Source organism: Aulostomus chinensis, chromosome 6 (assembly GCF_037954235.1).
Source record: "Aulostomus chinensis isolate RoL2024-O1b breed Wild chromosome 6, RoL_Achi_v1.0, whole genome shotgun sequence".
In the NCBI taxonomy this organism is placed as follows: Eukaryota; Metazoa; Chordata; class Actinopteri; order Syngnathiformes; family Aulostomidae; genus Aulostomus; species Aulostomus chinensis.
In genome coordinates, this window is record NC_141325.1 from 11,082,100 (window position 1) to 11,226,278 (window position 144,179).

General features: G+C 41.5%; 1 protein-coding gene across 2 annotated transcripts; it reads right to left on the bottom strand.

The window, feature by feature from the left end:
• Window positions 1-5,809: 5,809 nt before the first annotated feature.
• efna5b (ephrin-A5b) lies at window positions 5,810-102,865 on the bottom strand. 2 transcript variants are annotated; one of them, XM_086206416.1, is made up of 6 exons: window positions 102,333-102,865; window positions 101,732-101,978; window positions 25,579-25,871; window positions 10,225-10,290; window positions 9,793-9,873; window positions 5,810-7,872 (listed from the first exon to the last, which is right to left on the bottom strand). In XM_086206416.1, exons 2-6 carry the CDS (start codon window positions 101,854-101,856, stop codon window positions 7,745-7,747), a joined length of 693 nt encoding a protein of 230 aa, XP_086062542.1. In that variant the 5' UTR covers window positions 101,857-101,978; window positions 102,333-102,865; the 3' UTR covers window positions 5,810-7,744. The 2 variants fall into 2 exon arrangements, with proteins under 2 accessions (XP_086062542.1, XP_086062543.1); XM_086206417.1 differs by lacking the exon at window positions 9,793-9,873 and having other exon boundaries at window positions 101,732-102,865.
• Between the last annotated feature and the right edge of the window lie 41,314 nt (window positions 102,866-144,179).

Below are 144,179 nucleotides of genomic sequence, written 5' to 3' on the forward strand. Positions count from 1 at the left end.
GATTCTGCAGGGTGGGGGGGGGGGGTATTTTGTGGTCAAAAAGACTTTATTGTTGCTGTGTCTTCTCTAAAAGATTGCAACAAAATTTGCAGGACTTTTTTTTGCAGTCAAATTGAAGGAACTGACAAAATCTGTGGTTTGAAGAAAACGCAACCCCTCCCATTCTAATTACTCACCTTCCTGAGGAATCCTATCTAATTACCTCCTAATTTACAAAAAGAACAATTAAAATTGACTGCATTGATGAAGAATGCACAGAACGGCAACTTTGTGGAGGGACTTTCTCCTACTCCTACTTTACTCTACTGTTTCTTCTGATAAGGAAAAAAGATGGTTCCTATAAATACAAACAAATAAGATTAACATTTTGTCTGGAACAGCTGAGTGAATCTGCAACTACTTTGACGCAGACCAAATTTCTGCTTTTCTCCTGAATATATAATCTGTTTAGCTAACAGGCATTGTACTCTAAATTTATCTGTGTAATGTTTTTTCAGCTTCTTCTGAGATTGTACTTGAGATGTGTCAAAGCTGTCATAAATCATAAATTGTGACCTTGAATTAAATTTCGACTTCCTAACCCAGTAACAAACATTCCAGAGGGTGACTTGGACTCCAAAATGTATTCAGCTTATCAGTTATTTCTGGCACAAGCAGCCACCCACCCCCAAACTCCCTCTCAATAAATATGGGGTTGACTAAGTTGAAATGCCTTGGAGGCGTTTTAAATATTGCCCCCCAAAATATCTATTCATAAAGCAGGGCAGCATAATTGCGTGATTTATGACCTTTTCACACCACTGGAGCGATTAACTGAAGACATCATTCAGAGCTGTCAATCAAACTGATTGTTCACATGGAAACGAAACACCATGCAACCCAAAAGAGAGCCGGCTGAAGTGTGGAAAAAAAAGGCCTTCAAAAAATCTTTTTGTGTTCTTTTCAGTTGTGCAGTTGTTAGTTTAATAATAATAATAATAAAAGAACCTTAGCGACACTTTCAAACTATCACACAGGGTAGCAGGGGCAAGGACACACAGGTAAATCAAGTGTGACGTGGCTTCAGTTAAACGCCATTTCAAACTTGCGTCATCCTTTTTTCCATGCTGCAGGTCACACACACCTTGATTGTGCTCATGGTTTAATGGTACAGCTGGGAGACATCTTCACATGAAGCTATCATTACCTCCAATTTAATGATTGGGTGCAGTGATTTGTCTCCATTGGTCCTCTTAGGAGCGCGCACACCCACCCACACACACACACACACACACACACACACCTGCATCTCCAGTGCCTTCCTTTGGTAGTACCACCAGGAAGAACAACTTGACACTAATTGGCTCATCATGTCAAGTGTTTTCATGCATAGAGCATGTCATCTGATGCTTAAAAAAGTAGCAGATTTGGTGGCGGTGTGGGGGGTGGGGGTGGGGAGGGGTTGGAGAGGATTGCATCCTGAATAAGACTTCATGTCTTTTGGCGTCAACACGTTTTATTACAGCCTGCAGAGAGAAGTGTGCTCGAGTTTCACTGGAAGCCACTGTAGCGCTGGAAACATCTTAAAAACTCTGAAGATCTTTCATTAGAAGACGGGAAATCAGTGCGTGCGGCAGCCTGCACCCCACCGTTTAATATCTGAATATGAAGACGTAGTTGCAGCACTTTCCCAGGCTTGTGCACAAAATACACTGAGGACTGAGGTGAAGGGAGCCACTTTGCGTTCAACTGTGCAATGAAGTAAAATATCATGAGGTGAAGAAAAGCTGTGGAAGACATTATCTCTAAATATGTTCCGATAGATCCTGGGCTTTTCCATTTTAGGGCTCGAATATTGCCAAAAGTGAAGAAATAATGACAGACATGTGTCACTCGCATGCCAAAATATCAATAGAAATATTTTTGGAAAGTGTTTCACAGCAGGTTGATGAAACGATAGTTACTTTTCCTCTGGAAAGAATGATGTTCATACACGCAAGATATTTTTGATAATATCTCAGGGACTATTTATCGCGTTTGTGGACTTGAACTGTATGGATCTATCAGATGATGGAGAGGAGGAAAGAGTGGTCCCTGATGGAACACTCGGAACATGTTTAACCTGAGCTCAGGCTTGGGAAGAATCTATCTCTTGTCTGCGAGTGAGGCTTTTCCTCGATTATCTCAACGCTTCACCCGATCGCTCTGGCGTGAACGTTGATGGCGTCCCAGGGAAGTTTAGAGCTGAGTTTGGATGAATGGTTCTCATTTTTCATTAGAAGCTGTTTGTTTTTTCAATAAGCTTCTCATCTGCTGATCTTATTGTTAAAAAAACGAATATGCACCCTAGTGGAAGACTTCCTAAGTATTTTTGTTGCCTTAAATTGTCTTTCAACAGTTTATTTGTAAATGACAAATTGTGTTCAGTCAAATTCAACTTTCCATCAAGACATTTCTGGGTCCCAATTGGCTTATTGGGGGGCGGGGTTCCCCCCACTTTGGTCCTCAAGGCTTGCTGGCTCTCAGTCTAATTACCAGAGATAATGGAGGGTGACACTAAATGGCGCTGATGGGGTCCAGCAGAAGGTTATTAGGTGTCCTCATTAGTGCCCGACCAAAGTGAAAGGAGGTTTAAGGTCTTACTCTGATCCTGATAGATGGTGTTCCTCTCGGCCTGTCTTTAGAGGCTATGATTCCACTGTGTAGACAACTTGGCAGAGTCCTGGATTGTGAAGTACATTGAGGTGTGTGTGTGTGTGTGTGTGTGTGTGTGTGTGTGTGTGTGTGTGGTAATAGCATCCAATTTGGCACATGATGAGACATAATTCTAGTCGAGTGTCGGAGGAGTATGTTCATTTTCTGTATTCGTTGTGTTAAAAACATTGGCTGATTAGCTTTTGATTTAATACAGAGAGAAATTTGACGGTGATTCTGATTACCAGACCACGATTGCGGGATCTTAGTTTCATGCTTGCATTTATATAAATGGCTAAAACAGTGAAGAAGGAGAAGAAGAAGGAAAACAACACCCCAGTCATCAAAGCAATGTATTTCTGTTTTATTGTATTACTCGTAGATGCTCAGACACATGTATATACAAATACAGATCATTTTTTGTCAACTTTTTTTTTGTCTATATACTGTAAAAGAGCAGGTTGGAAATATTCCCCACTGATGACAAAGATGAGGGGGGGGGGGGGGGCAACAGGTGGTGTGGTGGAGGTTTACACAAGCACATGAAGAATGGGACAGGACAGGTGCACAAATTGAACAAGTGGCTCATCAGAAACGGGGAAGCCGATGAAGAGAAGCTTTAGCTTTGCCCTGTAAGCACAGAACCTGGATCGATGGTAGGCTTTACCCCACTAACAATCCGGTTTAGGATTTGGCGAAGTAGAGGGTGGTGGTGGTGGTGGTGGTGGTGGTGGTGGTTGTAGAGGTGGTGGCGGCAGGGAGTGTCTTAATTCTTGAACTGTGCCCAGGACTACCGTCTACAGTGGGGACAAGTGATTCAGCGCTGTTTAAAAAGAGAGAGAAAAGTGAAGGGCCCTGTTGTAGTCTCGACGCCAGCAGCCGCTCGGTGTAAAAGCACAATGGCAGAAAGCGTCTTGTACACAGACAGGGCTGCCAGGGCGGAGGCTGAAGGGCTAAGGCATGGGAAACACTCTTCGTTGCCAAAGAGGGTTGCCGCTTCCCATTCACTGTGGCAACAGCAAATGAGACGAGCACACACACACACACACACAAACTCAAAGGTCTCACACTTCTTTTTTTTCACACATTGATGTGTACACTCCCAAACACCTGCCCACAGAGAGCAGAAGGAACATGACAGTCAGAAAGCAACAACATGGGATTAATTCAGTAGATGTGTACAGAAAGAGTCACTCTTAGGAAAGAAAACTAAAAAAGTCGTTTGTGAACTACAAAAATGTCCGACCCCCCCATCCACTCTAACTTCACAATGGTTTCGTGTTATGTACATTTGTTATCTGTCACTACATAGTTTCATGACATCACTCAAATGGGGATGCAAAAAACACACAACATGAAGGTGATCTGAAAATCTAACACATCTTAAAGGAAAAAAAAAAGAGCAAAAAAAAAAAACTTTTTAAAACTTTTTTTTTTTTAAACATGTCAATAAGTTCATGCGCATGCCACATAATGAAACTGGTAAGATCCTTCCATTAAAAAGCCAACAGTTCACATGGCAGATATTTGAGTTGACCAACATGCTTTCAAACATTGAAGGCAAAAAAGTACAAATAAGCCGTCCATTTAAAGTCCCAAGTTTCCTTTTTTGAGGCAGGATCCTTCCGTGAAGAGATGGTGAAACGTTGGTTGGTGACCGGTTTGAGACATGTAACAGGTGAGCCACTCATTGGCTAATGTCCAGCCTTCTGTCCACTGGGATGTGTACAGCTCCCACTGTTCTCCCCTTTGTAATAGCTCAGAAGTCTCACTAGGCATTGAGGATCAAAGCACACAATGCATTGTTGGAGAAGAGTACACACTCAGCAAAACCCAGAGATAATACCGTCATTTTTTTTTTTTTTTTTTAGAAAAGACATAAGAACCAAATATTACTTTAATATCAAACACTATTTACATCAAGAAGTTTTCCTAATAATAATAATAATAATAATAATAGTCATAATCATCATCATCATCATAACAGTAATAATAATTATACAGTTTTAACAATGATGTATCTCATTTTTTTTCTTTTGTCCTCCAGAAAGGTACAAAACAGATACTAACCTACCACTACATGTTTTATGGTTGACTACCTCAGGATACACAGTATCCAGTTTATAAGTTGATCCTCATTTCCCAGGTTAAATTGTGTACAGAATAAACCATGGTGATAATAGCGATAATGACAAGTAGTAATATTGGAAATTATAAAAATTGAAGCTGGTTTCTAGTGTTAATCTGCTGACAAGCGTCCGTTCTGAATCTAATATCGTTGCTCGCTCCCTGTGCTGTTACTCCTGAAAATTAGTACCTCATTAAATGGCCTAATCTCCTATAACCCCGCTGTAGCTGAGCTGCTATTCCACCATTGTTACTGTAGCGCTAAAAAAAAAAACACAAAAAAACCCAACAACACATGGCAAAAAGGCAAAGGCAGTCTTCGTGGGAAAAACAGGAAAAAGGCAGCCACAAACATATATATATATATATATATATATATATATATATATATATATATATATATATATATATATATATATAAAAAAGCAAAAACAGAACAGTGCATGCCTTTTGAGACTATGTGGTTGTGAACATCCATCCATCCTCTATACTGCTTATCCGTGAAGGGTCGCTTGGGGGGCTGGAGCCTATCCCAGCTGACATTGGGTGAGAGGCGGGGTTCACCCTGGACGGGTCGCCAGTCCGTCGCAGGGCCATCAGGAGCAATTAGGGGTTCAGTGTCTTTCTCAAGGGTACTTCGACATGGTCACCGGGGGAAGTGAGGACCGAACCAGCGACCCTTCGGTTGCTAGACGGCCACTCTACCTACGAGCCATGCCCCCCGGTTGTGAACAAAATTTGTCATCTGATCTGGTGGGTTTTTTTTGTTGTTGTTTTGTTTTGTTTTTCTATCCAGTAGTGTTGGATGGCTTGTTGTTGTTTTTGTTTTAGGCACTCTGATCACAGCTACCTCCCCATGTCTCTCCATCTCTTCCTGTGTTTGTGTCTCTCCTTTTAATTCTTCCTCTATCCTTCACTCGCCACTTCTCTCAAAATGCAAGGTCATTGGTGCTTTAAACCCCCCCACCACAAAGTGGAAATCTACACCCCCAACCCTCCTCCTCCTCCCGAGACCCCCCAAGCCTTTCACCATCTATTTTTAATACCAGAAATAACTCCCCTTGCCACAACATGGGGTCCACATGCCTGTCATTTTGAACCTCATTAAAGAGTCACTTAAACCAGTAACACAAGGAGCCCAAGGTGGACGCTCCTTTTCTTGCTCTCTTTCTGTCGGTGGTGTGTTCCTCTTACACAACCCAATTCTGACAGGAAGTCAGCTTTCAGCAGACTTAATTTCTCTCTCTGTCCTTTAGTTTTTTGAAAGCAATGAAAAAAGATCTCTAAAAAAAAAAAAAGGCATAAAAGCTTTTATTATGTTCTCACCCTGCGCATCTGTTGGAGCTGAATATCATTATTACACAGTGAATTCCTTTTGAACGTAAGTGCTAACATAAACCTGGCTGGACAGGTTGAGCGTTTCCTTGAATTAAACTGATAGATTCTCTGTTCACACAATGTGCTTTCCTATAATTGAAGCAGTACATCAATCCTGTAAATGTTGCATTAACTGTCTGCTGAGATATACTGAGTGTAATATTTTGACGAGGCTATCTTTAATAACAAAAAAAAGTATGTTTGTGATTCTTCCCACCGTTTGCACGCGATTGGCAAAGTAAACAAAAAAAAAAGAATGGTTTAGATAAAGTGTCCAATGTAGCTGTAAGTGAAGAATCACTTTATAAATCAATATTGAGGGGTGGGGGGGGGGTAAAGGAAAAAAAAAGAAGCTGTTGATGCACATATATAAATGAGTAATAATATTGACTGCTACTTGCATGGAGAACAAATGCTGCCCAGCTCAGTAAATATTGCACAAAACGATTGTGACCGTTGCCGTGAAATTGTGTGATCGACTTTCAAAGGATATCGACACTCAATCTTAACTTATACAGCGGCTCACAAAAGCCTCTGCTGGGGGTTTTAATTGAGCTGTTTTGTTATTCAGAGTGAAGCCAGTGCTTTTGGAGAGTTGTTTTATTGAGCAGACCTGCATGCTCGACAAGTTAGTTTTCCAGTAGCTCACTCAAACCTCTAAGTAGCTTATCCTCCTAACGACATATTCAAGAGAAAATTGGGCTGCTAACATTTAAACCAAGACCTGGAACTCAGCCGGCTAAGGTGCATTCCACGTTTCTAATGTTTTTTTGGTGGGTTTTTTTTCTTCTTCTTCTTCTCAGTGCTGTGCTTTCCAGTCTGCTAAAACTATTACAGATCTTTTCCTTCATCTTCATTTTTCAATCTGTAACTACAGCCTGTAAATAGAGGTTCTGAATCTAAACACCCGGCAGAACATGATCGAGATACTATTAAAGGCATCTTGAGAGGTCTCGGGACAACTGTTTATTTGTATATGTACAGTCTTTTTTCTAAGAGCTAGAATCTTCACTTTCCTACCGTGTAACGTTGCTACTGAATACAACTTTCTAAAAGAAGCACAAAAAAACCCTACTGCTATTGCTAGGCTGGAGGCATGTTTTTTTTTTTTGTATTGACTCTAAGAAGCATGTGTGTGTGTGTGTGTGTGTGTGTGTGTGTGTGAGTGTGTGCGCTGCAGATGTATGTGTGTGTGTTTGTGTGGGTAAACGTCAGTGCTGCGATGACTTAAATTAGATGTAAAGCAGTGTTAAAAAACTCACGGGAAAATAAGAATCACTAAGTGTCAAAAAACGGGATTTGGCATCTTAGTTGAAGGTTAAAGAGGGGGAGTTGTCTCTCCCGCTTTCCAACATCAACTTTTTTCACTCACAGATGGAGAAAGACCACTTAAATATTTGTTTTTTGTTTTTTTTTTCTGAAAAAAATAGAGGGTTCCTTGGGAAGCCTGCTCCGATGCCCAATCAAGCAAACAAAAATCCACCCAAATCCCACCCCCTTTTCCTGCAACCCTGGGCAGATTCAGGCCACGCTAGGTGTAATAGCCCTCTTAAGACAGAGGGAGGCGCTATAAAGTGAAGAGTGCTGCTAGGCAGACCAGCAACAAAACCAGAAGTTGACTTGATTTCTGCAGGTGCGTTGCAGCGTTTGTTTCGTCGCTTCGGGAAGGCTCAGCTGGTTCATGGCTGGTGTCATCTGAAGAATAAAATATGAAAAAAATATATGTTGCTTTTTATGATACAAAATGCAAACAGCACGTCACAGAAATATGCAAATAACTCACGACAATACTTCTAACAACATCGGCGTATTACTGTCATGTTTTGTTCATACAGTTTTGATCAACTTTACAAAGGCATTTCACTCTGTAATAGTGGATTCTGAGTTGCCATATGAACTTCAGCTGCTGTAACAATAATTCTACTCTCAGTGTCAGAACAATTCCTGAATTCATTCTCCGAGGTGATTACTGTGAGCAGCACTGTCCCTGCTGCACCATGGGAAAGTAGCTCAACTGTGCAAAGGACAGACAGACAGACAGACAGACTGAGAGAACAGAGGACTGGACAGTTGCATAAGAGAACCAGCATGCCTATTTATGTGTGGTGGGGTTGAAGAGGACAGTAGATATGTAGCTAACGTTCATCCCTTAAAGAGAGTAAAACAGAAAATGAGCCAAAAGAAACATGCCAGGTAGAAAGCAGCTGATTCAGGCAGGATAGGAAACCAGATACAAGGGGACGAGGGTGGGCATCCAAAAGAGTTAAGTCGGTGCTTTTACTCGAGTTCTGTATCTACTTACAGTGTTGAGAAATCTGTGCTCTGTATTCTAGGGGACTTTTCAAAGTACTTTTGATTCAGTTACATTTCTGAATTATCTGAATCCAAAATTACTTTATAGAGAAGGATTTTCCATAGAATGATTAAATACTTTCAAATGTGAAACCTGCCAACTTCATGAGCATGTAATCAGAGCAACAGAAGTCGAAGACATTCTTTCAATTTAGCATGACCTTTAGAGGTCAGGGGTTCGAGGACTGACTGCTCCCAAGCACTGGAATACACAAGCATCAGTATACACTGTATACTTCTACATCTGATGCTTCGATAAACCCACTGTCAAAACCTTCTCTCCTTTATTTAAAGTGATTTTTTCCATGGATTACTGAGCACACAGCTGAATAGAGAAGACCTGGATTATACCACACCCTGCACATGCGAGTTTCTAAATGGACATTTTTCAACAGTTTGTAGTTGGTGGCTATGAGGCGCCATTGGTCTTAAACTACATATACATGGCTGGCTCTTTCTGCATTCTGGAGTCACTAAGAAGTGTTGCGGTGGTGGAAATGCGTACTTGTGAGCTCACCTTTTAAACCGAAGTATTGTTTTAAGGATTATTTTAATTGGAGATTATGAGTGTACTATTTTATCTGGCGAGTTCTACTTTAACTCCAGTAAAGGATGTGGAAGTGTTTTCTTACCGTTAATGGAATGCACATCCAAAAACAGAATGCCATATTTTTAAAATGAATGATATAACCACAGTGTCCCATATTTAACCTTTAGTTACATATATTCCCAGTGAGGCTGTCTTGTGTTGTTTAAGACCACAGGGGTGAGCTGGTGCTGGGAATGAGACTGCAGCATGTGCTGAATGTTCCAGCTCAGTGACTGAGTTTGACTCACGTATGAAGACATAAAAATGCAGTGTGTTGTGAGCACTGAAAATAATCGATGCTGCACTACAGAGCCAAACAGGAAATCAGTGAGGAGTGAAACAGAAAATAAAAATGTGGAAAATGTATTGTTTCTCCATCGACGTATACTGACACGCTATGTGGGTCATAATAATTAGATGTGGTCAAATTGGGTGAAACATGCAGTTGAAAGTGAAAATTCTGGTGAATCAGTGCAAATATGAAACTCTGTACACATGCACATCTTTAAGAAAGCATCCCACATACATGCTGTATGAACAAGCACATATATGTGTGTATATATAATACATATATACATACATACATATATGGCATCAGAAAGGTACAGAACACACGTCTACAGATGTATGAAGATCATACTGAAGAGAATAAAAAAGCAGGAAGCCATACTAACCTCGTGGTTCTAATGTATTGTCTACTTTGTCGTTTACATCAAAAACACGGTCATGTACGCCTATAGTTCTCACACAGCTGGCTATAGGGGAAAAATAGGGAGAATGAAATATCATTAGAGGTATATGCCAAATAGGTTAGTGACATTTGAAGCCCCCCTCTCAGCACTGATATTAAAACATCTCAAGCAACAAAGCTCATGGCAACATTCAGATGAGGTTATGGACGGGCCTGGCTTTCATTTCATGTGATCATCTGTCATCACTTTTTTTAATGTTTTGGATTAAAAAAAAAACATTTTCATAGCAAGTAAAGCATTTTTGTGATGAATGAAAAGTGGAAAGTGAGCAATAGTTAACACAGAGGTAACCAGAGCCATTAATTAAACGTGAACTTCAACAAGCTCCATTGCAATGCTTTGCGTTGCACTTACTTGATGTTCGGACAAAAACTTTGAGCTTCAGGCATGTTTTCTTCCCGTTCTCAGCAATGGTGGAGGCTGAAAAAGACGAAGGACACAATAAATTGAGGATTACAGAGATGTTATATCACAGAGATGACACAAAAAATGATTTCCCTCTTCTATATTGAATTCTCTTTTCTTAAACAAGGTGAACCATTACTGTCTAATATCAGCATCCCATATCTGTGGAGCCCTGATTTCAAGTGTGCAAATTCAACTGCATGATGGAACTTTGTCGCTTTTAACTTGGTTCAGACTTAAAAAAAAAAAGAAAAGAATCATTTGTATCAATATAATTGTATTTTTTCTCTATCAGATCCTCAACACTAAAGAAAACACAAGATCCTGGATGTGTATGCTGCACGTGCATAGGGTTGAAGGAAATAGATCTCTTCCTGTGAAGCCTGTGAGGTGTGAATCTTTGAGCTTTAACTACCGTAGCGGCTGTATGAAACACTCTAAAAATACCTAGTGTGTGTGTGTGTGTGTGTGTGTGTTTGTGTGTGGTTGACCACTAATGGTGTTGTGGCGAGGCACCAGGTGCTGTCTCCTGTGGACAAGGATGGGGGTCAAACACATGTCAGTAGGAGCCCGGTGAAAGCATATTGTGTGCATCCATCATGGATAGCCAAAGTATAAAATGATACATTATTGCCCTGTGTCAGGACCTTGTATTAAATGGAAATGGTCTATGGTATATGTTGACATATAAGTGCTATTTACTATAAACTAGTTTCAATTCGGTTTTCAGCTCTCAGCTCCAGAGAGGCCAGACTGTCCGTTAAGCTGTCTTTCGGGCATCATTTTATGTCCTCGGTGGATCATTCCACAGCTGATGCAATGAGGCAGAGCATTTCCAAAGGCGACCATTTGGGATCTGTCAACTCCTCTCTAGTGAACCTTTACCTAACCCCTCCCTTGCCTTCCCTCGCTCCCAGCTGTGTCACCCTCTCATCTCGTCTGTCACCATGGCCATATTCACCCATCAAAGCTCAACTGACGTGCTTCATCATGTGTGCAGCAGCAGAATGCGTGCACCAACACACACACGCACAAACGTATATACAAATTTTCATATCTCTTGTAGTTTTGTCCTCTTTAATCAGAGTTTTTGCAGTTCTTTGATCTTTCCTGTCCTCAGACTGTTTTACATTCAGTGTCTCAGTACACATCGTCCTCATCAGCGTCCAATCATCTCTTGCATGTTGAGGCAGTGACAACAGCAGCGAGCCGTCTCTGTACCCGATTCATCCATTATGATAATTACTGACTGAGAACTATGGGAGAGAATGAGTAGAAATCTAACCCTTTCTTGGTGGTTTCCCAGTCCTGATTTAACATGAGATCCACAAGCTAGTTCCTTATCAAATACATACACGTTCATCTTTATCTCGCAATGTCTTCACTGCGGCTCATCAAGCTCCCTTTCGTTCTCTCGCTATTCCTCTCAGCATTTAAATGTTGTCGCTACATCAACTGTTATCTGTGTCTTAGTCATGTGTCAGTGTGCCAGTGAGGTGACTGGAGATCAGATGCTCCTTTTTACAGCTCAGTTTGCATTCTTGGACAGGGGGGAAGGGAAGAAAGAGAGGGGACCTTATTATTTTGGTGTTGAGGCAAGCGATGACACACTAATGAACATCGGCCACTGTTGCTCACCCACTCACACACATACAGTATATATATATATATATATATATATATATATATATATATATATATATATATATATATATATATATATATGCGCTAATACCCACACAATTTATGTCACTCCTTCTTGTTCCACTTCTGTTTTCCACCATTACTCTATACTGCCAGTGTGTACATGGCTAAGCATGGACTCACAGATACACACACGCACACACACACACACGACCCCCAGATGTCTTATCTTCATCATCGTTGTGGGCAGAGTTGAGTCACAGCCATCGACACAAGCCACTTAGCAAAGGCAGCTGATCATGAGAGAAGTATGGGCCTGATGAAAATGGTAAAGAGCATGTGGGAGTCCAGGGCTGATGACAGTTAAATGAAGCCGTTGTAATGTTTAGACATTCAACCTGTAACATGCTGTCCACCTCCTACACATGAAAAAAAAAGAAGTCCTAAGAGATAGAAAACAATTTATGCCTGCGTGCTGATGAAGGAGGTTCTCACCTCAGCTGCACCCCACGCTGCAAATACAGAGCAGTAATGTGAGGAAAGTCAACTAATCAGGCTTAATTATTGTAGATATGGACGCTGTGGTGACTGAAGACTTGAGGTGTGTCCCTGCACTGAAATGACTACAAATAAAAGATTAAGCTCCTTTTATTTCTATTTTTTTTGGGGGGGGGGGCGGGGGGGACGCAGCACCTCGTACTGGCTGTTTGATGAGGATCCCTCCACCCAGGACCAAACAGTCCATGCCAGTGCCTATTTATTTTGGATTAACATGCTACAGGGAGCCAGCTTATTGTTCTTCTTGTCTGTAACATCAACACCTGCTATTCTGGTTCCCATCAGCCCCCAAAATCAATCCATCCTTCATTAGCAAGTAGCTGCTTTGAGGGACAGAGGCCCCAACAATGGGTCCAAGAGAATGAGTACAGGAGTGGTAGTGTGGGTGGGGGTGGGGGGGTTTGGGGGGTCAGGTTACTCCTCCAAACCACTGTCCCCCTAGCTGGTAATGGCTGGTCCCTTCAGTACACTGCATTATGCATCAGCATTAAGGCAAATGGAATGAAGCAGAATCCAATTACGGAAGAACAAACAGGTGGGCTCAGCGCGGCTTCGGTGCAGTATTGTTTCAATCACAACCCAAGCCAAGTCTTACTGCCACTGTAATGTTATCTGGAAAACACATTTCCTTTGCCTTACAATTGAAGATTCAACAGCGCATTCCAGACATGAAGACATAAAAACCATGTGTCTGGGGTGATAGGAAGCTCAAGTTCACATCAGCTCCATAATTTAGGAGACATAAAGTTTGTCTTTTTCCCAACTTCAGCGTCATAAAGTGTTTTCTCAGTGTCACTTAACCATTTGTCAAGATAGTATCGGTATTTTGTTGAAAAAAAAAAAATCTGGAAACAAACCACTGAAACTGTGACATTGTCAGACACAGTTAGAGATACACTAATTGTCCTGTAGTGTAGCCGTGTCTATGTAACTACTTTTAAAGTTCATATTCTTAATTCAACGTATAATTATGATAATTATTATGGAAATAAATGCAGATTCAATGAATAAAAAAATAGTAATTTTATGTCAAGCCTATAAGTATGATAAAGAAGGTTATGAGGACACTTTCACTTCTGGCAGGCTTCATAATTAGGTTTTTAATTACAGTTTTTATTGAAATTTTCACATTTTGCAACCAAGTATCACATTATGTGCAAAACGTATCCATTGTATGAGGAGGGTCATAACACATCCTCTAAATATAAAAACTAAAAATAATAATTTTCTTTACTTGTTTTTTAAAAGATGCTCTAACCATTCATGACTCTTTACAATAACATATTTTAGAAATGAGCCTTATGTTTGCTTAAAAATATGGATACCTTTTTATAATATATAACAACCTGCAAAAAGTGATCTGCTATTTCAAAAGCAGCACACGAGCTTGACATTTTCTTGAGCAAATTGGTGACATCTGTATTTTCAGGGATTTGCTAGCATGGCTAACTGAGCATTCCTAGTGAGCAAATTCTGCCAGCTCACTTAAGAAACCCCCTGCTGGGCTCATCTTTGATTCACTCTTGGCTAACATTTTTCAAAACCAAGTCCTTTTTTGGAAGCGGATTTTAAATAAACCAGTGTCCACAAGAGAGGACACACAAAACAGACATGCACACAGAATGTTGCTTCCCAGACCCTTTAACACACATTTAGCCTAATTAGTCATGTGGTAGCCAGAAGACAATTCTTCTATTCTGCGTTCAGAAATCACTGCTGGGATTCACTAACACATGTTCTTCAGTTTCAGGTTTTAGAAGAGGATGAAACTCCAGTAAGAGAGAACATTTTCCTAACCCCTCCAATAGGTAATATCAACTTCTCCACTGTCCAAGATCATCTCTTTGACTCCAACAACAACTGCACACACGGACGCAGAATGAACCCAGATGCGGTAAAATTCTTTGCCCTGTTCCGATTGCATACTGAACAAGACAACCTGAAAAGTAAAAGGAATAAAAAGACTAAAAAACAAGCACATAGAAGCTTTGCGTGAGAAGACGGAAGAGACTTTCTACTGAAGAGGCCCATTAACCAGATGCCACTACAGTGAATACACAATAGGAGGCAATGAGGGAGTAGGGAGGAGCGGTGAAATGGAAGGACTTGGATCCAGGCATGAGTGGGAACATAAACTACACACACTCACACATGCATACACACACACTCTTTTATCATGAACCAAAGTCATCGTTTATGCCACTTTTGCTGGAAGCGATGAGGAAAAAAGAGAGAGGAACAAGGGAAGGGGGGCAATGAGTTGAGTGGAGAAAGTGAGTTAAAAATCAATAATGCCTAATTATACAGTGCACTAGTTTCCTCACATTATTGTATATCAATTATACAACGTGGGGATACAATTATTTCCTTCGATGTACTTTGAGCATTAAAACTTAGCAAAAGACCACATAGTGATGTGCTGGCAAATTAGTCTAGCTTCTCATAAATGAAAAGCGAGGGATTGAAAGTTTGAAAATTGCATCAGCTGATCATATCCTCATAGTCAAATTACAATTTATGAATGTTTTTTTCTTTTTTTTTTTAAATCAGCTATGGATTCTAAATTAATGTACATCATAAAGTTTCATTACTGCATTTGAGGTATCACATAGACTTATAATATTACTGTTATGGTCATGGTATCCGCTCAATAATAAACGGGTGTGCGTGTGTGTGTGTGTGTGTGTGTGTGTGTGGGGTGCACGTGCTTGTGCATAAATAAAAGGGAGAATGAATATAAAACGACAAACTGGAAAAAAACAAAGATATGATGACTAATGTGTGTTCATGCTTAATGACCAATGTTAACACATCCTTGTCTTCGTGACACTGAATCATAATCAGCTCCTGTTACAGTGGATGCATGACTAATCCCCAGGCTGAGAGAAAAGCTCATGTCCTCACCTGCCCCACTTTTTCCTCTGATCTCTTGGCTTTTCACAGCCTCTCTGTTTTTTTCTTTTTTCCTTTATTTTTTTCCGGCACATAAAGTGATGACTACTTTATTGGCGGTCAAACTCAAAGGAGTTAATGCTTTTCTCCATGGCCTTACTCTCTTCCGGCTGTCAACACATGTGCCATTATTTAGCTCATAGTCTATTATTAGCCAAGTTGGGCTAATGGGTTAGCTCACAGATTGTCTGTTCCCAATTTGTTTTTTAAAGGGATCCTTTTGAAACTTTAATGGATTTGCTATGGTCTGGCTTTTATCGGTGTAGTGTGTGGACCTGCTCCATTGCCAGTAGACTGATTAATAGATCATTTTCAAACGTGTGTATTCCCGTGTGTTTCACGTGCAAATGGTTATAGACAGTCATAGGGTAATTTCACACAGAGCGTATAGACCATAGTCTAAGACAATATTTCCAGTGAGTCAGTTAGAATATTGCATTTATATTCCCATTTCATATTTCCACTACAGATCATACATTTCAAATTACAGAGGACACAAACCCACAGTACATCAGTTACCTTCAGATAGTGCAAACACTGTACTTACAGCAGGGCTTTTCAGACTTGCTGGAAGATGGAGCTGCATTGTAAAGTAGTTTGTATCCTAGAACGCTACAAAAAATGCAGTGGGACTGCTGTCTATAACGCACATCCATCCACCTTCAACTGTTGATGTGAAGTCAGGTTGTGGAGGCTGCCCTGGCCACATTGACCAGCTCTGACTGGGGGGTCCTGAGGTTTTCCAAGGCCGGAGTGGAGATATTCAAGTCCCTCAACCTGGTCCTTGTTCTGCTGATGCTTTTCAGTAATGCAACTAAGATTGCAGTCCTCCACAACTTAATTTGATCATTGCTCACATTTTAATCCTGTTAACGTCGAAATATTTCCACGTCAACGTAGTGCTATACTGTCTCTGTATTATGTTGCTGTAGGATGTGATCTACGGGAGTGATGGTACACCGTTTTGGGTTAAAATCTTACTTCTCAATAGCACCTCATCTAAGCACGTTTGTTTGTTTTTCCACACTCATTTATTCACTTGAATTACTTACATTCATGAAACTGTGCAACACATGTAGTCCGAAAGACCCAAACTCAAACTGGATAGGTATCTGATGCAAAGAGACACAGGGGGGTGCGCTGTTGGAAATCCACATAGTGATGAGATTAAATGAGAAGACAGAAAATGATGGAGAAAGCCAGGGGCAAGAGAGGCAGTGGAATGTCCATCCATCTATTTGGACTGTAATAATACATTCCAGACAGAGTACATCTGTGTAGCGTTTTTGCATGTCTGTTCATTCCTGTGTATTGTATATGAGGTCATATGTATTCATGTGAGTGTGTGAAGCTTTGTGTCATTACTCTACGTTGTCAGATAATTTCTGAATGCCGATGACGGGGTTGGATTTTCATCTGAATGGATGAAAAGAACTGAGTTATGACGGTGTCCGTATGCAGGTTCCCTTCTTGTACCACAAATGGGACAGCACTACCTGTTTATCATTGTTAGCAAGCCTCCCAGAGCTACACGAATACAGACTCCACACACTGCCCTTCACCTCCATTTACCTGCCGCTGCTTCTACTCTTCTGTATCTGCTCATTTCAAGAGTTCCTTGAAGAGGAAACATGGTGCATCGTAGGATTATTTGATCAATCACAAGAAAAGAAAGTCACTCAGAATCTGCCTGAGCATTGTGTGTGCATGTTAGAGCCCAGACTTCAATCAGATATTGTGGAAAACATTAAAAGGTTTTCTTCTGTGTTAGCTTGATATTTATGATCAATCTCAGTCTAGTGTTGCATTTTGTATAGTGGCCTACGGGCATCTGCAGATTCATTGAAGCCTTACCGAATGTTTTCATTTTGTTCATTTCATTTCCTACCCTCTTGGTTTTTGAGGGATATTTATTAATAACTGGTGCACACTAGGAACTTATTTTTAAAAGCATGTGAGACCACAGATATAGTAAAATATTTTAACTGTTTTTTTTTTTAACATGAATTAATAACAGCATACACACAAGATGATTCAATCAAGGGGAAACCATAACCTACATGTTTTTAGATGGCGGTTCCCAGGAAGCTCATAGAAACTAGCGCGAACAAATGAGACTCTAAGGGGAAAAAATAAACATGGAAGTAGACAGTTGTCATCAAAAAAACATAGGTTAAGTCATGGCTGAGAAGACTGCATGAGCATAATTTGTACTGTGAGTTGGAAGTAAAGTTTGATCATTAATCTCAAATGGGGCTCGTGCTAGCTGTAGTTACAAGCTAACGTTATGCAACATCCAGTTAACTTGCTCTCCTGCTATTGTGGGTTTCTATTCTATATTCCATTGCTGTTCCTTTCACACTACAGGATTCCCAGGTTGGGATGTCCCCAATCAAGTCAGAAAGGTTAAGACTGTGTTCGAAAACCCTTCACACTACTGGATTATTTTGGGCAAATCAGTTCTGATGAGACTCAAATCCAAAACGCCCCCTCAATTGTCAGTAGGGGCAAATCAGACCAGAACTCGTCCCCAATATCCTGGACTGTGCACCCAATTTTAATGCTCATTTGATATCCCACAGATTCTGCTAAAGACTCTATTACTATAATCTTGTCATTTCAAAAGTAGAAGATAACTCCATGAACAGGTGAGATGCAAAGGTGGAATTGATGCGTTCTCCGTGAGTGGCAGATTACACACCACGCAGGTGAACAAGTCAGACAAGAAAACTTCTCCACTGTCACCAGTCTGTTGCTACGTGATCACACCGACTGGTTTCCTATTTGCCACACATCATCCACGCTTAAAAATACCATAACTCTGCTCACTCATCTCTTATAGCGAGCCGCCACCGATATTGGATTTCTGCCCTTTTCAGATTAAAATAACTCAAATACAAGATTGTGGATCGTGTCCATATTAGAGAAACATGCTTGCATCAGCACTCTGCAAGATGGGCTTTACTTAAACCACAAATGCACTGTGATCTCTGACCCCAGAAGTGCTCTCGCTGTCCTCGCTTATCTCTTCTGTCTGTCAAAGAGGCAGACAAGCCGCAATACTATGTTTTTTTTTTTGCTGAGTTGCTTGCATATGTGGTCAGCAGCATTAGATTACACTCTGCATCTCTTTGAATCTGTTTTAAACATCTTAATGCATTCCTGGGATAGTTCTGTCTTTCTCTGCCCTCTCATCCGCCTAAAATGTGTTGACCTGTAGAGAAAACACAGCTGGGCGTTGCCTGCAAAGACCAACTTGACTGACTCCAGCTATCGTCTTCGCTGCAATTACCTACCTCAGACAGGGCTTGATGCTACTGAAGAATTATGTCCTCCATTTGAGTAAATCCCCTCTGTTCCTGCTCGTGTTGATTAAGCGGTTTCTGTTGTTGAAGCAGATGACAGCAGAACCCTGTCTCCTCTCTCTAATTTTATCAGAGATGCAACAAATCATCTCTCGACCCGCATCGAACTCGTAGGGCGAAAACATCATTAACGGGCATTTTCTCCACAGAAATTTGATTTGACATCTTAATTTCCATCTACAAACAAGAAAGCTAATCAATCACATAGCCGAGGACAGATTTTTCATCCGGCCTTCCCTCAGGTCATTTGGCTTCAGAAAGTTATTAGTGGTGAGGAGAAGATTAATATTGTAATACTTTATATGAGCTCTGTTTATATGTAAGGTCTCTGCTGTCCCATATGTAGTTAAATACGATGTGATATCTTTGAAATATCGATGTGAATAGATCTTCATTAAACCTTCAGCGGACAGTGGACTTGTGCAGGGGCACTGCTATTAAACTTGAGAAACAATGTATTTTATGATTTCTCTAGATGATGCACTGTTACGTATCAAAGACATTCACAGGAACTAACCCCCTTGTTCGTGGAAAGTGACCTCTAGCCTCAGGGCATTGACATTTGTGTCTAGTTCAGGTAATGTAGTACAGCCAGCTTCAGCGGCTAATGATGCATACAATTTTCTCTCTTTGCCACGTTACACTCCTCACTCATACTGTATTGGCAAATGGGATACAAGGGCAAGGTCTAACCGATGACTTTGTGCTGAACTCCAGAGGTCACCGTACCTTATACCCAATAAGTGGCTTTGCTGGTCAGAGCTAGTGGCAGACACTGTTTTTCGTCTAAGGTTCTTTCTCAGGTGGAGCAATTTGAAATGGGACCATTACAGACACGAGGGTTTGAAATTCATTCTAACGTTTTTCAATAACGGTACACTAATAATGGTTAGTTAATGCTTAGTTGACTATTATTTAACACTTAACTAATCATTTATTAATATTAACATTACAAGCTACAACAAAGATGGATGGAAAACAACCGGGAAGTTTAGGTGGGGTTTGCGTAAGGATGACATATTATTTAAAAGATACATGTACTTTTTAATAAGGGTCACAGATAACATGAATAAATGGTTAATTATGTTTAACTCATGCTTATTTAAAATTCTCATATATGACTAAGAATTAACTTACAATTGTTAATGTGCCCTTATTCTAAAGTGTTTATTTAGACTACGTTATTCAAGTAATTACTATAACTACACCTGGGACCCTCCCAGAGAGAGTCATACCTGACTAAAGCTCTTTAAACTCTTTCTCATCTTAAATCATCAAAAAGTTGTGGACAAATTATTGGCATTCATAAATTACACTCCACTAAAGCTGTCCTGCGGATTTTCAATAATATCTTCAAATTTTTGGATGTTTATGGGCCTTATTTATTGAGTAAGATTTAAAAGTGATGATTTACCATATCCCCAAGTTCATCCCCAAATACCTGGGGCCTCATTTATAAAAATGGATCCAAACTAAAATCTTACGTGGCCTGGATGTGGCCCCGGCTTCTTCAGGCGCAGATTCACGTCCAGCCCAACCACAATCAACCCTTCCCTGAACGTTAATTGTAAAGAAACCGATTGATTACCAATAAGCCAATATGTGAATTAGCCAATTCTATTTTTTTCCAACCCCAGTGTGAGCAAATGTAGCTCTGACTGGTGGAAAACCAGCCAATCTGGAATCACTGTCACATGGATTTGGAAAAGCACTATTAGAAGTTATTATCATAAAGTACTGCTGCAATTCTTGAACGCTGTTTCATATTATCTTGGATTTCGACAAACGATGATGATAATTTCATCAGATAGAGCGAGTCCTTCTCCTCTACGCGCCGGTGGCGGGGATATGATGGTTTGAAAGCGCTGATGAAATATTGAACGGAATTTGATTTGTGGTTTCAGTTGACTTATATCTTCCTATCTCGCTTCCAGTCTGTTTATTCATACACTGTTTATTCATACACACAGTACTTATATACAGATAATGACATCTCCACACACCACCACTGGATAAAGTCGTATTTTATACATCTGGTACTGTAAATTTGCATCACAACAACCATAATTCACCGTCATTAAAAAAAACAAGAAAAAGATCAGATTTGCCTGGCAACATGATGATCTCAGTTAAATATAAACAACAAAATTATGTCAAAGCTGATGCTGAATATTGTTCCATGAAATATGCAGCATGAGCTCGGAGTATAATCAGTGTTTACTCACAGCTGCGCACCACATTGATAACTTCAAATTTGACTTGGGAGTCTTTATTCTCATTAGTGACTATAATGAGGCTGGTACATCACAAGATAACTGGCAAACAGTAAGAGTTCGATATCAAAATAAATGTCTCATCCACATCTCAGAAATTAACCTGAAGAAGAAATCACGTTTTTCGTTCATTAAGGTGCAACATGCTGTCACTATATCACTGCGAATGTTCCAGAAGGAGGATTTAGACTCTCTTATATTGGAGCTGAAAAAGGAGCAACAGTAAAGCTTGTTAAAAACTGAACAAAAACTCACCTGCTGAAAACGGTCTTTCCTAAAGAAATAATGGCTGCAGTCCTGTCAGACTTATTGTTCCAGGATACAGACGCTGTATTTTTTTATCTGAGGCATGCATGGCTGTACACCGGAAGCACTGACTGCCCAGTAGTTGTCACTCTGGTTGGTTATTTGTCTGAATTTGATCACTGATATAAAGCTGTCTGGTTGCCCATCTTTCCACACAATAGCTAAGAGAATGTGAAAGTGCCATGTGACAACGGCCCCTGTCGGGTTGGCGGAGCTGCGCCACCTGCATACGCTGCTTTAATATTTCCTTCTCTTCCTTTAGCAACCGACAAGAGCCACGTTAGAATCTATACATGCTCGTGCTTCTATGTTTTTTGTTTTTTTTAAGATTCAGGCATAGATCATGTTCCAGATGATCAAAACTGCACATTTCTCTAGTAAAACAACCACGTTACTCACCTTTTCCAGTAGGTCTGTATTAATAATTATCGGCAGTCGGGAAAGTCTGAAGGTACAATGTGAGCATGGCATGGCAGAATGGCAGAATGTTGAGAAGCAGAAGGATTTGGAATTAAGAAATATTTCTAAAATTGTATGGTTAGTTGAAGAAGTCTGTGGGTTTTAAAAGCACCAGCTGACTGCAATCAAGCTGCTCTTCACCCCTCCCCTCCTGACAGCACCGCCAGCTTTAGCTGTGTGTTTGCAGGCCTGTGATTTAGCTGAGGGTTTGCATGGTGAAGTCTTGTGTTTTCTGTGAATAGCAACTTGTGAATCATTCTAAGTGTTGTTTTGGTCTACAGCAGTTAGTAGGAGTGAGAATCCCTTTGTGTTCTTCTCCTGTTTTAAGTTAGGAGCCCAGGTTAAACCACATGTCTGTCGTTCAGGATTTATTTCATGCCAGGAAAGTTCAGGGCTTACAGATTTTGGGAACCGCTCATCTCTGAAAATAAAAACTGATATTTTGATCTTATTTTTGCTGGCATTTTTTGGAAGTGAGTGGAGTGGAGAGTCCCTTTCCTTCACGTTGCATGGATGTGTCCCCCTAGACTATGAAGTGACAAACTTTTAGTGAGCTTTCCTGAAAATTACAGGTTTGTGTGTGTGTGTGTGTGTGTGTGTGTGTGTGTGTACAAATAGGAACTAGAACTTGAGCTATCTCTCCAAAAAGTTAACTCAGATGAGCATAAGTTGCCATTGTTGCCACCAGACCTGCCTGTTGCACACAAACAAGTGGCGTGAAGCTTTCCAGCAGCTGCCATATTCAGTTTGGCTCTTTTAAAAGATTAGAGTTAATCAAGTCTGAGCCAATTGTTGATTTTTCACCATATTAAACTCCTGAATATTTATAACAATAGTATTTTAAGCCAAAATCTAATCCCTGAGAGAAACTCAATAATTAGGTCTTCGTCTCCGAAAGATTCCCTGTTGTGATTTAATTTTGCAGGCTGCTTACTTATTCCTCAGTTGAAACTTTGAATTTTTCACCAAATTCGGAAGATTAACACCCCCCCCCCCCCACACACACACACACACACACACACACACACCCCCCAAAATATGATGCAATCCGGTGAAACCTGAAAGTTCTGGCGTGTTTCTGCTTGCATGAGGAAGATTTCCTGATGATGGTGATGATGGTGGTAGAGATCAAACGGAGATGTATGGGTACAGTAGTGGTGTAGTAGTTATCATGTAACTGCCCCACCAGACTCCTGAGGCCCTTCAGTCAGACCACTGAGGAGCAAGTCCAATCCATCAGCAGACATCTCTCTTGCTTTTTATGGGCATTCCGGGTGGACACAATGGCAGTGGGAAATCACATGTCAGACGACTTCATGGTGGATGACTTTAATATCCGCCACGGTAGCCAGAGAGGCTATATGCTAGAATCATTCAATGGCCAATGAAGCCGCAGGCCACTAAGCCAATATGGCGTTCTACAACCGAATGGATGTGTTCCATGGAAGCCCTGTTGGTCGCAGTGTAATTTAATCCAGCCCTTAGGACAAACATCTCTCAGCAGAGAGAGAGAAAAAAAAATGTTAGAGACTTGAAGGAGTGGATGAATTTTATAACCTTTTTCCACCCCCCATCTCAACTTCAGTCCATCTCATTTACTATCATTGTAAATTAACACACAGGAAATGTGGTTACTTTTTAAAAAGACAACTAACAAAAAGCCTCAGTATCTCTTTGTTTTATGGACAAGGTTGAAAAAGTATCTGTTCACCACACAAACAGCGGCAAACATTTTCAAGGATCTGTTTTGTGTGTTTTTCTTCTTTTCTCCCTCCGAGCCATCGCTCTATTCTACCGTGGCGCAGGCAGGAAGAGGCGGGGAACCACATGAAACGTCTAAGGGTGACAGTCAGGTTAAACTGCTTTAAAAGACGTTGGTAATTTCAAAAACAGAGCTCGACGTATAGAACACACGGCTCAGCTGACTTGTTGTCTGCCATCACTCGGGGAGGAAGAAAAGACAGAGAAACAGTGATGTGACGACCATGTTTTACTAAAAACAGACGCATCTCTATTTATTTCTTTTAGCTGGAGAGTGTTCTCAGATTTTAATTGACGCCTATGGTTGACAGGAAACCAATAGATTCCGGTTCAAGATTTTTACTTTTTTAAAGAGATTTAAAGCTAAAACCAGACTAAATCACGTTAAATATCTCGAACAGGTCACACACATGTACACACACACACACAGACACACACACACACATCTGTGAACGCGTTTCAAACTCAGAAATTTTTCCTCTTCACTTTAAGTCCTGCTCAACTTCAGATGAACTCAATTAGACTCCGTTTCGATGCTAAGACACAGTTAACTTAACATTTAATACAGGATGAATGGGAGCGTAACATAATGCGTAACAGAGGGCACTCGTTTTGGCAGAGTACAATATTCCTCGGCGGGAAGAGATGGGAAGCTCTAAACTGTATGAATCTAACTCCCTCATGAATTCCATTGCCATTTTAGGGAAGATTTTTGCGCGAGTGATTAGAGCAGTGTGAAAAGGTTGGAGCATGAAAGCGTCTACTCGGATCATAGTAAAGCTCTAGTAAAGTAGTAAAGTTGTGAAAACATAGGTGGGAAACAGTGTTTGTGTGTGTGTGTGGACCAGGTATTCCTCACGTCGGGGTATAGAAATGTGTTTACACAGTCATATTTAGGCCTTTTCCATACACATGAGTTGACTCGGTTTGACTCGGCATGTCAGCCCAGCATGGCAGGGATTTGCATTTCCATTACAGCGGGACTACCCGCTTGAAGGTGTGTCTTTAACTGGTAATGCCCTTGTCTAAAAGCAGCGGGTTGATCCACGGCTGTGACTGTAAGGAGCAGCTGTAAAACGGTAGATAAACACTTTTCACTTCCTATAAATTCCTCCATTATTTTGGTATTTAAAAGCTTTTATTATGAAGCAGCCAAATCATGAAATATTAGGTTTGCATCAGCCATAACTCGACAGGACTCTTTTTACAGCTGTAAGCCAGCATGAAACTGTAAAATAAAGCAGATATCTGAAAGTATAAACAGAAACTAAACTTTAAACCAGACTCTTTCAGCCAGAAACTACAAAAGTATACTGAGAGCTGAAACATTTTTTTTTTTAATGTTTTTCTCTCTGCTCTCCTGCGCAGTTTAGTCACAGCTGTTTGAGGTGTGTGTGTGTGTGTGGGGGGGTCATCACCAGCTTGGTGAGTCAGGTGTGCTTTGGCCCATCTCACCAGATGGTCCATCGCAGGTAGAACTTGCACGAGCTCAACATGTTTAAAGTGGTAACCAGGTGCCAATGTGCTGATTTAAAAGTTCCAGTCGTGAGGACTCTGTTCCCTTTTCGAGACTGTTTTTACAGCGGTAGTAAGCCAGTGTAATGTTCTATGAAGTGATGAAACCATGACTGTTTGTGTGTGTGTGTGTGTGTGTGTGTGTGTGTGTGTGTGTGTGTTAAACGTATATAAATCAAACCATATATTTCACAGCTGCTTTTGTGCAGCTTTTACAGGCTAACAGGATCACATGGCATCATAATGTCATCTTGGCAACAGCACAGCTTTCTGATGTCTCTCTATCTCTATTCACTCTTTTGCAACATATATTTACCAAATGATAGGAAAAGCAATTTTTTTTTTTCATTTTCTATTATTGCTTTCACACTGAAGGATCTCAATCAGGTAAAAGTGAGACTTTTGACTTCCAAAGAAAATTGCCTCTAATTATCCACCCATGTTTCTGTGTAATAATTCAGAGGACTCACATATGTAGTAGTACTCTCGGCCCGGCCTGAACTCGAAGCCCAGAGAGAATGGAGTGAAGAGCTGGAACTTCTCAGAGAACTTGAGCGGCCCGTTCGGAGAGTGCGGCCTATTGCACTCCCAGCGTTTGAAGCCCTTGGCGGTGTGGTCACAAGTGCTGTAGCCATCGTAGTTGACCATGTAGAGGACGTAGCGCTCTGTCCGCTCCTCGGGCACTGTGTCTTCATAGTGAGGACAGTAGACATCCAGGTAGTCGTTTATGCACACGTCGATGTGGTAGTCTCCACGATGGAATCTGGTTAGAAAAGAAAAGGGTTGGGTTTTTTTTAGGATGAGGTATTGGTACACATTAAAAATCAACTTTTCCTCTCTCATACTGACACCAGTTATCATTCTATGGCATTTAATGTGTCCTTTTCTCTTTAAAACACACACATCATCTGAATTTGAATGAGTTTCTACAAATATATAAAGTGCATCCGACAAGACGCATGAACGTCCCCTCAATTATTGAAGATAAAATTTGAATTCAGCAGCACATATGCAGGGAGAACAGATTCGCTCTTTCAGCTCCCTGTCATTGTTGTGTGGAAATTTACTAGCACCCGCTCTCTCATCCTTGAGCTTCAATAAATTTAGGCAGGTTAGTTTATCTATAAATCTATCCAGGCAGCACATATTTACTCTCACACACGCATACACCTGCCTTCTGAATGATAGCAAAGTCTGAGAAGATATCCTTAGAACTAAATGTTTGCTTTTTTTTTAAGGTCTCTTGGGGAAAAAAAAAAACCTACTATTACTAGGAAAAAAAGAAACAAAAATCTCCTCTTCAGACTGAAAAACCCAGGCTGAGAGGAAAGTAAAAATGATGACGGGGATACAGGAAGGTACAGACAGTAAATGTCATGAGAGGAAAAATACAGAGGCCGGCTGTCTCTGATGGCTGTGCACTGAGGCATCTTTACAACTGCAATGATCTAGAACAGGCCACGCAGGGTCAAAGGGCTTCAATACATACAGGCAGATACATCGAAAGGCCACACACTGTCACAGGCTTACATACCTGCACACACACACGTGCACACACACACACACATACACTGAAAAACCAGTTTATTTAAGCTAGTTAAGAGATATTTGACACAGACTTACACGAATAATACTTCCCCTGAAAATAGACCTACAGAGTTTTCTGTTTCTTAAATTAGAGAGCAGTTCTGTGGGTGTGTGGGTGCGTGGGTGCGTGCGCATTTGTGGTCAGGTCTTCGACTGAGGTCACAGAAGGAGGTCACAGAGAAAACACTGAACACCTGTAAACTTACCTTTAACTTATCACACACTCTTCTTGAAGGCCATCCACAAAAATGCACATGTACACACACACACACACACACACACACACACACACACACACACACACACACACACACACAGCTGGTGCCACTGACTCATTTCACCTAGCAGCCAGGTGGTGTGAGTCTAATTGAGTCTTTAGTGCTGTAAGAGCACAACCTGACAAGAGTTTAGACCAAAACTTTTAATTGAAAACCACGGCTGCCTTCTATCAGAAGAGATCCCCACGCTCCAGCATGAACAAGGAGCAAAGTCGATGAAATATTTTTATTCTTAGGACTCTGGAGCCTCAGGATTAACATACTTAGTACAAAGTAGTACACTCACATCATGTTGACCTCTTTCTGTTGCCCTCATTTACACAATGTCCGTTAATTTTTTTTTATTCAAACTTAGAAAAAAATTTTAAGGCGTTATACCAAAAATACTTGCAGAGAAAAAAAAAACAGTAATTGGCCCTCAGATATGGATTCATAAAATGTATGCACCCCCCGTTCCCTTCTCTTTTCACACTCCTCTGGTGACTTAATTACTCACTCTAGAGGATGGATAGTCTAAGATCAAATCACTGTGTATGTGTGAATACACATGCATATATATATATATATATATATATGTACACACACACACACACACATACATATACACACTGCATTTCAATTCAGCAATCTACTTTTGGCATGTTCTCTTGTCATTTAATCCATGTTGGTATAATTGAATGATTAATGTAACAATCAAGTGGCAAATTTAACCGCAGCCATTTCTCATTACTGTGTTCATCTGTGTCAGCTGGCTATGCTCAGTATATTTATTTATGGGTGCATGTGCGTGCGTGTGTGTGTGTGTGTGTGTGTGTGTGTGTGAGAGAGAGAGAGAGAGAGAGAGCATGCGCTACCATGAAATGTTTTTTTCTCTTCCTGTGTTTACCCATGTAGGGTAAATACCAATGTGAAGTGTTTACAAGCAAGGCATGGAGGAGCTCATCTGTAACATCTCATTTTAAACATGTCTGTGGAGGTCCAGAAAGAGCCATGCATCTCTCTCACTGCTTTAAAATGTCACTGACTTAATGGTCTCATCCTTTCATCCTCTTGCCCAAGCTTCTGTGTGTGTGTGTGTGTGTATGTGTGTGTGTGTGTGTGTGTGTGTGATAGAGAGAGAGAGAGGAGTGTGTATGAATGTGTGTGCGCATGCTTGTGTGTTTGTGTGTGTCATAGAGAGAGAGAGAGGAGTATGTATGAATGTGAATGTGTGTGCGAGTATGTGCGTCTGTGTGCGCGTGCTTGTGTGTGTGTGTGTGTGTGTGTGTGTGTGATGTTTCAGCTGCCCTTCTCTCCCTGCCTCAGCAGTCAGAATAGTGGCTCGTGGCCCTGACTGCAAATGAAGCAGAGGATGTTTGGGTGAGTGAGCACATAAAAAGGGACAGGAAGGGCATTTGTAACATGTTACACACACACAAACACACACACACACACACACACACACACAAATATGCAACAAACACAGTACACACTTCCATGCATGTGCGTGCACACACACCCATGCACATACATTAGGTTTGTGTTATCAGTTCAGTGTGCTCCCTGGCACATTGGCAAAGGAGCAGCAGTGAGACAGCCAGAAGCTGCTAATGGCACCAAGTGAGAAAGACAGTGAGGGTGAGAAACAGACAGGGAGGGAGAGAGGACCTGCTTCCAAAAGAGGGTGAGGGAGAGACTGAATCCTGCTGATAGTACTGCCAGGCTCACACTGTTTGCTTGAGTTACTCAGCCGTGCATTTATCATTAAAGCAGGTTCTGCAGAAACAATATGTGCATGACATAATGATGCAAATATTCTCCAAGTACATTCAGAGCTGGATTGTGTCTGGTCTAGTATTTGGTATTAATCTGTTTTTACTGTCCTTAAACAAACCCAGCTATTAGGGAGCTAATGTGAGAGTTTTTAAAATGCGGCTGGTGTCTTGTTTGTAGCGAAGCTAACGTCGATCAGCTGCTGCTGTGCTATAAGCAGCTGCTATTTTTCAGCAGGAGGAGGAAGCTGTTCTTCACAACAACATGGGCATGTGTTGTTCAAATATACATCTGTGTTGGACAATGGTAGAATTCCAATCAGGACTGCTTGATGAGGGGAGATGCAACAGTAACACTGGGGTGCTTTGGGAGCAAAAACAACAAAAAAAAGAAAATGAATCGGCTGTTTTGTGCAGGCATGCGTAAGAGGAATAGTTCCAGAGTTTCTCTGTGTTTAATTATGATAAATATGTATGTTTCTAAAAAGATGCAGATTAATTAAATTAACATATAAACAATGCATAAAAGACTGGCCAATCTGAGCTCTCACTGCTCTGTGAGTTTCAATTCTGCACGTGGGCACTTGAATGGAAATTTAACCAATAAAACGAGAGACAAAATAATTGTGAACAAATTTACTGAATTCTGACTTAATAATTCCTTACACAAAATAAGCAGTTTATGAAGTGTTTATGTTTAAACAAGTCTGGTGGCACAACATCGACCCTTTTCATTATACATCTATCCACACTCTTAAGATGAAAGCTGGTACAAATCACTAAAGAGATTGTCCAGATGGAGTGAATAACATACCCCCCCAACACACACACACACACACACACACACACACACACACACACACACACACACACACACACACACACACACACACACACACAACCACTAAAATCATTTCCCTCTGTTTTACACTCTTCAGTTCATCTGGCAGCATCCCAAGCAAGAATCTTCACCATTCTTGTGAAGGAAGAAGTGGAGAGTGGCAGCAGAGGCTTTCTAGCAGTAAAATAGGTAATTAAGGAGCAAAGTTGAATGGCAGGCTAATTGTCAAATGGTGATAATTACATGTCTTTGTTATGCCACAGCTGTCTCAGCAAGCTGTGGGTCACAGCACAAAGCCAGCAAAATCAGCTGGGCACAGACAGAGTGGGTGTCTAAGTGTATGAGTATGTGTGTGTATGTGTGTGTGTGTTCATCAGTGAGTAAATGAGTGAGAGAAAGAGTGATAATCTTTATTACCAGCTGATTATACTTTCACACTGCCTCCTCGAGGCCCCCTGGGGCTCCAACTGAAGGGCCAAGAATTGTCATCGCAAACACACACTTAAAAAACAACAACAACAAAAAAACGTAGAAACACTCGTGTACACAAATACAGAGTCACAAACCAAGAGTTTGGAAGAGCTGCAACAGTGAAGTGAATGCAGGGTAAGGTGGCACACCACTGCAGTCGCTGATTGGCTCATTTCCATTTCAATTACACAGCCCAGTGACATTGCTGTGCATACACTTCAACACACACTCACAGAGAGACAAACTCACACGTACACACATGCATGCACAGGCCATGGTCGCACGTGCACACTTCTGCACAGAATGAACTCCCATCAGCCACTTCTCTGAGCTGTGCGCCAGTGGCTGCAGACAGAAAGTAAGAAGGACAGGGATAGATAGCGAACCTGAGTAAAAGAGAAAAGTCAGAGAAAAGGAGGAAAGCCAGAGTAGCGCAGCAGCAGGTAGAAGCGGAGAGCAATCCCAGTCATCTCACGACTTGAATAAGTACGATTCAGTAGGAAGAGGAACTTTTCAATGCGCTGCCGCAGCTTCTCTAAATACACCCACTCAAAGGTGCCACCCAGAAGGAGAGGCAGACGTGGATTACTAACACATGATATCAGAGGATTAAAGTGATCCTGTATGAAATCTCTTGCTTGTTTAGAGCGGGGAAAGATTGGTGGACTGGGAAAATTTCACTCTTGAATGTTTGTCTGGCTCAAGCAAATAAACACGAAATCACTTCTGAAACCCAGACCTTAAAGCAATGCTTCATCCAAAAACTGCTTTTTTTTTTTTTTTTTGCTTTCCAAGAACTCACAATAGATGTCTTAAAGTAGGAAAATTGATTTCCTCTCCTGCATCACTTCTTTTTGACTCAAAAAAAGCAGAAAGAGCCAGCCATGTTTATTTAGCTTGGAAGCTAATTGTGACTTAGAGCTAACGGCAGCTTAAGTATTAAAACTGCCCCAAAGTCTCTGCTTCCAAAGCTCTCACATGCATCGTCAGCTACAATCTTCCGTTTCCATATATGTGCATGAAATGCACTTTTGCCCATTTAGAGCTGATTTGCTTTCAGCCATCTGTGGATAAAACAGCTTCCAAAGCTGTAATGACAACATTTTTAACATGAATGGACATTTGTCCATGAATGGACACATTGAATTCACACTGACGAAACCCAGATAAGATTAACTTTTTTGTTTGACTAGAAAATCCTGAGACAAATGTACTTTATGTTCTTCAGAAACTGACAAGAGCTGTCAAGACGGTATCGTTTGCACACAGCTGACAGCTGTGAGCGAGTCAAAGCCTCCTACCTGAGCATAAAAGATCATCTTTGTATCTGTTTCTCACTGGATGTTGTTACTCTCTTCCCCCTTTTTTCCTCCTTTGTCTGAGATTCTTGCTCACGCTGTCCCGCTTGTGACCCTAAATCAGATCTACTTACGTTATTTCAGTTCTCCCTGTTGAAATTCATACATCTGATATAATTTCAATGCAATATCCTCAGGCAATGTTCCGTTTGCTTGATAAATCAAATCACAGCAACATAGAAACTAAATGCACTGGGACTTAAAAAGGACATTTTTTTCCCATAACTTTTTTGTATATCCCTATTGAGCATATTATACGGCGGTGTGTGTATGTATGTGTGTGTGTGTGTATGTATGTACGTAAGTTGCTGAAGCGACAGATCATTTGTTGATTTTGGTCTGAAGGGAAAATACGCTCAGCCAAGAGGAGATGAACTCTGCCTGAACTGTGTGTGGCGTACATACGCGCCACGGCCTATTTAGGACTTTTCAACACGTTCGCTACATCGCAAACACTTGTCAATAATTCCAGCAGTGGTCTTCTTACACACGAATGGTTTGTTCTCAGAGGATGAAAGGGAGGACAGAAACAGAGGGGCAGAGAGAGAGAACGGATATTAAGTTGGAAGTGATCATGTTTGTTCTTAGAAGTCCGCAAAGAACTTCTTCTACCCAAAGAGATATTCACCTTGTTATTACTGATGGCCTCAGACTATAACGGAGAGCAAGGAAAGAACAGATAACTGTGTCCAATATTTTTCACTCCACAATCATTTCGACTGTAAAATTAAATTCCTCAACAGCTAAACATTTCAGCAATACTCTTCTTAGAAACCTCCAGGTGGAAAACATTTTTTTTCTTCTCTCTTTGTCTGGAGGACTGGCATAAGATGATGATACCACCCCGGAGGGTACTCATATTACAGCTGATAATACACAACAGACAGTTTTTCAGTCACGCTAACTGTGCCGCAACCTTGACGGTAACAGGGCTCAATCATCACTCCAAAAGATTAAATGAAAAATGAAAAAAAAAATAGAGGAAAGAGAAATGGACAGTTCCGCTGCAGTGGAAGAGGATGATTTCTGCAACCGTACAAGGACAAGAAACACAAGTACACAAACAGGTGGTAAACAAGCTGATAGTTTATATGGATTATTTAAATCGTTTGAAATATTGGTAACAATCTGGTGGTCAAAGTTGAGCCGATTTTTGAGGGACGTTTATACCCCAAATTGTACCATTTGTATTGTTTATTTCTGCAAGAGAAGTCATTATTTTCTTGCACGCACCGTGATTTTCTTAATGACTGATATTTATATTCCGTTCTTAACATGAAATCGCCATGTTTCCTGAATTACGCCAATGTGACGATCCGGGCAACAAGTGCGGGATGTTTTGCTCTCACTCTTTCCGGTTGGGCATTGAGGCAAAAAGAGAAATACGGCATTAATTTTACGTCCTTGCTGCTGGTCGAGGCAGGCCTCCGATAGAGCCGTCTCTACAAGAAGTTTTAACCCTTTAAAGATGGAAGAAACAACAGGTCTCTCGCAAGGTCCTGGAAACAAAAGTGTAAACATAGAACGAGTGCACACAAGGGAGCTGAACAAATAATGGACATAATAAAAAATATCAAATAGTCTTAGAGTCAAACAACTGGGATTTATTTTGTCACAGGAGAAGTCGCCTAACCCTTTAGGCAGTTAAGGGCAATTGTAGCTGTTTAACTGATTCTGCTACGTTCACACTGCTAACATGACTATAATTTGAAAAGTGATAAAAATCAAGCCTTCACTGCTGATTGTAGTGATGAATTTATAATAAACCAGTACTGGTAACAGTGATCAAACCGTGTACAAGTATTGTATCACAAGAAAAAAACGTACAGTACGTTTTAAGTGCCTTAACGTTTCAAAGCTCCAAAACTCCAAAATACTTACTGTTAAGAGTCATGCAGGGAGAGGAAGGAGCAGTGAAGTCAGAGGACAAGTGTGTGAGTTATTACATGACTTGACAGACACATTCCTGCCTGGCTAACTGGCCGATAGGCTTACAGTGCCGGGGGGGTTCAGGAGGAAGACACGGAGACATCAGACTTATAAAGTATCACATATTACTGGTATGGCCCCAGGGACACTGGGGAAGGATGGAGTGTGTGTTTTAATGGAGGCTTATTTTAATAGTTATCAGACATGTACGTAGCCGTCTTCATGGACAAACACACACATGTGAGCCCATCGCTGCTGCTGCTGCTGCTGCTGCTGCTGCTGCTGGTCATTTTACTGTGTCCATCTGCTGCTGCTTTATGGTGGGTGTTCACATTCAGAGCAGGTGGTCAGGCCTGTATAATATACTGACTGTCAGCAGTGAGGACACAAGGAGCTACCCATGCATTCCTTCATCTCTCTTTCTCACATCCAGTTTCATTGACCCTTCCATTTTTTTTCTGTCCATCTCTCCATCCTTCCCCACCACCACCACAACCGCCACTGCCACCCTTGACTGTGATCTTACGATATTCATTTCTGCCATTTATGTCTGTCAGTGTTCATTTTGCCCCAGGGAGATGATGAATTAAGAGCAGCGACAGACAAGTTCTTGTTCTGTTTTGTTGGTGCGGAGTGAAACAGTGAGATGTAGGGCTCCAGTCAGTGTTTGATGTAGTCTACATCAGCATGCTGCAGCTCAAGTCCAAGAAAACCAGAGAAAAGAAAAGACAGACAGATACTTCCTCTGAGCTCTACTTCTCTCTACTCTGCCAAACAACCATTTTTATGGGTATGAAACACTGATGTGTGTCAGCTATATACTGTATGTGAGTGAATGACTGACTACAGTATGTGTGTGTAAAAGGATTTCTTTATGTCTCCGCCCGTCACCATGGGAGTCGGGAAAAATGACACATCCCCCAACATCCTGTCAGAACATGAGGCCATTCTCCTGAATTATAGCTGCCCCCAAACTCACTTCAATCCCTTTGTAAATACTGTACGTGCCGACATGTTTACCAGGACAAGAGTGGGTAGGTGTGTGTGTGAGACGCTAGATGCAAGTGAGTTTATGCACAGTCACATTTTGGCAGTTAGTGTCAATTACTGGTCATATATCAATTAAGGTGGTGTGTGTGTGTGTGTGTGTGTGTGTGTGTGTGTGTGTGTGTGTGTGTGTGTGTGTGTGTGTGTGGTGGGGGGCGTGTTTGCCATTGATCATAAGTCATTGTTTTATAGTGACGGCGTTGTTTGTCAGCTGGGAGAAAACTGCACCAATGAAAACGGCTCGTAACAAAGTAAGAGAAGGACATGTGATACAGACGGAGCTGAAACCTTGATCTCTTCTTTGTTCCATTACCTGCACTGAGCTCCAAATCCCCAGCTGTAGCTGTAAATAGCTGCCAGGCGGGTTGGATAAACACACCACACACCACATCATTGGTAAAAGTGGCATGTGTCTGCAGCAATTAATGCTCACATAACCAAACAATGTGATAGGTAGGGTAACATGGATGTGCAAACACAGATACAAGTTAACATTCCCAGGTGCATGTTTGGATTTGTCAACAGTAAACATTGCATAATGTGGCTAGTTCAAATGAGACTTAATGATCTCATCAACACGGATGAAGCAGTTACATATTTCCCAAACTCTACAGAAGATCATTTCATTTACAAGACCTTGCTTAGGTGCACTGTCCGTAGACTTGTGCAGGCCTGGCTTACATGGGTCTCTTCAAATGGATGAAGCAGTCAAAAAAACAACAACAACATAATAGCTGAGAATGTGACCGGGTCAACATGTGATCAAACCTAGCTTTACTGCTGAGTGGAACTACTTAACCCGAGACATCAGATGGTTTGTTTAACGAAACCATCTAAAAAGCCCATTAAAAAACTGTTTGGAAAAGGGAATTATGGTTATACGGCTGTGAACCCTGCGCCTGCCAAAGTAACATTGAATGTTGCAGTTCATCCTTGGGTCTGACTGAATGTTTTGTGCCAAATTTTGATGAAATTCCTTTAAAGCGTACCTGACACCCTCTGTTCATGCGAGGCGACGGAGACCTTTGACCACCAAAATCTTTTAAATTTATCCTTGAGTCCCAGTGGACGTTTGTCACAAATCTGCAGAAATGATCCCCTCCAATATTTCCTGAGATAGCATATCAACAAGAACAAGGTGGACATAATGCCTTTGGCTCTGCCTTTTCTTTCTGCATAATAAAGGGCGTGGCCTCTTTGAGTGTCAGATGTCGGTGCATGACAGTTCTCCCTGGCCGCTAGTCCCTCCGTCAGATCCACCACTCGCTTCTCTCCAGCTCCACCATCTCGTCCAAATGTGATTAACTCCAGTCGCAAAACGCCAAGATGTCTACGGCGAAGCTACATGTTCTGTCTCTGGCTATTACACTCCCTCCCCCCCCCCCCTTCACTTCAGTTGCCCTCTGTCACGTGTTCACAGTATATGGCACATTATTGAAGAATGTCTATAATGGTCAACCCACTTTTTCTTCTTTTGTTGCCATGAAAGCCCCTCCCCACTCTCCATTTCACTCTGCCTCTCAGGACAAACGATCAACAGATGGATGGAGGAGTGAAATGAGTAGGAAACCTGGCATAAAACGATGGACAAAAAAAAAGGAAAAATACCATGTGGGAGGCAGAGAGATTCAGAGTGGGAGGGAGAAAAGAGAAGAAAGGTGTGTGTGACGGTTTAAAAGCTGGAGATGAACAGAAAGGGTAAACATGTGGGTAGAAGACAACAGAAGCACAGGGTGAACCGCTGTGATGAAAGAGGACGCAAACATGGATTTGTGCGGTCACTGTGGACACAGTTTTCACCCAGTTGCACTGATTACTAAGACTTGCGCACACACATGCACTCACACTGGACCCACAATGGCTTTCCCATATTCATATACTAAGAGCATATGGGCCAACACACACTGACCTTCAAGGTAGGTTGCCATGGAGCTGTGTCAGGATGTTATAATGTCACCACTTTCATAAAACCCTTGAGCTTTTCACAGTTCACAAACCACTGACAGTGTGTGTGTGTGTGTGTGTGTGTGTGAGAGAGAGAGAGAGAGTGTGTGCGCGCATGTGTTCAGAGCATGCACGTTAGGCTGAGTTAGATACATAACACCCAACGGGAAGCCAAATGGTTCTTATCTGTCGTACGACTGCTTTACTGACAGATCAGTTGCAGTTGTGCCTCTGTCATGAGAAAATACCTCACAGTTTCCTTCCTCTGTGCGTGCGAGAATACCTTCCAAAAATGATACTCTCATGACACGTTTAACTTTTTACCATTTATCTTGCAGCAACTTACAAGTCTTCATTGATGGTTCAGAGAGTACAAATTACATTTCCATTACAAACATATTGTATTTTAACAAATTATGAAGATTACTTTGTGAAGCTACTGGGATTACTAGCGCTAATGTTCGCTTGAGGCCTGTTTTCTCACTGTTTTCATGATAACATATTTTGTTCCCTGTCTCCGTCTCTCCCACGCCTCGTGAAAGTTGCAAGTATTTCATTTAATGGATTGAGCTTGTTCCCATTATGAGATGATAGTGTGTGTCAACCATTCATTTATACTCTAATTACTGTCTTCGGGCAATACAAGTGGGCTGTGCAGTGAAATGCAGTACAAAATTGGCATTTTACATCATAGAGGAATTAAGAATAGGCTAATTCACTCGCTCTGTGTTGAAGATTTTTGTTTATTTTTTTTCCAGAGGTGCTCCTATTACAAGTTTATGAAGTCAATATACTTTTTCATATCATGACATGTTTTGCCCATTAACTGCAACAGTTTTAATACACCTGCCGTAGTCATAACAGTGATCGCAGTGCAGCGTTATTTTTGGCACACGCATCAAATCAGATAAAAGCATCAGTTTCCCCTGCAAAGAGTTAATTAATGCTTTCATCAGTGTAATTACTATTAGATTACAGGGGCTGCTCTGCCACTCACTTAATAACCTTAGAGTTCAGTCATGACTTTTAAGAACAATCCCGGTTCACCAGCATCTGCAGTGTTATGACTCTGCTACTGAACCGGAGATCTGGCAGACAAGAGGTGCGGTTGATGTGGCGTGGAGGGGGGGAAAAAAAAAAAAAAAAGAGGACATAATATCCTGTGCATCTGCTGATTGTAAAAGGGCAGAGCGTTTTAAGAGCGGATGGTTATGGAGAGATGATGGAGGTCTTTCATAACCTGCCTCCACAGCAAACACTGTACGAGCATACTTTCCCCAAACAAGCGTCTGCTGTCCCATGACAATATAAAATATTTCTGTAATTCCGCACATCTGCAAAACGAGCGCGTTTGCGTGCCCACATAGTCCTGCATATGGTTCATGTGTAGGCATATGCAGACATGAGGAGCTGCAAACAGGCTGCTTGTTTTATTCACTGATTTACGACGCTCATAAATACAATGTAAAGCATGTGGAGGGCGACGTGGACAAAATGTTTTATCACAATGTTTAACTCTTTAGTCTGGATATCGCAGCACTGTAGACTATTGTTTTTTTTTCACAAAATACTAAGGCAGTGACATTTTCTTGATAAATAATCATCAGTAATATGTATATAATGGCTAAAAAAAATTAGAACAACCTTTAAAACAAAAAGACAACACTTATTCTAAATCATGTCATAGATGCATTCAAATATAAGACAATAACATGTCCAATATGTTATTCATATGAAATCAATTTAATGCCTTGTCCTACTACCTTACAAAACTTGTTTACATGCTTAAGAGCCATGAACTATGTCGGAGAGAGATACGCAGAAGCAGACGGGCAGAAGGACAGAGCCGGTGTTGTAACTCCAGATGGATCAACAGTGTTATTGTCAGTGGAGGGCGGACACATGGGCCTCTCTGCTAATACACAGGATGCATAGGTCTTTAAGTCTGCGTTAATGCAGCCAGTGCGTGTGTGGTGTGTGTGTGTGTGTGTGTGTGTGTGTGTGTGTGTGTGTGTGTGTGTGTGGTGTGTGTTGGGTATGAACAAAGCATTTTCCAAGACCTTCAGGGTCAGCCTCCCATGGAGAAGCTGTCAAGGTCCCAGGCAGGGGGTTAAGTGGTGTGTCTGGGTACTAGGGTTGTGTGTCTTATTGTGGGCAATGCCTGCAGCAGCAGCAAAGGTCACTTGATAATATAGAGACGGGCATGCAAACGCTCAGGTACACACTAACACACATTTAATGCATACAGATACTAGTGTACGTCACATGCATGTGCACATACATCCCTCAAAAGCTAAAGTGTACAGTTCAGGGTCAGTTTGCAGTTGTCCTTGTGTAGCTCTCGTTATAAATGGCTTACATTACTGAAACCTTGGTCTCTTCACTTTTGTGGATATTGCAGACGGTCCTTGTTCAATATTAACATACAGACAGACTCCAGTTTTGTTGCATCTTGTAAGTAAGTTGCTAGACCGAATTAATAAAAGCAAACATGATTTGAGAAGTAAACACAAAACTAATGCTTGTTAGTGTGAATGTCCACCAGAAAACATGACTGCTTTATACTTTGTACCAACAGTGAAACTTCACCTTCCCTTTACTCTTTCCATCACAAGACCCAGCGTTGTTCTCTGTGGAAAGACCAGTCGAACCTTCCGGAGTGGGAACAGTTAGTCTCGTCCTTGACTTTGATCCAGAATCAGCTCTGTTGAAAAGACCTGCTTTGACAGAGCAGGAACTCTTGTCAGTTTAAAACAGCTTTGCAAGGCGTCAGACAAGCGAAAAGATGCTCTGGGTGCCTTTGTTCTGCCGTCCTGGAGAGCGGGCTGCAGGCGGTAAGTGTTACAAGCAAGCCATGTGCGTGGGAGGTGACCTTACTGTATGTGCATATGTGTGTCTGCCAAAATCTTTGGGTCTGTTATTGCTTCTCTTTCACCATTCGCATAGGGAAAAGTTATCCCTTTCCAAATCATCCATTAGGAAGTGCACACGCACACACACACACACACACAAAACTCAATATGCACACTTTCACGCACGGAAATCTCTTCCCAAATCATTTCTCTGGTAATAGAAATTCTTGCTTAGTTCTGCCATCAAAATAATTGGCCTAGTTGAATTTCCCCTATGGAGGAAGACCGAAGGCTTTGGCACTGAAACAAGGTCTGCAGGTCATGTCCATGTGGGCACAAGTTACATTCTGTTCACACTCCCAACTGTGAGTTCACGAACCCTTGAACTCACAGAGCAAAGCAGGAAATTGAAACAATAAGCTTCTGGAAAGAAAATGAAATATCAACACTGTGACAGGATTTGCTATAGTGGCAAATGATTCAGCCCGTTTGCGCTGTTTATTTATGCACTCTAGTCAGATTGGGCAAACACAGAAATGCTCCCCAATATACTCGCACACAAACACTCACAAAAGGAGGGGGGGCTGTGACAGCGAGTGGTGACATGCTGTGCACAGGTTTTGCAAGTTTTACCGACATGTGTGGTCTAAAGTTAGAGCAGTTGCCTTCTTCATACTCCAGTCCATCCATCCATCCTTGAACATTCACTCCCCCTCCAGCTGTCTCCTTCCCATCCTCGGACCCGAGCTGCTTGTCAGGCCCTCGTGCTTCAACACAACATGCTCCACATACACCACATGTCACGGTAAGACCTCGTAAAGTAAAATGACTATCAATTGGTATCATAAAATACGGATATTATCATTTAACGGCTAAAACTAAGACCATATGGCGTGCTGCATATGCTACATATGGTGTATTATTACAATGATCTCAAATAGGCTGAACTGATATATTATAAGTTGGTTAACCTTTTAAGTTCGTTAGCTTTGTAGCAACATGTCTATATTTACATTTACAATGCAAGGATCAGTCTGTCCAATTATCCTCTCTGTCCGTCCTCCATTTTGTGCTCGTCTTTCACTCCACCTGCAGCTCCCTCTCTCTTTCTCTCTCTCTACACTCTCAAGCTAGCGTGTCGAAAGCCTAAACCGCCTGGTATTGATGTCCCCATCAGGGCACAGCAGGGGCCCCTTCATCACACACTCATGCAGACACACAGATGCCTGGGTGAGATGTCCTAGTTGAAACATAAGTCAGGTCTGTGTGGATGTTTATGCGTGCAAGGAGAAGCCGTATCAAGTCAAAAGCGTATGCTTAGTAGGGTGGGCTGAAACCTCCCGTGTGTCAGGGAAACATTCAAACACAATCCATTTGACACACTAATCCCTGCTCACATCCTCACCTGTGTGTGTATGTGTGTGTGTTTTACACTTTTTGACAATCCACGGCTGTTAACAGCTTCAGCTGTATCTCGACCTTGTTGTTTTTCAACTGGAAACTAACCCTTCAAGCAATGAGATAAAAAAAAAAGAAACAACGTGAATTCCCATAAATTCTGCTGACCTTTTGTTTCTATTACAGGAAAAGAAACATCAGGCAGATTTTTTTTGGGGGGGAAGGAGAGTGAGAAAAAGACAGATCAAGATAAGGTAAAGAAGAAAATCCAAGATAAACATTTGTATTTCTCTCATGAAAAAACATCATATTTCAAAGAATATCATGAGGCTTTTGAGCCAAACAAATATGACTATGAAAGAGTGAGAATGTCAGAAGGTAACTGACAGGAGAAGAAAAGTACGGGAATGAAAATCACATGTTGCTATCTGATGTGACCATCTCTGCAGTTCATACATCAGCATGCGGTGTGGGGGTGGACACAGGGGTCGCTTTAATATCAGTATCAGACACTGGCTTCATGCTGTTTGACTCAAATGGACAACACACTAACTTATAGAGAGGGAGAGCACAATAGCGAGGACTCTGTTCAACTGGAGCACTCTCTCACCTAACACAAGCAAACGTAGGAGACAGCCATGGATCCAAGCGGTTCATTTACTTTGATGCACATTTTTGAGGTACTGTGGTAGAAAACTTCCTCAAATTCCTTAAGAAAAAGTTTTTCACACTCGCTTGAGCGGATTTTCCCCTTTTTCTATTTAGCTCTGATGATTTAATCTTTAACTCATGTGACTGACCGGCTGCTTTCGGTGCCGGCATCGTCCCCAGTATTCCCAAATTCTTTGTCTTTGGATAGCACGCAACCCAAGCCCTCACTCCAGTTTAAGCTGGTTTTCATCTGTTCTTCTTATAACTGCTCATACCGTTGCCACTCCAGCCGTCGTCTAATAAAAATATGCATCACGTATTTTACTAACTCCGATACAGCTGATGAAAACAGGCCTAATTTTTATTCCTTTTATTGTCCACAAATCCAAAGTTAGCTTCAAACTCGCTTGGCAATAAAATGGAAACATCTCACACACACACGCAAATGTTTCTAATTCATTAGCCTCGACTCCACATATTTCCGTGTGAATGGTGAAATATTTGAAATGGATGCATCATGAATAAACATTGGATAAAATGATTGACTGGAAAAGCACATTTACTGGAAAATGTACTGTAGCATGGTTGGGGAAGTGATAGGAGGGGAAGGGGGCAGTGAAAGGGGTAGTGGGTAATATTTCCACATGCTTCCTGGTCACAGTTGGTTGGCCTTAAATTAAACCTTATCCCAGTGGACCCACCAACATATTTGTACATTCATGTGCTCAAACACACATGCATAAGTTGTACAAACTAATGCAAAACATGGGACCGAGCCAATCAATAAGAGTTCGTGAACCTTCATCCAGTAGAGCTCCTCAGATTTTAATCATCACTACACATTAGAAACTGCGTGATGGCCAACCACCGACAAACATCCGAGATCAACACCAGCAGCGAGGAAAACAGAGTGAAATGCATCCGCTTGGGGAATGTTGTAATATAACGCACATACACTTCTGAAGCTGAGCGTGCTCTTGCATAAAACATCAGGCATTGAGCATTTTAAGTGCTTCTATTGTAATCAGGCAGGGGCCATAACAGCCCCCATAAAGGTCTGGTAAGAGTGGCTGAAGATCCATTTGGAGTCCAGGACACAGACCATCACCTGATCAATAGACAAGCTCGTTAGGGGCTCTATGCTGTGGCCGGCATATTTTGAGTCACCAGGGGTGGGGCGGGGCGGGGCAGGGTTGGACTGATGGGGGGGGGTACAAGTGAGGAGGTGGATGCAAGACAGTCTGTAAAATTAATATACAGTCATGATCCAACATGTTTGAAATACTCTCTAACAATTACTAACCAAGTACTTAGAGTTCTGATGAGGGTTTTTGTGTGTATGCTTGTGATCGAAAACCACTAAAAGCTCTTTAGGGGTACCTCTGGGAGCGATCCTTCATGACTGATCAACTAGTCAGACAGGCAAAAGTGTTTGTGTGTGTGTGTGCGCACATACACACACAAACATGCACTTATATACACACAGATAGTATCCTTAATGAACCCCTGTCAGTTTGAAAGGAACAAAGGTTATAGAGAAAGAAGAGAGCGACGAGGAGTCGTAAAAGAAAAGGAGAGGTAAAGGAGGGAGGAGGGTGGGGGGGTTGGGTTGGGGGGGGGGAGGGCTCCTCCCTGGGCTGTTTGGCCTTGAGATCGATCGCTTATCACTGTCACCTAATCTGTCCATCCCCCCCCCCCCTCCACCAGATCCCCCATCTGTTTCTTTCTCCCTCACCCCCCCTCCCTTTCTGGTGCAGAGAGGTGTAGAGAAAATGAAGGGCAGACAGAGATATAGGGAGGCAGAATGATGGAGTGTGTGCCTCTCATGAATAGAATTAGAGAGGAGAAAGAGGGAGAGGAAGTCAGTGCCGAGATGGAGTGTAAAGCAAAGGAAAATAAAGACCAACAGAAAGTGAATTGGAATGACAGTAAGCACCAAGTGACAGAAAAGGAGAGAGAGAGAAAGAGAGAGAGCGAGAAAGAGAGAGAGAGGATGCGGTGCAGTCGAGCAATAAATCTACAGTAAATCTTCCAGAGGCGCAGCAGCATACTGGAGATATATGAATGAAACAGAAGACACAAGTAAAAGCGCAGTCAGGAGTTTGTCTGCAGATATCACACAAATCTGTTCACGTCCAGTTGTACCACCACGGGTAATAATCATCATCATCATCATCATCATCATAAACTGCACTTACTATTAAAACAAATGGAAAGATTTTTCGAATAAAAGTTTTCTAATAAAACTTCATGTGGAGCATCCGGCCCCTAACCAGGTCAAGAGAGGGTCCGGTAATCATCTCCGTTCACTGATGTCAGTGTGTCCTCAGCGGTCACATTTCCAAATCAAGACATGAAACCAAAACCTCCAAAGATGAGTTTTTAATTTCTTCTCCCATCCTGACAACATGAATCTTCATATTCAGTGAACGTCGATATGGAGACAGCCCATTAATACCTGTTGTGCACACACTAGATCAGAAAAGCCCCACAGGTATTAATTATATATGATGTACAAGCCATCCAAAGCTGTTTTTCCATTATATGGTATCAGTACGACTTTTGGTACAAGGACATCTGGTTCCACCTCGGTGCTGCTGGTATTAATAAATGTTAATAATACTTGTAGATGGAGCAATCCTCAAGGAAGCAGGCTCTGATTTCTGTAGTTTCTCTCCATCCACAGGACAGAAAGATTCAAGTACTAGCAGGTACTGGTATTAGCTGGTACCGGTATTAGCAGGTACTGGCAATAGCAGCAAGGCTAGAGCCCAAAGCAGCAGTGGAGCCAGATTTGTCAGAGGCCAGCTGGACCAGAGGGCTGGTGTGTTTGTTCAGGTTGCCATTTAATCAAGTAAATCAAAACAATGATAAAGTGAACTGCGACGGCTACGTGTCACATACTGGCGATTCTGGTGAGGATTCTCTCCGTTTTCTCGCTTTTTTTTTTTGTGTCAGCTCAGCTCGCTTGATGGAGGCAATACCAAAAAAAAGTACCAGGAACTATCCGTCATCTTTCTCCCTTTCTTTCTTTCTTTCTTTCTTTCTTTCCTACCTTCCTTCCTTCCTCCCGTTTGCTTCCTCTTGTCAAGATGACAGGACAGAAATATAACACAAAGACATCCAAGAGATAAAAACAGGCAATGTGTCCCCTCTAACATCCTATGTTAAAATAACATTGTGTTGACTTTTAAATATTTCCCAAACATCAGCCAGCTTCAGATAAGTGCTATATATCATCAAAAATGTGTCAATAACCTTGTGCAAGAGAGAGCGAGGCTGCAAGAGGGAAAAGAGATAGATGTGAAGTGTCCCGCTGTATTTCCCGAAGGGTCGCTTTTAAACAATAGATGGCAGTGAACAGTGTGAAGGGAAAGAATAAAGGACGTTAAGGATGGTGTGAAAATTCCCTCTTTAGCTGCAGTGGGGGCTTCACTTAGGGCTGCAATTAACCTGAACACTTAACCCCCTTCAGGGTGAGAGACCCGCAGAGAGATGGAGGAGAAGAAAAAAAAACACAGAAACTGAGGAGCAGCTTGCAATGGATGGAAACTTCAGACTTTTACATACAGCGGCTAGTCTGCCTTAATATCGTGTTAAATATTTATTCTTCGCCTTGTGTCTTGGGTGATTTGTGCTCACAGTGTCGAGACCACAGGTTGCCCCCACTTCAGAGAGGGCCGTCTGTGATCTCGCCTCTCATTGAAAGGATTTGTCATTTTTGGTGATAGCTTTTTTTTAAATCCTCATATTGGCCAAAGACAAAAATAAGAGAATCAATACTGCTGGAAGGAAGATGCTGGCCTACAAAATGGACTGCGCTTTACAACATATCCACATTTTCAAATAGACATTTATATTGATGGCGGAGGCTGCTTTGCAAGGTCTCAAACTTTTCTACTTCCTGAGCCAAAACCGCCCACAAGCAGCAGAAATATTACCCTTACAGCAAAGAAAGGAAACGGGGTTGAACTCCCTCTCTCCCTCTCTCTCTCTCTTTTTATTGCGCTCCATTTTATGAAGTTTTCATGGCAAATGAAAGGTTTTGCAGAAACATGCAGGAAGGAGGGGGCACAGAGAGAGACTTTTTTTTTTAAATTTCAATAGGGTTCTTTAAAACAAAAAGGCAAAAGAGAAAGAACTACAGTACATGGCGGCACACAGTCAAGCATATATGCATCACAATCCCATTCATACACTCTTGTAAACAATGTGCAGTTGCAGTACATAATGACAGGACCATTACTGACAACAAGACATTGTGATATATCGCTCACCACATGCACCCTTGCAAACACATCACTCTGCATCCTTTAGTCTCTCCTTTCTCCGCATCTCTCTTCTCCAAAAGCTGTCTTTCTTTTCTTGGAGAATTTGACAAAAAAGTAAAAGAAATATGTACATCCGTTCCCTCAAGTCTGCAAAATCGGGTCTGAATACCCACTTCACACTCGCAGTTCCTTGACTCACACACTTCTTTGTGGTTGCAAAGAGATTTGAAAGAAGTGATAAGACATTCATGAAAAACAGCGAGACTTTTAGCCATAAAAGCATTGCAGAGGTGTATCTTATCTCCGTGTAAAACAAATTTCTTCTCTTGTTGAAGAAGCTTGCAGGCATAGAAGAGATGTGGGCTTGTGTAACCACCTTCCCAGGTACCTGACCTAATCTGGGACAGTCCAATCATGATCACGTCTGACTAAACCACAAAATAGATTCCACCTAACACGCAGAGGACACTCCGCAGTCTTTAGAGTTCACTCACGCATACACGCAATTGCAGATATTCAACTAAAGTAAGGATAATAATTTGATTTTATTCATTTTTGAGTAATATTTTTATTTTCTCACAAGGACACGTTATACAACTAACTGCTCCATTTAGGCTCTCTGCAGGCGCCAGAGCAGTCAGTACAGAGTATAATTAACATGTCACAGTGAGGAGAAGCAGATCAGAAAGCAATGTTTAGAATGCACCAGGACATGTGATTTAAATGTGATCAAGACAGTACCCTACAAACCAGAAAACCACAGCATACGCTATAAGTAACATGTTGGTTTGTCTGCAAAACGGCAGCAACACCTGATTTATTTATTTATTTGCATGAGAAAGTGTGAATCGAAGAGATATCTATACAATTAATCTAAATGTACATTTTCCAATCCCAGATGAATCCATCATCTGATGAGTTAAGAGTAATCTGAGCGCGTCGTTGTGATATATTACCAAATACCATCTGGCAGGGAGGACCACAGTTAAATGTTGACAGTAATGACAATTTAGAACACTGGCCTTATTAAATAAAGAACTCATTTATGCAGACATATGGCTAATCAGCTCATAGCCTGGCATGCATCTCTCTCTCTGTCTCTCACACACACACACACACACACACACACACACACACACATATATACACACACACACACACACACACATATATACACACAACGAAAAAGGGAAAGAGCTCACTCGGGCACATGCACACAAACAAACGTGCCAATGAGAAGTTATCATGATTTGCCTCCAGCCACAGTGACATGTTTCGTCTGAATGATGCTGAACATTATGTCCAGTTTTTGTTTTGTTTTCTTTTGTTTTTTATTCCCGGATTGCTTAGGCGCTATCTTTGAAACTAGCGGCTACTTGTGCAAAACTGTACACGCTAAAAACAAAATCATACACCTGACTCTTCAAACTAATATTTTTTAAAAGGAATGTGTTTTTTCTGTCAGTTTAGAGGACACAAACTTTCATTCGAAGAAGCGGGTGAAGCACAAACTGATGGTAGGACTGGAAAACGTGGAGCTTTTTGCATTTTCTGGGAGCAGGGTAGAGCAGTTTGCAATGCATTTTATATACACAACGCTCCTCCAAAAAAATGTGTGTGTGGGGGGGGGGGGGTGGTGACCTTTGAACTAACTGCAGACAACAGCAGCCTATCATGGGGGAAAGTGTTTTCGAATGTGTCAGTGTGGAAAAGCTATCGGCAAAACAGTATGTTGAAGGAAAAAAAAGTTTACAATTTTGCCAGAACTGTGTTAATTTATTGCAAACTGTAAAGCAATGTTGACATTTTTTTGCAGTATAACATTACAAACTGAGTGTAAACAAGAAGAATTACTGTTGGTGTTCAAGCATTCAGAAAGAAAAACCCTGTGATGTCATAACAGTAGCAGCAGTGGGGGATGATTTAAAGACATTAGCAAGCACATACACAAAGACTTCGCTCGTGGGGACACATGTTTGTTTTGTTTTTGGGCATCTACTTCTTTCTTCCCTCCCCAGAATAAATCAAGCCGTTGCCCATTTACTACCAGGCTGAGAGGAGGGATGGGAATCTGTATTCCTGGAGGAATACTGCCATGAGGGCTCGGGCCCTGGAGGGAAAAATATATTTTACAACACAGACACACACATCACTCATGCCAGCATAACTCCACTAAACTTAAAAAAGAGAGAGTTTGGTGATTATTGGTGAGACGGTGCAGACAGACGGACAGCTGAAAGTATCTTTATTGGATATAAACACCCCCAAGTGTTTCTGGGAACAGGTTTCTGTCCTTCCTCCATAAGTCTGTTTAGTGAGAGAGTGTGCAAGTGTGTGTGTGTGTGTGTGTGCGTGTGCGTGTGCAAAATGACCAGCTCCTGTTCGCCACACATACAGCTGGCTCCGACACCAACACAAGAATGAGTACAAGAACACCAGAGCGCTCTCCCAACACCACCATCTGCATCACCAGTCTTTTGTGCTCCTGTTGTTTGTTCCTTCTATCCATCCTCTTCTCCTCTTTAGCTTTCAGCATCCACCAGGAGCTCTACGTGACAATCTGCTCGCTCGCTGTGCTGTGTGACAGGAGGAAGCAGGTTAGCGCACTAAATGGAAAAACATTTCGCCATGAAACGCCAGTCACAGCGCTACGTACTCATTTGGATCAGGCTGAAAACATCAATGATGTTGTCAGAGATTTCCACACTGTAGCATCTGTTTAGCTAACATTACTGCCTTTTTTTTTTCTTTTTTTTTGGGCATTTGACAGAAGTCTTATCACAGCAGCTGAGAAAATCCCAAATCATAGCATTTCTCAAACAAAAGGAAATGTTACACTTAGCTGGTTTAAGAAATTGGCAAGAAATCTCGCCATGTTTACCCAGCTGTCTTTGCTCATCTTGCTCTAAATACTGATTCACATTTTTTTTTTTTTTTTGGTCTTCTGCTCCACAGGAATAAAAATCTAACAGTGGCTGCTACCATTCTTATGTTTGGCAGCAGCCTTGGCGAGCATCTTTGGAAATTTGGGTAAATGACAGCAAGACGAGAGAGCCATGATTTGGCTGTGGAGCAGTAAACTCTCTCTAAAGTTGGTGGCTGCAAACATCTGGATTTCCTGCCAATACACGTCACATCGGCCCGAACTGGTCCTGATCTCTAGCCATCACTTACTTTCATTTTAATTAGAGATAATCAGCTTTTCATGACTTTTTCTTTTGTCCAGCAACATGCCTGATTGTGAGGATGCACCATTATAATGTGTATGCATTGTTTCAGCAAACAAAGTTGGGTTTAATTTTGGCTTGTTTTGTTTTGGGGTTTTTTTTGTACATTAAGAGGAAGAAAAACATACCCAGCAAATGACAGCAGAAAAACAGCGACACTGACACTGAGCTGAAATGAATAAATAACATAAGTCGCTGCTGTGTTCGGTGTCATTTATGGTTGCTAGTGCCGTCTGTGTGCTTTCTAACAGAGCTGACAGGCCACCCAATCGCACTGCACGGAACCTAAATAGGACTTATATGTCCATGTGGACCCAAAACAAAAAAAACCTCTTAAGCGTAATATGTCATAGCTCCTGTTTACACCAGACCGACCACCTTTGTACTCTCATAACGTTCTGTATAACTTTTAGCGGGTAATATTTGAATGTTTCTCAGTGTTTCTCATCCCCAGACATCTGCTATGTGTAATCTTGTATCCGTCATTTGACCCTCATCACATTCTCTCTCTCAAGTCCACACCTCCCTCTACTCTCTCCTTATCCTCCTCTCCTCTCCTCTGCTCTCAGGTGTAGTTTGGATGAGACTTGAGGAGAGGGATTAGTCAGAGCTCTCTGCCATGTTTGCCTTTGGCACAAAGGACAAAGGGACTTTTACACACTGTTTCACCATCTCCATTCACAATGTATAAAAACAGCTACGCAGGAACTCACGCTGACACAGGAACACACACATACACGGACTCACACTCACCTGTATAATGACTGTGTCACTATGCCCCAGTTATGAACTGAATCAGCATAATCCCTTCACACTCCATTAATCAAGAAAAGGCAGGGTGTAGTCTCACAAAAAAAGCACAAACTCTCTCTCTCTCTCTCTCTCTCTCTCACACACACACACACACACACACACACACATGCAGAAAAATACAGTGCTGCAGACAAATATCTTCACCCTGTGTGGTCTGCCAATTTTAGTCTGTCCCATGGGCTGATATTACTGGTCTACTGAACCAAGTCAAACACAATAGCAAGCACAGTCTACAGGTGTGCGCGTGGGTGTATGTGTGCATGTTCATATTTTTGCAAAATATGATTCAGACTATTGAAGGCAGCACACTGTGTGCAGGGATATTACAGTATGAACGGTCTTGTTTCCTCCATGGGGCCAAGCAGAGCTCAGCAGGTGGGAATCATTATTGTGATATTCAATATCGCTCAACATTTTCTGTGACTCTCCTACAGAGATGATTGGTCGGCCCATATTTCTGCTTTTAATGAAGACAATTGACTTCCGATTGTGCGCCAAAAACCTCCCCATCGACACAACAGTGGCACTGCGGTCCGTGATGCGGCTAGGGTAGGGAAGATGGCTGACAGTTTCTCCATTCATTGTACCTGTCTTACACGTCATTCGTCAAAGTGCTATTATAAGTGTGTCGGGTGCTGTCTCCAAAAAAAAAAAAAAAATCCACACACACAACTTGGAATTTTTACTTTTTACAAACTAAAAATCTCTTTTTTAATGGTACACTTTCCAAAACAGCATATAAAATAGCAAAGGAGGCTCCAGTAAGACATTTTTTATGTGTAGACTGACTGTGAAACAAATTATAAGAACACAAAAATCCACTTTAAGGCTGCGTAAACCATGAGCAAACAAAGATGAGAGACAAAAGCAAAGAGTTCTGGAGGAAAAGAATAACGAAAACTGACTTTTGAGATCAGTTGGCTGCAGCATTAACATACTGTAGACTTACACAATCACACAAACAATCTGAACTTGCTTTTAAAGGCTGTTGTGGTTTTGCAACTTCAAGGAAAATACATTTTTCTTTCATAACAACCCATCTGATCCTTTTCATTCCTCATCATTACTGATTCCTCCTCATCACTGGCAGCACTTAGATTTTTTTTTTTTCTTTCTCAGCCATATGCCTAAAAATAACAAGAAGATATGATGTTCTAGTGCAGGCGAATGATGACTAATCCTTTGCCAGTAACCACTGGGACAACATTTCTGTTTGCAAGTCATGCGGATGATGAGGCTAAACATCAAATATCGTGGTGTAAATTAAGTATCTATCAAGCTAATGATATTGACTTCACGCTGGAATCTGAAGTTTGACCTCGGGTGCGCATGTTTCTGACAAGTGGGTTGAGTGTCATTTGTCATGCAACAGGTTGTCCATTAAAGCTTCCATGCTTCTGTTTCAAGTATACATGTATTTGTATATTCAGCAAATGCTCTCACTTCAGAATTTGTATTATTTCTACAATTCAATCGAACTTAAAAGTGGTAAATTGCACCCTTGCAATTGAATGTCTGCCTTCAGTTGCTCCCTCCGTGTGTGAGTGGAAAGAAGATGTGTGGATTAATGTTCAGCAGGTTTTCATGTTTCTTGTTTACGTGGTTGTGCAGTGGTGAGCACTGTCATCTCGCACTAACAAGGTTCTGGTTTCTAATCTGATGGCCAGTTGGAGAGGTTGCATGTTCTCCCCATGCCTGCGTGGGTTCTCTCCAATTGTTCCGGCTTCCTCCTACACACTGAAAACAGGCTGGCGACCCGGTCGGGTCGTGACCCGCCTCTCGGCTAGTGACAGCAGAGGTTGGCTCCAGGCCCGCCGCAACCCCGATGAGCACTATTGATGATTTTCAGGGCATTTTCTTTGTTTTTATGATGAAGCTGTGTAGAAAAATGTGATTCTAATTAGTGTTGCAAAAATTTGACTTAAGTTTACATGTGTCATGGCAGTTCCACATCATTTGGTTTGTAGCATCAGAGCAAATAAGCTTGCTTCAGATCCATACCAGATGATGTTGCCCAGAGTCCTGACTTCACAGGATAACCGATCTGTTTGTGTCTACCTGTCCATCTGTTCGCCAGTCTCTCAGTCTCAACTGGGCTGGACTCACTTGGTCAGTGGTCCAAAGCGGACTTGTAATCTAGAGCTCCTATCATCAGGGATCCAACCAAGAACCGCTGCTGAGAATCTGATCTGCCTGACGCTGAGCCCCAGAGGGCAGCGGGCCACCGCGGAGAGACACGACAATCAGTGAAATATATACACCAGATCACATGAATACACGTTTACACACACACACACTAACACACATACAAGCCACAAGGAATCTTATACATGAAAACACACTGATCCAGCGAGTGGGCAGAAAAAATATTGAGACAGTGAGAGAAAAACAAAGAGAGAGAGCAAAGGAAAATAAGCAAAGGAAAATTCAGAGGATGTGTGTGTCAATTTGTGTGTGTGTGTGTGTGTGTGAGTGTATGCGTATCAGAGAGAGAGAGAGACCTTGTATTTGCTGTTTTACAATTGGGAGAAAGTGTGTGTTGTTTTTCTAGCACCTGGAGGCGGGCAGCAGAGCAGTGTGGGTAGGAGAGGTGTCAGCTAATCTGCTGTGATTGATGTGAGACTCCAAAACTGATGAATCTTTGCTGTTTTCTGCAAAAGGTCTATGTAGCATCACTAAGACACTAACATCTACACACACACATACACACAAATATAAACAGAAAACAATGCTTCAAGAGGGATACACAAAATCATGCATACATGATAACCGCACAGTTGTCCTGATATACTGCAGCGGCACCTCTAGGCCACCAAAGCCGGAGATTTCCTGCTGTAGCGGAGGTTTCAGAGAGACCTGCTCTCCATTTCATCTAATTGGCCTTGTAAAATGGATGACAAACATAAACAGTGACTGTCATTATATCATTATGGGTGCATGTGTTCATGTGATGAGAGCGAGAGGGTTTGCACGTGTGTGAGTTGGCATCTATATATGGAGACTGGCAAGCATAAACCAAAGGTATTCTTTTTTTGTTTTTAGACCTAATTGCCAAAATAACAGTGTACTTTTAAACAGCGGCCAGATGTGGCGAGCTGGCTCAACTATTAGAACACCCACACTGAATGGATAGAGAGAGAGAGAGAGAGGACATAGAAATTAGGGATGTGCAGGGAGCAAAATATTTGTATTTGTGTCTCTATTTGTTGAGGCAGCAATAATATTTGCATTATTTCTCTTTCCGGATACAAATAATTTTTGTTCAAAATTAATATTTGTAAAAAAAAAAAAAAAAGAAGCAGCAGTATTTGTACTTCTGTGAGTATTGGATTTGGCAATACAAATAAACAGTGAAAACGGATTGTTAATTCTTTATTTCTCTCCGGAAAATAATAACTGAAAATGAACAACAAAAGAAAGTGACATCACAGCCAGCTCTTTTCTTCATCAAATGTCATCCGGGCATCAACCTCTCACACAAATACACACACAAACACACACTTTTGCATAAATAAAAACCTGACCTTCTAAGCTGTGATGTCATCTAGGCAAAAAGTGAGTAACAAGGGAGAAAAGTTACTTGTTTCTCAATCGCTGTGTGTGTTAATAAATTTAATGATCACTCTGAATAAGTGACACATTTCTTTAATATGAACTTTTACACAGTGACTCATTGCACGATTTCTCCGGAGGAGATTTCAAAATCACCATGATTATATGCAACACTTTTTTGTTATTTTCTTATCTTCCCTGGAGGCCCTGAATCAGACCAGAACTTTGCGCTGGATTGTGGTCGCATTGCACGGATGCAGTGTCCTCTATTCAAACACACTCAGACGCACTATGTACAAGGGTTTGCAAGGTGTAGATGTTGCTATCTGAAACACAATCTGTGTGGGTCAAAGAGGGATTACGTGTTCTGCAATCACACACACTGAAAGTAGCGAAGGCAGAGAGTAGTATAGTGAAAGTGTTGAGCTATGACATCAAAGGATGGTGCTGACAGAGCTGAACCCTCCTGGACTGCAGACTTACCCGGGGACTTGATCTAAAAAGATGTTGCACCTTTTATCAGTCAAATTTATGTTTCATGTAATTTAAAAAAAAATAAAATAAATCAGAGCTTCAGCGCTAACTTGTTTGCCCTGGCTAGCTTGACCAATGCGGCAGTCAGTTTACCTCAGAGGTCAAAGGTCAGACCCGGGAGTAATTAGCTGACAGTGTTCAATTTGGAGACGTTTTTTTGTTTTTTTTTCCAATTTGACACCTCAGCCCATGGCTGTACCAGGTGATAACAACACTCTGGTGTTTCATGCATCGAACATTGTAGCCTGGGGTTTTTCATGTATCTCAGGGTTTGAGCCTTAAGTCTGACCAAATTTGGGGCGGGGGGGGGGTCCAATTGGGAACTTGGAAATTCTGACTTCAGCTGGAATGCCAATTCATAACACATCATTCTTCTCCTGTTTTTTGGATGCCCTGGATCTCTTTGAATCCCTCGCTCTCGACCACAATGATTGGCAGCATATCAGTCTAGCAATGACGAGATCTTTGGTTGGGAGCCATCCATGGAAACAGCATAGCACTACTGCTTGTGCTAAACTGGAGTCTACGTCGAAATGTCTTCAGCTTTGAGTAAAAAGGCCAAACATCAGATCTTCCGTGAGTGTTGAACAACGACTGCGGAGCTCCTGAACCAGATGATTCTAGTTATGAACCAACTGTGCGTTTCAGACTTCCAGGTTGGGGACTACAGGAAACATCCCCTCTTGTGCAGGTATTTTGTTTTTCATGGATATTCAGAGTCATAGTAACCAAAGTATCTCAGCTGAAAAATAAAAAAAAAGAAGCTAAATCTCTGAAAAACTCCCAGCTGAGTTCCCAGAAGAGTTGGTGGACACAAGCTCATCTTGGTTAGGGTTAACAATGAATCGCACTTTTACCCACAACTTTTCTCAACAAACGTTTGCTCGTGGGAGTGAACAGTCATTACTTACACAACCAAAAAAAAGAAGAAAAAAAACCTCCCAACCATGAGTCACTTTGGGAGTTTGAATTGAGGACTAAAGCTATTGTTTTTCAGGCAAGTTCTAACAATACAGGGTATGTTGCATGTGAAATGTGTATCCCCTGTGAAATTTGGCAAGATGGTCGTGGTCCCATTCAAAGTTTTTTTGTTGTTTTTTTTTTTTTAACCTCCTGCACATATTTGCTGCATAAAAGTCTATGTGGATGTTTGTGTGTAAGAGACTGTTGAGTAGTGGCACTCAGAAGTGAACATTATGCAGGAATGTTTTTGTTCTCAGTTAAACCAAATCCAAATTCCCACTAGCGCCCACAAAACACTGTCGGACACGTTTGAAGACGCATGCATACAGACACTTACACACACAGAAAAGAAAACAGGTCCTCTCTCTTCCTTTTCCCCGTTGCAATTAAAACTTAGAACACCAGGCAGGCACAAAACAAGAAGTCAAATGCAAAGGTCCTGCAAATTTCAAAGCCTCCCATACAAATCTTTAGTTTGTCCCCGGAGCGAAGGATTAGAATGAGAATCAGTCGTAAGCGGCATTGACATTCTACTCGAGGTTTTAGTGATGGGAAACTTTGCGCCGGGCTGGAATTCTGATGAGTTAATGTTGATCTTATCTGGGCGAGATAGTCATTTCTTGAGTGTTTTACATCAATTCAACTAATTCAAATTAAATTTGAACAAAGTGCAGTGCTGCATGCACATAAACACATGCCTTCTGTGGTCAAAGCCCTAGTTTAGTTCCTACGTTGGTCCTGCTGCAGGACAGGAATGAGAAGAAATTGTCCTCCTTCAAAAACGAGTCTCTTGAGAGGCAATTAGTCAGTGGAGACAGTGTTAATGTTGCTCAACCCTTTTCCCAGCTTTATTTCCTTTAATGGCTCCTTTAGCCACAACTTGAACATGTAGAACAAAACAGAGCAATTTGGGGAAGGCAGTTGTTCAGGAATTGGCAGATTTCAGGGTGACGCGCACAGTGAAATATGCATCAATTCTTCAAATCTTGGTATGGAGACCTTTTTCAAAATGCGTTTTTCTTCTGTATTTTAATTACATACCATACGGGAAAACATTTCCTTCTTCCAAACTGTGCATTTAATACATATGAAGTAGCTTTAATCAAAGGTCTGATTGGCTCTTGCCGGTCTCCTACCTGCTACCTACCGGCATTCTTTCCTGGCGCAACAAAAGTAATTACCAGAGACCTCTATCTCGCCCTGGGGACAGAGAGGAGAGCATATGCTATCAGACCTGCGTGTGTACACACACACACACACACACACACACACACACACACACACACACACACACACACACACACACACACACACACTCTCATGCTTTCATAGAGCAAAGTAATACTGTCCAATACGTGTTCAACCATCTCCAGCTCCCTGGCCAATGAATGACAGCCAAGCTAATTAGAATCTGATTTACCCATTTAATGAAAAAAAGAATAATTAGATAGCTAGATAGCAGCCAGGAGACATTTACTCTGTATTCATTTAGAGACGTGAAGTCACTGCTGTGCGTGTGTGTGTGTGTGTGTGTGTGTGTGTGTGTGTGTGTGTGTGTGTGTGTGTGTGTGTGTGTGTGTGACCTGAGGGGATAGAGTTTTGAAATGGGATGCCTGATTGCACCGCCCATCTAACTGCTCTCTAAATGAAATTACCGTTCATTAGAAACACATATGCACTCACTCATTCCCTAATGCACTCACACACACACATATACAGTACATACAGTATACACACAGATAAAAGTAGCAAACAAATATTCAATTTTTGTCATAAAAAACAAAACAAAAACAAAACCCTCTCGCCTCTGCTTTATAGCAATGACAAGAAATCTCCTCCTCCATTTCCCCTCATTTCTCTTTCCACATGACTTTGTCCTGGAATTGGTGTGTGTTTCCATATCAGATTGTGATTGGACACAGACTAATTTGATTTAGGCTGAGGGAATTCATTTTTTCTTGCCACAACTCTTGTAAGAAGTGATTCAGAGGAAGGTTTACTGTATGTTATTTGCAGCTTGCTGCTTCATAAACTGAGAGCCCTCTTTCCTCAGAGATATAGTACCTACAGCTTGCAAGGTTTTGTCATTACTTTCAGTGATTTTTTTTTTAAATCCATAGCTAGAAAGTAAAAGCTCTACAGGGAATATAACATGGGTCTTTTTAAGAAAAAGAAGAAGGGCATGATTGCCTTACATTCAGTGGGGAATGAAGCTTCTGTGGATAATATGGTGCAGCAGGCAATGTAAAAAACATTACTGTCACATTTGATGATGTTTAAATTGTTAATCCTGGCTGGTTTTAGAATGTTGTGTGTTGTCATAGGGGATTACACTGCACTGTAGGGTTGAACGCAGCAGCAGCAGCAAGGCAAGCCCTTTTGCAGGGACGATAAAAAAAAAAAAGCAAAAAAAACTTCAAGATGTGAATGCTTTGTATTGAAGTGTCAAGGTTTTATTATTTCATTAAGGCATTCAGAGAGAGTATACCGCTGCAGAGGACACAACATGCATACAGAATATCATTACAGTACTATACAAATACATTCTCTCCCCAATCTGCAGGAAAAAAAAAGGTTTTCTGGATCACACAGCCTGAGCACGCTAGATACTATCTCAGATAGTTTAAGAGTAACTTAATTAAAAACACTAACTCAATGAGTGGCTTGAAAATATGCCTGAGTTATTCACATTTATTAATCATCATTTAAAAAAAAATAGTTTTCCACAATTATTTCAAGTTTATATCCAGAAGCCAAAACTTCTTTCAACCCTTTCACTTTAGACTTTAATGTTATTGGTGTGGGGCAGCACAGTTGTGCAGTGGTCAGCACTGTTGCCTCACAGCAAGAAGGTATCTGGTCCGAGCCCCGGCTCTCCCTGTGCCTGCGTGGGTTCTCTCTGGTACTCCAGCTTCCTCCCACAGTCCAAAGACATCAAGAGGGGACGAGGCTGATTGATACTCTAAATTGACCGTAGGTGTGACTGTGAGTGTGAATGGTTGTCTGTCTCTATGTGTTGGCCCTGCAATGGACTGGTGACCTGTCCAGGGTGAAAGGGTGAACCCCGCCTCTCGCCCGAAGGCTGCTGGAATAGGCTCCAGCCACCGCCCACCCCACCCCGCACCCCCGCCATCCTTAACAGGATAAGAGGTAGAAAATGGATGGCTGAATGGATGGATGGATGGATGGATGGATGGATGGATGTTATTGGTCTATGACATGTCTAGAATCACTGCTCATAGCTCTGTTCTGGTGGCGATCGAGAACAATCCTCAGGATGCAGCAGCTGTTAGCCTCCAAAATTCAATCACTTGTTTTCTGTAATATCGTCTATCTTTCCACCAAATTTCCTCAAAATCTATCAATCCGTATTTTTTTAATCTTTTTATTTGCCTCCTCACACAGCTCCTTGACTTTGGCAACTACAAATAAGAAAACTGAAAAATCCGTTTTTAACATCTTCTCGTTCACTGAGGGTCGATTCTCAGCTTGTGGACAGTTTCACAAGGGAGAACGTTTCCAACACAGTCACGACCACGCAACTCGTCGAACAATAAAGTCATCAAACAGTTAACTGTGGATAAAATGTGACAAGACATTGAAGACATTGGAGTAAATGCTGCTAGAAAAATGAATGTAACCTGTAAAACAATGAATGCCACAAACACATACACACACAGATGGATGGAGAGGCATCACTGTCCTTGAGTACGGCGCTTACTCATAATTGGCAGCTTGCAGGTGTGAGTGTACGCATGTGTCTAATCCTCTCCTCCTTTTGCAGCCCCCCCCCCCTCCCTCCCCCAGGCTGTTTTCTCTCTGTACATATTAATGCATTCTAAGTGATCTCATGAGCACAAATATGTACAACTTTTAATGAGAAGGTCAAAAGTATTTGGGATGTAAAATAAGTCAAAACAATCTCTCTTTTTTTTCTATCCTCCTGGCTCTAAACTCTCCATATGGTGTAAACAAACACAAAGAAGGACATTTGGTAATGAGATGGCATTATTATAATTTCTCAAGTCGCTTTAGATAACTCTCATTCAAGGCCACACACACACAAACACACACATACACACACGCACGCGGTAGCACAAGTGGGATTGAGAAACAAATGATCACACAGGGATCCTTAAAGAAACCACATATGTACAGAGAAAAGATGCAGATGTTAGCAGCCACCCATCCAAAACCTTCCGAAGGTCCACTGCTGGAAGATTCAGTAAGCTGCTCTTGAGGCAGAAATGCTCGCCCATCCTCACTGAGTTGATGGAGCATTCACCTTATGCCTCATTGAGCTGAGTCACTGTAGCATTGCAGAGGATACAGCATATGGGAGGAAATAAATAAACAAATGCCCCAAGTGTCCTCTCTCCGTCTTGGCTCTGTGTCAACTAACTGCCAGGGGCTGTTTCCACCCTCCCTTCATTCGGCTCTAGAGCAGCGATTGGGCCTTGTGTTGATCTGTCAGGGCTCATCATCATGCTGCATCAAGCACCATCCTGATGCCTGAAGACTAGCGTGCATCCCCTAGAAATCTGTCAAACTTGTCTCCCCACCCCCCCGACACACACTTCTCCCTTTTCCTGTTTTTTTCTCCTTTTCTTTTCTTTTTTTCATTCACTCTCTTTCACATACATTTCAAACAATGCACCTCTTCTTCGCTGTGCCCTCTAGCATGCTCGGTCTACCTGTCGGGTAACTGACACACACGCTCCCAGACAACTCACAAACACTGTACGAATACCCAGAAACAGGCAGTAGAACTGGTAGCCCAGCTGGAAGCCAAGTAGACAGATTCATAGACAGTTATGTCCTGAGGGCCAGTGATTAGGTGACGCAGTGCTGACAGGGATTTTGACTGTCATCCATCATGCTTCCTTGTTCCTGCTTCATTAGGACTTAAGGTATATACTGTATGATCATGTGGAAGTTAAAAAAAAAAAAAAAGGAATCAGGGTTTTCTTGTGAGATATGATGCTACTGAGACCTGCCTGCATGCATCAACAAATGTTCCTGCATGCAAGAGCAAACATCAATTCTAAAGTCTGAAACTTGCCCGGGGCAACATACTGGCTTGAAGTCACAGCACTGAGAGGGGAAGATAGATAAAGTAATTGGCATGAGGGGGTTTACAGTAAACAAGAACAAGGGCTGGCAGGCTGGCAAGCTATTACTCAGGAATGCACCCTGCTCTCATCTTCATTCTTTTTTTGGCTGACTGCCCCCCTTCCCTGTCCCAAACACCAACATAGCAGCACATTCTCACTCTGACATATGTGGGAATTAGCTGCTCAGTGCCCACCCACAACAACGCTGACCACAACTATGTGTGAGGCCCGGTGATGAATATGCAGTACAGTATGTGAGTATATATTAGTCATAATCCTGAGAGGAGAGGTGAGGGGAAAGTTAGAGAGGATTTAGTTCAGTGAGGTTTCACCTGTGTCTACCTACACTAAAACAGTTTTGATATATAATACAAGAATACAGCCTCAACAAGTTAATATTTTAACGATTTTGGAGGCTGCTTTTCAGCTGCTATCAAATGAGAGGCGTTCCTATTATCTTGTCCTCTCGATTTACACCAGTTAGACTTTAGAAGTGTGTGTGTATTTTTCCTATCTATTTTAATGTGTTGTGTCGGTAAGCATGGTCCTGCACTGAACCACGACTCATAGCGATAGTATTAGAGGTGAATGCAAGGAGGCTGAAACCCATGGATGTTTGGCACTAGCTAGCGGGTACAAGCCACCATTACACTGATATCCCTCAGGTCACAGCACCAGTGTGACCCCTGTGTACAGGTACCGCCCTGCACTGGTCCCGAAACTCCGACCTCAGCTAGCAACAAGTGCCTCGTGTCAAACCACGACGGAAAGCTCACATCACAAGCGTGTCTTGAGATTTCTAGCACTCAGGTTTTGCTCTGTGCAGCTGGCTACTGTTTCACAAACCCATATCACTCATATATTTATAGTTTGTACAACTGTCAAACAGGTGGTGCCACAGTTTAATTATCCCATCTTCTTTGACAAGCTGTCCTCAATCTAAAAAAAACATTAATAAACAGATACATTCTCGCAGGCACACACTTGCTAGTGGCTGTTTCTCATTCACCCAACCTGAGATCCATCTGCGAAGTCGCATTTTTCTCTCCTGTTGCCTTAAGGTAGGGATGTTAATTATCTTAAGTGAAAAGGTGGCACCGCGAAGTCAATTCAAAGATATGATCTAATCTCTTCCTCTTTTGATCTCCTTCCTTTTCTTCCTGTCTACTTCTGTTCCACACCAACTCACACTCACCATTTTCATCAACATGACATGTGGTTGTTAAACAATGAGTCGGGGTGTCAGGGATAGAAACGTGTTATTTATAGCGAGCCGGATTTGCTATGTCATCTCTAGACTCTGTAATTCTGCTGAAAATCATCCTCTGTTGTTTACCCGCACTTATCTACACTATTCCCTCGTGTTAGATGACATGAAAACACACAATGCGATTTACGCATAAGCTTACTCATATATACAGATGGGTTTTCCTGTGATCTCTCAGCTCATGGCGTCCCAGATGAGTTCCCCAACTCACAGTTTGGCTTACAGAAGGCCTAAATATAACACGCTTGAATATATACACACATACACACACACACACACACACTGCAACTGAGTGTGCAACTAAGTCAAAAATGCATACACATCCTTATTTTCAATGCTGGATTTGTCAATTATGTCAAACATTAGGAAGAAAGATGAAGTTTTGATGGTTTTTCATTGCCATAGTTTGATTTTGCTCATGTATGCATGCAACAGGTAGTTATGAGAACTGCTTACTGGACAAAAACATAAAACTGGTATGAGGGAAACTCTATCATGGCTTCCTTTGGTTGTTTTGGATTCTCTTTCATTCTTCCCTCTTTCCTCTTCAGACTTGCATCCTTCGCATGTCTGTAGTCTAGGGGGATCATCCATATCTTAAAAGTTGAACTCCGCAGTCACGTGACACCTCCACAAGCCAAAGCTAGTCAAGAAAACATCTTTTTCATCCAGCAACTAAATCTATGTGCATACTCCTGTCTGTAAACGTTGACCCTGGTTGCTTCCAGAAAAGCTTTTCTACTTGTTTTTACCAAGTTTTGAACAAGAAGCAGGTCCGGATGATAGCCCGCCAGCCACCCTCTCCCACTCCCACCAGTGGCCTGACATCCCCTTCATTGGATCACAAATAGTTCATCAGTTGACATTTCTGGTTCTTACTACCACCGCCGCCAACCTTCACCCGTTTGCTCATCACACGCTTGTTGTGTCTGGCCTACATTCCTTCCCTCTGCTTCAGCCTTCACATCATCTTAAAACAGTTCCAACATCTCTCTCATAATAGGGAGTATCCTCATCATGGTTTCCAGCTAACTCCTCTCTTTTTTTTTTCTATATTCCCTCCTCATCAATCCCATACGTCAAATGTCTCTCTCCCTCCTCCCAAATCTGCTACTTCTCCTCCTTTCATCCCATTTCCCCCGATGGCCCAGCCTCCTGAGAATAGTACTAAAACCCGATGTCATCCCTTTGCTGGTCTGCAGTGAAGGAAACCACAGTACTATTCTCCTAATCAAAGTGTATTTTCCCCTTTCAGTCTTTTAAATGAAATCGAACAAAGAGAGACGAAATGCATAGCTGGTTGCGGTTGCTAGGAGACCTCATGTCCACCCTCAAAGCAGCTATTCGCATGCTTTTATTTACTTCCTCCCTCTCTCTCTCTTTCTCTCGCTCTCTCCACTTTCTATTTAACTCTGATTCAGTGTATCTGTTTATTGACGTATTACTTTATCTCTCACTATCCGGCAAACAGACAGAGACAGAGAGGAGAAAGGGCAAAAAAAAGAAGAGAGAGGAAATTAGAAAGAGGAAGAGATGACAAAATGTTTCTACTTGCATGCGACAGAAAGATGAAAACTTGGAAAAGAACAGAAGGAGATTTTTTATTTTTGTATTTCTTCAAACATATTTTTTCCTCCACTGCCACACTCTTGTTTGTCTGACCTATTTGTTTCCTTTTTTTTCCTCTCTTATCAAATAGTGTTTATTTGCTCTGCCAGGTTTCTATCCTCATCCATCTCCCCTCCCCTCCCCTACAGTCACCTACAGCCCCTCCTCCCTGTATATTTTTCTGTCTGACAGCAGCACTGGGGGGGCTGGGGCAGTTAAAGGAGGGTGTGGTGGCCATTAGCCATGCACCTCTAGCCTGCCAAAGGGTGGAAGGATGAATGAGGAAGAGGAGAAGGATGTAGTGTGGCTGATCCAAGATTATCTCAGTTGCATGTTTCCTCCCCTGTTCTGTTCCATTTCATTTTGTCCTTCCCCTGCATGTTCCTAATGGTTTCCTAATGACAGCTTGCAGGCATCACACACCCTGCCATTTATAACCATCGAGACAGAGAGACTGCGTGCGCGTGTGTGTGTGTGTGTGTGTGTGTGTGTGTGTGTGTGTGAGTGTGTAGAGTGTTTAGAAGACAGTGGGAACAATAAAAAGCAGATGCACCTCATTCACATTGTGCACACAAACCCACACCCACTGTCAGCCTATATGTAGGCATAGCAGTGCCTAGCCTGTGGTGGCTTTACATAAACCTGGAGGTGCCCTACTTCTAGCATCTTAGTAGGAGTTATTCTAACCACATGTTTGAAAGCCATTAGCAAAGGCCAGTTTGTCTAAATAGCTCCAGACTCATTTCTACATGTAATTTACAGACTGGCTTTATTTCCCTCTCTTTGTCATCTCACAACTCTCACAGAGGTGCAAACAAACAAACAGCTTTGCATCGAACCGTCAGATTTTTCACTACCGGCTGTTCATGTCAATCTTGACCTGTGACTAATAAAGCTTTGTTAACAGAGAAGTGTGAAACAGCTCTCTGTCCCTCTTCTGCTTTGTGTGGATACTCGTTGCCATTCATATCTTTAGTTTATAATTATAATATATTATTTATTTATTATTTATATTATTAAATATATTATAATTTGATGTCACTACCGTCTAAAGGCACGGCTGCATTACCACAACAGCATGCTAAATGATTCTCAGGATATGAAAACACAGACAGTGCCTATTACTGTCATACTGTCTGCAAGACATTTAATTCAATTGCTCTTTCAATTTTATATATGCTGTGGCAAATGACAAAACATACTCATGACTCTTAACCAATACAGTACGGCCTCATTCTTGAAATTAATTCACGTTTAGTAATGGATTTAAACATAAATTAGTAGTCCTATAAAGATTTGTTTATTATTATTATTCACAAAAAATGATCTTATTTCATTAAGTCCATATGAGTATGAAACAGGAATGTGAAAGAAAATATTGATATGTTTAGCTCTTTTTTTGATGAAAGTATCAAGTGACTTAATGCAGACCAGATCTTGCATTTTTAATTTCAGGTAAGACCTGAAAGTAAGACACCTTGGGAATGAAACCATATATGCTATGAGATCTCTATATGTATAAACTTCCTGGTCATACAAGCAAAATATTTTACACACTGGTGAAAATCTATGTGCAAATGTGAAAAAAAAATGTCACGTTTTCATCGCCTTCAAGCTAAAAAAAGGTGCTTGTTTGAAACAAAGAACAGAGAAACTTGGCTGCAATACCATAGAATCACACACAGACGAGTGGGGAGTTCCACGTTAGCTTCTTAACATGGTAGAGCTACAAGTGAGCTCATACCTTGAGGACTGTGAGGGAAATCCCTTTGCTGTGTGTGTGTGTGTGTGTGTGTGTGTGTGTGTGTGTGTGTGTGTGTGTGTGTGTGTGCGTGTGTGAGTGTGTGTGTTGTGGTTTCAAATCAACAACTTCTTACAGGCTCCCTGTGATGTCTCGGCATGTGATGAAAAATACACCACCCTTGTCAGCCAAACTGTGACCAACACACACAAAAGAAAGTGTACCAGTTGTCGGAGTGTGAGATAAAGAGGGATTTTACACAGGATCCATTCAGTACACACACATACATATCCATATATATATATAAAAAATGTTTTAAAGAACTCTGAAACACAGAATAATAGACATAACCAATTCATGCCACAAATTTCCCCTGAGCCTGAGCGCCTCCTGAGATTTACAAACCCTGGGTTACTATTGCAAAGCGCATCCTCTGCTGTTAGCAAAAAACTGGTAGCTGTCATGTGATCGCAGTGTTGACAGCTCTTCGCGACACCTCATCCATTTAAGTCCATTTTCAGCTCAGAGGCAGAAAAGGAAAGACAGGAGGAATTGAATAGAAGAAGTAGGAAAAAAAAAAGTGAAGCAAAAGATAAGAGGACAAATAGGGAGAACAAAAAAGGAGAGTCCCACAGATGAAGAAAAAGGGAGAATACTGCAGGGAAGAAAGGGAGAAGAAGAAGAGGGGAGACAATGAAGGGGGGTTGTGAAAGAGCACCTGGCAGTCAGTCACAATGCAAATGTACTTCAAAGCATTGCTGCAAAGGGTGGGATCAGATAGTGCATGATGCAGAAAGATAGGGGTTCTAGGAGGTGACTCAGAAACTTAACCCGCCTCTTCAGTCCGCATGGCAAGATTCCCGAGCACCAGAAGTGAGAAGCTTTGGTCAAGAAAAAGGGACATTTCATTGCAGTTGGGGGGGGGGGGGGTTGTGCTCATATTATATTGATAAAAATGTGAAAGCAAGCAAAATTATCAAAGGGGACGTGCAGATCAAATGTGTTGTTATCATTTTACAGACGTTCAATGAATGCCATCTCAGTGGTCTCTTTAAAGTTGTGTCAGCTTCTCAAGCCGGCTGTCTAATCAGCCTCTTCTCTTTCAGTTCTAATTCACTTAACATGGCAGGGATGAGAAAAAAAGAGCTGATAGGCGAGATAATGGAGCTGACTCCCATCTTGTCTATCTGCTAGTGTGCACACAAGGACCGTACACACATTCGCATTCCCTCAAAGATGCACTTATATGTGAATGCACACAGACAGACACGTGGCAACAAGACGGAGATCGGGATGGAGTGGATAATGAATCTGCTTCTGACCCCGTCCACTTATGATCCTCTGTCCATTACGCAAATGGACACCACTCTCTCCTATTGATCACAGCCCCGTCTCTTTCACTTCTCTATTGCTCTTGTCGTTTCTCATCTTGTTACCTCTCCGCGCTCATCTGCATCACTACACTGATGGTTTCTGTGGCCAATGATGGGATGATAAATCTGGGGCGACGCCTAGTGATTATCACCACAGAGACCAACTGAGCACACACTCCACGACCCTGAAAACCCAGAATGTGCTCTTTGGGAATGATACACATCTCCTCAGACATACACAATGAATGTGCAGGTGTCCTTTAGCTCAGGCCTACCTTTTGTGTTTTTGCGTTTGTGTGTGTGGTCCTTAAGAGTTACGAGAGCAGTAATGGAATCTCTTCCTTGATGTGAGGTCCTCGGCCCATTCAATGTCCCATCAGCCGTGAAAATGTCAGCCATGATCTAGAGGGGCAGGAGCTGGTTTATGACATCATCAGTGTGCTGCCACTGCAGAGATATTGCACTGAGAGCCCTGACAGTCTGATGCATCCACAAGGTCTCAAGTCGCGCAAACAGTCACAAAATGTTGGAACCCGACATCTGCGTAAGTGGTTCATTCTTCCCCAGACAAAATGAAGCACTTTAGGGGGCAGTATAGAGAGCAGGCTCAGCTTCATCTAAATGGTACACACATAAAACCAAACAGGAAACTTACTAGCGTGTTGAGACAGACAGACCCAGGATGCTGGTATTTTAGTCTGGTGGGCACTTTGCTATGCCACTTAAAGGGCAAATCCAAGCAAACTTGCAAGGCTGTAATCAGGTTAATCACAGTGGATTAATACTAGCATACCCTCTTCACTGAACACGCACACGGGCGCGCACGCACACACACACACACACACACACACACTGGACACTCAAAGCAGAGTCTGGCTTCTTATTTCTAAATATGTGAATGTTTCAATGATGTCTGTATAAATGTGATGAGCTGAGCTTCTATGTAAATGATGTCAGTGGACTAAGTTAAATAAATGTTCTCACACTCACAGTTGGTTTGAAGTGAACATGTGGAGAAAACATTACTTCTCCTCATGTGACAAATTGATAGAGCTTGGTTGCTGTTCAAGGACTCCGCCTTGTTGTTTACCAAATCCCCTTATCTGCGCTGTCATTACTGTTAAAAAATCACAATCAAATTTCTATTCAGCAAGAATTAGCACACTGGTGTTTACATGCTTGCGTACATGCCTGAGTTTCTTCATTATGGGAAAAAATACAGGCTTGAAAATGAAACTTTCAGTGCTGCAAAATTAAGTAGGACAGGTGTAGAAATGGAGAGACGAGAATAATGAAAGGAAGAAATGAAGAGAAGGAAGAGGACAGACAGACCAGAGAGGAATGGGACAAAAGAGAGAGCATAAGAGAGCAAGACACAGCGGAGGAGTAAAAAGAACGCTATGTGGATAGTAGTAAATGATAGGGTACAACTAAATGAGGGTATGTAATTTGGGGTGTTTAGTAATTATACTGGTTTGACATAGCCATGTCAAACCACCTCTTTCTTGATCCCCGCTGCTCCTTCACCAGCTTCTCTCCCAGCATCCTCATGTTTTCCACATATAGCCACATATAGCTTCTCTCTCGCTCTCTCTCTCTCTCTCTCTCTCTCTCTCACACACACACACACACACACACACACACACACACACACACTCCCATCTCTACAGCTTTAAATGCTTCACTCCAGCCTGCAAGCATCAGTCAGAAACTTTTACCAGCTGTATGTTCACGTCTACCTACCCACCCCCCCTCCACTCGCCAATCCTACAATACAGAGGAAAATGTTAATATATGTTTTCTAGTCGCTGGCCAGCTCTATGAAATTCATTTATATTGGTGAATGGTTTGCCAAGGAGTTGACGGCTAGAGCGTGTGATCTTGCTGTGATTTATTTCACCCCAAAAGCACATTATTCTGAAGTGTGAATGTGTTTTGTGTTTTGTGTGCGTGTGTGTGTGTACGTGTTCATGTACGTGTACGTGTAAGAACATATTCCTACAGTTCAGGACTCCAACTGTTTCATGGAGGGTTTGGTTGGAAATTCTCAAAAAAGGAAATGTTACTTTTCTCTCAAACATCAATTTCCACATGCTGAGTTGATAAAATCCACATTAGTGAGGCAGGAAACCGGCAATAAAACCCAACACATGGAAACAGTCAGGCTCCTGTGATTTCACAGCAGTATATAGGCTCTCCAATGAATATAAACTATGATGTACCAATGATGAAAGAGCAAACAGAGACTAAAGTGGGATACAGAAAAATAAAGAAATAGGCTAAAGGAGGAGAAATAGTGTGTGTGTGTGTCTGATTATTGACAATGAGGGCATGGCAATATGAAACTTTTCCTTTCTTGTGAACAAGTTCTACAACTTTCACGCTAGACAAAAAAAAAAAAATACCAACACCCTCTACAGTGGGTACAATCAGCACTCATTCCTGGATCGAATGACTCTGCTGTAGTCACGGATATTTATCGGCTCCAGCTACCATCAGCAGCGATGGAAACATGGCACCCTGGTGGATACGCTAATTTACACCCTTTTCCCGATGCAAAGATACGACACGTGTTGCCTGCACAGAGACATCTTAAAGACACATCAAAGGTATTTCTGCTGCGGGGGGGCACAAAAAAATACTTGTACTTTATAGCAAAATATCATATCTCTCTGGTATCTAATTCTCTTTTTGTCTCCTGCCCATCACACGGATGTATGAGTCAGATTCGGTTGTTTTAGTCTCGTCTTGTATCAGTGGAAGAATTTGATATTTTACCCACATCTTTAACCTTGCCGCAACAGTTGTGCGTATCGCAACACCCTCTGTTCATGATGAAATGGTTCAGCTTGAGAACGTGGGCTGGTTTGTTAGACACAACCTAAGTTCAGAAAATACTGAACAATGTCTGCTCCAATTAAATGGGAAAAGTGCGCACGAGATCAATTTAAAACCGACCGAAGGTGCCAACGTGGAAGCTCACAAAGTGACGACGTGAATCTCCCCACCGATGCAGGTAGAAAAGGGAACTCATCTACGGGGACATACAGGTAAAAAAGGGTTCGAGAGAGTGTTTAAAGGAACAGAAAGCTTTGTGTCGGGTAAACCCTTGGAGAGCCGCTCTTTTCAACCCACCCCCTTATTACATTACAAGACCGCAGATTTTTAACAACTGCACACACAATAAACACAAATCCAGGCACACTCACACATTCACACACAAAAACATATGCACGATGCTGCTTCCTGGTTCTATTTGACTGCCCCCAGGCCCCTGACAGCGTTTGAACCCTGACCTTGTCACATTCGAATGGGTCCGAGGGGGGAGGGGAGATTCTAGGGGCTCCGTTTTTACATGGAGGAGGTCGCGGAGAGCTCAATCCTCAGACAAAAGCTCTGGTTGTGACGGGTGTCTGTAGGTCAGGGTGGGTCAGGGGTCAGCCTCATACCCTAACCTTCTTTCTGTCTTTTGCCTTCTTCTCATCCTCCCTTCCATCCATCTCTCTTTTGAATGGAGAGGAAGATCCAAGAGGAACAATGGCCTTCCTTTGCCCCCACCATCATCCCAACAGTGGGGATGCATACTGAACAGGGGCCAAGGCGAACGAAAGGGGTTCCTCTTGCTTCTTAGCCTATTTTCTCATCTCAGCAATGTCCCCCACCCCTACCCCCTTTTTTGTACTTCCCACTTCCCCCTCATTCAGTTTGTTTCAATCCGGACAATAACACATTTGCTTTTCTTGTTTAAAACATTACCTGCTTCTCATGATGCAATAAACATTACACAATCTGTGTTGTAAATATCCCACCCCCCCCACTACCACAACGCACACACGCACACACACACAAACAGCTCCCCCAGCTTTCATTCATTCTCTTTGCTTCCTTTTTTTTCCAAGGTCTGCCTATCTAGCAGCAGGCCCCATAGCTTCTCTCCAGCTGGCACTACAAGCTGACCTTTGCCACAACAGAACAGCTAGAACAATCTCTGTCTCTGGCTACAAACAGACGCGCGCACATACGCGCACGCGCACACACACACACACACACACACACACACACACAAACGTATAGGCACATTGACATACGACTACAAATGTTGCATGAATGCCAGCAGGAGTACCGAGGTGGCCATGCTAGTATACAAAATGACAGCCTTGTTCTTCTTTCAGCTGAAGGTTAAACTAAACTGTTCTTCACTCAGCCCTCCATTTTGTGCTTGTCTGACCCCTCCAGTTCTTCTGGTTGCACCTTTGCGAGGGCCAGGGATGGGGGGTTGGGGGGCTCTCACTGAAAAGTGGCAGCCAATCTGGGTCCAAATGTGATTAATTTGCTGCATTCACTAGGGTTGTTCTCCACACACACAATAGAAATGGACTGTCTAGGAGTCCATTAAAAAGCCTCACAAGCCAGAGGGCCCCCATCCCAGGCACTTGGCAACGACTAGGAGGTCACACACTGCAGTCAAGAAGTTTTTAAAGGTGTGTGTGTGTGTGTGTGTGTGCGTGCCTGTGTGTAAGTGTGAGTATACACAGCAGGGTGTGCAAGTAAAGTTTCTTTAACAGATGAAATAATATTTTGATAGCCTGGCGTGTCAAAATATCTGACAATGATTCAGTGTATCAAGAGGGTGCTTCTAATGTGTGATGAGCCCATTAACAGGAATTCCTCAGGTAATTAATCACCAAAAGCAAATAATGCTGCCGCAGCCATTTTATGTTCCAGATTTGCAGAAAAATCAAAGAAAGCAGTGGAACATTTTTTTTTGATATAGCTGCAGTGTGTTTTATTGGTCGGGATTTTACTGAAATGCCCCCACGTTTGGACTTGATCCTTTATGTCTCTGAAAGCAGCATTTATTGCCAGTTTCATCCACAGAGTAGATGCGGGGAGGGAAATTCACAATATAATAGAATGTTCGCTTCAAATATTAGTGTAGACCGCGACACTGAAAAATCAATGAGGATTAAATGCCTACAAACAAAAGAATGTACATACTTTGTTTCTGACACACTTGCAACAAATGATACAACATAATACTGTTGATTCAAGGGATAAAAACAACAAGCGCAACTGGAAAAAAATAAGAATGTGTATGTATGTTAATATATTTGTGCTCTTCTCTGCTTATGAGCAGCTCATTGTTTCCCCTCTCTCTCTCTCTCTCTCTCTCTCTCTCTCTCTCGCTCTCTCTCTCTCGCTCTCTCTCTCGCTCTCTCTCTCTCTCTCGCTCTCTCTCTCGCTCTCTCTCTCTCTCTCGCTCTCTCTCTCTCTCTCTCTCTCTCTCTCTCTCTCTCGCGCCAACTATCTCATTTGCTGAAATGACACCGAGTGCTGGAACAATGTCATAATTAGTCCTGATTGATGTAGCATATTAAGCAGCAAACAATTAGCATACAGTATATTGCTACTCTAGTCATTTGAGAATGACTGATGGGACTGACCCATGCTAAGCACAGGCTCAATAACACAGAGACAGAGGCACATAAACACACTCCAGGAAAAAGAGAGTTGTTGCTTTATGAGCTGCGAACACAAATTCAAGCACTTTATAATGGAAACTTGTGTTGCTGTTGCAAACAACTAAGTCCTATAAGGATGGGAGTTCGCAGGACTAAGTACGTCAGGTAATGTGTCAGATTCACGTGGTGTCTGCAAGGGGGAAAAAAGGCTTCAGATTTCCAACATGAATGCACATGCTCACAATTCATTATGTACTTATCATGTACATGTGGGGAGAGAGACGAAAGAAAACACCGATATTGAGGAGACAATGATCAAGGGCAAAATGGTACAACCACTCACATCAGGTATTTCGCATTCACGGAGGCATGGGAAAAGCCTGCCTATTGTAAAGTTGTCCATCAAACTGAAAGTTTACACCAAAGCTGTGTAACAAAGCAGAGAAGATTACAGGGTGTATATGTTGAGCTTCTGAAAGGTATTTGGCAGATGAATGAAAATGCACGGTGGAGGCAAACAAAATGACACAGAGCTGACATGCACTTATGAGCTATATTAGTTCGATCAAAGCGGAGCAAGCATGGAAACGTACATTTTTGCTCTTTTTTTTTTTTCTTCCCGCGTGTATGAATGGCTGTGTGTTATGCTTGTCAGTGCATTCATGTGTACACATATGGAAGCTTGTATCCGACACACCACATGAACCCATGCTAGCTCCAATGAAGGGGGTCAATTATCCAGCTTTGTTCTTAGCACAGGACATAATCTTATACCAGAACAAAAGCGAGATCAAGACAGAGCCCCTGAAACCACTGCGAGCGATTGTTCCCTCTATGTCAGATGGGCTGGAGGAACGGGTTCATATGTATGAACATAAATGCTGGGGGTCGTTATCTTGTCATTCCAGTAGGATAGCTTTAAAACAGGTGATCCTAAATGTAAACAAGAAAAACATTTACTACCTGTTGTTTTTTCTTTCTTCCACTGTCTGTCTAGCACTCCATATCTGCGTACTCTCCATCTTCATCTTTCTCCGATGCAACACAAGACCTTGTGAAAATACTACTGAGTCTCTAGAGCTTGCAAATCCCTGTGATGGCTCCTGCAGCAGCTACAAGCCCAGCCTGGGGCTCTCTACCTGGGGCTCTGTGCTTTGGTAGTTTCCTCAGGGACCCAGAGACACAGGGGAGGCAGGCTGGAGGGATAAACACAAATTTAATACAACCGGGATGATCTAAGAAGTGAGAATTGTAGGAGGTTATGAAAGCAGATGAGGTACAAGTAGATAACTGGAGAAGGATGACAAGAGTAAAGGATATCTGTTCTATCAAAGTGCTAAGCTGCTTCCCATTAGCATGAGTAGGTATGACTGGGCAGCTTTCCTAAATGCAAATGAGACAACAGTTGAGAGCAGGTGAACAAGGTGGCTTTCTTTACCACAACAATGGCGCGCTAAGAACACCCAGCGAGTTTGTTCCTGGCCTTTTATTCCTTTACGTCTCCGCAGCCTTTCGACTTAGGGATGTCACAGGAAAAGATACTACAACTAAAATTCTCCAAACATGCCAAGACTTGTTTTTAGCTGATGTAGATAACTGACAACAGCAGCATGCAGAACAGTGTGGAAGAAACACACAGGCTTTTCAGACAGCTGGGTTTTTCTCCAGTGTACTGCAGCATTAGCAAGTGTGTGTGGTTGAGAGACAGGGACAGAGAGAGAGAGAGAGAGAGAGAGAGAGAGAGAGAGAGAGAGAGAACTTCTGAAGCTCAAGTGCAATGCAGCTTCCCACTGTGGTTTGAAATGAAATTACAACAAATCAATAGCCCCCGAACAATCACATGTATGTGCACATTTGAGGCAATTTGTCAGTAAGTAAATGCTGAAACTTCACAAGCCAGAGAATTGTAAAAAAAAAAACAACAACAAAAAAAACACTGGTATTGCAACATCGATCCCTGGACATTCTTAGACATTTAGATGAAGCAAACACTGTAAAACATAAATGTATGGAAACGGCGGTGCGAGGCTGATGTTCATTTCATGCATGTGGGAGTGAATTATTATGTCTGATTCTAGCATCTGGCATTTTAGACAAAGCATACTCTGCTTGCATACGTGCATGCGTGTGTGTGTGTGCGTGTGTGTGTGTGTGTGTGTGCGTGTGTGTGTCTGCTTGTGTGTGCCTGTGAAGTACCATGAAAGAATGATAGCATAAAGCAACAGGGGATGAAGGGGCAATCCTCATCTCCCACCAACAGAAAAGGTCAAACTCCTCAATATTAACTCTGACTCAGGTCACCACGCTGATTACGTTACAATAACCGTTTTACACACCGTATCTATGGACCCCCTCCACCCCCCCAACCCCTCCACCCCCACACGAACACACTTTTCACACTACCCTTCTTCGCACGTCCATTTGGAATCAAATCCCACCCCGAGAGAAAGCCCTGTCGGCGCCCAAACCAGACATACATAAACACGTTCTCACACAACCATCCGCAATCACGATCCTTTACGAGGGTCTTAGCATAAATGCAGAGCCCCTCTGAGACCCCCTGATCTCTCCATGCTACACCATGCAGTGGAAATATAAGTTGATATAGCAGAAGTGAGAAAACGCACACCGACACATGCAATACGCCATTAGGGCTCTAAGAATGTGGGTTTACATTGGGGACTTGACCTAACCTCCAGCCAGGGCCCGCTCTCAGCATTTCTTTACACAATGGCAGATTGGAGGTAGATTAGACTGAGACCTACACTGCTTCCACCCTCACAGTCCTCCATCCCTGTAACCGCCCCAATTTCCTGGCCACAAAAATGACTTTTTCCTCACCAAACGTCAACAGAGAGGAGTGTGGTGGTTTCTCTAATTCTGTTAATCTGACTCATGGTGACTTAGAGCACGCTCGATCAATTTAGGAGTAATAACGCAATACCAGTTTTCATTCATCATGTCGTGTGTTTGCGGAATTGCTCGACGCACCACATAGTCTGGCCAGTTTAACAAGGTGGACCACTTCATACAGACTACTTCTAAGGTTGGGAAAGAGTATATTTTTTTGTTTGTTTGGTTTTTTTACTTGACTTGTTGATGGGGCAAACGTGCAGACTTCAATGAAATCAGCAACAGGCAAATGTGAGTGTTGAAAATACACTCCTGCCAATTATGAAAGCAAAGAAATGGACTAATTCTCCTGCAGATTGGTGGTTATTCTCAAAGACTGGAATTAAATAAATCCATTAAAACAGGATGCAGGAAAGGAGACGGAACCAACAAATGGAAGGGGGTTAAATATATAAATGAAGCAAATGAAAAGAGCAGAAGTCATCACGACTGAATTAATTTCGGCTCAGCTTTTGAGCCAGAGTTGGTTGAGCTGTACTAAATGACACCTTGTGAAACGTGTGGCTAAAGCTGCCATCTCCGACAACGCCTTTCTCCACTGAATCATCCTAATCCTCTCTAATAATGCACTGCTAAATGTCTGTCTTTGCTGCCTACAATGTCTTGTATTAGCCCAGTGTTGTGTTCAATTATGTGCTGAGACTTTTCTTTCTACTGGGTGCCAAAGAAATGGAATGCATTAGAGTGGCTACAAACAGAGCATGATTATATTTAATACTCCTACTGTACGCCATCATCGGCTGAAGGAGCTGGTATCTGCATTTTTTATCCCAAATTTTCCAGCTCCCCTACAATTTGTGTTCTGCAAAAAATAACAAAACTTCCCTCTTAAGATCGTCTAACACCCCCTTCCAGTGGCCAAAAAACCCGCTAACTCCTGCTACCATCTGGCTTTTTTCTGCAATGGGAAAGAGTTTAATCAGCATTCGATCACGGGTCCAATGACCCCAGTATTTATCAGCATGCACATAAACACGAAACCTGCATGAATGTGGTCTTTTGCGGCCTGCTTCTGGCTGTAAGGTCTGTAACTTTAAACTCAGCCAAAACATTCAGTCTGCATTGAGTTTTAAAAACAGCCTAAAGCAAAAAAATACAAAAACGCTGAAACACCAGCACTACCTTCTATGCCTCCTCGCTCTCCAGTGCATTTGTGATTTGGAATATTAATAATAATATGATAATATAAAAACAAAGAAAAACGAGTCAGAAGAGCAGGTTGTGTTCCAACTCAATCAGCTTTTAAACTCAAACAAATAAACATGAAATTGTAGCATTCCTTCCACATGAAACTTTCTGGTTAAAAGCAAAAATAAGATTGCCCCCCCCCCCCCCACACACACACACACACACACACACACAACACATGCTCACCTGAACCACTCTCAAGTCTTTGATCAAGCTTTCGGATGGAATCAGTGTTAATTGTGAATCTGGCTGCTGCTGTTGCTAACCACGTTGGCTGCCGCCAAACAACGGCTTAGTGAATAAATCACATTTACCACAGAGAGATGCCACACACTCGTCTATCCAAGAGCTGAAAAATGAGTTCCAGGTACAAAGGGGAGTTGTGACGGATCTCCTCCCTGGACTCATATCTGCTCCTACTGTGATTTGGGCCATCTGTGGGTGAGGGATGAGATTCTGGGAGCAGAGCAGGAACACTCTGTCATGTCTGACGATGAGAAGGAGGAACTGTCAGGTATAATCAGCGGGGTGACGGGGGAGGAAGCAGGGAGGGTCACAATTTGAGGATGGATGAAAGGAAGCTGGCATCCCTCTTGTTAACTCAAATTATTAATCCTGCTCTGTTGGCTACAGGCGTTGGAGTAAAACAAGGGGGAAAGCAGTAATTTATCTATCACAGTCCCTTTTGGGAAATTTGAGCGTATGACCCAGCGAAGTCACCTTACGTGGTCTCTCAACAGTGAGGGAACTGATTTGTGTGACCTCAGTGGCTCTAAATGATCACTTAAGCAAATATATCAGCAGGTCTTACTCATAATTGCTCCATAAAGAACTCATTACCGTTGACAAAATTCATCTTTTCATCTCAAATGAATAGTCGCGTGTCACAGGATTAGCTTGCTTGCTGTAGAAAATAATAGACATTCCCCACGAAAACCTTTCATCTCTCTCGTTTGTGTATTTTTCATCAAAAATGCAAGGATTTTCCAAACACTTCTCATTGCGGAAGCTGTATAGAGTGACATGTAAAACAGCAAATGTTCTTTGATTATTTTTCTCCTTTGACAACAGACTATGATTCGGCCTCCGATTAATAAAAGAAAAAAAAAAAAAGGAAAAAACTCTGCCAATAAACAAGCTTAAGCTACAGTGCACAGGCACAAAAGGGGTAAATGATCATTTTCAGCAATCAATTACCTCATTTTATTCCCCAAATGTAACAGAAACAGTGTGGGCCCTGGGGCGGACCACAGTATGATTCATAATAGTTAAAAAAACAAAAACAAATACACACTGCATCACCACAGCTCAGCAGCAACTGCAAAATTGAATGAAAGGGAACATAACAGGAAGGAAAACACAATGAAAATGGCGCTGTAGGCATTCCTATATCATACACTGATTACAATATGCCACTGAAGAACTTAGAATTAATGAGAGATTGCACAAAAGCTCCCATTGCTGTTTTATACAAATTAAATTCAAATATATACTGTTTCTTTTCTTTAATTCCCCAATTAGCTCACTCCCATAAATACAAACACACATAAGCTCTCAAATCTAATGTTCTTCCCACAAAAGAAGAAATGCTTGAGCACCACAGACAGTGAAAAAGTACAATCATGAGCCTATAGGAGGCTATAATTGCTCTATACTTACTATATCTACCCTGAAAAAGACACACTATGTAGCAGAGGGTGTGCACATTTACAGAATAAGATGTGTTGACCCTTTTCATTATAAGAAGAGCTGCCAATTCAGCTAACTGAATTTGCAAAGCATTTCCAGCCTGGATCTTATTTTGCTTTGGCAAAGCACATTTCTTAATTTCTATTGATTGAGAAAGATTGACGAGCAGAGCACAATCACAGAAGAAAGTTTTTAACTGTCTGTCAGGCTTTTAAAAAATTAGTGCACTATAGTCTTAGTTTAATATGTGAGAGGACAGGGTGATATATCTAATTTTATCTCTTTTCCACTCTCTGACCTCCAGATGGAATCAGGGAGCTGTCATGCAGCACAGTGCCCAGAGAGGGCAGAGGTTCCTAGCTACCTTTTCACCACCAGGACCCGACAACCAGAGTCCATCTGCAGGAATGAAAGAGAGGAGACAGATGAAAGCAGCAAAGAGGGGATGACTCCCGTGATCCCCTCCTGTCTTCTCCGTCACCCACCCGGAGGAAAATTTAATAAAGTCCACATACCAAGAGCCACACAAGAGAGAGAGAGAGAGAGAGATGAAAATACATGAAAGAAAAGATGGAAAGATTGAGAGAGGAGGAGATGGAGGGGTGGCAGTGATGACTGACCCGTCTCCCACGGTGTCATCTCTGACCTTCAGAATAGCCAGAGAGCACTGAACCCCAGAGGCAGGATGAAACACAGAGATGACACACACGTACCAACAAACACACACACAGGTAAACACAAACAATCTGGACACAAAAAGACAGCTTGTGCACATGCACAGACACACACACACACACACACACACACACACACACACACACACAGACACACACACACACACACACACACACACACAAAAACACACACGCCCAAAGCCATGACACAAGCAAACTCTGTGACACAAACATTTATTCAAGTCATGTGAAATTGTTCCCTCAAAAATTAGAAATGTGATTCAGCTGAGAATGGGCTCCATTCATTATGGAACACGAAGCAAACACACGTTTGGTCCAAGTGACTGTGACCTTGAGGGATGATTTGGTGAGTGCATGAGGAGGGAGTGCTGGGCCAAACAAAATGGACCATGTTGGCATCATGAGGCACTCAAACAGCCACACACACATGCGCGCACAGAGACAACAGTGTTAGCAGTGGTCGCATTAATGTGTCCTCTTTCATAGATGATTACTCCCAGCAGGAGAGGGGGCATCTCTTTAATGACAGTCTTTCACACCCTAACACTCCCAGCAGACAGACGGGAGGGAAGCAGGGTAGTTAAGGAGGAAGGAAAGCAAGAGTCGAGGATAAAGAACACATAGAGGGAACGTGCAGAGAAGAAATGTGGTCAGAGTAAGGACAGAAACAGAAGAGATGGGCAGGAAAGAAATGAAAAAAGTAAGTAAATGACGTAGAAGAGCATGGCACAGTTAATGTAAGCTGTAAATTGTGTCCACAGTGTTTACGTGTGTATGTGTGTGTGCAGTCAGGTTATGTGCTTTGTCGAGTTCCAGCCAACAGATGGTGACTAATCTACGGGCCCCTCCTTTTACAGCACAGCAGGAGCTGAGGACCCCAAGTACACTCATCATCAACAACCACTGAACTTGTTCTCTCACTACCACAACAACAACAACAACCCCCCCCCCCCCCCCCACACACACACACACACGCACACACACACCTTTCCGACCTGGACCCCATCTCCTCATCACAAGTGAACAACACTAAGCACATGTGTGAATCATTCAGACCCAATTCAGATGTGGTCCTTATTCACTGAATGACGAGGAGCAGAATGGGACCATTCACCTGCTGATGTCATTCTATTATCATTACATGACACCTGGAATTTTTGAAAAATTATGCCGCATGTCAAACATCTTGGGCAAATTGGTTGTCCTGGAACATGGTAAGGAATGTGAAAAGTCTGTCTTGCTTTGATTTCTCCACTTTTAATATATGGGTTTAGTAAATTTGTAATCAAGTGTAACAATGAAATTCTGTTCCTATTCCTTCAGCAGGCCTTTGAAATCCCTTTAAAAACGTCGACATGAATGAATACCCTTAGAGTTGAAGTGAAAACAAGTTGGGTTTGTTTTTTCTTGGGGGGGGGGGTCACAGTTAGAGGGTTAAACCCTGAAGGACTAAGTTATTGTGACATGGTTTTGTGGCCCTCATCCACAATCACTGGAAACAGCAGAGTTGGAGTGTAGCGAGGCGTGGGTCCGTCAGAGATGCGCACCTAAAACTGATGGCACCCACAATAACCTCTCAGAGAAACTGCATGGTAAATTAAAATTGACTTGGCAGTGAAAATCTGATTTTTTTGTGTGTGAGTTCCAGGATGATGACATTCTGCTGTGGATTTGACCATTTTAACATCTATTTAACTCACTTTTTGAAGCCAGCCTCAAGTGGCCAACAGTGGAACTGCACTCCTGCTACCTAATCAGCTACAGAGGTTGCCGCCTGGGTTAAACCAACCAAAGCTAAGAGTTAATTCATTTTCCCCCCTAGAGTTAATTCTAAGGGGCCTGCCTAAGATGACTTTTCATACAATCAAATCACTGAAATACATTTGGGCATGAAGTGGCTGTCATAACCAATCTGTCACAAAATTAGGTGTTCAGCTCACACTTTTATCCTGGGAAAATTACAATGAATGAGTAGGTGAAGGTACAGCATCAAGAGCACTCAGCGCTAAACACTGCCTGTCAAATCTGCAGCCTCTCAATTATGGCACCATCTCTCTAACTGCTAGGCAGCCATGTCTGCCCTCGTAAATAACACAGAGAATCCATTTACAGTATACATTTTGGTTGGAAAGAGTACAATGTGAATTAACATGAATGCATACTCAGACACACACACACACACACACAATAATGTCTACGTGGCGGTGCATGGTGTCTGTCTGGCGAGGACCCCAGTGCTGATGCTGCTGTGACAGCTGTTTGAATCAGCAAGATCCAACATTGACTGACTGACTCGGGAAGGTACAGCCAAGCAGGAGCCAGGGGTGAAGGTGTGTGTCCGTGTAAGCATTTATATATATGTGTGTGTGTGTGTGTGTGTGTGTGTGTGTGCGCGTGTGTGTGTGCATGTCACTGTCTGTGTTTATACATGTTCACGACTGCTTAAGCTGCCTGGTGTGTGCAGGTATAATCTGCTATGTGTGAAAATGAATGAAAATAGGGAGAAAATGGGAGGAACAGGGACCCATGTGGGATGAATTAGGCATTTCTGTTTGAAAAATGAAAGTCTTGAAGGCCTGATGAAAACCTTTGCTTGAACAAAGAGGAACTGTTAGTCACACACTGGCCCCCCTCGGACTGCCCCATCCTGTGACAAGCAGTGAATCAGAGTCCATTTACTCAGTAATGCACAGAAATAATTGTGTTTCTATTATTCTAATAGGTCCAAATTACAGAGCAATGCTACCTTGTCCATTTGAAAGTTCTGTTTTTTTGGTTGAAATAGTTTGAGGGGAAGTTGCTTCAGTTACTGTTAATTAAACTATATAACTAAACATGTGTGATATTTTATTCAAAACTACGTATTGATTTTAGGAAGATAAATGAAAGGAACTCAAACAAAGAATGATGGCTTTGCATTTCTGATGCGTATGGGTCATTCGATCTATTTTAGTTTTTGTTCATATTTTTTTCTGTCTTCTGCCACTCACCTTTTTTAATATTCATTCCAAATAGCCAGGCACTTTACACTATTAAACTCTCCTTTAACCCACCCCCATAATAGCTTCCAGTGTCTGTTGTAGAGACACAGGTCATTTGTCATCAGAGTGGGGAGCTGGAGGAAACAGCAAACCCAGCATGGAAGCAGAACATTGAGCCTGACAACTCCTCTCAAAAGCTGCTCGACCCAAATGCTGCTCAAGTAGCAGACAGAGAGAACGTGTGTGTGTGTGTGTGTGTGTGTGTATGTGTGTGTGTGTGTGTGTGTGTGTGTGTGTGTGTGTGTGTGTGTGTATGTGTGTGTGTGTGTTTGGGCCTTCCTGAGTCCACCTGTTTTGCTGTCGTTTTTCTCTTAAGGACAAAACATGGGGGGAGGCAAGGTTAAAGGTTAAACCTCGTCCGGTGACTGCAGACATCAGAAATCTGCCTACAGAAGTCCTAATAACAGGATTTATTGAACTGATCAATATGTTGTTTTGATGTAAATGTGGCCAAACAGTTGGGCCTTTCTACAATGTTGCTGGTGGGACAGTGTTCAGGGGTACACCACTTCTGCACAGTGCCGCCCTTCAGACTTGGGCTTGTTCTGCAATGCAGGTTTTTGAAACTCTCTTCTTGTTTCCTACCCAGCCTGCAACAAGACGTGGGAGACTTTCCTCAGCGGAGACGAATGCAGGAAGACTCATAGCTCAGCATGGATATTGTAACCTAAAAACAAGTTCTGTAATGCACCCGCATTCAATAACCAGCGTGCTCTTACTGTCCTGCTTAGAACCAATATGACTCTCATTACTCAGGAGCCACAATAAGTATGACCAGAGCAAAGGAGGGAACGCCATGGCATCTATACATGAGGGAAGACAGCGGGTAGGGAGGAGGTTGTGGTGGTGGACAGATCAAACAAACACTGGCTTGCGAGACTGCTGTTCAATTCCTCTGTGTGTGTGTGTTTAACTATAAATCAAGACTGTCCTTTAAAGTTTTTGTACTTTAAATATCAAACACAACGTGTACCTAACCCAAACCAGGAGGATGTTGTGCCTAAACCTAACTAAACTCCAATCAGTCAGAACAGTTGTTTTTTCATTTTGTTCTGTTTCAGAAGGTGATGCATTTCCAGAACTAAAATGGATGTTACCTAAAGCATCATAGTTTGGAGCATAAGGCCACTGAACGAGTTGGCCTATTTGACAAGTTGGGAATGAGAGAGAGTTGCACACGTTCAGACTCTCATTACAAGCTATCTCAAGGAGGAAGAGGCAAACGGGAGAAGAGGGCCAACTGTAAATGCATTTTCAATCTCTTAACTTACTCACCTTTTTGCATTACATCTTCTCCGCAATGCGAGGGAGGCGGTGAAAGAGCGGAGGCACGTAAACTGAATAAAATTATTAAGGGGGGCAGTGAGGTTAGAACGAATGGATGAGGAGAGGGGGGTTGAGGAGTTGCACGGGGACACATTGAGTGTATTCTAGACAGAAGAAACAGGTAAAGAAAAGAAAATAGGATGAAAGAACAAGAGGACACTGGCTTACGATTAGCCGCCCCCCACTGAGGAACTATTATAGTGTGAGCTTGTATTTTATCCCCGTGTACATGTAGATGCTGTATTGATTTGGGCTCTGAAGGGTAGGGGATGGCGAAGGGGTATTAAATAGAAGAAAGGATGATCAAATCTATTTTCTCTGCTTTAATAGAAGGTAGCCCTTTGAAAAAGAGGAGTGGAAAGAAACAAAAGAGTGAGAGGAAAAATAGAGGGGAAGAAATAAAATTGAAAAGTGTTTTCAGAAAGCCAAGCCAGAGCGCTCATGGTATATCTACTTTCTCTTAACCCTTCTGTCAGCCCACGCTCTTGTCCCTTTGTTTCTGGATCCTCTGGTCAGCACATTTTGCCCCTTGCTCTGCAGAACCTCCATTGAGCCACACTTGGACGCACAAACACACACAGGTACAAGATACACACCAACATACATGGCGTGTCTGCGAGTATAGACCAAGAGTCTGTCTACAAGCTGGGTTTATCTAGAGTTCAGAACATTGCGTGCCAAGAATCGTCCAGGGAGATCTTTTGTGGGTCCACCACGTGATCCTGCCTACCCCAGCCTACATCTACAGGGTAAGCCAGACATCGACCACTTATCTACCGGCCGCCGCCGCCACCGCTACCCTCCTTCCCCTCTTCCTCCCCACGTCCCCCCCACATATCCTTCTCACTCCACCCGCCACCCAAGCCCCATCAACGACACAAAACCAGGCAAGCGTGAGAGAAGGGCTGGCGATAGACACGAAATGTGGCACGAAATGCAGAAACAGAGCCCCTCAGACACACATTGAGTCAAGCACAGGCGTCTCAGCCTTCCAGCCAAGCCTACAGTGTGGTTAACTCCTGGCATGCCACGCAGGACCAGAGGCAGCTGTTCCTCAGAGGGAGAGACGCCACGGGTGGAAAAAACTTCCTGGTGTCAAAGCAACCAAGAGGACAATTGGACAGCACAACATTTTTCCAAATAATATAAATGACTAAATTACGCCAGATTGTTAGTCATCGTGTGATTATATTTAATAATATTAATAAAAACATAGTCTTTGATATTATAGAAATCCTTTTTAATGGAATAATTTTAGGAATGCTTTAAAGCACTGTTAGAAATTCCGTGTTTAAAATCAGTCATGCAATATCCCCCATCCAGATGCTTAATATAATAACAAGAAAATTACAACTTTATGTCTGCGGGTGCATTTGGCTAACCTTTAAATCTGCAGTACGCCACTGATCTCCTGCTATTCTGAAACACGTCCCCCTGACCTTCCAATTAAAGCTCAGTACCCACAGCGGCAACACAGTAAACCCCCCCCCCCCCCCCCCCCGCGCACCCCCCCCACCCCCCCAGCTGCAGGTTTGGACACTAGGTGTTTAACAGTCAGCTATAAAGTCATTAGGAAATTGTAAAACACTGGAAAAATTTCACCATTAAATGTCCGGGAGACACAGAGAAAACAAAGCAAGAAGGAGAAGAATTATTCTGCGTCCAGATATGCGGAAGTAAAATATTTGCACAAAAGACACAACAACAAACAATTCCAGTGGGATATCAGGCACGATATGTTGTAATGTTTTCTCAGTGGGTTTCAAGGGCTTGGAAAGAAAAAAAAAAAAAGACATTACCAGTGATATACTGTACAAGCAAGTCATATTTTAACGGTGTGGGTGTTCATACATTATTCCACACGAATAGCCTTGACATGCAAATAATGGCACATCTATCATCAATCAATGCTCTAATAAATACAAGCATACAGCTAATCAGAGTTTTGCAGTGACATTTAATTAATTGACTGTTTTAATGAAAAATTGCACATAAATAACACACGTTCAGACAAATGCATCAAAAAGACAGTAGTTTATCCTCCATCATAAACTAAATGCCTAAAAGGACCCTAAATGCCACCTGCAGGCATTAGCGCTGACATTTCTTGATTACACCTTTTCTTGACTCCAAATAACCACAAGTGCTCATTAAAGCAAAGGAAAGGCTATGAATACGATTCTATTTTGGTACTAAGGCAGTTCTACTGCATGTTAATACATAAAGTCATGTACAATAAATCTGCAGCAACATGTAAATGCAAAAACAAACCATTAGTGTAGCAATTAATGGTATAGGGTGCTAATAGCGGATCTAGCCACTGCGCAATATAACTAGTGACACTGTAATGAGCCATTATATCATATATTAATGACATTAAATTAGTGGCACTTGGAGGTTGGTGTTGTAATGAGGAGGACTTGCTTCAGTCGGAGCATGCAAAAGGTCACAGTGAAAAGATTTATCAAAAGCAGTCTCATCAGATTGGAGTCGGAAATTGTCAACTGATATTAGAAGTGAAGCACTACAGTCCCTCGCCACGGTGGGAGGAGGATCCCCTCAATTAACTTCACAGGGACGCGGATCTGATAGCATTCCAACATTAGCATGCAAAGCCAAGCTGTAAATAAATAAACATATGAGCCCAACTAGGCAGCCACATATCCCACCGCTGGATGACCAAGAATGTATTTCACAGAGGGCTGCTTCTTTTGTTTCCAGGCATCAGAGCGGCAATGTTGTTTACTTATTACTGAAGTGTTGATTATTGAAGTTTTCATTAATTAAAATTCGTTTCTCGTTTCAGATGTCTAAAAATGAATTATTCACACAAACAAAAAGAAAAAAAATTCCAATAAAAAAAGGCATTGTTGTTCCCGCAATTATTTCTGATAATATGAAGGCAAGTCTATTAAGAATTTAAACACTACAAAAATGATTAAAAAAAAAAACATTAATTTAGAAAGAGTCCTACAAAAAAGTGCGGCTTTTAAGGGGGAGAACAAGAACACAAATCAATAGTAAGCTTGTAAATGCGGCAATGTTAGTTTGAAAAGGAGAGTCTAAATTAGAAATAACTTGGTAAATTTAAAATTAACAGGCCCTCTATCACTTATCGATCCACATTTATTACTTTTAAACGCGGGTAATTGTTGGGAGTTTGGTGCAATCTCTGTCTACATCTTTATAGAATGGCTCCAGTAGGTGTATTGGCCTTAAGTGCACTCGTAAATTGGTTTTATGAGTTTCTGAGACATATCGCTGCTAATGTTTCCACTCGACGGCTTTATAGCCATATTGTAGTGACTCCGGTGAAAGATACTTTCTAATATATTGCAAAAGTGATGTTGACAAAATATATCTAGTGTTTTTTGGCTGATATTATGGCTGTATGTTTGACACAAGTGAAGATTATACAACTGATGATGAAAGAGGATCACAGAAATAAAATAGCTCTTTCAAGTTAAGTGAAAATAAATAGACAATTAAATATTCATTTGTTTAGAGCTATGGTCAATATACCATATTTGCACCCGTGAAAAAACAGAGGTAATTGAGCGAATAATTCACTTTTCTTGTGGTAAGAGACAAAAATGCTGAATTAATCAGCAAAAATCAACAAATGGGCGTAAAGAGACTAAAATTTGATATGCGTGTCGAGGTGTGTGCATGTGTGTGGTGTGTGAGAGAGAGAGAGAGAGAGAGAGAGAAAGCGAGCATGACCGTGTACAACTCCCTGTATTATTCTCCAGATGTTCTTTTTCACAGCTCTGTAAAAAGACGAGCGGCACTCAGCCGCCTTCCTATTCTCCGCCATCCTCATTCCTCCTACTCACACCATTCGATCCCTCCATCAAAGCAGGCCACTTTGCCAAACATGATCCCTGCCTGTTGTGTGTTGGTTTGGTTTCGAGGAGCGGATTAAACAGTTCCCACCAACTCTCTGATGTGGACCTTATCTCAGGTTTCTCTTGACACTGGCGGTGCTGTGGTGTTATTAGAAGCTAAAGGGCTTTGTTATGGAACACAAAAGGCAGAGCTAGGCAGCAGTTAGTAAGGCTTTGTTAAGGGTCACAGAGGTGTTAAATAGACTACACCTGGAGCTGTGTTAACACCTTCACCTGCGACATTCAACCTTCCATGAAAGGATGGCTCATTCAGCTGAGAAAACGGATGGAAAATGAGTCGCAATGGGACAGAAATATTAACAATATCAACGTTGACGAGGGAGAAATGAGCGATTTGAAACGTGGCAGGAAGTAAAGGATGCAACATTTTGGGAGCAATCGCTGCCCCTCTTTGGAGTTTGATGTTTATTGATCATTCATGGCTGTAATGTGATGTCAAGGCCTCTCTTACCTGCCTCAGCAAGCAGGTAGTGAAAGCACTTCCTGGATCAGATCCAAATCAAACCCCAGAACACATCCACCGCATAGAACAACACTCTGTAGTCGAGGAAAAAAAAAGACCTTTTTTTCATTCAGTGATCAAATTCAATTTTGTTTCAATATTCTTTTTGCCCACAGTGGAGCCCCGCAGTAACTTTTGGGGGAGAAACAGACCACATTCTGGGCCGGCTCAGCGTCAGGCCTTGTTACTCTGGATCCCCATCTCCTCTCCCTCCCACCTCCTTTCATCCCCCTCTTATCCCCCTCTTATCCCCCTTCTCCCCCCCATCTCCCACCCCCCCTTGACATGTCTGGCTGGCCTACACACGCGATCCCCACGCTAGCTGGGCCTAAGCCCCGTAAAGGCTAACACAAGCTCAGTGCAATACTCCTATAGGGGCCCACCCTTATCCAGCTATACACCCCCCCCCCCCCCCCCCTTCTTGTGCTGCCTGACTACACTTTCGCTTCGCATTACTTCTGCTATTCTAACTTTTCCACTTCTGAGCACTATCAATTATGCACTAAAATAACTGTGGGGCCAGGCTTGGCAGCAGGACATAAAGGCCGATTATGAGTGTGAATAATTCAGCCATCTTCGTGCCATGTCCCTCTTACTAGTGATACATGCAGGAAAGCTTTACAGCTAATGTACGAGGACGGGCACAATCTGACCCGGCCCTAATGTAAGGACATCTCTCTACGTCCCAGAGGACGGAGAGCTGCACAGGACATCAACTTCTGCGGCTATATTGCATTATTAACGCAACTTTGAGTTGCGATGTCGCTCCCAGATTGTCAGGTCTTGACGGCGTCACAGGCCTGGAGGCTGACACCTGTCAGGCTGTTAACAAGAATACCACCTCAACCCAGAGGCAATTTACACTCATGCTATTCATCTATTTGGACAACTTCAACAAATGTTAAAAAAATAAGTTCAAAAGAAAAGAAAAGATCTTAATACTCAAGAAAAAGACCAGGGAAACTAATTTGCACATGGGTGGTGGTTCACCGCAGCCATCAGACAGGGTAAGGTCAAAGGATCCAGACAAGCAGACAACCTTCCATCACCTTCACGCTCAAAACATGTCCACCTTGACTTCATTTTTCATGAATTGCGTGCTAAGGTTTGCAAGTGCAACTCTTCTTCATCACAAACAATAATAAATATTTCAACTCTCCACTCAAACCAACCTCGCACTCTAATGCAATACAAGAAGTAGGAGGCATCTCTTTTCTCGCTAGCTAATAATCTGCATCAGTTCTGCGCCTAGTTAAAAAAAATACCACTGAAACAACAGTGGTAGGGAAAGCCTCCAAATATATTGAACTTTAATGAGGAAGAACATTGAAATTATATGTTTATTTTTATCTATTTGAAAAAACTTCCAATTTAAAGAGTATTTCTTCAATAAAAAACAAAAATAAACTGGAGTCCAAAGCATTTTTATCTTTAGAGATGACATTTGAACTCTTGAATTATTAAAATATTTGTATTACTGAAGAGTATATCTTATTCAGCTTTATAATGGCCACTGTTGTGTGCTTTTTTTAAATTTGTAATTTTTTAAATAATTTTTCTTGTAAATGAATGTCCAACATACATACATATACACACACACACACACACACACACACACACACACACACATATGTATATATATATTTTTTTTTTAATTTTTTTTTTAAATGTGATTAATTAATTCAACTTTTTAATTTTCTTCACCGGGAACAAATAATGATTAAAAAAAAGTTTCTTAACTGTGAAACAGTCGGACGAAGCACTACGTCACTTGGGTTGAATGAAAAAGTGTGTGTGTGTGTGTGTGTGTGTGTGTGTGTGTGTGTGTGTGTGTGTGTGTGTGTGTGTGTTGGGGGGGGGGGTCACAATCTTTCTCGTTTGTGCTTCCGTTTGCTATGGCCGGTCTAATCCTGGCTGGAATGTCTCCAGTCGTGGGGTTCCACAGCCCCGCGGAACAGAACAGCAGGTGAAACTGAACTCTCAGGGGACTTGTTGGCCTCACAGCTATTCCAGTAGTTCTACTGTAAAGTTCAACCGGACCCTCCATTACACAAGAGCGTGCTCTCGATGTTAGTGATTATATGAAAATTATTTTTACAACAAAACAAATCAGTATCAATATAGTATCACAGTTGATCCCGTTTTAGTTTGCAAGATGTATTGAAGAATTATTAGTGATTAATAAATCTAATTCTCTCCCAATATTTGTCAAATATGTTGCCTTTGAATAAAACTTTTAAATGTCAGGGAATTTATGGAAAAACAAGAAGAAAAGCTGATTAAGCCATGTCTGCTATGCCCGCCTCTTTGTGTCTGGCTGGTGCCGCATTTTTTTCCTTTGGTTTGGCGGCCATGTTATTGCGCACACACACACACACACACACACACACGCACACACACACGCACACACGCACACACACAGTTGTCACACACATTCTGTAGGTCTGTTACTGTATCTTGGAGTCGAGAGCTTAGAAGTACCAAAAAGAAGAAAAAAAAGAAAAAGAAAGATCAAAAGAAAACAAAACCAGACACAACACAAGTATCAGCTAAGGGCTGCAGCCACAACACTGAGCCTAATACTGAGAGTGGGCATGCTGGGTCACCTCAGCAGGACCCCCCCAGAGCCATAGACAAGGACAGTACAGTTAAAGGTCTGGTAATCCTGGAGATGGGAGTGAGGAAGGGAGGGAGGACAATATGGCACAGAGGGCAAAAGAGTGGGAGAAAAATGGAACGGCCTATATTCTAGGGATACGCGACACGACACAGAGGTGTGAGCGGGAGGACTGGAACAAAAGCAGTCGATAAAAAGAAAAACTGTTTTTCACATGTATGGATGCTCGGTTGATTCTTCTTCTTTGGGGTTCTTTTTTTCTTTTTTAAACCAAAATTATTCCCTTCATTTTATCTTTACGTCACCATTCAGAAGGCAAAAGAGGACGACTCTCACCAAATAATCTGCTTTAGGGATGTTTTGGTTTAAAAAGCGCAACAGTGAGATTAAGAACATTAGAAACTTTTGTGTGTGCTGGGGAAAAAAAAAAACACACTCTCCCAAAGATGTAGCCAAAGGCAGTACTCATCACCTCTGTTTATCTGGAGGGCTTAGGCCACTTTGGGGACTCCCCTTAAGTCTCACTTATCTCATTAGACCCTTAAAACTGATTAATATGAATGCCAGCAGAGGCCAGCTCGAGGCATTCTTAAGAAAAGAGGGAAGGAAGAAAAGAGAAGAGAAGAGAGATGGGGGGGGGGGGGGGGTGAGGGGGTTGTGTCTCCGGACAATGAGCTGATGGCTTTTTAAGCCTCTCAGTGGCTCTGGGTTAATACCTCAGGCTGCAGTCATGGGATAGGCTGCAGTTCAAAGGCTGCTGCACTCTAAGGCTCGCTGCTCACCGATTTAAAGGAAGAAAATAAACAAGCAGAGAAAATACCATATCTCCTGCAACTTGAACATCACTAAAGAAGTAATGAAGTGCCCCTCCAAACCAGAGCGGTGTGTGTGTTTGAGTGTGTGTGTGGCTGCATATGTGTCTGCGTTTGTCCGTCTATGTTCTTTAAGGGTGTCATATTTGGTTATGTGGGATAATGTTGAGAGTAAGCCAGACCAGTTGAAGCTGGGCTCAGATGAGAGGAGAGGGTGAAGATGGGATTTATCACACATTCCGGGGATCAGTCGTTTTCCCTTCAGGGGAAAAAACACACACACACCGCACAGGAGTACCAACCACTGCACGTAAACAATGCGTGACATGCGCACACACACAATGCAACTTCACAAAATAAGAAAACTATCAAGCAGCTCTCTGAGGAGCACGCTCAGAGAATTGGGTCAAGAATAGTGCTACACTCTGCTATAATAAAGCATGTGTGTTTCTGCTGCCTCATTAAAAGAGGAAAGAAGTAGGGGTCGGCTAAGGATACACACATATTCTCACACGCGCATGCGCACAAACTCACTTGTGTGTGTGTGTGTTCGTGTGTGTGTTTATGTGCATGGGATGCCAGCAAACGCAAACACAAAATATGTATCTCAACATCAGGCACGGTTTGGCACCAACTGTTGCCATCAGGTTTCACGCCGCAAAATTTGTAAATTTATGATTTATTGTGTGGTTCATTTCAGATCAGACAAGCATTTATCGCCTGTTAAAAAGCCTTTCATATCAAAATTGTTATTGAAGTGAACTGACATGTCACTTTTACAGTCTGCAGTGTGATAGATATAGAAATTAGAATTTATTTGTGCGCCAAATCCCACTTCGCCTTCAAACTGACAACTGGAGAAACAAGCTGAGTCAAAGACGAATACAAAGAATTTTGTTTCTGAATGATATACCCACCATCTGAATCACAGTCATGCATAATTATCCATATTATTCATCACGATGAAAGGAACACATCATTTTACGACCTTCATTTGCAGAGTACATCTACTTTTGAGGACAAAACAGTCCATCCTCATTGTACCAATTTGTCTCCACAACAGATATATATAGCGTTTTGGAATGAAGCCATCCATTAAGCCGCTACATTACACACACACACACACACACACACACTGTGATATATGCTTTTCACTGGAAAATGCAATTTCAAGGGCACATTGCTTTGTGTCATTGTGGTTACAAGATGCAACAGTAGTACCACAACACCAACCCCCCACATAAACACAGCCCTGCATGTGGGAGTCTTCAGTGTCAAGGGAAACAAAGATGGGGTCTGAACCTGAGCAGCCTTAATCTTGTCTCTGTAGAAAATAGCCCCCGGGTCACCAAACCCAGACCGCAAAGATGACACCTCCACTGAGTAGCAGAATCTTTCCCCTGGAGAATCACCAACAACCAACCTGCCAGCCTCTCTGGCTTTGAGGGAGAACCCCGTTCACACCTGGAATTAATATGAGACTAGAGCGGTCCCATCACTCCTTTAATGGTTTCACACTGGCGTTCTCACTGAAACAGAATTGCCTGATACACTGTGGAAGGCCACACCTACACAGTTGGGATGATTTAGCTGGATTATTATTTAATTTGACTTCAGAAGCCCTTTTTGCACAGGGCCTTCAATACGAGAAAGTTACACCTCGCTGGTTTAATAAAAGTACACAGAGACAGAATGAGAGAACGGATCAGAGGTAGTAACAGTGCTGAAGCAACGCAAGTTGGAAGGGGATGTCTGGAGTTCTCTGTTACAGAACGCCAAGGTGCAGAATAAATTCACACACTGCGTTTGGTTGCGTGTACAAGCAAAGCATCACAACAGAGGAGGGAGGGATGGAGGGGGAGAGAGAGAGAGAAAGAGAAAGAGAGAGAGAACAAGAACGAAAATGAGAGATCTTGACTGATGGCTGACCTAAAGACGCAGCATTGCTCTTCTCTTTCCAACTTTCCAACTTTGGGTCTATTGCTAAATCCAAATCCTAATATATCTCTATGGGCTTTTTCTTTGACATTTTCAGGTGTTTCAGGTGGAAATAATAATGATATGTTGCCGCTGGCACACTAATGAGAAGGCCTACGTGTTTCTGCCTACGCAGCGAACATTAGTTGATTAGGCGCTCCTTCACTTTGGCCCAGTTCATATTTGAGCTCACACTGCTAAAAGAATGGGGCCACATGCAACCCAGACCACCTCAAAATGTGATCTGAACCTGATCTAACTGAGATAACCTCACTCAGACTGGAAGGGGGGGGGGGGTGATGAGCTGTACCAGAGAGGTTGGATAAGGCTGCTTGGAAATGAGCTAAACTGCCGCCTCCTTTTCTTCCCACATGCTGTGTCACCTCTGGCTACTACATGACTCTCCCCTCGTGTCTGGCGCTGACTTTATACTACTACTCTCCTCCCTTTTTTTTTCTTTTTTTTTGATCCAAAAAGCATCCTACAACTTCAGCTGTCCACTCTCTCGCTTTCTCTATGTGATTCATAACATTTTCCTCTCTCTCTCTCTCTCTCTCTGCTCCCCGTTTTTTCTCCTTCGTTTAAAGCACATGCATTCCTCTCAGCCCTGGCAATGTAGAGTGGACACAGAGAAGCAGAACAATGGCTGCCTTTCAGTTTCAGAGCCCAGCATTAGGGAGGCATTGGCTGCTAGTACTTTTCACTACTGTCAATTCAAATGGGCTAATGCAGCTAGCTTATTACTGGCACGCCTGGACACATCGCTAGACTGAACAAAGTGAAAGCAACAACGCTTGTGTATTTTATCCAGATTTATGTTTGGAGGAAAATTGTGGCAGCAGAAGAAACTTTACAATGGGTTATCAAAAACAAAGCGAAGGAATCAATTCGTCCTTTCAACCAAACGCTTTTCATGACAACTCAGACTCACATTCCACAATAGCGTGGTTAAAGCGATCCCGGAGTTATGATACTTCGCCAGCGTGTCGCAGATCCAGTGTGGGATTTTATTTTTCACGGTGAAATTCAGTCAGTATCTCACAGTATATCACAGGAACCGCCCTTTTACTTTCTCTCTTTTTTTTTTGTTTAAGAAAAAATTCTATATAAAAAAAAATTACAATATACAGTGACACATTGTGGCACTACTGGGACTTGCATGTCAACAAATCAGATTTATTACAATTCAAATTACAATAGCAATCAATATGCAAATTCAGAACATTCGTTTTGCAATTAAAATGTGACGAATGACATGTGAATCTCATTTAATGAATCACATCTCGATTGCAGTTTCAGTCAAAATAACTGCTTTTCTTCATAATCGTTCAGCCATAACGTTAAATAATATCGCTGCTCTCTCCGATTTTTTTTTCCCTAACGTTTTGGCTACTTTATTTTTTTTAAAAGCCGTTGATTTGGCGTCTGTCTCTGCAATATTCCTGAACAGGTGAGGTATAAGAAACTACAAAACCAATAAAGTGTTAAAAAAAAGTAGGTCATCTGAGGACACTAGCTAAGCTGAGAAGGTGATAAAACTGTCTTAGGCTAAAAGTAGGGATGATCCAATATTGATATCAGATATCAGTCTGATACTGACTCCTACGGTCTCAGGTCTGTTCTAACATGGTTCTACAGCAGATTTGTACAAATGGACGACAACAAAAACATCACTAATGCACATGAATGTCAGAAACTCCCTTCCTTTGCCAATAATGTTCAAGTTTAGGTTCAATATTTTGCTATCAAATGTCCCTTTATGCATAACACTACCACGACTGACAAGAATATCAGAATCAGATATATTATGATAAACCCCGGAGAAAATAATAAAAAAAAGTGTATTGCTTTATTGCGGTGTCAGCAAATAAATTATTGTGCAGTACCAAAAGCAGGCTTTTTTTATTATTAATTTAAAAAAAAAACTGGGGGTAAACCAAAGGGGATTGTGTCAATTTGAAATGGAACGCAGACCACACAAATGTACATTCCCACTGTATGTTTCTCAGTCTGTCTGCGAAGACGAATTACTTCATGAGTCATTTACAACCAGCTAAAACCTGTCAATTAGGTCTTTATTCACAAGCTGGAGATGTGTTCTCTTCTGGGATCTATTCTCCACACTGCTGCCCAGCTAGAAAAACAGCCAGTCACTCCCCCGCAGACCCCAAGTTAAATAAGGAAAATGCCAGAGTGAGGTCCGAAGCCAGCCTACCATGAAAGGAATTATCTGTGGAAAATGTGTCTGGCAAAAAAAAAAAAAAATAGTGAACAATTTCAATTGGTCCCGTCACATTTTCCAGCAGAAGAGTGAACAGTGACAGAAAGAGAAAAAAAATTGAAAGCCATCAGTCGTCTTGGCCTTGACATGCTGGTGTGGTTCCTGTAAATACAATACGACTTTGACAGTAAATGAGTTTAACAAGGTCAAGTCAAGCAAAGCCGAAGGAGCTGGGTTTCAATCAAGTCAATGTATGTAATTTTGATTTTAGCCGTACACTTGAAACAGCTCCTTAGAGCTGAGAGGAGAGGACACAAAGAGAACTCTCTCAGCAGCACCCCTCTCTGGTCAGGGGTGTTAGATCAACCAAACGTTACTACAGTAACAGCTGCTTCTAGGCCTCCATCTTACAGAGGAGCTGAAGATGGATATGGTAGCGCCATTTTCAGCCATGAACAAAGACCTAGAATACACGATAGCAAGATTCCGGGGACTGGCGGCTTGTTAGCGGAGCTGCAGGGAACTTATATCCTATTAATCACTCCTTTTTGCGGTGATAAACATGAATTTTCTGTGTCATAAAATATATGTTCTACACAGAAAAATATTTTTCTGTCTGTTTCTGACATGCTCGTATTGAGTAATATCTGCAAATCTAACTAAGGTGTTCACAGGGAAAAAAACAACCTTGGACAGCCAGATACTGTGTGTTCCCACAGCAGCTCCGGACTGTCAAAAAGAAACTGAAGTCGCCTTTAGGGAGAAAACTTTCACAACGTTGATATTTTGAGTGAAATTGAGACAGTTACAGCAAAAAAAAGAGGGAGAAATTAACCCTTGAATGACTAAATGCATCTAACAGACAAACAGCAGCTGATGGACACATTATTTTATCGTTGTTACAGTAGAACACAAGTGTAACGGAGCTTTGCTCATGCAGGTGCTTCATAAACTGGTTGATACTTCAAATTGTTTCGAAGAACAAGCTGCATGGCACGTTCCTCTGAAAGCCACGGGCTGAATGACGGCTAAAAGACCGATTGCTCAGCTGATAGCAGAGTTTCAGCACTCTACCTGACCTTGGAGTGATTACTCTGAAAACAAAAACCTGCTTCCCTGCAGGCCAGGGAGGGAAACATGTGCAAGTGAAATGAGGTTGCTATTTAATATCATCCATTTTCTGTCACTTTAACACAAGAGTCAGTCCACCTTTTGGTTTTATATATATATATATATATATATATATATATATATATATATATATATATATATATATATATATATATATATATATATATATATATATATATATATATATATATATATATATATATATATATATATATATATATATATATATATATATATATATATATATACATACACACACACACACATATATATATATACACATATATATGTGTATATATATATGTGTATATATATATATACACATATATAAATATACATACACACACATATAAATATACATACACACACATATAAATATACATACACACACATATATAAATATACATACACACACATATAAATATACATACACACATATATACACATATATATAATATATACATAAATGTGTATATATGTATATACATACAGTATATATATATATGCATACAGTAAATATATATACATATATATGCATACAGTAAATATATATACATATATATGCATACAGTAAATATATATACATATATATGCATACAGTAAATATATATATATGCATACAGTAAATATATATATATATATGCATACAGTAAATATATATATATATATATATATATATATATATATATATATTTATTTATGCAAACACATTTTGCTGATGTAAAGAAATCTCCAGAATACAGTAAAAGGGTACTCAATATTCAAGTTTTTTTTAAGCATTACAAAATACATGGATTTATTTACAAAAATAAAAGTACCAAACTATTTTAACATCATTTTATTAACTTCATAAACAACATTTATTATAAAATCATGCAATTAGGGTTCACAATGTACACATAAATAAGTTATTTTTTTCCCTCCCCAGGTGTAAGATTCCTTTACTTAAATGGAATTAAAGATTCAAGACTATCAAGACTAAAGCCCCCGGCAGCAGGGCGTCTCCTGCAGCATAGAACCACCACAAGGGTCACAGCCAGGGATTCTCTCTGTCTCTCTGTCTCTCTGTCTCTCTCTCTTCTCTCTCTCTCCACTCACTCAGTCTCTGTCTCTCTCTACCACCACATGCAAAAGAGCAGCTGCTCTGCCAAGCACATTGACTAAGCATTGACTACTGCCTGCTGGGCTCATTTTCTAGTTGATAGAAAAAAAATCTAATTTAAATGGTAAAATGCATTTACAGGTCTGGTGAGAAAACACAAGAGTCATTTAAACCTGATAAAAGTATTCTTTAGCTTCTTCACACAACATTACTTTATGTCAAGCTCTACATTTTGGGTTTTTTTTCCCCGTCTCACTCTCAGTTGTCCCCCATACTTTCAGTCCCGACAGCTCAGTTGGTGCTTGTGTCTGCCAATTCCACGGGCAAAAAAAAAAAAAAGAGACTGACAGAGCAGGGGGTCATTAGCAAGAACTAATCAGCCCTCAGACGGAGAGACGGAGGGAGAGAACAAGAGCCAGAGCAGCGGTGAGAGAGAGAGAGGGAAAGACAGAGCAAGAAGACAGCTCCGAGCAAGTCAGTCAAAACGTTAGACGAGCACAGGGTCAAAAACCCGCTCACCTCAGCACTCAAATGCCACAGCAGGATTTGAAAAATGACAAAGTTTCCAGAATTGAGATAATACAAATATTTCAATGGCAACACAAGGAGATGAAACTTCTGTGTCCGTGCAAAAAAGATCACTTGGGTGTACACTCATTTGAGCACACACACACACACACGCGCACACACGCACACACAGGGAAGGGAATGACAAAACATAAAGTTGGACAGCGAATGACAAACTTCCCTTGAAGGTGATATCAACAACAGTTTTTGGTCATGAAAATTTTTCAGTCGTTTATCATTTGCTGCGTGATATTTGCTCACAATCATCCTTTTGAATGCCCCCCCCCCCCGGCAAATGTAAAACTTTTCAACAACGTAATGGGAGAGCGACCTGAAGTTGGTTTACCCTTGCTATCAAAGCTCTTGTCTTTTGTCTGTATCTGGTTTGTGCATGTATTTTGTGTTCTAGTGTGTGTTAGAGTGTGTGTGTGTGTGTGTGTGTGTGTGTGTGTGTGTGTGTGTGTGTGTGTGTGTGTGTGTTGAGTGCGAGTGGTGCAGGCAAAGTAACAAATGAGCCATGAGGTCATGTAGGATTGGTTTCCTCTCCTTTAGATACTTAGATAAAAGAATAATGACACCCTTCTCCCTTGGACTTCTCATTACCTGTCGCAGACTGGTGAAGGAACATCTTGTCAGTTTGAACTGGTGTGTATGTATGTGTGTGTGTGTGTGTATGTGTGTGTGCTTGTGTGTGTGTGTGTGTGTGTGACCTCCCCCTGTGCTCCTCTCAGAGTCTGCCTGACCTCTGTGAGTCTTTATCCACCATCAAGCGTGGAGGGACTCCTGAAAATATCTAATTGTATTCATTCATTTTCTGTGCTTGGCAGAGAGAAAGAAAGAGAGAGAGAGAGAGAGAGAGAGAGAGAGAGAGAGAGAGAGAGAGAGAGAGAGTGGAGCGCCAAGAAGCAACAAAGGAGAAGAGGGCTATGGGGGAGAAGTAATGGCAGCGAGGGGGAGAAAACAAGGGCAGGGCCATCTCTGCGGTGTTACAGCACGGACATTATTAGAGTCCATATCCTCATTAGACAGAATCCTCACACGCAAAGAGCGTCAGCTAGGTAGCAGAGCGTCCACGTCTCAGATTTGAAGACATTTCAGCCTGAGGGAACTTACTCAGGACGTACACGTCAACATTTCTGACACTCCACCAAAACGGATCGCAAAATAACTTTTTGATGGACAGTCAAGTCTTCACAAGAACAAAAATAAAGTGAGAAGTGAGAAATTGGTATTCTTTTTTAAAAAAAAAAGATTAAAGTGTTGTTAAGAAGTTTTTTTTTTGGGGGGGGGGGTTCTTTGGTCTCAGGATGGAATTGTGAGACAAAGATGGAGTGATGCCAAGAAGACGCCAAGGAAATCCCCTCAGTTTCTACTACCAACTCTTACGATTCGGACCGGAGGAAAGGAATAAGAGCCTGAGTAAACTTTTTTTTTATGTGGATAAATAGTTACTTTGCAGAAACACAAAAAGTGCTTATCTGAGATTCCCACTCCGTCTTGTGACACTCTCAGCTGTAAAAGTGTTGCGTGTTTTCTCAGTGAGTTTGTTTAGTTCACTCCTACAATGACTTCACGGAACAGCTTCAGATTTACTCGCTTCTCTGTTCACTCTAGTTGGATTCCTCAAAACATTAGAAGATAAATTTAAACCATTTACTTGTAGGAGCAATTGTTTTGCACTTGGTGCGACTTAGTAGAGGCATAACACTGATGTGAGACATCTAATTTGAGTATAAAAAGTAAAAAAAATAATAATAAACCAAAAAAAAACCCCAAACAGAATTCAGAGACAAATTCACACTGTGGTGAATTATCTCACTCCAGCGATCCTCAAGTCTCTGGGAGCTGTTTTCACATGGTGCGCAAATGAAGGGTGACAAAATAGCTTTGCCTAAAAGTAGTAAAACGCAGCCAGAACGACTTTGTTCAAACGCAAACGGGACAGGAAAAACTCTAAAGATTTTCCTCTGACTTTTCTATTTACTGCTATTATCATTATGAACTGAAAAAAAAAACCTTTTACTTCTCTATTTTTCTTTCCTGGGCGTAGATCAGTAACTTCTTAGCACAGCCATGCACTTTCGGCGTGAGAGTGCAACCTCTGGACAAAAGAAGATAGTGACACACCGGCTTTTCAAGACTGCGATGTTTATTATCAACTGAGTCATCAATAAGAGGAGTTTGGCCATCTCTCCATCCTCTTCATCTTTCTGCTGTTATGTTACCTCTCTGGCATCCTGCCTCAGCCCCTGCAGGGGCGAGCGTCACACAAACTGTATTCAGAGTAAGTAGAACGGAGTGACTGGCATTAGAAGCATTACAGCCTCTGAAAACCTGTTTCCTTTCCTGAGGCGAGTCAGAGCTTTAGACACAGATGAGGCTCAGAAGGCTATCTAGTTCTCAGATTCAACTGGGGACATAAAAGAAAAACACACGCGAGCAGCCCGCTGGATCACAAAGTTCTTGAATTCTCTCTCTTTTGCAACGTTAGTGTGACAGTTTTAGAGATTACATTTACTTAAATGTCCCTCGTTTTTTTGTTTTTTTTTTGCAACTATGGTTGTTTTTTTTCCCCCTGCACTGAAACTGAGAAAAACTTGTCAGCACATCTGGAAAATATCAAGTTAACTGAGCGTCCAGTCAAGTCAAAACTACTTTCTTTTTTTTTCTTTTTTTTTTTGTTGGGGAGGGAGGGTGGGGGGGGGGAATACGGTCTAATGAAGGTATGTCTATCAACAGCACAAATCAAGATTCAACTCAAAATTGTGTTTGCTGCTTTTGAAAAAAAAGAAGTTAAAAAAAAAGGAGTCCGTAAATAAAGAGCCGGGATAAGCTGGAGCAGAAACATAGACCACAACAGTCACGGTCTACAATATATCAGCCCGAGAATCTCCACACCCTGCTGGACTTGCCCTGACTTCAGGAGGGCGCTTACAGCCAGCCCTCTGTTTGTACCCCTGACCACTAATTGCTTCAAGCAATAAATCTTGTTTTTCCAAACTTCAAACTGAATATAAATAGTTGTGCAACAAATTCAGCATGTGCTATTAATGGCTTTGAGCACACCACGAGGACAAGATGAGGACTTTCCTCAACAAATACTAAGTGCCGTTGGCAGTTGAGTGAAGGATCTCTGTAAACCAGCAGTGTTTAGACTTCAGTCCGGGACAAAGCTGTACAGTCTAATTCCATAAGGGACTTTAAATGGGGAACGCCGTCTTGACTTAACGTATTCACTGCACACTGAGCTTGGCTGAAAGGTGTCCCAGCAGAGGAGGGTTCACTCAAGTTTTGTAGCACATCTAGGAAACTCCAAACTTAGCCAAAGTCTTCCCGAGCCTTCCCTTTGGAGACAATCAGCACATAAAAACCTTCCTTCACTCCAAGAAATATTTTTTTTGCTGACATTTCTCTTATTTTAATGCGAATTACAGATGAAAACTCAACTTTTTGGGGGGAGGTGGGGTGGGACAATATCTGTTTTTTTGTTTTTTTAAAGACATGAGATGAAAACGTAACTAGCGCCACGACTGTTTTGAGTGAATATTCATAAAATATGCAAAATATGGAGAAAGAAGCCTTGTATTTGAAGAGAACAATCTATTCTAAAATAAGAACCTGCGAGTGTTCAAGTTATTCAAAGCTCTGACTGTGAAAGTTAATGGTTTCCTTTTACGGCTATTAGTAACAGCTTTGCAGTTTTATAAAATCTTTTTTTTTTCTTTTCCCTTTTTTTTTTGTTGCATTCCTTAGGTTCACATTGGCAGCTTGAAAATCCTGACCACATTTCATTGGGTTTTATACTACTTACAACAACTTGAATTAGGGCTCCAAATACACAGAATATAGTGCTAAAAACAAAAACAAAAAAGAAGCTAAAAATTGGATAGAATAGAGAGCAACAATTTTATGAAGCTCATGTACTAAATACATTTTTTATGAACTTCTCATTAAGTAAGCAACTATTTGAAGGATTTAAAAGGAAAATGAAGCATAAATACAATGTTTAAATATCCATTATACATTATAATACTGCATATTTGAAGTTTAATTCACTTGAGAAAAGTTACTTTAACGTTTTGTGTGATTCTTTTTTTTTTTTTTGGCCACATGACTAAAGACGTTGCATTATAGACTCCTTGTGAATTTCTTGAAGGGACTGTTCATTGTTGAATTCTACATTATTTTATTTCACCTGTCTAAACATCTCACTGAGTATTTATAGGTGGTGTCGATGGATGGAGGGCGCACAGCAAATATCCCAAAGGCACTTCTCCCTCTCACGTCCGAGACCGTTTGGCCTCCAGCAACTGAAGTTTTCCCAAATCAAGGCGATGAAGTTTAAATGGAGGGGCACATTCAGCAGGTAAATACAACTTTAAGACTTGTGCTTCTGTGTGTTTTCAGCCTTGTTACGACAACTCAGATAACCTACAGCTGATGGGTCCAATGTGGTCCGCTCGAGTCCGCCGGACACACATCAACACGACGGTAACGCTTGAGGTTTTATGGGTTTTTCAGCTCTGCCCTTCTTCCTAATATTCATAATTGCACAGTAAATTCCCCCGTGGATGTTTCAGTGTCTGTTTTAAATCTGCATCAGACGATTCAGACTTCTTTTTTTTTTGGTCTGTATTACGCGCGATTTCTGTCTGGAGTTGTCGCTGTCAGAGAGCAGCCACGTATCTACTGAGTAGCCTTTGCACCCTTGTTCCTGTCCTCGGCTCTAACCTGTACCTGCAGCTACTGGCATTCTGCCCTCACTGCGGAGAAGAAGCACCGATGTAGTCTAGCAAAAAAAAAAAAAAAAAAAAAAAACTGCAAATGTTTCACACATCCCGAAGAGACGGCACGTCGCCGCCTCTTCTCCGCTTTAACCCTGCCGGGTGTGAGGCCACTTACTTGGTGTTGGTCCGGTTCCAGAAGACGGCGTAGCGGTCGGCCACCACTTTGGAACTGGGCTCCTGGCTAAATACACACATCCACAGCACCAGGCAGACGAAGAGGACCATTTCCACTTGCAGCATCACTACAGCAAAACTTCGGCACGTATTCCTCTTCGGTGTCGGTCAGTCGGTCGAGTTGTGCGGGCAGGTGATGAAGAGTCTCACTCACATGTGTCCGTGCGTTTCTGGCGCAGTTTGTGAAACTAATATAAATGCGCACAACATAGAAAACGAGTTAGGGACGATTCAAGGAGCAACTTGAAATGACACTTGTTCCGGCGAGGAGAAAATTTTCAAATTAGGCCACAAAAACTAGCACGTCACTGTGTTGTGATGCAGACGGATCGTATAGTTTGTTTAACGCGGAGTCGGTTCTGACAGATCCGAGGTGCCTTGACACAATATCTCTCCCTTCTGGCGCACAAACAGTGAGATCAGTGCGATACAAATGCGGAGCACAACAGGCAGCGTCTTCACTGTGGTGTTGTGATCTCCTCCTCTAGGGAGCTGCTAGATTGTGACAAGGTAAATGACAACTGCTGAATACTTCTTCTTACCCCTGATAGATGGGGATTTGTCAGTCCGAGGTGTGATGGGGGAAAGAGAGGGGCTCAAATGTGTCCAATGACGCCGTGTGGCGCACGTCAGATATCCATGTTCTCCTGACAACTTTTTAAAGCCATGCGGTCAGTCAGTCTCTGGCTGATGAATGGCAATGCGGTAATCAGGCTGCTTCAAGACTCGATTTTGCGTTTCGAGGGTAAAAAAAGAGAGGTATCCCGTCTCAGCGGTTTAGGTGTCACGGTCGAGGTGGGGAGGAGTCCTTCTCGGTGTCGGTGAGAGGACGGACCGCGTTGTGTTTCCTCATGCGCTTCTCTCAGTGGAGACAATTGTTTATGTCCGCATCCCGATGTGTCCTCCTCATATATAAGCCATCGTGCGACACGCAGGGAGCAAAAAAAATCGTGCCTTCTCCCATGTGCGTGCTGTGTAGTCTTCCGTCTTGTGTTAGGGTTGAAAATGCCGGGACCCACAGGGAGGTGAGCGCAATGGCAAGCAGCTCCAGGCGCCGACTGACTGAGAGAGTGGGTTTGGTTACGGGGGAGCGGGGTACAGTTCCATTGGTTTGGAATTATTTGAATGGGCGTCACTCGAACGAAGCCAAGCCCCTCCCCCGCCCAAAAACAGCTAATTCAATTACAGAGAGGAGAGGTAAAGCTGGAAGGGGACAGGGGAAGAGGTGCACAGGACAGGGACTGTCACATCCGACCGATTAGCGCGGACTATTTAATTACATGCAAACGGACGCAGCGGAGCAAAGACCGTGGACTCCAATTACTCCTCCTCAGCTAGGCTTACATTTAATTCAACTAAAATGTGTTTCTCTAATAACCTTAAAATGTAATATTGTCTGGATATTAAAATGACAAATGATAGCACTGTTCATAAATCATGTAGATAGCTCATTAGGTTACCTTGGCCAATAATTTGGCTTTTTTTTAATTAATTTATATTCTGAATTTTATTGCTAATTTATAACAGCCTATCTTGTTCATATTTAATCGAAAATGATAAAGAACTGTCAGATCTAACTCGCAGGGTGTAGACGGCTGATAGGCGGAGAGAGGCGACGCCTTAGAGCTTTCTGAATTGTGTGTGTGATGGTGTGTGTACGTGTGTGTTGGTGAGAGATGGTGGCCATTCAGACTCCGACTATATGTGACAGGGTAGCCTGTTGCGGGGAGCTGAAAGGGGGTTCAAATCGACGCTCCAGCGCCCAGACGCCCCGCAGTGGCGACCAGGCGGGATAGCTGAGACACAAACCCAAGTTCTAGTGCGGAACTGAACAACAAACTAAGTGGATTTCTGGAAAATAAATGCGCAGCAGCAGGCCAGGAACCCTATAAATATCTATACCATTGATTCATATGAATTCAACGTGCACGGTGGTATAGCATCTCTAAAAAAGAAAGGCAGAGATTTAAACTAATAAAGTGCAATAATCATTGCACACAATCGATATTGGAATTCATGTCATTATTTCATCACAAGTGAGCAACGTTGTTCTCCTCCTTAGAAAAATGCATAGATGAAAAGAATAAAGAATGTCCAGCTGGTCTCGCCATCTTATTATTGATTATGATGATTATCGATTATGTGTATTGTGAATTGATGAAATGCCCCGTGAGTGTACTGCAAACCTATTTCCTTGCAGGAGCCAAATTCAATATCCATCCATCTCCATCTTGATGAAGAGGTGTGTAGCCTCTTAGGTCTCTTGGTGTCTATTTTCATTTTCACTCAGATGTCTGTCAGAAAATAAATGAATGAAACCATTTGTAAACCCTTTCTGCCTTTGTCAAGTTTTTTTTAACCTTAAAGAGACAAATCAGTCTGCGTGTGTGCACGCACTTTTGTCCCACAAGGGCACAGGAGCAGAGAGTAAATGGCGGGGGTAGACGCAGGGAGGTAGGACGGGGTAATAGGGCAACAAATATTTTAAGATAAGCCTCTTGACCCCGCCTCTCAAACCAGTGTATGCACACACACACACACACACACACACACACACACACACACACACACACACACACACACACACTCCTAATCGTGCGCTGTCGCATACAGAAACTTTTTTCAAGTTTTTTTGCAACACACTCACACACACACACACACACACACACACACACACACACACACACACGCGGGACACTACTGCTAGGAGAGGAGGGGTGGGGAGGTCAGCCTGGAGGTCAGTGAACATGGCTGTTTTCACACCCACTTTACAGCCATGACAGCATTCCTCCCCTGCTGCGTTCAGTCTCTCTCGCTCTCTCTCTCTCTCTCTCTCTCTCTCTCTCTCTCTCTCTCACACACACACACACACACACTCCTATAAAAATATACTTGAAAAAAAGCACATTTCACTGACTAGTGCACACATCATATACCCCCGGCTGCTTTCATTTGGCACAGAAAGAGCTTTCCTCCCCATCCTCTTCTTAACCTGCTGTCACTATCATAGTGGTCTGCCTTGATTACTTCACATGCGGGCATGTTTTCCCCCTTGACTTCATCCGCATGTTCCAGCAGAGCAATGGACTTTACTTCTCTATTTTATATGAATTTTTTGGAGAGAGTGGAAATTTCGACAGGCAAATATCGTTCTCTCTCTCTCTCTCTCTCTCTCTCACACACACACACACACACACACTCCTAAAATGTATCTTCCCTTCCTCCTCTTCTCTTTTCTCTTCTCTCATTTCATACCTTTCTGTCAGCAGTTTTCGTGATCATATATTCTCTACGTTCAAATCTCGCACACAAATCATTTTATGTTTTGGAGATTCGAATCTTTCAAACAAATATCTGATTTCAGTAATTTTTTATTATCCAATTTAGCTTTTCAGTCATGATTCTAGTAATGTCTTTTTGATCTCAGATAAATGTCTCATCAAAAGCTTCTGTCTGATGTATGGAAGTCATTGTGGCCAAATTGACAAGCATCTGGCATGGAGCCTGAGATTTTCTGTCTCTCACGCCCAGTACTGTGTACACTCTCACAGCAGGGGAGGATGGGGAGGCCGAGCGGCTGACTGACTAACTGGCTGGCTGGCTGGTTAACACTGTTTTTAATGTTACACTTCTTTTTTGCCAACAGGACAGTTTGCGTCTGCACCAAAACACTGACTCATTAGGAGGTGTAAGAATTTAGTTTTGGTTGTTTGCTGTCAACATGGCAGGTCAGGAATGCCAATCGTCAACCAAGATTATTTGAATGTGTGTGTGTGCGTGTCATCGTGGCAAAAGTCAGTCATTTAACTCATTAGACAATACTGATGGTATGGGCTAATGAGGCAAAAAATTAATTTAAATAAGTTATTTAACCGGTAATGTCTTCTTTGTGTTTGTCTGTGTGCGATGCACTTATTTAAAAATTTTTTTTAAATGAATCAACAACATAAATATCCACAGGTAATCAACAAAAATCTACACTGTCAAAAAATAATTAATAAGAAAGCTACAAGCAGCGATGAGCAGCCCTTCACACCCTTGAATTTCAGGGTGTGTGGCATTTCCGCAGAGCGAGGGGTCCTGAAACCTACTGATATTCTGATGTTGCATGAAGAAGCAGACTAATGTGTGCACTGCCTTACTGTACAGTATCACTTACCACAGCCACTATGTTGTGCTAGAATCATGTTACAATTACAGTGTAATTTGGATGCGAGTCAAATTGTTTTTATTTTTTTACATCAGGCTCACCTCCTCTAACCACTAGGTAGCGCTATGAGTTAGATTCAGCCCGCAGACGTCTTCAGGCTGAGACGCGCATCAAATGTGAAGTTTGTAAAAAAAAAAAGGTCTGACCATATGGTGATTGATCAAAATTCCCTGCCTAACACCAGTAAAACTGTTTAAAAATTAAAAGCCAATTCTGACCAAAGATGAGAGGGATCTGATTGACATATGAGGAGGAGTACGCCACAGTGTGGAAAAAAAAAAAAATTGTGTTGTCAATGGGTGACAAGATGACATATCCTCTCCAAAATTCAGCAAGTTCTTTTTTGGCCCATTCTACCATCCCACTAAATTTGGTCAAAATCCACCTTACAGTTTGTGCATAATCCTAACTGGCAGTCAGTCAAACGCCACCAAAATCGTGACTTCCTTGTCAGAGGTAATTCAAAAAAACAAAAACAGGATTGAATCACATCTAAGCCGCTGACTGACTACCAAGCAGGTAATCCCTTAATGGTGCTATGATCGTACATTTTTGAGGGGGCAAAAAAGACATCAGCTCTGGTAAATTGTCTATTCCCGCTTCGGTAAATTACTATGCATGTATTGCAAAATATAGTGTTTCCCCATTTACTACAGAGCAGCAGAATACAGTAGATTATGCGATGTTTTGGATATCTCTGTAGTGATCTAGTCAGACACTGAAGCTTCAGATCTCACTGATATACACCTCATACAGCCATAAATACGAGGCACGTTCACAAGCTTGGGCAACACGATTGTTGGCCGTTAAAATTATTGAGAGCATTGTGCATGCATCGTGCCCTATAACCCCTCTCACACTATTATACGCTTCAGACTGCATACACAGATAAGGCTGGGTTACATCTGCGTGGTAGATAGGATTCCATCTCTTTGGATCACAGATGTGAAATTTTCACTGCCATTTTAGAGGATAATAATCATAATTCTCCTTTAAGCATGAGTAGAGGAGGAAGATTGTTTGACAACCCATTTAATAACATGTCTTACAACCAAAATCACATATTCATCATTCAGATCAAAAAGGGAGACTAGCTATCAAAACTTAAGCGTCCATATCCTGTATATTCATAAACTTGACGCAAAGCTTTCTCATTACATCAGAGCTCATCAAGAACATTACCTCCTGTCCCTCCACCGCTCCCTCACTCTCTTTATTCTCCACCACCTCCCTCTTTAGGATGCATATTAGATTAAAGATTTTATTGTCACACTCAATGCACTTAGAGCATTGGCAAACTAAATCACAGGAAGACAGCATGTCATAGAAGAGACACCTTGGGTTGACTAAGTCATGACGAGGCAGCACAAATCGATGAGAGGGACTAATCGGATGTATCTGCCGGGGCAGGCCCTGCCCTGAATCCAAATGATGGACACCAGATGGGGACTGATGTTGCCATTAGTACACCATCAGTGCAGCAGACAGAGGGATATAAGGACAAGGGCTTCCTATTCAATGAGGAATCAGGTTTTCAATAATGACAGCCAAGGTCTTTGGATTCATAGTGGTGATGACTTGCCTTTGTGCAAGAGAAAAAAAAAAGAGAGAGAGGTGAGGGATGAGTTTTTATATTTACATTTACTTTTGTGTGGTTTCTCTTATGAGAGCTACAAATCCTCACAAGGACAGAAAATTCCGGATTTGGATGTTGGAATTTGGATAGGACTTGACTCTGAAAATAAATAAATGAATTAATAGTCCAAACCAATGTGAGTGTTTGTCATCCGCCACCTGTAGAGTTAAATAATGATTAAGTTTCGGAAAATAAAATAACTTGGATAAACTCTGGGAAAGATTGTGGTCTTGGCTAAAAGAACACTGACATAAAACAATGCTGGAATTTTCTAGTGAGAACAGTGAGACAGTTTGGATTACTTTGGGTATACTTAGCTGCACAATACTGACAAACCACAGACTTGCAGGATATTTCTTTCAACAAAGGACTAAGAGATGTAAGTATAACCCTACCTTCAGTTTGCAACCTTATAGTATCTTTGTGTTCCATTGTCTTAAGACAGAGATGCTAACAACAAATCTTGCAGCTTGCCGGACGACGGTGATGTAAACAATATCATTGTTGAGCAACTTTGTAGGTGAATAACTGGTCAATTGTGAGACTGAGAAGACTTCCTGTGATAAGTACATACTTCTGCTCGCACATAGGATGAGAATGGATTCGATGGCTCCTAGCACTGCTAGAAGAATGTGGTTATACGCCACCACCTCTATGAGGCTGCGCTTTGATCTCAGGATGCGTGTTAGTACCAGATCTGAACGTGGCCTACAGGTCCCTCTAAGGGCGCATTCACACTGGATGATCCGTACGCTGCCCGGGTACATTTGTCACCCAAAGTCCAGTTTATTTGGATCCATTCTTTTCCCTGGTATGGTTTCAAAAGATGGAGGACAGAACATGAATAGCAATGTGGTATATTTCAGCGATACATACAGCAATCAAACAAACTCCAGCAGATGGAGCACAAAAGATAGTTCAGACAATGAGCAACGGTGCAGTCTGACGAAGGCATGACAATGTTTTGTGTGTAACTGTATGTTTTTTGCCACAGTTTTGGAGTGCAAAAAAACTCCCAGTACAGTGTGTACAGTGAGTCTGACATGGGAATGGATTTTCACCGTGGGATCATCCCATCCCACTTCCACAAGATTACCCCCGTCCCAAATAAATCCTGCCCCACGGGATACCCGACCAAATATCAGGCTGGAGTGTAGAGTTCAGTGCTGATGTAACTGTGCTGAGGCCAGGTCAGACCCCGAGCAATGTGAGCGCAGGCCGTTGGGGGAGGAGGGACAGTCGTGCCAAGTGTGAGTGCACTCTCAGGTTAGACAATAGATACGTGGTTGAGGATTTGAATTAGGGTTTAAAGGTTAAGGATCAATGCTCCAGGAATTCCTTTACCTTTGCTTAAGGAAGGTCCATGAGAGGTGCTCCCAAGTATGAAGCCTCTATGTACAAACACACCACACAATCTGTGCATGAGAGTAAAATCTTATATGCCTCAGAGATTTTAGCTTTGAGAATTCTGGTTCTTATCCTGTATCGCAAAGTAAATATCCCAAAAGCAGTTTTTCTTTGTTGGATGAATGGGAATATCGCCCCAGGGATTTAGACATACCATCAGCTGATAAAGAATTAATAAAAACATTCTTCATTTTTCGGCAGGACGTTATCAGCCAACACCAGTGTGAAAACAGCTGTTTTATGTCTGACCTCCGCCCAGCTTTTCAGCAGCTTTACTGTAATGCAGTCTGTCTTTTTTCTCTCTCTATCTCATTCTGTCCACAGTTAAATGAACAGGAGACCACATGCGCACAGACGAAAACCACAAACAACCCTCCTGCCCCAATAGTATAAATATTTATTTGGCCTCATGTGTGTGATATACAAAATGTTGTGCGATATTTTATCACTCCATGCATGAACTAATGACATCAGCACCAGCTGTGTGTTCACAAGCATAAACACATTGTTTGTGCTGAATTACTCTGTCTTGTTCCCGTTTTAAACCAAACTCTTCCCATTTATTACCTAGAAGTGCATTACTTTCAATATGCACATGCAGGTTAACACTTAAGGATAAATTGGATGGTGGCATTTCATCTTTAAGTCTAATTCAGAGAACTTAGCCTCCTTACAGGGTCCTATAGAGGTGCAAATGAGGAATTACAGTATGTGATAAATAAAGGTGACACTGTGAAAATCCCTTGGCTGGTACCCATCTCATCATTATGAGAGCATTATGAATGGACGTAATAAAAGTGAATTAAGACAGGACAGCGCTGATATAGATATTATGAACACATTGGCCATTCCTAATGTGAATGGCGCTTCAGCTGGCATCTGCAATAAGGGCCTCAATTTGTCGAGGATATCCTCAACTATGAGTAATACTTACATCCAATCATGACCGAAAAGCAGGGAGGAGAGAGGGTGGGCAACTATCGAGTCCTCTTTTGTACTCTCTCCGCTCTTTCATTATAGCAATGAATGTTTAAAAAAAAAGAGAAGTCTTTGATATCACTGGCTACAGTGTGCAGTGCAGTTGGCTCTTAGGGGCCTCCCGTCTCTCTTTGAACTCCCAGGAAGAAATTGATGTTTCACTGTCCCTTTATGACTCTTCTGTCGAAAAGAAATATAGATTCATAGGCCCAGGATAAAGCTAATAGCCAGGATTCTTCAAAGCAAAGGAGCAGAATAATAGTGCCATGTGTCAGTTCAAGCCAAAGAACATTAATCTCTTATTAATACCAGTTGATTCTCTTCAAACTGTACTTTCTCCGCTTCTGTCTCTCATTCTCTAGCGGCTGTTTCTCTATGGAAAAGGCCACCATTGAAGAGCTCAGCTATACATCACTGATGAGGCTACAATAGCATTAGTGTGTGCTTAGCCTGCTAATTCTCACTGCCATTATGGAAAGTTTTCCAATCGGGCCATTTGTAATTCCACGCATAAAAAGGATAAGCTGAGATCTAAGCTTGCAAAAGGACTTATGACGCTGATCAAATTAAGATCATTCTCTCCCAACAGGAATACCCAATAATGAGAAATGCAATTGCTATGGAGAGGATCACTGACAGGCTATTGACAAAGAGATTTGCCCTGTGGTATTTATGAGTTGGTTATTTGTTATGCACATTGCATATGCAAGAATGTTTCCACCCACAAGCCACCAATTTCCCTATACAGTGCATTTTCTCTCCTGATGTGTCATTTTCAACATCAAACTTTTATAAAATAATGTCATTTTATCTGTATACAGTGAATCTTTGCCTCATTTTGTCAGTCACACGTTTGTGACCGTCTGAATGGATGTAAGAATGTTTCATATCGCCATGACGTCCATCAGTTACCGCCATACAGGCCAAATCTACTCACATTCTTAATTTGTCTTTTTAATGGAGCTCGGGGTAAACTTCTATCTGAATTCCTGACAGTGATGCGCATACGCCTTCACAAACAGCTGGAAGGAGACACACACAAAAACATTCTTCTCATGTGCGTCACAGATTCATGTTCAAAAGCACCTAAAACCACACATTGATGTCGTATTCTTACATGAATATCACAGGCAGAGAGAGAGAGGAAAATAAAGCTGCTGGAAATGATGTGGTGGAAACTTTTAGGGTGTGTTTTCCCTCAGAAAAATAGTTTATTTAATCAAATTTGATAGGAAAGTGAGAGAGCATATTCTTCAGTGTTGGCACACTGTTTGGAATAATGACGATACAGAATCACAGCGACTGCATTTGGGCCTCATATTATATATAATGTCTCCTACACACACACACACACACACACACACACACACACACACACACACACACACACACACACACACACACACACAAATATGCGCAGTTCAAGCCTCTTGCTCTGACTTATGACTTTCTACAAAACAAGCGACGCCCATCACACCTGTGTTGTGATGTCATCAGTTTTCTTCTCACTCCTTCATGAAATATGATGTCATTTTTCAATGTGCATGATCCAGGGAGATGTGAGATCACTTCACTTTCCCCAAATGCAACATCAATCAAAAATGACTTCCACAGAAGTATAATCCAAGAGAGGGTTGTGGTCAGGGTGGATTAACAGCTCTTAAACACATGCATCAGAATAGTAATGTCACACCTATTTGATTTAATCATAACATGGGCTTTGCATTACGAGCGTGTGACGGTTTAATTACAGTGATTAGCACTTTTGCAAAACATATATTTCTGTTGTCGTCAAGCTTCTTGACAGCAAAATCAAGTGGGCGGAGCATTCAAGACAATTAGCATAATCAATCAATGAAAAAACATGCCGATGAATACAGAGAGAACTGAAAATATGTTTGGTGTCTGTATTCATCTGAATGTTGTGGCATTACCCCCCAAAAAAAAAAATTTGTCCAAAGATGTGCTTCTCCTTGCTGAATTACTTCTTTGTGATTGCAGAACGCAGAGAGCATATTGCTTGAAGCTAATGGCTAATGGCTAACCCCTCAAACCAGAGTGTCATGCAGCTGGATAAAGAATTCACTGATTTACCAGGCGATGCACCTGAGAGTTTCAAACCAGACAGTTTGTTGTTTTTAATATTTAGCAGGGAGGGAAGTCATTCATTTTTGGTTTATCTTAATCTTAGACTGAAATACAAATATATTTTATTTCTGCATCCAATAACCGTTATTAACTGAAAAAAATAAAAATTGAAGTTCACTGCATTAAACTGACAGTTACTTGTAACCTTGTTGACATTTTTCCCTCCTTTTTGTTTCCTTCTACGGAGCTCATGTAGTGTACATACAGAATATGATGTTCCCAAAAATACTATTCATATTTCATGTACTCACTATTCATATCTCATTCTGTTGGAGGGTATTTTCAGAATATACTTATACTTACATTAAATGTTGGTTTGCCGAGGTTTTGACATATCTCCCCTACGAGGTTGAGGTTTTCAAGGTCTACTTGCATGTGGCAAGAGATGTTTCTGTAATTCGGAGTAATTTTTCATTAGAGTGATCACAGTTAATGAAAATGAGCTAGTTACAGTATCATTCCACACCCTCTTCCAGTATAAATTACATTAGCGCAGTGATATGTCACACGTAATTTAAATTTAGGCTAAATTCAATCATAAGTACATGGACAGTATTTTTTTCCCCTGGTTTTTTACTAAATCTTTCAAAATGTGTCTTACATTTTGTTTTAGATTTTTATAGTAGTTTTTCAATATCTGAGTATTTAAGAACTTTGCAAACTCTCAAAGGACGAGTAAGACACATAACACTGCGTTCACGTCATCAGTATTACACCTGCAGGCCAGCAGACCAGCAAAACACCAGAGCTGCTCTCTGAACCGCCATGTTTGACTAATACCATCTTGTCAGCACCATGTATCACCACAGCTGAGGATATTGGAGCAATTACCTTCACACAGCACCCCCTAGGTGCACAGGGGTCATTGGAGCCCGATTCATCTGTAAGACCCGGTCAAACAGACCTAAAAGTGCCAGCGTTGACTTGTTAGGGAACAAGGAGGCTGTCATAATTAGCAGTGACATTTGCTGACAGAGAGGCCAAGTAGGCCCTCGCCTCCACTGAGATGTTTTAGCATATAGAGAAAAAGAGGAAGATCCATCAGATAAAGAGGTCTCTGACTAAATGCCTGAGGGTCCGTTGTGCCAATCAGCAACTTTAAAACAAAATCATTTGCTTCATAAAGAGTGCCTCACAATGCATGTTGAATTAATGTCAGTCAGGCAACTCCAAATAAAGGATGAATCAAAATCAGACATTCATGTTGCAATCAAAGCAGTTAAATTTATTTTATTTCATTTATTTTTTGGCTGCAAATGTCCACAGATAAGCCCCTAAAACTTAAATCTTACTTCCCAAAGTTATGGTTTAAAAATAACAGCAGTTTTTACTTTATATTCAAATCCACCAAAACCAAAAGGAGTATATTTCCTTTTCTCTGCCCTTTTGATTCCTTTAGCAGTGGATAAAAGGGGCGATTCAAGTGTTGCTGCAGCTGGCAACTCCAGTGACAGTTATCAACAGTTGCAGAGCTAATTACCAACCCCTGGGGGAACAGGGATGCTAATGCAACTCTGCTCTTCTCTGTTTTGAATCCTTACCTTGCCTCATCAAACACTACCATCTCCATGGGTGAACCAGTAAGCGAGTGTGAAAGAGGATGCTCAGTAGTGCGACTGAGATCCATTCACACCACCACCACGGGAGAGATGGATGAAAGGGGAAGGAAAGCATGGAAAATTGCTAAAGGAAACAGTGGAGAAATGAGAAAAAAGTAGACTTCTATGTATCATGCAAACACTACATATAGATAAAGACTTGCTTGTCTCCATAAAAACACATCTGGGGCCTATCTGGAGCCACAGAATATTTAACATTTCCTTGACAGAAACCAGATGACAAGGTAATGTCCTGGACTGAGCTCATTAATTTACGTGTATTAGTCTTCTCTTGTGATCCTGAAGAAGAATGACATGACCATGAAACATTAGACTGTCAAAGTCCAGATGATTCATGTCCTCACACAAGCTTTTCATGTTGTTTATAAGTTCGTGCGGGAAAGAATAGCAATGATTTTTGTATCCCACTGTGTTAGCCTGAAGGTAAAAACTTCACTGCAATAAATATATGTTGAGTAAAGAAGCTTCACATCACCCATTTTTCTGGCATGCGTCATGTCTGAGCGGCTGCAAAAGAAAAAAAAGTCTTCCCCCCATGTCAATCACTCTCACGTCGTAAGGAAATGACCCAATGAAAGGAGACAGATGAATATTTTTCAAAGATAAATGAGCACAAGCGTGTCGTGATTTGCTCACTGTCTGCCACCCACGAAGTATGTTCACTCTCTCACCTCTAGTAATATCTCACTGGTCTCTCTCTTCCTTCTCCTTTTCTTTCTGCTTTTCTCTTACTTCCTTGCCTGGAGCATGACACAAGACCACCTGCCACTGATGAGGCAGGAACACAGGCAGCAGTGACAGCTCTCCAATGCACTTGCCCACCACTGCAGGCCTCAGGGTCTTCTGTAGAGGAAGAGAAAGAGGCGGAATGGTAGGACAGCGCGAGAAAATAGGTAATAGAGAAAGTGCGATCAAGTGTCTGACCCATAAAAATGAGCCAATTAATCATGCAAATTACACAGTGATTGCGGCAGAAGTAGTTCATGTAATACAGTGATGAGGTCACTATTTACTTCTGAGCGATACTTTCTGATGTATCTTGATTCCAACTAAAAAATATTTAATCCTACAACGTTGCTGCCATGATGCATCTATATTGAAGATGCTCTCTTCAGCACCCAGGTAGTGCATTTCCCTGAATTCCCTGTATTGTTTTGGTTGGGTGTCTATCTAGATAAATTGATTGTGTATGGAGACGGGAAGCTTGATGAACGTGTCCTTGTAGCTAGACTACGCTTCTACTAAACCAGTGGCCAGAAACACCGTTGACACCACTAATGGTGGTAGCAAGCCAGGTGCTGTTAACGGGAGCTCCGCTCACAAAGAAGGACACGGAGCCACGCCGTCCAAGCAGCCACAGCTGGATTTTTCTGAAAAAAAAGAAAAAAGAGTAACGCAATCGTTACTTTCCCCGGTAACTAGTTACTTTCATAGTGGAGTAACTCAGATACTAACTCAGTTGCTTTTTGGGAGAAGCAACTATAACTAATTTCTTTTTCAAAGTAACGTGCCCAATGCTGCTAGAATGACACGGCATATTAGAGGGTCGCGCTATTCTCCCCAAAAAAAGGCACCCTGAGTGACCAGAGGAGGCGCTAGTGTAGTACACAGGACACACACCCTCATGAGACTTCCCAATTGTGTCCATGCGCATGTCAAGCCAAGCCAGAACCAACACCAGGATCTGAACCAGGGGAATATGTGAAAGAGCCTGCTGCACTACTTGGACACCTGGGATGACAACATTGTCCTAATTTTGTGTGTTCATGACTGAAACAATGCCAAGATAAACTCAGTGAGGCTCCTTTCCTGGTGGACAAGAAATCCCTGGTTCGGTAGCACTACAGACGTGTGGTTAATGTAGTGTAGTTCACTGTTATTCACCAACAACAGCTTTTTGAAATGACCTTTATTGTTCTATGATGTGCCAATTCAGTTCTGGTCTGCTTAGGTTAAAGCAGAAATGCTTAAGTTCAGGAGAAAAAAAATGCAGTTTAGGTATATATTGTAAAACACAGTGTCATAAATAGGACTCAAACTCAACTCGATCACCCGTCTCCCACAGCACAGTGTTAGTTGATTCCGGCCTCCACCCAAACCTGCACCCTGATAGGGCTTTCTCATGTTTTAACAACAGTATCCCATCACATGACGCTGTCAAACCGGGGAATTTGTGTACCAACCACAAAGAAGGATCCTTTTCTATTTTCATAGTTTCAGTAGTGCCGCCATGTTAATTTAACACACTCTGTCACCCCCATGTAATGCTGTGTTAAAGGGTTGTGGTTATTACTTGTATTTTCTGTACATCTGGACTGTTGCCTCTAAAGCAAAGGTAAAAGGAGGAGGTCACACGAGATTGTATCCACATCCTGTTAAATATTGTTTATATATTGTTTTCTCTAATCAACTGTTATCTTTCCTTAACCATAACAAAGTAGCTGTAAGTCCTTTTTTTCTGAATGGCGCCATGGCACAAAACAATTTTAGGTCTTGTCTCACACAGAAAGAACTTTTTGAATCTTTTCTCAGTTCTGGTGCCATGTTGCAGTTTATTAAAACACATACATTTTCATTATTGCTGACCACTAATCCCCAGTTCCCACAATATCACTATCTATTACAATTGGTTATCGGTTGTTTTACACATTGTCAGCTCTTCTCCTTCTATTCCCTTGACCGGGCTCACATGGACCAATCACAGGCTGACAAGAGATTTATCGCCTGTTCCATTACAGACTTGACACTGGATATATTTCAGATAGACTCTCTGTGTCTGTGAAACAATGGCACATCAGGCACACCACATGTTGTTTTTCTGGTATTAACTGGAATCAGCTGGGAATTTTCCTCCTGGTGCTTTGAGAGTCCTGCAATCCTTGTGTGACTGTTCTGTTCACAAGTGTTTTGCACAATACACAGGAATGTGTGTGTGCGTGTGTGTGTGTGTGTGGGGGGGGGTAACGCCACCTTCTTATGAGGGTAGTAAGATAAAGGGGATAAGTAAATGGAGGGAGACAGAGAATGAGGCAATATATATGGCAGATATGGACAAAGCTTGATTTAGACAACAGATCCCTTTGAAAGTCTCCGATCATAAATTAAACATATGCATCTTAATAATGCTGCATGGGAAAATAACTCTGCTGCTTTCTGCAGTCACGGTGAATCAGATGTTTGCTGGCTACAAGAGAAGAATGCATGAATATCCCAACAAGGGCTGCATCCATATCGCAAGGCCATGGATGAATAGGAGAGGACAGATTGATGAGGGCTTGATGGCGATGGCGGAGTGGAGACATGGATAGGTCATTGTTTTGGCAGGCTAGAATATAATGGCACATTTTTTTAACAATAAGGGATTGTTATTAAACTGAAGTCACAGGGAAGGATGTGATTTCAGTCCTTAAAAACGCATTCAACTTAATGTTTTTTCAGTTTACTTTGAAATGCCACAGGTTTGTCCGTCTGGTTGTGTCTGCAAAAGAGAAACAAGTAATGCGTGTAAGTCATAAATGCTTGTTCTCTGCTCTTTGTTTTAATTATTAGTTGTTGTTATTTGTTCCCTCGCTGTCATTTCTGTGCACCTGATGGGGTTTGTGTGTGTGTCTGTGTGTCGGAGGAATATATTGTTTGTGTATGCGCTGTGCAGTAAGCGCAGGAGCTGCAGGAGCAGACAGATCGGGGCTCTCTGCACAGTGATGCCGAAGGCAAACCATTAATTAGGCAAAGAGATAGAAATTGACCCAGCAGGTGGTACAACCTATACACACGAAAAACTCCCGGCCCACTCCCACATACAGTCTGCCCATACGCCCACATGTACACATGTATTTACAGGCACCTGCCACTCCACATGCACACATCACACACACCCATACACACACACGCGCACGCAAGTGCAGAAACATGAGCAAATGTACACACATGCGCTGACAAAATCCACACTGATGAGTTTGTCTACAGGCGAGAAACAATTACTCAGTGAGCAAGGAAACACTTTAATTTAATGATTTTCCCTTCAACGTCTAACAGTGTCTGTTTTTCTCAGAGTGTGCAGCACGTAACTGACTTTACAATGGTTCCTCCTCCCTTCTGTTCCATAATCGAAGCCGCTGTTAAAATATATGTGCGTGGTTGTGCATGTATGGAGCTAACGATTGGTTGTGAAAAGAGAGGAGAGTTTTATGGCTCGGCTGTGGCGTTCCCAGGGAACCAACGGAGCTTTGGTTTATCTCTGACTTTACATCTTCGTCCCATTTATCATGTCAGAGACTGATAGCGCAAGGCTTTAGTCACATACACAAAGGCTGCTCTGCTACATTTTCTACATCTACCTGCCAACATCCACCTCGCTCTGTCTCTCTCTCTCCTGTACACAGTCATACTGAGGAAAAGAAGTTAAATCAGGTTGTTTAGATTGGCTGTCTCAGAGTAAATCTTCAGTACTGGACCCTATGGAGTGAGGTCATAGAGGAGCAGTCAATATGGATTAAGCCAAATTGCTGGGTTGTCTAGAAGAGGAGAGGAGAGGAGGGGAGAGGAGAGAAGAGAGTAGAGGAGAGAAGAAGAAGGAGAGGAGAATATGACATTTTTGGAGACAAACAGTGTTAATTTGTTATCCAAAACTAATCTAAAACTGTCCGCCAACTATCGTTTCCCACATTCCATCAACTAAAACGACACCAAAACTGGCCATGATCAGATTGACTGAGATGAAAGTCAGAGATCTAAAAGAAGACTAAACTTACCAAGAAACGAATGGCGAAAATGTGACTTCAACTAAAGTGGATTTTAGTTAAAAGACAAAACTAAATCAAAGTCAGCTGCCGGCAAGTCCTGAAGAGACACATAAGGGCTAATCAAAATGAAATCAAGACTAAAATGTGTGATAGTTGTCAGCATCTAAAACTGGAGTTGAATATAAACGACCGGGGGAATGCTAAAATAATTCAAACTTGACCGAATGCAAAATAGGAAGAAGACTAACCAACACTGACGTATGACACAGGACTTAGACGAAGTCATGAAACAGGCAGATAGAATTAGAAGTTCAATATAGGACAAAACACACACATACACTGAACCGAATCACACATAACCTGTTACGACTAACACCCAACATGTACAAATTGGGCACACTACACCCACACGTTTGCGAAAAACATGCTTACACTTACAGCACAACATAAAGACAAGCCTCTGCTAACCCCTTCCCTCTCTTTTTCTCACACACATCGACATTCCCTCTGTTTCTGATTATCTGGGCATCAAGAGACATATTTTCGGGTGACATTTCCAAAGATCTGTCACTCTAAACTCTTTCAACTTCCCCTTTGGAATGTGGGGTATTACAAAAAAAAAAAAATGGTGCCCGGCTGTCTTTCCTTCACACATTCACAATTGCTCCATAATGGTAATTACTCTCCACATCATGATTAGAACATATGCAGTCAGTGAATGGCCAACAGATGTGGCCTGATAATCCCGTGATATGGGGATAAAGATAGTTTTAAACGGTCTTTGAATACACAATCACCCTCCTTTTGAGATTCCTGCAGGTCTGTTTTCACTGTCCCTTTGTGGTATTTGCAGAGGTGATGAATTGGTTTGGTTTCATCTTGTACCGAGGAAAATGTGCTTCCACAGTTCTATTTGCAGTTAAGGGATTTAGGTAGTCTGATGCCACTTACTTTTGAAATAAGATCCTGATGCAGTTGTCTCACACAAACTTCATTGACTTTTCAAGAGGCTGTGAAAATGAAATCTGCCTGACCTTATCTTGTCCACATCTGTCTGCTCATTTTTCTCATTCATCCAAGTATCTTGGAGGACTGATCTTGCTTGTTTGTCTTGGACACAGCTGCCATGTACAGTTATTTCCTTATGTTTCCTGTTATTGTTGCAGTTTTCCCATCCCTTTTACCCAGATTTAACCCACAGAACACTCAAATTGCATTAACACAAAATTGGAAAATCCAAGGTTTACCCAGAGTGAATTAGACATTTTCAGCATTAAGTCAGTGAGAAGAAATTAATTACACGTTGTCAGACATGATGTTAGATAGACAAGTCGGACATGACTGGAAGAAAAAGTTAGAAAGATCAATGTATGTATTGTAGTATGCAGTCACAGGTTACCCAGTGCCCCTCCTGCACAGAAGAAGGATCAAATTACGCTCAAATTGTAATCTGGACAATTAAAGGATCACATGCTAAACCGGCCCACTATCAGCATGTGACTGACATTATGCCACAATCCACAGGAAGGGCCCTGGGCTCCGTGGACTAATATCCATCACCTATCAAGCACCATGGCAGCCCTGGGCTGCCCATCACAAACGAAACCATCTGCCTCTTCCATCTGCACTCATTTTTTTCATTGTTTTTGGGTCCAAAACAAACCTTCCTCCATCTTCTCCTGCAGTCCACCATTCCTCCTACATCAACTTTTGCTGTTGCTCTTATCCATGTGCTTGTTTATAGACGTGTCTGCATATTTATGCACGGTGTGTATAAATATGCAAGCACAGTATGCATAAATGCCCTTGTGTCTTATTATGTTGTCACAGCCCTCAGATCCCAGCACCTTCTCTCTTCCTGGTATTTGTGTGTAGAACTAATTCCCTGTACCAGGCCCTACTGTATAACTGAGATAGTGTGTGTGTGTGTGTGTGTGTGTGTGTGCGCGCGAGTGGGTGTCCTAATGTCTTGTGTCTTTCAACATCTTAATAAAAATGGAGATTGCATCGCATCCCAACTTATTAATCAGCCAACCCCACTGCATCACTCAACACATGTGCACAGGATCGTGTGTGTCTCCATATATTAAACTTCATAAAGCTCGGCCTCTTATCTGATTAAGTGATTAACATCTGTTTAAGCGGTAAGTAGCCCTAGGTGCTTCTCATTCATTAATACTGGAAAATACTTCAGTGGTTTACCTTTTCTCCGATAGCAGTCTCAATTTTAGTGGCGGAAAATGGAACTGTTTTTTTTTTTGTGCGCGGTTTTCAGAAACTGCTGTAGTCTTCATCCTCGATTAGCCGATCGTTCAAATAGAGTCAAGTGCTTGTAATGGCAACCTGATTTAGATTTACTAACACAGCATCCCCGACAGGCTCAAGATTAATGTCTTAAGTCTCATTAGATTAGCTGGAACTATATTTTTCTGATTTCATTACACTGGAGCAGGAGGAGTATGTTGATGGTCTACTTCAACATCTGGGAGAGAGGTGGAGTTGTCTAATTCTAATTAATATAATGATGTAAATCAAATAATAACACAAGCATTTGGTTGATAGGTTCCATCTTTTCTTCTCCATCCCCTCATTTCGCTCCATTTTTTACATCCTCTATTACTTTCATACCTCTTCAATGATTTCTCCTCCTCCTCCTCCTTTGATTCACCACCTCTCATTTTTTTTCCTTTTTCCTTTACGAACTCTTCACTTCTTTCCACCCTCCTTTCTTTTCACATCTCCTCCTCTTTACAGCCTCATTCCCTTTCGTATTTCCTTCTATGTCTTCTTACTTTCTCCAGTAGTAACAGAACCTGTAATGTGTGAAATACTGTGGGGCATATGCACCCTGGCGTGCTGAGATTGCACTAACCTTTGTGTCTTGAGTGGGCAGCCTCACAAGGTTGTACAGTCAATGTCGCTCCACATTTGGTGCCTTTGGCTACCTCGATTGTGCAGTAAGCAAGCAGGTTGTTGCTTTTGAGCAAAAAGATAGAAAAAGAAAAAAACGAATCTTTTTTGGTCATTTTGTGCTCTACAGTGTAGGATCCACCACAGCTTACATTAAAAATTGCGAATTTGATCAAATCACATATTTGCACTCCAACAAACATTCAATTTTGAATAGAAATGACAACCCCCAATACACAAAATAATTTCACTGTCATAACAGAGCATGGTACAATAAAACACAATCTGATATAAATGGCCTGAACCTGAAAATGGATCATAACTCAAATATTGGAGACAACTGTCAGGGAACAGGAACATGAAAAACAGGAAAAGTTTGGAGATCCACAGTAGGACTGGAGCTGGGTAGTGTCAGATTCTGGAGTTTTACTGCCTGGGGCACGGACTAAAGGAGTGTTTTATTAAAGCTAACGAGAAAAGGCCGTGCCCCCCCTCCGCTGCCCATGCCCAAGCTTAAGTGCTTGTTACCCTGTTACTCTGCAGACGTGTAAATCTCCCTCTCTCGCTTTCTCATTCACTCTTCACTTCTCCCTTCGTACACTCAGAAGAGAAAGTGCACACACAAGCGTAAAGTAAAAGCTGGGTGGGGTGTTTAGAGATCTACAGGGCATTTGTGTCTTCTGTTATGTTTATGACAGCAGTATGTTCGGCTTTAAACACCTTACACTTTAACACACATGCATGCTGACGTACACACACACACACACACACACACACACACACACACACACACACACACACACACACACACACACACACACACACCAGCTTGTTGAGATTGACTCCTGTGACCTCTTTCTGTCAAACTCAATATGTAAAGGTTGTCATCCAATTTGCGAGCGTTTGAAGAGATGAAATAAAGAAAAGGAGTAAAAGGGCAAAGATTGTATAAACTGGTTGTAAAAACTGACCATATACATGTCAAAGTGAGATGTGCTTTCGGCCTCCTTATCTGGGTTTATAAGTTGTCTAAGTTGTCTGCGCCACTGTGTGGTGTCAGGGGGAGGAAGACAGCGAGACAAGCTGTATGACAAGGAGCGAGATGAAAAATCAATAAGACAGAAAATGAGGTAATAAAAAATGATACGGGACAAAGTGTAATGTGTCTACTGTCATTGATGCATATTGCTCTTTCACACTGGTACCAGCGTATTGACTTGCTGATGAGCAATGACACCCAGCAATTGGACTTGCAGAGATTTTTGATATGAGACAATTGAGGCTATTCAGACACCACTTTATTCAAAATTTAGGGTAGTTAATGTTCATCCTAAAAGGTGTCAGGGAAGCACACCCAAGAGTGCAATCCCACAGCATCTCATTTAGAGTTCATAATAGAGGGAATTACTCATGTTGGGTGTAGACAATGAACATATGACCGTATTATTAATTTTTCGTCACTATATCATACTGTATTTTTAAAGGCTAGTTTTAAATTTGTGTGTCAGTTCAAAGCAGAGAATGAGAGCAGAGAGAAAGAAAGTGAAAGTTGGGGCTAATAAAGAGCAGTTGCAATGCCAAAAGAGAGCTCAGTACCGGTGAGGGGATGGAGTGGAAATGAGCTTCTTGAAGGAGGAAACGTGAACCTAGAAAGTGGTTGAGTCACAGGAAGGAACCATAAGAAGAAAAATGCTGTCCTTGTGTTTTAATATGTGAGACTGCAGTGCAACTGAGAGTATTAAAGGCCTCAGATTGGGTTTGGGATGAATAAATTGTGTTAGCAAGGGCTTTTCTCACACTGTTTTTTTCCTAAAACCAAAAAGTGTTGCTGAATTTTTGACCTTTTCAGACTGTTTCCTTCTGCATGGACCATCGATGTAGACGGAAGATGCTAGTCTGCTCCAGCTGTCAGGATTATCACTCATTTCCTGTTAAAGGATTCTATGATTGAGCAGCCCATTATCTTTTTTTTTTAAATTGACTTAGGGCTTTATTATTACAACTAATTGAATGTTATTAGACCCAAATGGGTGTAACAATGTATTTATTTTTTTGTAGTTGTTTTTTTGTGAAATTACTTGTGGTTCTCTACGCAGGCTGTGTTTGAAAATCTCGTTTGCGGAAAATAATGCAACTTTTGTAGAAAGGGGAGGGGTCGATGATTGACTTTACAATGTTTAGGGAAAGAAACTTCAACTTACAGAAAATATGAAAATGAACTTGAACTTTAAAGGTTGAAGATAAATGGTTGAGATTAGATGAACAGACTCATTGTATCTGACTTCTGATGATTGGTTCCACATAACCATTTTATGTGGAAAGTGATGGTGAATAGCATTCCTCTGATCTTCTCTTTTTTTAATTTTGTTGAAAATTCTGGCAAAATTTCAAGGTTCCAAAACTATAGGGAGTATTTGTTGCATTGGCCCTCAGCTGAACTGAACCTACGCGACTCACACAGAGACTCTGTACACTTGTTTCTTAAACCTAGTAAAAGAAGGTTCCACTTGTTCAACTTTAGCTTCAAGTTCGAACTTAATACTGAGAATAAAAAGACAGACTAGAGGGACAAAAAAAAAAACCCTATTCTTTAAAGTATCATCCATCATGCTTTTTTTTTATTATTAATTTAAGGTACACTTTAAGGTGAGCCAGGGTACACTGGTGTGCCTCAGCACGTCACTTCAGAAGCATTGATTTGGTCCGGAGAGGAGCAACTTCAAGCACAGCATGAACTGAAAACACTAAAGAGGGCAGGGTACTGTGAAGTTTTGAGGGTGATGCCTGCAAGTCTACTAAGCAAAGAAAGTTTTGCTATTTTATATGTAAGTTTGCTAACCAGTTATATTGAGGTTGTATAGTCTCGAAAATCCACCCGCTCACTGACTAAATTTAGGGCAAAAATTATCCTATTGTGTGCAAAAAAAAAAAAACAACAACAACAATTGCACATAAGAACATTTCATAAATGAGGCCCAGTGTTTTTCTTTGCTAGGTTAGCATGTCTTTGTTTCTGATGACAGAGAAGGACACTGCAGGTTTCTGGTAATAAGCTGCGCCTGTGGTGTCAGAACAAGGGAGACTGACTTATAAGTCTGAGAGTTTACTTGCAAATCCAACAAAAACAGACCGTTTTAGATCTTTTTACCCATTATACATATAATTTGCATTAATGGATGTGTTGTGTATTGTCTTTATTTACTTGCCATTTTTCTGAATAATACCTGAACATCTTGGGGCCGTCCAAATCCACTAGCCTTGAGCAAAGATCTCCATTTCTCCTCTCAGCATTAGTTTGTTTGTTACTAAGTGTTGGGATGGATCGTGTATGTATGTATGTATGTATTATTAATTCGTAGTAAACAGCTAAAAGATTAAGAAACCATACAAATGGCAGTTTGAGAGAGAATGGGGTCAAACGGAAAAGAAAAGAAGGCTTGTGCTGAGTGAAAAAAACTACCAGACAGAGGAAAGAAAAGAGGTCAGGCCAGCAAACAAAGAAGCCATGGAATAAAAACAAAAATGATAGCACATGGAGGAAAGAAAAAGAGATGAGCAATGCTGAGAAGACCTGTTGAAACATGGTATGAGATATAGGGTGGGTTTCTGAAGCCAGATAAGATAAGATATGTAGGAGATGGGTGAAGAGAAATCATGAAGAAATGGAAAGAAAAATGGACAGACGGGTGGAGAGAGTGTAAAAAGAAGTGCAGAAGTCAGAGTAGGGTGGAGTATGAATACAGCAGGGATTATAAAGTCGCCCTGTTCTGCTTTCTGCTTCCCATCTCTTGTGACAGAACACAGAGAGAGGCTTACTACAAAGTTATGCATTGCAAAAAGGGTGTGTGTGTGTGTGTGTGTGTGTGTGTGTGCATACGTGTGTGTGTGTGTGTGTGTGTGTGTGCATACGTGTGTGTGTGTGCGCATGCTCGTGTGCGTGCGCCTATGGCCATTAATAATGTCTTTAAAGGATCCAGTCAGGCCTCGGCCCCCGTCCCAGGCTGCATACCACCGACCTCAAAGGCTCCTGATCTGTTTATCCACCCAAGCAAAGAGATCACAGATGGACAATAATGCTACATTATTTCTGTTTTCTCATCACATCCTCACAAACCTGCACATATACACACACATCCCGCTACACTATAGCTCAGCGGGTTAATAGCAGTCTGGCCAACATCCAGAATTTGATTTCACTTGTCAAAATAAATGATAAAACACCATAACAGTCAATAACAAGCTATTGAGACGCTATTTCATACCGGCAAGTTGGTGGCTGTCTAAGATGGCTAGATGAATGACTCACTATCAGACCTTTTAAACACTCAAAAGGCTCAAGTGAACGACGCCGTAACACGTCGCCGTCTGAGCTGAGACGCCACTCAAGTTTATGTAGAAGATATTGATTTTACGCCACGGCTGAGGAAATATCACATCCTTACAGTAAATATCATAAGCATGTATTTAGATAGGAACTAAACCACAATAAATATTTTTTAAATTACTAAGTTGATGTAGCAATCAGGTTGCTAAGTGCTACCACTTGAGCCAAGATGGATTCAGATATAAATTCTGTGGGTATAAACATTAAGCTGTGGCGCAAACGCAGATTTAAATCAAGGTTTAAATAAGTAAGGTAACAACAAGAGAGGAATGGGGCTGTTAGGATTTTGGGACAGAATCAAAAAACCTCTAATTAAGTCCAAACTTCAACCCAGTGGGGGCTAAGAGGTACAGTATGTCTTGAAGTGAGCTTATGCAACGCTCCATTTAAATTAGTAGCCTGTGGTAGGCAAGGTAATTATTTTAGCCTTTAACCTAATTAGGGGCTGGTTTATGTCTAAGTCTGACTTCTTCTTTTTCTTCAGCATTAAGTCAGCCATTGAAAGAATACAATTTACAACTGCAGACCAGAGCTGGGATTTTAATTTTGACTTTTTTTTTTTTCATCGTGTTTGCTCTCCTCATTATGCATTTCAAACCCATTTAAGTTTGTCACATTGAAAATTGTCACATTTGCTTTTTCTCTCACATGAAATCATGTATTACCAAACTGTAGAGCTCACAAAGGGTTGGTTTTGCATCTTCTATTTTTGGCATATTATTCAGATTTTGTCCCCCCCCCCCCCTTTTTTTTGTTGACAATGGTTAAGCTGTGCAACATGTTTTTTTCCAGTGTTCAGCTTTGCCTTTATGCTGTCCACACGGTAAAATGATAGACAAGATGGGGAAAAAGATTAAGAGCTTTTAAATTGTTTGAGTGCTTTGAATTGAAGCGTTGAGCTTCAGGTATGTTACTGAAAGCCTTTTTTCTTTCTTTCCTCTTTTTTAAGAAAGTAGATGCTTTCTGACGGAAGACCGATTAAGTGGCTTTTGTGCCGTTACACAGGTAAAACAAAAACACAAAAAAAACCTGCATAACAAGGCAACGCTGTGATCACGATTTTTTTTTTCTAAAAAGTAATTACATGCATAAACAAAGTGATGGAGCAGCTGGCTGAAGGTTTCAAGTTGTTATAATTTAATTATCTCAGTGTTATTTTCTGCCATTTTATCCTGCTGCTGTTAACAAAACTCTGGTACCCAAGAGACAATGATCAATGTACCAGAAACACCTGTCCTCATTTATGGCCAGACTGAGACAAGCTCACACTTGGATGCCCTCCGTCAATAGCCCATACTATCGATGATGAGGCTAGCTAATCAGAGAGAGTGCATTGACAAAGCTGTTTACTCTGGTCAATAAAGATATCATCGACTGGAAGAAGTAGCATTACTTCCTGTCCCATCCCGTCTGCCTTGGACACATGGGCGGCTCCGTTTAGCAACTGGTAAACCAGCACGCGCGCATCACCGTTTTGATTTAAACAAAACTATAAATTAAAAAAAAAACAACAACAAAAACAAAACATCTCACTTGTGAGCACATGACTTTAAATGGAAAATATCTGACGGATGAAATGATAAAAATAATAAAGACTTTAACCTTTTGACCTGCCCTAACCCCTCAAACAGATATTTACCTATGAATATTCATGCCTCTGATTATGTTATAACCTTTCAGTCCCTGACCTCTGCAGTCCTGGAGGGTTCACGATGTGTGGTTGTAGGACAATGAAGGTAAAATTAAAATTCAATCATTGTAGCCCACATTTGTGCTTGCAACTGACATTTTTTTTAATCTGTTTATTTCAATTGTTTATTTTTTTAGCTTCTTGGTGCGTTTGTTGTCGTATGCTGTTGTAAGCTATGTGATGTGTACAAGCTGCTCTGACTAATTGCTCCCACAGGGACTAATAAAGTTTTTTCGAATTGAAGTGAATTGAATTGAAATAGAAAAATCAGTCAGACCAAATGAAAACATAGACGGCAAATGCAGGGAAACCTATTGAATATCTTTTTAATACTTTTGCAACATTGTGTTTAAGTTATTCATCTGCATTGAATAAATCTCCTACTCGCTGCGTATTAAAAAATTATCAAAATCTCCATAGTTAAGTGGTTTTCCAAAGGGCATTTCTATGGCTTTAGGGGGGAAAGTAGTCCCATGTGTCCTGAATATAATTTGACAGGAATGGCTTTGTCTCAGAAACTTAAGAAGTACAATCAAGTTTTTGGTACTATAGACTCATAATAAATGTGGTGAAAAATATGTCAAATCGAAGAAAACACGGGTTGTTGTAGTTGTTTGTTTTCTGTAATGCACGAGAACAATCAGAACATATATTGTGGCATTTTTCTTTAACATGACAAATATAGTTGTTGGGCATACAGGAAAATAATTTAGTACTTTTTAAACAGAGTAAGTGCTGAGTAAATAGGAAATAAACTGCATCAGCATCACAATTAATCTATGAAACAATTCTTCTTCTTTTTTTTTTTCCTTTTTTTTTTTTTAGAAAAAAAAGGTAAGTTCCAATAAGTGATTTAGAAGATGTTACTAACTCTACAAGCTTCAGATCTTCAGGCAGAGCGTTAAAGAACTGAAGGTCTCCCACTTCAAACCCTGGTCTCCTTTAGTATTTAGCCCAGACTTAGGAACAGCTTGAGGAACAGAGCCGGGCGATCTGAGGCTGTACTCTGGCTCATGGGGGAGCAGTAAGTCAGTAATGCAATAAGCCCGCCCATAGAGAACTTTATAGGTACTGCAGGCCTAATCAGTAAAATGTAAAAACTCACACCGAGATCATCTAGCTTTTTAGTTCGGTTCGAACCATAATAGCTGATGAGAGCAGTTCTGGGCCAGAGGATAAGAAGTTAGTCCAACCTAAAAGAGGTGGTCTCAGAACAAGTTCAAGCTTGGTGCGGTTCATTAGCAGTGTGAAGACTTTTTTGGATGGTTCGGTCCAATTACAGGAAGTTTAGCCAAGTTTCTAACAAAAGGAGATATCAGAGGATGTTAGTGCAAAGACTTTTAAAGTGAAACCAAAACTAAACCTTCAGATGTAAGTGCATCCAAATAAAGAAAGGCCAGGGGAGAGGTTCTCTACCCGCTCGGCAATTTTGCAGCTGAGATTACATGAATACATAATGAAAAAAAATTTCCCCACATATACAAAGAAAGATTTAAGCCCCCTGAAATGGTGCAGTTAACTTTGAGTGCACTTAGGAGGAGTTTGGACCAACATTTGGCTTTTTTCAAAAGGTAAAACAGGAGTAAAAATCGTGGAGGAACTTTATGGAGGAAGTTTGCCAATCATTTGGGACCTGAAAAAAAAAAATCCTCTTTGCCACCATTGCCATCCTCTCACACACTCACAGACAGGTATTTTTTTTCTTTTTTAAAGCATGACACATAAGTAATAGGACTGTCTCAGATTCAACTGTAGGAAAAGCACATGAGACATCTTTGTGGTTGATATCACCCACACAATCCTAAACTAACCCTGAGGGATAACACTTGCCAATCAGAGACAATAGATTGGTCACAGTCCTTCAAAAATGTTTCTTTACCTCTTTCCCTCCTCATCCTTTCCTCCCAACGGGTGGGCGACAGCGCATTATAAGTGTAAGATTTGACTTTACAAGAGTGTGTTCAAGTGATAGCTGTTAGCTCTCTGCTTCAAATGATGGTCTCCTTTACAAAAGGAGTGTCACATTGCAATATTGTCATTTTGACGCCCTCGAATGAACTGTTTCATCTCCTTGTCAGTCAAATCTATTTATATAGGATAATGCATATCCTGAGTAAAAAGGGGGGGGGGGGAAGGAAAAAATAAAAGGATTTTCATTCAATTTCTCTCTGTAATTATCATTCTCAGAGTTTGACTCGTCATGCCTTCTGTTCAGGTTTTTCTCTCTTTGTGAGCACCGGCCCAGTCCCACTGAGGCTGAGATGTTTATTCATCTGTCTCCCTTCCCCGTCACGTGCACAAAATCAACATAGGATACGTATAAATTATGTCAATCAGATCGTGACTCTGACAGTAGAAAAAAAAGCAAACACAAACCCACACATAACCCGCAGACCACACCACATCATACTCTCTATTCACATTGCCTTGCCTTGGGGGATTGGTGTAAGCACTAGACATCATGTGCATATCCAATATCCCTGCCTCAACATTGACGTTTGTTCCCCTCCTTTTTTTATTTTGCCTCAGTGAAGAAAGAGAACATGCGTGATGAGAATTTGACAGCGATAGCGTGGAGTCACCTTCAGTCACCTTAGAAAGCGCTGTGTATTCTGGTCAGGATTTAATGCTGATGGGAGGTGGAAGTGAACTTTACATTTCAAGGTGTTAGGGAAAATTCAGCCTTCTGAGATGCAAAAATATCATCCCCGCTGCTCATACTCAGACTGTCTGTGTGTGCTCCGAGCGTGTATGCTCATCCATGTATATTTTTCTGCTCTGCAAGAGTAGAATATATGCATGTTCATGTGTATATGATCATTTGTTTGTGTTCTGTAGTGGTTTCGATCAGGAATGTAAGTGTAAGCTCTGAGTGTGTGTGTTCAGATGTCCAGAGTCCCAGGCCTGCTTCCATTGGGAAATCTCTTTTACTCCTTACTGTCTGCTTGGACACCGTGTATCTGTGTTCAGACTGTCGCTCTGTGCCCCGATGTACTCGTCATGCAGCTTTAGTTTACCTCTCCTCCCCTACTGCTCTCTGGTCTTGTCTCTCTCGCTCTCTCCCTCTCCTAACTCCCACAGCAGCATGACACACAAACATTCACCGAGAACATACATATAAGCACCAGTGCCTCCTGCACGTATTCACATTCAAGAGCGCGGTCATGCATTACTCATTCAGTTGCGCTCAAGCATATATGACTGACAATATCTAAGATGACCAGCATGTGCAAAAGATGCATGGTGCAGCGATGTGAGTTTATTTCAACTCTGTTCTAGCACAATTTAAGTTAAGTACACCGTGCTGTGTGCTGCAGTGTTTAGAATATGCACATGGATCTTAAAAATTCTACATAAATACCTACATCCAGTACAGAATTTCTCCAAACCATTCAAGAAACACCCTCCCTAAATATTTTGTATCACACCTTCCAAAAATATGTTACATTCATGCCGCAGACTGAGGAGTTACGCTCATGAGGGGTGCTCCCGAGATCCTTCACAAATCTCACTTAAGTTTTAAAATCAGTTTAATTAAACTCTGTCGACAAATCGTTTGAGATAAAACACGATTGTTTTCTGTAAATGAAATACACCCCTCATCATGGAACACAGCTGCCTGACATTTCAAACTGAAAGTTCTTTTTGGAACTCCATTTGTTTTACATTAGTTCAGTAAATAAAAACGTCTTTCCCTGAGTTTTTCTGGTAATGTGAAACAGTCACATCCCTAAACTTGTACTGGTAAACACGTACAAGGCAGCAGACACTTGTGCAATGATGTATCCTGCTGCTTGTTTTAACAGTTCTAATGCATTTTATAATGGAATATGTAAAGATTTATTGTCTGTCTTATATTTTTCACTGTTTGTTAGCGAAGAGGTGATTCGGAGTGCATACATAACCACACACACCTGATACTGTGGGGTAGTTCTTTACATTACAGGACTTGTACATTTCGTGGGCTTTTAGAGATGACAACCCTCCCTGATCTCAAAATATGAATCGCAATAATTTAATGTTTAATATTTGGTTTGAAACCCTGCAGTGTAAAAGGAACAGCTATAAAATATCAAGCAATAACCAATGAGTAAGTGTCACCAACCAGATGTTGCGCATACTGCGTACAATGTTAGCTTGGAGCAGCAGCTAGCACCAAAGCTGATTGAGACCTCACTTCCAGCTCATGCTGCAAAAACATATAAACTATGAATGCTCACTGGCTCGTCTAAGCCGTGACTTCATCTGCATTTTTGTTCTTCTTTTTCTTCTTTTCTCAGCAAAACATTAAACACACAACCAGTTTTTGCCTTAGACCTCCATGTTTGTGTTTTGCTGAAGTCACATTTGATCATGTAAGTGTCTGTGAGATCCCAAGTCCCTGAACTCACCACTTTGAAATCGCTTAGGATGAACGCCAAGTGTGTGGTCCTGCATATTGATTGAATCATCTGGTGTGTGTGTGTGTGTGTGTGTGTGTGCATTTGTGCAATTATATATTAATAATTGTTTTTGAATATTTTGTCATGTTTGTGCCCCCCCCCCCCCCAAAAAAAAAAGCCTGTTAAAATTTGATAATAGTCTAGTGTGCACCAGGGAACACACATCCCACTGGTGATGAGAAAAGCTAACTTGGACAAGTTAATAATAACTCAAACACTAAACAACAGACAGACTCTGGTGTTCTTGTTATCTGGTTAAGCTCGTACTCCTGTGTCACACTGCATAACCGCAGCACATTCACTGGTGCGTATGATTGATATCTTGACAGTTATCGTCTTCAAATCTGACATCTACCTGTCTAAGATGCATGTCCTCAGAGACGCTTTTACCTCAGGCTCATTAACAAACCTGTTACACACACTCACCAGTTCCTGTAAATGTATAAGTCTGTTTTACCACAGTGAATCAAACCAAACTAAACACCAGTGTGGGTTAAAACAAACAGAAGGAACATACTTTGCAGACTCACATGCGCTGGAGTTTCCTGACGGTTGTTTTCCTATTGCTTGCACTGGCGTGGGTAATATTTTGATCAAATTAAGACATCAGGATCTTCCCTTTAGATCTTGTCAAGCTTTGGCGAGCCATACCCGAGTGTATTTGACAATTGTGTCATTGAGACTGCGACGGGGCTGTTTTTCTTGGAGATACCTATCAATGTGGTAATATCCTCTGAGGTATAAATGCATGAACAGATGTCTGGTGTAGGCACACACACAGTGCTCCAGGCATAATGTTGGAAATTCTAAGTCATACATTTACCACAGCTTGTCACAAACATAAATCTCCCTCCTTTCCTTTTCTACCGTTTGCTGTACATGTAACAGAGGTCAAAAAAACTTATTTCAGATCATCTTAAGCGGTTATTTCTCAATGTTTGCTTGTTTTCTTATTTCTTTTGACTCCACGATGGCTGAAAACATCAAGACATACTTAATCAATTTTGTGTTGAAAGTGGTGCAAATGGAATGCATAAAAACAGCATCACCTTCAGGTTATTTAAAGTGCAGCTTGTGAAAGGACGATAGCACTGAAAGGGTCTTTAATCCAGCCCCCTCACATTACATTTTATCAGCTTTAGCTTCATGTGAAAATAAGTCATTATTGCTGTGCTGTGCTCTGATGTGACGAAAAAGGCAAACTGGTGAGAGAGAATATCAGCTTAGCACAGACTGACAATATGTTACAGGATATATTTTAGTCTCAGCTCATGTGTCAGTGCCATAAAAAGGATATTCTTTAAATTATTTATACATATATGCGTTGATAAAACCATGATTCTCCTATACAACACACTCCACAGAGAAGATGGCCTTTTATTGGGAGAAATGGGTCAAGGATGTTTTCCTACTTTGGGATATCTTCAACAAAAATTTGGTGTGTTTATCTTTTTTAGGGAGCAGCAAAGCATCTGGGGCTCAGTGATATTTGGAGATATAGTACATGCAGCACAGAAATTGTGTCTTAAGGTCCTTTACTGGCTTAACAGATAAAAACTTTCAGTGGGATTATTTTGATCTGCTTGATTTAATGCAAACTGCAATGAAATGCTACAAAATGTTCTGTGATAACATTCAAAATAAGTGTGAAATCTAAGGTTAAAATGGCAAAGGGACTTGGGGGAATACGTGGTAAATATCTCAGAGAAGCAGCAGGGAATATATATGAGGTTAGTTTATTTCACATCTTTAAAATGAAAAAGATCTGCGACTGATAACAGATGACGTTGGAAGTGTAGGAGAACAGACGAAAACTGTGTGACAAAGCATTTATGGAAAAAATATTGAGTTGTTTGGAAAGAGTTTGGGGAATTGAAGTGTCCTAGTTTACATTTATTGAGTGATTTCTCATTTCTTCCGCCAAGGAGAATAAAAAAAAAGGTGTTGGTTTGTCTGTTGCAGGATAACTCCAAAAGTTGTAAATGGATTTTGATGCAATTTTGTTGAATGATACAAGTTAAGTTGAGGAAAAATCAGTTTAATTTTGAGACCTTTGCAGAGGTACCGATTTCCAAGAGCCCACCAGTTTATATATTTATATAGCCAGGAAGGTCTTCAATATATCTGGATTAAATCAAATACAGGCAGTGGTGTTCTGTCAGTTATTAGATTCATTGATTGAAGTGTCCAGATTTATAAAAACAACATAAATACTGGTAATATTCAATAATTAGAACATCTAAGGAGAGAAAATGATATCAAAAGGAACAAGAAATTTGAGAGCAACTAATCGAATCTAATTTATACATCTAGCAGTATCAATTTAGCAAATGTGGACTGCTGGGTTTGTTGTGTTGGGGAGGATGCGTCAATCAAGTGCAAGAAAAAGGACATCAGAAAACGACGAGAGACGTTCGTGTCCGTATGTAAGAATACACAATTACTTACCAATTTATTAGGTGCACACATACTGTATAAAGCGAACGCTGTATTATTCAACAACCCTGCATGGAATGTTTAATTTTGATTTCACTAGACTGAGCAGATGGAGGTAATTGTCTCTGAACTTGGTAACCACAAATCCCACAGTTAACAGAACAAGTCCACCAGGATGGGTGAGGTTGAGGAAAACTGGCCAAATATACAAAAATGCAGGTTCACGTCCAGCAGTAAACCCTGATAGCATAGCTTGTTCTGGGGAAAGACCCGAAAGTCCTCGAGGACAGATGGGTTTCAGCTAGACCTACCGCTAAGGGTCAGGTTGATCTGGAGAAGGGTGAAGTTAGAGGCCATCCGAGGTCAAGTGGAATAGAAAAAGGAATCGTGTGACTCGTGTCATTGTAATACAAAGGAAAACAAACTTTTCAATTTAGGTTGTGTGAAAAGATGCCGCCAGGAATGAGAGAAGGAGACATTTTTATATTCATCAGTAATTACACTAATGTCTACGAATATGAGGTAGGTTCGTTTAGGGAAGACCCCCCCGCTCCTCTCATTACTTGATTCTGAATCCTATTTAGTAGAAAAATGTGTATTAACCTGAAATAAGCTGATAGAAGAAGACAAAAAAAAAACCTCTAAATGAACAGTAGAGTTATTTTAACTGTCATTGTGGAGGCTCATGTTGAACTGCTGAATGAGAATTCCCATTTTCTCCATCATATTTTCCAATTAATTAATTCTCAGCAACAGAGTATACATGTGGGTTTTTTTTGGCTTGCTTGACATGGGTTGGAGTACATGTTCAGAAACTAGATGGTGTTTCCTCATGATCCATTGCCTCCACAACCTGGTTCCCCCACAGAGAGTGAGAAATATGAGCAGGACAGATTGAGAAGTTGTCCTACACCTCTTTCTCTCTCTCACTCTCTCTTTTTTCCTCATTTGCAGCTTTGAAAAACAGCGGTTAACACGGAAATGGAACCAAAGTAGCGTTTCATTCAGCCCGTTCCCTTCCTTTAGGCAGTGATTGAATTTTCCCCTTGCCTGCACAAAGCCAGTCCCCACAGGAGTATTGGCATAAATGCTGTTGGAGGCCTGCCCGTTAATCCGCTAAGGAGAAGCATGTGATGGGATGTATCATGTTCGTCATGCCCATCGCATCAGACACCCACATGTCTCTGTGTCCAGTGGTGGAGGGCTGGGCATGGAGAAAGCCCATGATACTGTAGAAAAAGCTTCAGCTGACCTGTGGGAAATAAGAGCACTCTGGTCGGTCAGCCCTGCATTTGTGGAAGAACGGCTGTCTCTGTGTTTACTATCTGCTTCGCGTCAGAAAGTATGAGACCGACAAATGGGGGGTGCTGCTGCTTCAGGGAGAAAAGACAGCGTGACATAAACCCCCAGATGGACAGCAGAAGTTAAAAGTCATCCTTCTCCTGCATCCTTCCCCATCAACACGGAGAACGTTGCAATAATGCTGACGGGCGCATTGTCTTCATTAGATCTTTTAGATTCCACTGAAAAAAGAGGGTTGATAAGTTCCTCTGTAGATCAAGAAGCCGATCAAACTATAAAGGTTTATGAGAGGCTGCGCATATGTGTGTATGCATCCGTGCATCATGTGAGCCGCTCCTGCCGTTACACAGCAGGTCTTTGATCTGATTGATACGATCGGATTTGATCCGTTCTTTCATCAACATCAAATAAACAGGCGAAGAATAAATTTAGCCCCCTCAGAGTGACGGCACAAAGGAACCAAGATAGGTTGTGTTTGCAGAGTATGTTTCTGCGTGCTCACAGGTGATAGTTTGGACTGCGGACGCATGCGGCGCGGTGCTCTACTCGAGATATACAGGAAGAGACTCTGCTGAGTCACCTCCGGTGTACAGTGGGGATTTATAGGGTTTTGGGGGTTTTTTTTGCATAAAATTTTAAGCCAATTCGACTGCTTCAAATAAGTGTTTTAGTTGTTTGGACCTGAACAATATTCAAGCTAATGGCTACTCTTAAACCGCTGACTTTTTTTTTTTTTTTATTGTAGTACAAGTCTAATTCTTGGATTGAAAAAAAACACATTGCCAGTGGACATAATTCAAGAAGCATTTCCCTCTAGGCTAAAAAAGCGATTTGGTAAAGCAAATTAGCTGAAGATAAACTTATTTTGTCGGAGATATACTTGCATTATAGCCACGGAGACACATCCGATACAGGTCTTTGATACAACTCTCATGGGCTTGCACACATTTCTTCAATTTACAGTGTGTTTGTTACGTCTCAGCTCCTGGCAACTCAAATGTAGAGACTCATTGTTTGGAATGAAAAACATCTAAAAATCTGATCAATGACCCTGGAGAGGATTAAAATAGCTATGCTGCATGACAAAGTCACACCATACTATTTACCAGTCTTGAGTCTGACATGCAAATCTCATTCCAACAGTTTAACACTAAAATCACCATCTAAGGCAACTCTTTTCATTTCATTTGAATTGCAATTGCTATATATATATATATATATATATGTATATATATATATATTAAGATGCACTCACCTCTGACTGAACATAACCCTATAACATAAATGCCACTGAGGGCCATGAGCTTTCAGGTCCTCTTACGTATGTGTTGGAGGAAATATCCTCAGCCAGTGTTATTAAGCAGCCGGCATGTTTGCGCCTAGTAGAATAAACACTATAGCAGCTTTGATAAACCATGAAGCCTTCATTTCACTTTTTATATCTGGGCTCCAGACGAAACTCATCCGCAAGAGATTTGCTGTGCCTCTCTCAGGGAGATTGCTTTGGCTGTGTTGCTTTTAGAGAGAACTGGAGCTATACACTTGGTCTGCATGTTAAATGCCAAAGCTATTTCCTCCAGGGAGGTCTCATAGCTCCTAATAGGCATTTTGTTTCAAATTTCAATTTACTGGAGAAAAAAAAAAGATTTATTCTTTTGAATAATAGGAATGGAGACAAAGAGAGGTCCCTCTTGGCCTCAGCACGCTCTCGCAGCACAAGCGGTGGCCCATGAGGTCAAAACACGTGGCGTATTAGTGATACACGTGGCTGTACGTGAGTCCTCCATCAGCTTGAGTATATGTTCCTAGAATTAAACCAAAACTAAAAGCTCTTAACTTGGGCCTCTGCTCATCTGAGCTCATACACATCCACCATGGCTCGCAGCAAGCCTCCCGCTGACAACAATGATTCTATTAATTTATTTTAACAAAAAACAAAAGAGAAATAAATGCATACGAATGCGCATGTGTGGTGTCTGGTGAATGTTTTAACAATCTCTGTATGTACCAATGCGTGAGTGTGCATATGCGTGTGTTTATTAACCTTTTGCCCCTGTCTCTGCTTTTTGTCTTTCAGGCCCCAAGAGCTTGATGCTGGGGTACTTCACACACACACACACACACACACACACACACACACACACACACACACACACACACACACGCTGACATCACAGGATAGGACACCCAATACACACAACAGCAACAACAGATTCGACAGAAAGAAATAGTAGAAAACTGAACTTTGCATACAGGAGAACTTGACACACACATTTAATATGTTAAATCTTGTTTAGAGATTAAGCCAATTCTGTAATACTGTAATAATCCCCAAAATGCTGTTACATATTTGGCCTTTGGGCAACCCATGTAATTATAGTGTTAAGAAAATCTCCCATCATCCTCAAATTTGCAGCGGTTTGGAGATGAGACAAAGGCCCTTCTGAACAATAACCGTCAATGGTGTTTCATACGTTTTCTATTTGTATTCTATTTCCCACATGCACATCTGTGTTTACTGACTAGGATATCTTCTTATTATTTGTGTGTGTGTGTGTGTGTGTGTGCAGGTAAGCATGCGTAGGTGTTTGCTCCAAAATAAAACAGTCCTATAATACAAGTTTGCTGGAAGCCAAGCAATCAAGGGTAGAAACAATACAAACAGATGGAGCCATCTCTCCCAACAACACACACACACACACACACACACACACACACACACACACACACACACACACACACACACACACACACACACAGACATACACAACACACACAGATGTCCATAGATTCAGAGGTTGCTATCAAAGCATCTACTGGCCCTATGCTCCCCCATTAACAAGGCAGATGGTCCTAAACGGTTTTGTTTGTCAGACTCACAAGCACCCATCTGAGCACCTACGCACATTTACACCAGGTACTGTAGCTTAGTATATCCATATGCCTTACTACCATAGTCTTCGGTGAAAGAAACTTGGAGTCACCACTCTGGAGGAAGTAAAAGCAGAGCCTGGATCCATGTAAACAAAGCAACAACAACAGCAAAGTTTACGACTTACACAAACAGCATTTATCTTTTCTGTACATTAAAATGAAGCATACGCCCACTTCTTTCCTGATGAGAGCTGCGAAAATATTTCTAAAAGACAGAATATATCTGAATTATAGCAGATGCAGCAGTTCTGTCTCTTTCATGACTAACAATCGTAGTGAGAATTTTGAGATTCATTTTCTTTCACGAGGAGAAATGCCGTACACACATTGTAAAACATCATATGACACAGTCATTACAACAATGACACAATATGTGGATAAGTTCCTTCAGGAGACCAAAAAAAAAAAGAAAAGACATAGATATTTGGGCAGATTTCTTCAGTGACTCATGAAAGGGATTGATCTGCTTTGAGATGGGGATTTGGGGGCTACTGCCAGGTTATTAAAATACATTTTTAGGAGAAGAAAATTGGTCTCTGTGTCTCTGTTGCTGTGCATGCTGACATGCTGGGATGAAAACTTCCTATGTGGGTTGAATTTTCTTTTCATTTGTGCTGCCATTGTGACTTACATACTGGTTTGATGGAGGTCAAAGTAAACAACAACAAAACAACAACAACAACAACAACAATGTGACGGCACTAGTGTGGTATATTTTCAGATGTCAAAGTTATCACTGCCTACTCTTTTATTACAGCGAGTTTCATTTCACGAGACTCCATCACAGTATTCCTAGAAATAACAAAAATATTAAACATATCTGTAGCATGAAATTTACGCCCAATACCACCAATCAGTACTGCCGCATGAAGTTAAAATATGGAAAAATCAAGAGGTTGAATAGAAGTATAAAGAGGGTTTTTCTTTTGGCAACTCTGTGTCCTGTTACAGATCAACAAAAGATAATGTTGCCGTGATTTCCAGTTAGTAATCAGTGCTTGGATGTTTAAAAAAAAAAGCCAAAAAACCATAAGAACGCTGACACTAAATGTTTACAAAATGTTATAACTAAATATAATCTGGGGGTTTTGCAGAATTGTCCAATATCAACAAGCTGTCATGGTGGCAGCAGAATTTGAATGCTGAAATTGACAGACTGGAATCTGTTCAGGTCTTGAGGATTATGAATTGGAACGGCCTTTCTCCAGAAACTGATTAGGAACTGGAATCAACAACAAATGAAGTTTGCGGTAGTTCAATTTGGAACATAAGTCATTTCCTAATCCCATGTTCCATTCATCCTCCGGTCACACATTTCTCGCAACAGGCGGTCCGTAGAAACAGTCTGCTCCGCTGCAGCCTGAGTTCAGGAGCTATAACCTCCCACCACCTCGCCAGTTTCCCATTCGAGTTGAGAATTATTCTAAATAACGTGAGTCACAGGCTCCTCTCAGGGAAAGTCTGTGCCGAGCTTTTTAGATCTCGGAGCATCACATGATCAAAGTCACACTGCTGCAATGAATGGTGTTGATGTGTCCTGACTGAACTGGAAAACTTAATTAACAAAGGTGTGACTACATCTTAGAAACTGTCTTCAAAGAACATTGGACAAGTCAGCAGCACATCAGTACAATCCATGTCAAATTGGTGATACACAGTAGAATTAAAATGTATCTCATATATATATATATATATATATATATATATATATATATATATATATATATATATATACAGTATATATATATATGACCAAATACAGCCTGAATAATATGACGCTCCCGATCATTAGATTCTGAAAACTAATCAGGAAAAAAAATGGAAGGACTGAAGGGTTTCAATCCAGTGCGTGTTTGAAGAAAAGCCCTCCAGTGGATTTCAATCACAGTATCATTATGGTGGTGACATTAGCACAATGACATGATGAGTAATAATCTCTATTATGACCCCTCTGTCATTACAGGCCTTGGAAAAACTCCACGTGGCATTCCATTATTGATCCATATTGAAATTCTGTGCAACTCACTTAAGAGGTGAAGAGAAAGTTTGGAGCTGTAGTTTGTCAAAGAGCACATGAACCCTGGACCGTGAGGTCAGGTCACTGTGCGCCAAACTGTCCGGCAGACAGGTTTGTTTGTATGGGTGCTCGAGAGAGCCGAGCACCGTTAGCATTCTGATGTAGAGCTCGCACACTGTCGCACACCCACTGCCTCTCTATAGCTTCTGTATAGGGTGCAATGCAACCCTGAACTTCAAGTCAAAAAGAGAATGGCTACCCCGAGGAGCTCTATGCGGCATTAAAAGCATTTACCCTGCCAGCTTCCTATAGAGCAGGCCTGTGTGGGGAATTCACATGCAGCGAGCAAGTGAAATCGGAAGAATGCAAAACATCTCAGGCCCGTGAAAAGTCTGAGGGAGTTTCCAAAAGTTTGCTGAAATCTTCAAAGAACAGCAAGAGACTCTGCTGTTTATGTTGTGATTTAGAACCACTGATGTAAACAAACTGTGTTGGTTTGTTTTTTTGTTTTTTTTTTAAATCATGGCCTACCTCCTGCACTCAGACACTCCCCACCCTTCACCTAAACCAGCTGACCCATCTCTTCTTGTGGGCTACGTGTGTGAAGGGGCCAACGCCAAGCAATACCCAGGCCTATCTGGAGTTCGATGGAGTGGAGAGAGGGGAAAGCCAGGGGTTGAGGGGTGGAAGAGAACTGTGTGTGTGTGTGTGTGTGGGGGGGGGGTTCAATCAGTGAGCTTGGCAGTTGCTCTTCTGCAGTGGAATGTCAGGTCACTCACTACTCCACTTTGTTCTGGGAAGTCTCTTCGAGAGATCTGCTGAACTTACTGGACTACTATCAGATGGCATAGTTGGACACAGTGGTGTGGTGGATGGGCATTAATAGAGATAGAGAGAGAGAGATAGAGAGAGAGAGAGAGAGAGAGAGAGAGAGAGAGAGAGAGATAAGCAACTACTCAACAGAAGGGCCAATCAAGTCTTTCTGGGCCCAAGGCTCAGCTCAGACAATTTTAACAAGCAACTAAAAACACCCATGCTTTACTGGAATCCCCTGGCCAGCCTAACAAGTCAATTATGTTGGAAACATGGTGTAAACAAAACAGAATCACAGTAATGTTAACTTTGTGTGAATGTGGCAGCGGTATAGGCGTCTGCTCAGGCTGCCTGTAGATCTTTTCATATTATAATGCTTCAACTCCATCTCATAGCAGCTACAGTACAATTAACAGTGCTGAAACCTAACAAATAACAAGAGCAAATAAAAGCAAACGTGTCAACACTCTGTGTTTCCGATGCTCGAGCGTTCACCCTGTGGCTCTTGTGTCACACATGAAACAATGAGGTTGAAAGATTCGAACGGCGATATATTTTGTTCACAGATTATTTAACAAATCACTGAAATAAAAAATTAACAGCACTCTATATGAGGTCTATCAGTCCCCTCTGAGGCTCTGCTTCAATGCTTAAATGGTTTCATTAGAAAGTGGAGCACAAAAACAGCATCATTAAAAGTTTTATTTGTGAATGATAGATGGGAAATATGCAGTTATTGGAAGTATGAACCTGACACGTGTCGTGATGTGAGAAGATTACAAAGAAAGTTATTCTACACTGTAAATCAGCGGTCACAGCCTTATTATGAAGCCAAGGGATGGCAGCAAACAACTGGTCAGATAAAAGGTGGCCCATCTTTGGTGATCTGGATTCAGAGCCTGACCGTTCACCATTCATTGATTTTGATGCATATTATTTCAGTATCACTGTAGAGAAAGGTTATTGGAAAAATAAAACAAAACCACTTTACGCTCGCTTAAGAGTGTAGATGGCCGTTGGAGAGTTTTTAGAATTGTGTTTTTAGAATTGTGTGTGTATATATATATATATATATATATATATATATATATATATATATATAAAGTTGTGACATAATGAATCTTTCAGTCAGGTGGTCATAGGGCTACATGATGGGGGAGGTGGATGGATGTGCCCTGGTCGATTACTATTGTTTATATAGTGAACAATCAACATAATCTAATAAAATTACAGAAAAAACCCAAAAGAAATTAATACAAACATTAAATCAATTTAATTATGAAGATCACTTTTACAAAAATGCAGTTTTGTCACCTTTTGGGAAGAAAATGACAGATTTTGATGGGGGGGCAGCTGGAGCTGACATTGGGCGAGAGGTGAGGTTCACCCTGGACGGGTCTCCAGTCTGTCGCAGGGCCAACAGAAGCAATTAGGGGTTCAGTATCTTGCTCAAGGATACTTGGTCATGGTCACCAGGGGAAGTGAGGATCGAACCAGCAACCCTTCGGTTGCTAGATGGCCACTCTACCTCTGAGCCATGCCACCCCCAATTATTATACACCCATCTTTTGTTACTTTTTTTGTGCTTGTCTGTATCTGGTTCTCTAATGTGTGTATGTGTGTGTGTGTGTGTGTGTGTGTGTGTGTGTGTGTGTGTGTGTGTGTGTGTGTGTGTGTGTGTGTGTGTGTGAGAGAAAGTAATGAACACATCCTGAGCTAGCAGCTTCTGCTAGCTCGTAGCCTGCTTACAGAAAAAACCTGAGCAGTGAACTCCATCACCTCTTCATCATCAGTGACTGTGAGATTGTCCAGCAAAAAAAGAAAAAAAAAACATGATTCAAGAGACGGAAGAAGTGATCAAATACAATTAACAGTCGAGAAGTAAACAAAAGAAATATGGTAAAAGAAAGAAAGGGGAGTAAGAAAAAAAAAGAAAAAGTGAATCAGGGACTCATCCAAATTGAGTTCAAGTAAAGAAGTGCAGTAATGTTTGGCACCCTTCCAATTGCCATGCAGGAAGTGTTAAGACGGGATGATTGAGTAGTTTCTGGACTAACAACATTCTGCCGTCAGATGAGGCGAACCCTCATCCCTCATCCCACCTCAAGACAGTCAGTTATTGGAGCTGTTATGAGCGATGATGTTAATTATGTATCTGACTATTTTTACACTGAGAAACAAGGGCAGAAGCGATCATTACCGGGGCTCCGGTTGCAGACAGGTTGGCAGGTAGATGGTGTGATTTGAAAGTAGAGCAGACAGATGGGCCAGAGAGACGGTGATTACCAGAAGATGAGCGAAGATTGCAGCAGAGATAGCCGTTGTCATTAATCAAACAATGGTCGATATGTTGCAGCGGGGGAAGTGGCCTTGATGCATATAGGCAATATTTAGAGGCAACATGCTGCAGATACAGAAGAGTTAGCGACAATCACCTATGCTTATCACCACGCACACACACACACACACACACACATAGAAAAAGATTCCAAAATGAAATCTGCGACACAGTGAAACGGCGTGTCTCATATAGTAAATGTTTGTTTTCAATAATTATAAAGTCAACAGCAGCTGCAGGATTACATGCTGGTTGAAGGGGGATTTCTCCACCTTCCATCTCTCAGAGAATCCCCTTCAATCTTTGATCCTGCTTACATGAAGACACCAAACAAACAACAGTGGATGTGATACTTTTCTGAGACATTTTGTCAACTGTTTACG

Bases quoted from the DNA above. Each gene is read 5' to 3' on its own strand.
- efna5b (XM_086206416.1), bottom strand. From the start codon at position 101,856: ATGCTGCAAGTGGAAATGGTCCTCTTCGTCTGCCTGGTGCTGTGGATG. The intron at 25,872-101,731 runs GTAAGTGGCCTC...TTTTCTAACCAG, and splicing joins TGGAACCGGACCAACACCAA to ATTCCATCGTGGAGACTACC. The intron at 9,874-10,224 runs GTAAGTGCAACG...TTTCCCCTATAG, and splicing joins AGTTTTTGTCCGAACATCAA to CCAGCTGTGTGAGAACTATA.